This window comes from Eurosta solidaginis, chromosome 3 (genome assembly GCF_040869045.1).
Source record: "Eurosta solidaginis isolate ZX-2024a chromosome 3, ASM4086904v1, whole genome shotgun sequence".
In the NCBI taxonomy this organism is placed as follows: Eukaryota; Metazoa; Arthropoda; class Insecta; order Diptera; family Tephritidae; genus Eurosta; species Eurosta solidaginis.
Window position 1 is genome coordinate 115,584,042 of NC_090321.1, and position 141,445 is coordinate 115,725,486.

General features: G+C 37.0%; 1 long non-coding RNA gene and 2 pseudogenes across 1 annotated transcript; all 3 read left to right on the forward strand.

The window, feature by feature from the left end:
* Positions 1 to 8,156: 8,156 nt before the first annotated feature.
* Positions 8,157 to 101,473, forward strand: LOC137246609 (uncharacterized). The gene is made up of 4 exons (XR_010951597.1): positions 8,157 to 8,252; positions 100,715 to 100,797; positions 100,873 to 100,944; positions 101,022 to 101,473. It is a non-coding gene; the product is annotated as an uncharacterized lncRNA (long non-coding RNA).
* Positions 101,474 to 101,680: 207 nt separating this feature from the next.
* Positions 101,681 to 102,857, forward strand: LOC137245978 (N-acetylglucosamine-6-phosphate deacetylase-like; annotated as a pseudogene).
* Positions 102,858 to 124,964: 22,107 nt separating this feature from the next.
* LOC137247344 (U6 spliceosomal RNA) lies at positions 124,965 to 125,058 on the forward strand (annotated as a pseudogene).
* The last annotated feature ends 16,387 nt before the right edge of the window (positions 125,059 to 141,445 follow it).

The window sequence follows — 141,445 nt, forward strand, 5'->3', positions numbered from 1 at the left end:
TCCAGATTGCCGATTTAGTCTCATCCGGATTCACCAGACCTAGCGGATCAAACAACGCGGAGAACACACAATGCCCAGCGTTTTAATGACTTCCACATCCGTGACCCGTATCGGTTTCTCCCTTTCATTTTCTTCGAGCTGGTTCAGAAAATCCGTGTTGTTCGAATGTCAATTTCGCAATATGGAATGCAACGAACTTGTTAAAGACGAAACTTTGCGGCAAACTTGCAATAAGTCTGCCGTGGAATCAGCCCCGCTGATGAAATCATCCATATAAAAATCGAAAAGTATTTTCGGCGACCCCACTGGATATTGTTGCTTACCATCTTCACCCAACTGCTTTAAGCACCGTGTTGCTAGAAAAGGCGCTGCAGTTGTACCATACGTTATTGTCAGCAGTCTGCATGCTGCAATTTTTTGATCTCTAGAGCTTCTCCATAAAATCGCTTGATAATTGCAGTCTTCTTTGGTGACCCAAGCCTGCCTATACATTTTTGTCACGTCGGCTGTGAGAGCAAATCTGAAGCAGCGGAAACGTAGAACAATAGATAGCAAATCGTCTTGCACAACTGGCGCTTTCATCATTACGTCATTAATAGACAACCCACTAGTTTTACAACTGCAATCAAAAATTACACCAAGTTTTGTTCTAGTAGACTCCGGACGTAGTACGTGTTGATAAGGTGAAAAATATTTCATTTGGTTCATCTCTTCTGTTTCTACTTTAGCCATATGTCCAAGTTGGATGTACTCTTCCATAAACGCAATATATGCGGTTTTAGTTTACGTCTTTACTAAGTCGTTTTTCTAATGACAGAATCGCAGCTGTATAGAACGAGTCTCCAAGCTGATCAACGTTGGTTTTAAATGGTATTTTCACAATAAATTTTCCTCTATCGTCTCTTCGCATGTTCTCGCGAAATATGCGCTCGCACTCTTCTTCCTCGTCAGTTAGGAACGTAGACTTCGCCGATATCTGCTCCATCTTCCAGAATCTTTCAACTAAGTTGATAAGCCTCTTCTCTTGTTGCTGTGTTTCTTTTACATCGCTGACCAAATTTTTGTGCCTTCTCACGACCCCCATCTAACATCTTAATTTGGCCTATGCAGAGCAAATATAGGAATATTCCTGCACCTAATAAAATATCCACACGACCTGGGATATTGAAACCGGGGTCTGCAAGTTCAAGATTATTTGGAATATTCCATGCAGAGACGTCGATATACTGATCAGGCTTTCTTGATCTTATTTTTGGCAAGATATAAAATTGTAATGCCACGTCGTAGTTATTGACACGTGACTTTATCATAGTATGGGCTTTTTTGTTGATACTCGTTGCTACTCCATCAACTCCATTAAGATCCAACGTGAAAGAGGTCGTTGGCAGCATCAGAGTTTGTGCCAAATAACCACACATAAGGTTAGTTTGCGATGCTGAATCTAAAATTGCTCGCACTGGTTGATAACGACCACAAACACCTTTCGCGACGATTTCCAAGAATACTTCTTTCACGGCTTTTCTACTCCCACTAGCATACAAGGCTACTTTTTGTTTACTGAACTGCTCTCTTTATTTTCAACTGCACTGCTTTCATTCGATACCGGCTTGGTGTCATCTGGCTTGTGCATTAATACGTGGTGAGAAAGATTGCATTTTGCGCATTTCACTCCACTACATTGTTTGGTCCAATGCCCCTTTTTCAGACACACTAGACATAGCTTGGCAGCCCGCACAGCGGAGTATCGCTCTTGAAAGTTCATTCGAGTAAATCTTGGGCAGTCCGATACGTCATGATAGGCTTTGAGACAAATGTTGCAAGACGACTTTTCAATGACCAATGCCGTTGGCGTATTACGCTTACCATAGAATGTCTTCGACTTCAACTCCTTATTTGCTTCCTTGGTAGGCGCCTGCTTTCAATCAGAAGACAAAGTCTTCGCTTCCCTTGCTTCCAAAGTTTGCCACCGCCTTGATAATACTTCGCAACACTTTTCAAATGAGGACAACTGTGTATAATCAACCACTTCTTCCCACTTAGCTTGTGATTCACCATCTAGCTTGTCCATCACTAGAAATATAATGATAGCGTTAGCAACGTTTTCGTAGCTTCCCCGTGACAGCATTGCACTCAATCGTGCATTAGTGGTGTCAATTATTTTACGTAAATGCTCAGCTGACTGTTTCGTAGCCTTTTGCAAATCGAACAATGCAGCAGTGTGCTCTTGAAACACAAGTGCCTTCTTATCAAACATTAACTTTAAGCATTCCAATGCCTTTGGATAATTTGCTTCTGTTTCATCAAATTCGGCGATTGCGGATAACGGCCGTGGACCCAAACAGTCCTTGAGGATCAAAGACCTCTCGCAATCATTCAAAGTGTGGTCTTGATCTACCATTTTTGTGAATAAAGCGAGAAATTTAGGAAATTCTGCGTATTTTCCATCAAACTTCGGAATTTTAATTTCGCGACGTAATTTTGAAGCAGGTGCAATAAACGAGGCAGTCTGTGAAAGGCTAACATCCCCTTGATTAGAACGCTTCTTCGCGATTTCGGAAATAATGTTGGATTTAGCGCTCACATATAGTTCTTCCACATCACCAGCAAAGGCTGCATTTGACACTCTTTCCGCTTCTGGGCAAATCTTATCAATGCTCGCTTGTACGCTAAGTATTTACTTAAAATAAGCCTCCAAAATACCAAGCCTACAATCCAATTCTTCAACAAGTAAATTAGAACCTTTTTTCGCTATTAAATTTTTAATGCGGGTTATGTTGACCTTCGTTGACGCACGTAAAGATTTTAGCTCAGCTAGTTTTGGATTTTCTTTTTTGGCACCACCAGTTTCCTCCTTTTCAGTATTAGACCCCATATTTAATTAAGTACCACAATACACGATACTTTCGATCAATTATTTGTTTTTGATATTAATTTAAATTTCAACTTTCTATTATTCGCGACCGCGGATACCTTAGCCTTCTTTTACGAGCGATTCACCTGTTTTATATTTCCGGAAACTTCCAATGAAGTCAATTTTTCACAAAATTTTATTTTAGGATTGTAACAAGGACCAATGTCCCGGGTTTCGGCACCAAAATGTCAGGAAGTGATAGTTTTCACAACCCACAAATTATAAAATAATCTCACCTCGTTTTGCAATTAAAAAAAAGCCAATTTTTGCTTTATACAAATGCGTTTAATATTAATTGAAGGCTAAGTCACAACTCACTCGCTGCACTCAATTGCAGTCTCATATAAAGATTTTTCTTCAATTCAGCATAACAGTTAGAGCTTTTAGTTCAGTTAATTCTTATGATATCACAAATGTACATATGTACTACTAACGAATATGTTCAAAGAGGGAAGGCAAAACGTTACATTGGGGTATACATTATTATTTTCAAAGAACTATAAATGAATAATAATTAATATATGTAAAGAGGTTTTCAGTACTCAACAGTGAGTGTATTTTGAATTTTGTTCACATATTATGTGAGAGATTAATTTTTAAAAATCTTTTATTCTAATAACTTAGTGTTACATTTTGCGATTATTTTGTCCATTAATATTTTTTCCTTTATATGAATACAGAGTAGCTATGTCCTGTACATTTCTTATCTACTATTGGGTATTTATTCATCAGAATTATGTTATTTTCATATTGAAAATATATCGGAATATTCTAAAATATTTATTGTAGTTACATCTGTTTTTTCGTGCTGTATAATATTTCTTACATCGTTTAGGTTTAGTGAATTAGATAAAAAATTATTATTTCTTGCTAAATTAATTGAGGTAATTATATTATTTAGTTCATTATAAACTTCTGTTATTACTGTTATTTCAGATAGTTCTTTTATATTAAGTTTCTCTAATGTTTTCTCAAATTGATTATTTATTATTCTTTGTTTTCTAATAGTTGATTAATTCGAGTTTGTACTTCTATCATATCGTCGTGGTCTGGGGTTCCTATGGTCCATTTTAATCCTGTGCCTAAAAAATCGAATGCTCTCTTATTAATTCTTGTTATAATTTGCCTTTTAAGGGTTTCAATTTTATTCATTAATATCTTAATTTCGAGATTCTGTTCTAAATTATATCCGTTCTTTATTATATTCTCATATGTTTCTAGTATTCGAGTTATATTTGATATGTGGTATAAATAATCGTATTTAGTAAATACATACGTTGGATGCAATGATTCAATTAATACATAGTCATTGTTTCCTAAATTAGTTATGTTATATGTAATTGATGCATGAATTTTTATTATTAATAATACGATTGTAAAGGTTTTCATTTTTAAGTTATTCGTATATTATTTTTGTGTACTATTTTATTCTTAAACGTCGTAATAGTTCTTCCGTTGTCAGATTTCACAATATTTTTACGAAATTTATTCTTTGATTTATCTCTACAGTGGCTCTTAATGTATATGACGTCCCCTTCTTGATAAGTGATGTCTTGTTGCGAATTTAGAATTCTGTCCTGTTTAATTATACTCAGTTAAGCATAGCTCACAAAGTATATTAACTTTGATTGGATAACGGTTGGTTGTACATATATAAAGGAATCGAGATAGATATAGACTTCCATATATCAAAATCATCAGTATCGAAAAAAAATTTGATTGGGCCATGTCCGTCCGTCCGTCTGTCCGTTAACACGATAACTTGAGTAAATGTTGAGGTATCTTGGTAAAATTTGGTATGTAGGTTCCTGGACACTCATCTCAGATCGCTATTTAAAATGAACGATATCGGACTATAACCACGCCCACTTTTTCGATATCGAAAATTTCGAAAAACCGAAAAAGTGCGATAATTCATTACCAAAGACGGATGAAGCGATGAAACTTAGTAGGTGAGTTGGTCTTATGACGCAGAATAGAAAATTAGTAAAATTTTGGACAATGGGCGTGGCACCGCCCACTTTTAAAAGAAGGTAATTTAAAAGTTTTGCAAGCTGTAATTTGGCAGACGTTGAAGATATCATGATGAAATTTGGCAAGAACGTTACTCCTTGCTTAATAAAAATTAGCAACATCGGAAAAAAAAATTTAATTCAAATTTTAACAAAAAATTTAATATCTTTACAGTATATGAGTAAATTATGTCAACATTCAACTCCAGTAATGATATGGTGCAACAAAGTACAAAAAAAAAATTGGTATAAAAAATAGTCGAAATCCGACTATGACCACGCCCACTTTTTCGATATCGAAAATTACGAAAAATTAAAAAAATACCATAATACTATACCAAATACGAAAAAAGGGATGAAGCATGGTAATTTGATTGGGTTATTGACGCAAAATATACCTTTAGAAAAAAACTTTGTAAAATGGGTGTCACACCTACCATATTAAGTAGAAGAAAATGAAAAAGTATGCAGGGCGAAATCAAAAGCCCTTGGAATCTTGGCAGGAATACTGTTCGTGGTATTACATATATAAACAAATTGGCGGTATCCGACAGATGATGTTCTGGGTCACCCTGGTCCACGTTTTGGTCGATATCTCCAAAACGCCTTCACATATGCAGCTAAGAGCCACTCCCTTTTTAAACCCTCATTCTACATTCTAGAGTAACCCCTGGTCCACCTTTATAACGATATCTCGAAAAGGCGTCCACCTATAGAACTAAGGCCCACTCCCTTTTAAGAAACTCATTAACACATTTTATTTGATACCCATATCGTACAAACAAATTATAGAGTCACCCCTGATCCACCTTTATGGCGATATCTCGAAAAGGCATCCACCTATAGAAATAAGGTCATTCCCTTTTAAAATACTCATTAACACCTTTCATTTGATACCCATATCGTACAAAAAAATTCTAGAGTCACCCCTGGTCCACCTTTATGGCGATATCTCGAAAAGGCGTCCACCTATAGAACTAAGGCCCACATCCTTTTAAAATACTCATAACCACCTTTAATTTAATATCCATATCGTAAAAACAAATTCCAGAGTCACCCCTGGTCCACCTTTATGGCGATATCTCGAAAAGGCGTCCACCTATAGAACTAAGGCCCACCCCTTTTAAAATACTCATTAAAACCTTTCGTTTGATACCCATATTGTACAAACGCATTCTAGAGTGAACCCCGGTCCATCTTTATAACGATATCTCGAAAAGGCGTCCACCTATAGAACTAAGGCCAACTCCATTTTAAAATACTCATTAACACCTTTCATTTGATACCCATATCATACAAACAAATTCTAGAGGCACCCCTGGTCCACCTTTATGGCGATATCTCGAAAAGGCGTCCACCCATAGAACTAAGGCCCACTCCATTTTAAAATACTCATTAACACCTTTATTTTGATACCCATATTGTTCAAAGGCATTCTAGAGTCACCCCTGGTCCACCTTTATGGCGATATCTCGAAATGGCGTCCACTATAGAGCTAAGGCCCACTCCCTTTTAAAATACTCATTAACACCTTTCATTTGATACCCATATCGCACAAACAAATTCTAGAGTCACCCCTGGTCCACCTCTATAGCGATATCTCGAAAAGGCGTCCACCCATAGAACTAAGGCCCACTCCATTTTAAAATACTCATTAACACCTTTCTTTTGATACCCATATTGTACAAACGCATTCTAGAGTCACCCCTGGTCCACCTTTATGGCGATATCTCGAAATGGCGTCCACCTATAGAGCTAAGGCCCACTCCTTTTTAAAATACTCATTAACACCTTTCATTTGATACCCATATCGTACAAACAAATTCTAGAGTCAGTCCTGGTCCACCTTTATGGCGATATCCCTAAATGGCGTCCACCTATAGAACTAAGGCCCACGCTCTTTTAAAATACTTATTAACACCTTTCATTTGATACCCATATCGTACAAACCCATTCCAGGGTTACCTTAGGTTCATTTTCCTACATGCCGATTTTCCCTTATTTTGTCTCCATAGGTCTCAGCTGAGTATGTAATGTTCGGTTATACCCGACCTTAGCCTTCCTTACTTGTTTTTAATTTTTCTTCTATATCAGGATACTCCTGTTGATTAAAAAACACGTCCTCGGTTTTGTATTGTGGTTGAATGTACAGTTTTATTATACTGTTTTACAGATTCAAATATTATATCCTCTTGTTTTGATTTGTGTTGTTTTTCTAATGAATTTGTTATTTCTGCGATGGTGCTATGCAACCGTTCTACTTGACCATTAGTTGTCGAATGATATGGTGGTGTAGTGATATGTGTTATTTGTAGCCTTTCTAATAGCATTTTCGTTTGAATACTAGTATAGCTAGCTTCGTTATCGCCATAGCGGAACGATACAATGTGGCAGCGTGGTGACATACTTTGTTTTTGTAAATTCGATGGACAAATGTCAAAATCGTACTGCGCCGTAATTTGATGTATCAAATCAAATAAAAAAAAGCTTAAAATCAGCTGTCCCATGCTGCCACCTTGTATCGTTGCGCCATGGTTATCGCTGAACAATGTTTTAGCGTTTGGGAAAATTTGTGAGAGTATTTCGTCTAGTTGTATATATATATTTTTTTTGTTTGTATTTGTCTCAGATAACAATATTTTGAGTATTTATCAATTGTACATATATACACTAATCTATTCATGTAAAATATATCTATGTGTATATGAGTTCCTACTTTATTTGGTATTGGTGTTTTTCCAAAAGGTCTTTTATTTGGGCGTCTGTCGTATTTACAGGTTTTACATATTTCGCATATTTTTGCTTGATCTTTAGTCATTTCTGCTATATTATGCCAATAATATTTATCATTTATTTCTCTTGTATTATTTTTAAAGTTTCTTTGCGCTCGGTTATGTATTTCTTCTACAATACTACTATGTCCGTCAGTGTCTGTTATATCTTCGACTGAGTTCGTTATAATGAATTTTACGGCGGGAAATTCTTCTAAGACCGGTTTTTCTACTAAGAATAATATTTCTGCTGTCGTGAAGATTGCATTTACTTTGTTTGGTTGTATGACCTCTTTTAGATTATGTTTTAGCCTTTCAATTGTCGTGAAGTAAATGGTGTGTCGTAAGTTATCAAATATTTGTTCAGTATGTATCTGTATTAGATTATTTCCTCCTGGTTCGATTAATATTTGATTACTAAAATGGTTTACTGATTTATTTATTCTTTTTATTTGTTCATAGGGAGAACTGTCTTGTGAATGTATCGAATCATTATCAGTGGATACTTGATTCATTTGTTGACGACTAGAGCGTCAGCTACCACATTTTGGGTCCCAGGTTTGTAAATTATTTTAGCTCTATATTATTCTATTAAATTTTTCCATCTTTTGAGTTTATTATTTGGGTTTTTCTCTGATATAGAAAATATTAGTGATTGGTGATCAGCATATATTGTTAAATCAGCTATTCCATATAATTTCTTAGTTTGTGTAATGCCAATACTATGGCTAACAATTCTTTTTCATTCGTAGAGTATTTTCGCTCTGCTTCGCTTAATGTTCGTGATATAAAATATATTGGCTTTTTACTTCGGGACAGGACTGCTCCTATTGCAAAATTGCTTGCATCCGTAGTTAAGTCGAATGGTTTACTAAACTCTGGTTGAAATAGTTCTACCTGTTCTTGTAGAATTTCTTTTACTACTTCAATCACTTAAGAGCGTTTTCTTCTAATTTGATGGGTGTTTTTTTCACTTTTATTTTTATTAACAGTCCCGTTTTATCCTTTAATAAAAATCGTTATGGGCTTTGTGACTTGAGCGTAATTTCTAATAAATTTCCTATAACAACCGGCTATTCCTAGTAAAGATCGGAGTTCTTTCAAATTTGTAGGATTAGGGTAATTTTTCATAGTTTCAATTCTTTAAGGGTCGACTGTCATTCTTTCATGTTTTATTATATGCTCTATATGTTCCACGGGTGTGGGAGAAAATATGAGTACATCATCAATATAAACATATGCGAATTTTCCTATATAGGGTAAATGGAAGTACTGGATTAGTTTCTTCGTTAATTTTCTTTATTTCTTCAATTTCTTTTTTATATTTCAAATTGTCAATTGTATAATTAATTTGGTTCATTTATTTCTTTGATTTATCAACATATGTTAATTTATATACAGAGAAATCTATTCTAGCTTTCATTGTTCTTAAGGACTTCTCTCCTAAAATCATATCAAACTCCTTTAATCCTTTTATTTCATAGAATAATAATTCTTATCCTAGCAATACAATTTTTTTACACTTTTTATTTGATTCGAAACATTCAGAGTTCTACTTTCAAACGGTTTAACAAAAAATCGTTTTCTTTCTTTAATTTCTATATTTATATAATTTTGTGTTGCACCCGTGTCTATTAAAACATTGTATTTAATTTTATTCAAAATAACTTGGAGACACGTCAAGTTATATATTCTTCTAAAAAAGATCCCTGTAATTCATATTCTTTATCATCTATGTTTACCTCTAATGAGTCCTGGTCATTATTGTCCGTCACCTGATTTATCCTTTGAATTTTATTGCAATTGAAATTCCTCGATGAGTGTTGATGATCCCTCTTGGTTGGTTCTCCTCTCTGGAAGTTCATTGGTTGTAGTCTTGCTCTTTGTCGATCAAAATTATTTCTATAATTTTGTTGTTGATTATAGGTATTTCTTTGGGGATTGTTATAGTGTCTGTGATTAGTATTTTCATATCTGTAATTCCGATGAGATCTATCCACATCCATGGCTTCTATGGACCGCCTCCTATATTTCTTCTGGTGTATTGGACTGCTGGTTTATATGTATTGTATTCTCTTCTTTCTACACGTTGGTTATACATTGGTGTTTCTTCTTCATTACTTTGTTTTTGATATTCGATGTCTGCGACAATAGCATATGCTGGATCTATACTGGTAGAGGGTATGTTGGCTGAATTTGTCTCGTAATCCGTTTTTAAGCATATTCTTGTAATTTCATTAGTATTTTCCTGAAGTTCTTCATAGCTATTTGGATAATCAATCTCACACTTAGTGTTAAGCTAGCATGAGATTTTGTAAAGATCTCAAATATAAGGTAGTCGTCAATTGCCATATACTGTTCGGCCGGGGTGCGTCTACTCCTGAGTCGGTGAGCGCACCGTGGTCGATCTCAATGGGAATAAGCGGGTTGGAATAAAATAAGAGAATACGAGATTTCTCGTTATAATATATATGATTTATTGGGTAAATGTAAAAATATCAAAGGTTACAATATTACCTGAATAACGCAAAATTACGGCAGAGATCGCTGGCCGCAGATGTGAACAGGATGGCTGTTGAAATCCAAGAGGCCGGTTGTATAGCAAGCTACAACCGTTGACCCGCAAAATCCTCCGTTTTGGAGGGGAAGGGCACCCACACATCAACCCCGACATGCATATGCATGAGTGCTGACAAAAAGCACACATACACGTGCATGTACATGCATGAGGGTGATGGTGTGGGTGGTTATAAATTAAGTCGAGTATCGAGTATCGATTTGCAGAGTTGCATTGGGGGGATCGCAATCAGATGCGGAAAAGTTAGGCATCCTGCCTAAACATGCCGGCCCCCTTGCGATAGGCAACATCGTTTTCCGCCAATGACCTCCGCTGGAACGAGAAAAATTAATATAAGACTTACACACTAAACTTAATCTAAATGAGGAGTTCGTCTGCGACGCAAAATGGCCGGGAATCCTTTCCGACTCGCTTAGCATGCCACCTGAGCTAAGATGAAAAAATTAGCGGTTATGAACAGTTAGAAGTGAATATATATCTTGCCAGTGGTTATACATAATTCTTAAATATAGAAATTCAGAGCGTAACATATGTATAGTCGATGGCCAGTAAGACTGGACGAAGAGGCCAAGGTCTCCGTTCCAGAATGGCACCATTTTTTTTGTTATTCTTTGGCTTTTTTTTTCTTATTCCGGATGGAGAGGCCGAGGTCTCCGTTCCAGATTTGCAATTTTTTGGTTGGACGAAGAGGCTGAGGTCTCTGTTCCAGCGTCTAACGTGTCGTATCGCTCTCAAGGCAACTGTGGCATTTTGTGGATGTACTGGGGCGAGCGGCCGTGAGGTTGGTTGGGTGAAGCGGAGGTGCTTTATTACAAAACGTATGTTAGGATAGATAATTAGGTGCATATGCGAAGCATATTATTAAATACAATTTGTACCAAGCAGAGATGCGTTATTTACGTTGACATGACATAAATTTGCAGATTGGCGGTGCGTTCTCCGCGACGCGTTCTATCTGCACGTACCATTATGCTAAATGTAGCATGCAACCCTGTCGTGTATTTATTGGTCAGCTGATAGCTGGTATGGTGAGTTTGTGGCGTGCGAATATATATATACATATATGTATTTGCTTGCCCTTGAAAAAAAAAACTAGGTCACTGGGGCAGTCGCACACTAAGCCAGTAGAAACAGTTGACTTTTTTTTCAATGTCGGGACTTATTCTTTTCATTTCGGGACTCTTTCACTTCGGGACTCGGATTTCTTGTACCGAAGCATGACTGTTTGTAATGTTTGTTGTTGGAAACAACAAGTCCTGCCCCCCCACCCAAAAAAAAAACAAGCAGTACCGACAGCAATCCAAGAAACAAAAAAAAAATTTTTTGTTTGTTTTTTTTTTGGAAATGAGAACATAATTATTTTAAAATGTGGTGTTGGCCTTTATTTTTGTGCGTTAGTATCTTTTGGGACTGCTCGAGGCGTCAGTATGGGTCAAACAGCCGATCCCGATTTTGTTTCTTTTGCGGGTATTCGGTACCAGCGTGCGTTATTTGACGCAGCACTAAAAAAAATAGGCAAATATATGTGCATACGTTGGTATAATTATACCAACGTCCAGTGCACACACTTTACCGCGTTGGTAGATTTAGAACTTTTTGACCCATTTTCCTTTTCTGCTACTTTATCACCAACTCCCAATAATCTACCAACATCTCAATCTATTCGCATTGAAACTAAATACTGTGATCATTTGGTAAACATGTTTAATGGCCGAGTGCACCCAACTAACATTAAGAGGTGACATTGACCCAACCCGTCAATTTAGAAAAATTTGTGAACAAATTTAAAACAAGAAATAAATTTGTTTGTGAAATAAAGTAGTAACTGAGCACGCGAATATTTTTCTGCACTATTTTCATCAGTTTTTTTTTCTTTTTTTTTTTCATTGTGAATAATTTTGAACGAAAATAAATACTTCGTTTTGGCAAAGAATAGTTAAAATGGAAAGCAGCCGTTTCCTTCTTAACTGCAGATACAATCAAGATAAAATGCATGCGCAACCACCCCCATATGTTGCACCTACCCAAATATGGGCCTATTTTCGAAAAAGCCATATTATCTTTCGCAGCAAATGCAGCGAAAATAAAACATTGAACCTCTTTGTGTTTTTTCTAGTTTTCATAAACTATTGAAAATAATTTACTTTTGCTTGTCATTTGTTACTTTGACAATAAAATTCGAATCACCAAGCCGACTGGATTTTTCACTAGATTAGGCATTCAATACAGGATAATTAGGAATTTGTACCTTGTATGGAAGATTGAGTTTAATATAATCTAGAAAACTTTATTCAGCAGCCGCAATGAATTGGCAAAAAACAAAAAATAAAGAAAATGGCTTATTGGTTAGAACTTTATATTCCTACCTTGACTTTGACAGAGGTGTTAAGCTTTTGTGCGGTCCTACTACACAGGAAGTATTCACCTTTTTCTTCTGACATTTCGGAAAGCTCTTTTCCGTTAAGTATTCATGGAAGCGTTCCGGATAAACCGTTAATTTAGAATATTCGGATTGACATAATTCAGGTTTCTCAAAATATAAAAAATTTAACACTGCTAATATCTGGGGCAGATGGGTTTTTTCTCATCTGCGTTAGGTGTGCGACGGGCCTCGTTGCGCGCCAACGAGTGGAAAGGTTTTCTGTGGCAAATGGGTTCGCCCTTCTGCGGTAGGCTTTCTGGTATCCTCGTTATGGGATAACGAGTGAGTGGTATGGTTTCTGGTGTCCTCGCTCGGGGTGAGCGAGTGAATTTAGGTTTGCTTCTGTAAAAGATTAAAATTAAGTGTTTTGTGGCAGATGGGGGATCTGCAATAGGGTTGTTGGCTGGCCTCGTTTCGGGTGAACGAAAGCTGGGTTTGATTTTTTTTGAAGGTAGTGATGTGGAGGAACGGAGGCATTGTTAGGTGGAGCTCTTAGCCTTCTCGCAATCCGTCTCTTCCGTTGGAAGAAGGATCAGTTTGACCAAAGGTCGTCTAACTTAACCCTTCTCGGTCGACTTCTCGTACTCGGTCATCTTCGCCGGGGTGTACGTTGAAAACTCGACCTAACCTCCATTCGTTGGGAGATAAGTTGTCCTCTTTGAGGACAGCGAGTTCTCCCACTTTTATATTCTGTCTGGGATGCTTCCACTTCACTCGTTTTTGAAGTGCGGATAGATATTCGGTTTTCCATCGCTTGCAGAAAGTGTGATGGAGGGCTTTGAGTTTCTGCCACCGATTGATCATCGAGGCATGGCTCGCACTAGCATCCGGCTCTGGCGGAGCCAGTAGATGGCTGCCAGTGAGTAAATGGCCTGGGGTAAGTGGCTCTACGTCCGTTGGGTCATTGGATGCCGGGCTGAGTGGCCGCGAGTTCAGGCGTGCCTCGATGCGGCACAAGAGTGTATGGAATTCCTCGAAGGTGAATTTGTGTGGTGAGGCTATCTTTTTGAAGTGACTTTTGAAGCTTTTCACTCCAGCCCCCCACAGCCCTCCCATATGGGGAGCGCCCGCAGGGAGGAAATGCCACGTGAGTGACTGGTGGCTGTATTTTGAGAAAGCGTTCTCTCGCGCTTGTGAGATGAAGGTCTTGAATTCTGATCGTAAGGATCGTGACGCTCCGACAAAGTTCGTACCGTTGTCGGAGTACATATTTTTTGGGTATCCGCGCTTAGATACAAAATGGGCAAAAGCCGCGAGAAATGATGTTGTGCTGAGGTCAGTAGTGGCCTCCAGATGAATTGCTCGTGTGGAAAAACACACGAAAAGGCAAACATAGCCTTTGGATAGGCGACACCCCCCGCCGCGGTAACTTTTGATGTCAAAGGGTCCGGCGAAGTCGACTCCAGTATTCGTGAATGCACGGCTGAATGTCGTGCGTTCGCGAGGGAGAATACCCATAAGTTGGGTCTGAGCACGTTTGCGGTGTATAGTGCAAACTTTGCAATTATGAATGGTTGCCCTAATCATGGTTTTGATGTTAGGTATCCAGTATTGGGTGCGTATCAGACGTAACATGAGTTGGTTTTCCCCATGCAGACTTTGTTGATGAAACATTAGGACTGTCAGACGGGATAACCGGCAGTTGTATGGGAGGACGATTGGGTGGCGTTCATTAAAAGCTAAGTCCTTTGACGCCCCGAGTCGCCCTCCTACCCGAATGATGCCATGTTGGTCTAGGTAGGGATTAAGTGAGAGTATTGCACTTTCCCTGCAATTGGTTTTCCGGCCTTTAGATCATTATATTCGGAACTATAATGTTGTTTCTGATAGATTTTAATGACAAGTTGAGTTACTGATGTGATCTCATCAGAGGAGATTAAAGGTGACTTGACCTGAATTAATTATTTTTTTTTTTTTGGGTGAGTTCTTCGGTAGAACCTCATAACGTATGAGAGCACCCGTAAAGCCCTAGGTAGGTCTGAAAAGCGTTGGAGAACATCGGTAGTATTTACTGATGTTGTTGCGCAGGTCTTCGCCCTCTTTTCCTCTACGGAGGTTATGTAGTCACTTTCTTGTGCTGGCCATTGGGAAGTGTCTTCTTGTAGCCAAGAAAGTCCCTGCCACCACAGCGAATTGTTGACCAATTCAGACGCAGGTAATCCTCTGCTACCTAAATCTGCTGGGTTTGATTCTGAATTTACGTGCAACCAGTCCTTATTTCCGACCATGTCGATGATCTTGGTGATCCGATGTGCGACGAAAGTGGACCAGGAACAAGACGGTTTCCTTATCCATGCGAGGACGATCGTTGAATCCGTCCACAGGTGAACTCTCACTGGTCCCAATTTAAGGTTTCTGAAAATTCATTCGGCGATTTCCGCTAACAGCACGGCTCCGCAAAGTTCCAATCGTGGAAAAGACAGGGTTTTCAAGGGCTACTCGGGTTTTTGCTAGCAGCGGGTTTGTCCAGATGCCGTTATCCGTTTTCACGCGCATGTAAACGGCGGAATTGGCATGGCAGGATTTGACATTCTGGTTCGTAGAGGAAGGTGGTTGTCCCGACTCCTGTCTTTTCCGTGTCTGTGCCGAAGTTGATGGGGTATTATCCGCCTCTTTGAAAGGGTTGCGCACCGCCGGTTGCTGAAGTGTGTCCGCATGCAGGAGCGTGTGGTGACGAGAGTGGCATTTGGAACAGTTGTACGAACTGGTGCACCTCGTCACTGTGTGTCCTGGGGATAAACAGTTCAAGCAGCCATTTGTGGATTTAACGAATTTAATCCTTTCTACCGGGGTTAGATCGCAAAAGCGTGAACAGTTGCGTAATCTGTGCTCCGTATATTTGCACATTTTACAAATTAATTTTGTTGTTTGCTTGGTTACTTTTGTTTGAAAAGCACCAAGTCCTTTTGTAGGGGTTTCTGTCGACTGGCGCGACGTGTTTGACTTTTGCACTTTAGAAGTGACATTCCCTGTAAAACCAGACACGATTGAAAGTGTCTGAAAACGATTTGACAAGAATTTGTCCATATCCTCCCACTTGGATATGTCCGTTTTGTGGTCAATGCTCTGCTCCCATAGAGCCAACGTATTTTCGGGTAATTTTGTCGAGCATAAATATGTGATTATCGCATCCCAATTTGAAACATCAATCTGATGGGTTTTTAAGGATGCTAAACAATTATTTAATTCGCGCTGTAAGCTTTTGATTGAGCTGTCGCACTCGCTATCTATCTTTTTTAGATTAAATAAAATTTTTAGTTGTGAGCTCACGAGAATCCACTTATTCTCGTATCTCTCACATAGTTTTTTCAAGGCTGTTTCGAAGCCTTAATTTGTCAAGGGACATTTCTTGACGATGTCTTTTGTCTCACCTTGAGTTTTTTGATTGAGGTGGAACAACTTTTCTACCGGGCTTAGGCGACTGTTGTTTTTGTAGATGGCCGTGAACAGGTCACGAAACGTTGGCCAAGATAGGTAGTCGCACTTGAATACCTCAGTATCGCAAGCTGGCAGGCGGATACTATGTTCGCGCGCGCGTTCTCCCTCAGGTCAAAGCTCACCATCTTTTTCCTGCTTCAATTTCGATTGAAGTTCAGCCATGTTAGACATGCATCGCAGGAATACGGCATATGCCGCTTTATGCTTGATCTTGACCGCTGCAATTTTCTTTGCGTCAAGCGTGTCAGAGTCAAGTATCTCATCGAGGGCGGCCTCTGCTTATTTCCAGTTAGCTTGCAACTCTTTCTGCTGTATTGCAAGAGTGTGTACAGTGTGCAGAGCCGTATTGATATTAAAATCGGCCTCGAATTCGATTATTCGATCGGTCAATCTAATGTAAGAGTCCATGTTCATGGTTGAAATGTGGAGAGCGGATTAACCAAGGGATACAAAACTTGAAAACCTGAGCGAATCACCCAACCAAAAACTATTAAAATAACGCAAAATTGATTTTTAGTTTTTTCTGTCACTGCAGCTATTTCTTACCGAAAAAGCAGGGAGAAGGGGAAAACAACAACAGTGTCTTTGACGGAAATAAAGGGGGCCACTCGCCCTTCAAACGTTCAACTTCATTATAACTAAGTGCGCGCGCTGATATAACAACTCGACGAAAATTGTAAAAACTCAGTGAAAACTGTTGTAAAAAACTGTGTTGATTGAATTAGTGAAAATTAAAGTGCTTGAAAAAAATTAAAATTGCCACAGCCGTATGGCGTGAGATTTTAATATGAATATGAGGTTATGTGCACCTCTTCCTTGTGCTGTGTCCGGAGAGCCTTACTGCTGGTGGGGGGGCAGACCAGATAGTCACAAGGAATCTTAAACGACGTTAATGCAACGCGTTTGCCATTATTTTCCTTTTTGGCACTACACATTTTTTTCACACTTTTCGCGGTTAATTACAATCACGTATGGCACTTTAAATCGATTTTTCGCAGTTTTATTTATTATTTTAACCAAAAAAAATGTGGCAAGAAATATTGCACTTACTTTAAACTTTTTGGTGATTTGTATGGTGCTGATGAGATGATGTGACAGTTTGTGGTGCTGCAGTGGGTTCCGCTGGCTTTAGCCTGCTTAGTGTCTTGACGCTGATGTGAAAAAATTAATATAACCATCCAAATTTTGTGGTATAGTTGTTGATAGGCAAATAACTTCCCGACTTTTGTGGTTGTTATGTGATTTGTGGACTGTAATAGGTGCTTTAATTCCTTTCTCGGGGAGATAGGACCAAATGTTCGGCCGGGGTGCGTCTGCTCCTGAGTCGGTGAGCGCACCGTGGTCGATCCCGATGGGAATAAGCGGGTTGGAATAAAATAAGAGAATACGAGATTTCAAAGGTTACAATATTACCTGAATAACGCAAAATTACGGCAGAGATCGCTGGCGGCAGATGTGAACAGGATGGCTGTTGAAATCCAAGAGGCCGGTTGTATAGCAAGCTACAACCGTTGACCCGCAAAATCCTCCGTTTTGGAGGGGAAAGGCACCCACACATCAACCCCGACATGCATATGCATTAGTGCTGACAAAAAGCACACACACACGTGCATGTACATGCATGAGGGTGATGGTGTGGGTGGTTATAAATTAAATCGAGTATCGAGTATCGATTTGCAGAGTTGCATTGGGGGATCGCAATCAGATGCGGAAAGTTAGGCATCCTGCCTAAACATATACCAAAAGTAATTTTTTGGCCCTTACCGCTGGTGGGTGGAGCAAAAGAATACTTTAAAGAAGCAAAACAATGTTTTTAATGAGAACCCTTCAAAAAACGCGAGTACTCCATAAATAGTGTAAGGAATACTCCTTTAGGAGTATAGGAGTGTTCCAAAACTAATCTGTATTCATACAAAAAATGTGCTCCAATTAACATTGCGATGTCCTAGGAGAGGAGTAGGTGATCCCACTCTCGTTTTGTTTGTGAGTATTCTTACTTTCCAAAGTACTTTCGCTGTTGTAATCCATGGAGCACCCACAGAGGATCATATGCGAAAGTACTAAAGAGGAATTGTGTCGGAAAGAATTATCGGAGTGAATTTAATTTAAAATGAAAGTAAATGAAGAGGGGCATTACAACTTTTATATTTTATACTACGAATATTCTTATGTTATTTAGCATTTGCGTGAATAAAGAAACTAATATTTCTCTATACTATAGTATGTATACATAAAATCAGAGTTGCCATAGTAAAATTTTTTATCAGTTATTTGTATGCAGTATTTTACTTTCGGCAACTCTGTTCGATCGTCATCGTGTCGTGATGACGGTCGTTAAAAAACGAGCAATGATCGGCTGATGGTGGTCCGCAAACGCATTGCAAAGGAGTATTGTTAGAGTACTCCAACATGAAGAAAATGGAACACGTAATCCAACAATTTTTGAAGGGAAGCTAATGCGTTCTCAAATCTTAAACAAAGGCCCCATACCTCTGGTGGGGGGAAGCAGTTTGTATTAAAATAAGAAGTGCTTGGTTTGAGAGTTCAAAGAATTCTGATTTATTTACAAAAATATCTTACTTTTTATACACTTTTCTAATCCTAATTTTCTTATAATTTGTTGTTGTATACATTAATATTTACAGAGGTTCATTTTGCTACATGTGTGTGTGTGAATGCCTTATCCTTAACCATATTTATTTACATATATTTGTTTTGTTGATATGAGCGACCTCGTATGCATTATCTTATCTTTGTTTGTGTAGGTCGCTCATATTAACAGAGGTTCATTTGCTACATATCTATATATAAGTATGTGTGGGTGTATATCTTATCTTTGTTTGAATAGGTCGCTCAATCGCTAAAATATAGTTTCTAATAGTGGATTGTATTTAAAAATCTGTTAAATACTATTATCTTGTAAATAAGAAAATTTGTTCAAGGTTGCTTGAACACTTAGTTAAAGCTTGATTCATTAGTTGACTAATTCTGCTGTGAAATTCGGATAAGGATGTTTTTCCTTGTCTACATTTTTTCATTTCTTCCATTATGCTAATTTAACTCTTGGTATCCGCGTAGTTGTAGTCGAGTCGATTTAATATTGCTTTAAGATTTAATGGAGTGTTATGGTTTTTTAATAAACATAATGCAGCTCCTTTTATTTTTGTATATTGTATTAAACAAAGCATATCTAATATTCTTTGGAATTTACAAAAGGTTCCAAAGGTTTCATTAAATCGGTTATAACACTTCTCCATTGCCCATTCTCATCTGGATTTCCATCAAATGGCGATATTTCTTTAAATATCTGGATGTTTATTTGCGAAGTTTGTGTTATTCCAGGTTGTACTGGTTCATATTGTTCAATGCTTACTCCCCTAGGATTCCTTGACTGCCGGATTTCAGCGGCAAGTTGCCCCAGTTTTTGAGTAAGTGTATCAATTTGTTGCTGCATATTTGGTTTCAAAAGCCTTTGGAGATCGAAAACGGAATTTCTCTTGTTCCTCGTCTTGTCCAGATTGGAATTTGTTCTCTATGTTTTACTTTTTCAAAACCCGTGGAATTAATTTTTATAGAGTTTTTTATTCCTTTAAATTGTATCCTTTTTATCTAGGATTTTTTCACTATCCTTTGTATCAGGATCTAAACACTTCACATTTATTTTTATTCAGGATGCTTAATTTTTTGAAAGGCATCCCGGTTGAGCCCCCAGTTAAACATGTACTTCTAATGTATTAATAAAAAAATATATTTTATTCGTATCAAAAGTGTACATTGACTTATATTCTACACAGCGGTTGTATCCCGACTGTCAATTTCTTAAAGAATAAATCTATTTATACATTATTGTTATCGCTTTAGGCGTGGTTTCTTTGTGATGACTTCATAACAATGAATGTGATACGTTATCAAGGATTAACTTATCGCCTCATTGTTATTTCTGTTGACTACTTAGTTTCTATGGAATGTGATACGTTATCATGGATACACTGAGTGTTGAGTTGTGTCGTTTGTGGGGAATGCAATATCAGCATATTTTCCTAAATGCAAATTTGGCTTAGTCGCGCGGTGTACACACATCTGTATTAAATCGTGTGAATTGCGCTATCAGCAACAATTATTAAATGCCCCGTTTTGTGTTGATTAAAATTTAGATTCTTTTTTTTACAGGGTAGCACATTAACTGGTTTACTCATTTGGCATTGAAATTGTTGGCTGTTTACACTACAATATCTGATTATGACGTCAGATTAATAAAAAACAATCGTCACTTGCTTTATTTTTGTTAAGAGTGCGTGGACATGTCGGATAAGCTCGATAAAGCTTTACACGCGATTCTTGTGGGCCAAAAGCACGGGTTTGAAATAGTGTCAAGCGTTTTTGACAAGCTCAATAATCTGTCCAAACAGCTCGACGAACTGAAAAACCAATTAATGGCTTCTATGCAGTCATCCAACAACAAAGTAGTTACTGCTGCATCTTGTTGTTGTGCAGGTGTCAGAAATAGCGCATTATTTATTTCTCCTATTTCTATGCCATCCAACAACAATACTAATAACCCTTTGTCAAACAATCTTATTGAATTTCCCGCTACTCCTCAAGGCACGGAATTCTCTCATTCTGCTTTTGAATGTTTGCCGACTAACCCGCATGCCGTCGGCATTCAAACAAATTCATCGTCTCTCTCTGCCAACACTGGCATTGCTTCAACTTTATCTTCTTCGTCTTCTACTTCTACTGCTAATGCGCTTCTAAGATCTATATCTACAACATTAGCAAATGCAGCAAATAAACAAATGCAATCGTCAACTACGCTATCTAATAATTCTACAACAAAAAAGTGTTCTCAACCGCCTCTAGATCTAAATCATCTACGCATACAACATCACCTGTTATATCTTCACATAAATCTAACACAACGTCTATTTCTACATGTTGTTGTTGTTGCAAAGTTTCGCCCCACTTAATAGCTGCGACTGATCACAAATTGTCATCAATATCCTCTAACGGGAGTCCAAGGAAACTTGCTGTTTAAACAGGAGTGGACCATAATGAAAGGGGTGTTAGAGGCGTTGGTTCCACATTACAATTAAAGAGATGGTTGGTGTCATGTGGATTCTGGATATGTAAGAGTTTAACCTGTTACAGTATCCAAAACGAAGTTGAGCCAGTATGCGTTCCACTTCTGCAAGTTTTGGGTACTGTTCCCTGAGCACTGGATTCACCGGGCAATTCCTGGCAGAAAGGTCCGACGCCTGTTTGTGGAGTTCACCAAGGACCTGCTTGTGTTTTTTAGCTTCAAACGGCTGAGTTCTCAGGTGCCGTATTTCCCCAAAATGCTTACGAATATGACTCCTTCAGTCCCTAGGCGGTGTTGGCTCATCAATCAGATGTCTGTTGGGATACCCAGGTTTCTGGGTATTCAACAGGAACTGTTTGGTTAGCATCTCATTTCTCTCCCTGATGGGGAGTATTCTCGCCTCATTATGTAGATGGTGTTCTGGGGACATAAGAAGACAGCCCGTGTCGGTTCTGAGCGCAGTATTTTGGCAGGCCTGTAGCTTATTCCAGTGGGTTATTTTTAGGCTTGGCGACCTTTTTGGGGGAGGTGTAGCATGCAATCGGCTGGCCAATTGCTTTGTAAGTGATAATGAGCGTTTCCTTGTCTTTTCCCCAAGTACTGCCAGCAAGGGATTTGAAGATTTTATTACGGCTCTGGATTTTCGGAACAATTGCGGCTGCGTGCTCACCAAAATGTAGATCCTGATCAAACGTCACACCTAAGATTTTGGGGTGTAGGACTGTCGGTAGCGTAGTGCCATCGACGTGCATGTTCAAAATGGTCGACATATGGGACGCCCATGTTGTAAATACGGTCGCGGAGGATTTAGTCGGTGATAATGCCAGGTTTCGCGAAGCGAAAAAACCGGAGAGATCAGGGAGGTAGCCGTTTATTCTGTTGCAAAGCTCAGCGATCCCTGGGCCTGGGCCTGTGGCCATTATTGTGCAGTCATCGGCGTAGGAAACGATAGTAACTCCTTCTGGTGGCGAAGGTAGCTTAGATATGTAGAAATTAAACAAAAGTGGGGATAGGACACCACCCTGTGGCAACCCCTGTTTAATTCTTCTTGGTTTTGATGTTTCATTTCTAAATTGCACCGATGCCTGCCGACCACCCAGATAATTTGCAGTCCACCTTTTAAGACATGGGGGAAGGGTAGACCTTTCCAGGTCTTGCAGTATCGTGCCACGGTTGACCGTATCAAAAGCTTTTGATAGGTCTAGCGCTACGAGTATTGTTCTATGATGGGGGTTTTAATTTAAACCGCAATTTATCTGGGTGCTGATGGCATTTAGCGCGGTGGTGGTGCTATGTAGTTTTCTGAAGCCATGCTGATGGCAGGTTAGCTGCAAATTTGCTTTGAAGCAGGGGAGCAAAATGGCTTCAAGCGTCTTGGCTACTGGCGATAGGAGAGATATCGGGCGATATGACTCTCCTATGTTAGCTGGTTTCCCAGGCTTTAGTAGCGGGACCACCTTGGCCATTTTTCATTTTTCGGGTATGACAAAGGTGGAAAGAGACAGGTTGAAGACATGTGCTAAATATTTGAAACCCTCTTTCCCTAGGCTTTTAAGCATCGGCATGGCTATGCCGTCTGGGCCCACTGCTTTGGATGGTATAGCAGGACCGATGGCATCCTCAACCTCTTTGGCGGTGATCGTAATTGGAGACGCGCTGAATTTATGCTAATATGCGCGTCTGTTGGCCTTCTGTCTATCTTTGTCTTCCATTGAACGCATTATATATTGTCGGCAGAAAGCGCTGGCTCATTTTTTCGCATACGACAGCACTTTATCGCCAAAGGCGATGGAAATTTTGTCATTGTGCTTAGCCGGATTCGATAGGGACTTTGCGATGAACCAAAGCTTAACTAAACCGGCCGAGAGTTTAAAACCGCTTTTCCATTTCGCACGCTTGTGTTTATTCACACGCAATCTGATGCGTTGGTTTATATCCATTTTTGGGGGTCGCCGGGATCGAGCTGTCTTATAAGGTCATGTTCTCTCGCTGGCCTCCGCCGGAAAGTGAGGCCGGATTTCGGGAAATAATGCCGGCGAGAATGAAGCGAGCCGAGGCGGATTCAATGACCTTCCGAAAGGCACGCTCCCCTTGGCGAGCAACAGTCGGGATAGGGAGGGCAGAAGAGCGGTTGTCTCTAAAGGATTTGTATTCATCCCACTTTCCTTTTTTTAAGTTTATGAAAGTGGGTTTTTCTGTGACGATGAATTCGGCGATACGCTCGAGCGAAATAAGTATAGGCAGGTGGTTGGATGCCAGTGTTACCATCGGCTGCCAGTTGACGCAGTTTACGAGTGCTGCGCTCACGATTGATATATCCGGCGAACTGTGACAGCTTCCTACCATACGTGTGGTGGCGTCTCCGTTTATTGTGCAGAACGTCGTTTCTTCTAATTGATCCGCCAACATCTCACCCCTACTGTCTGCCTGCAAGTTTGAATGCCATAGATCGTGATGGGCATTGAAATCGCCTACGATAATGCGATTATTGCCAGTGAGTAAGGCGCTGATATTAGGGTGGTATCCACTGGGGCAACAGGTGGCAGGAGGGATGTAGATGTTGATGATTTCTAGGTTTGCATCGCCTGACCGGACAGATAGGCCTTGACGTTCTAAGACACTGTCCCTGCGGTCGATTTCGGGATCAAATATATGATATTGCACAGAGTGGTGTATGATAAACGCGAGGCCGCCTCCATTTCCACTCTCGCGATCTTTTCTGTGGAATTATACCCAGAACAAGTCTGAAATTCAGATCTTGCTGTGAGTTTAGTCTCATGAATCGCAGCAATGCGGATGTTGTGCCGCTAAATGAAGCCGACTATCTCCGTGATCTTCCCAGTTAATCCATTACAGTTTAACTGCGGAATTCTGAAGTGCATAGGGGGAGACGTCGTCACTCTGGGAGTAAGAGACGGGTGACTACGCCTGGGTTGTGGAAGGCCAGGACGCGACTGCTGTTGTGGCCCTGGGACTAGATGTCCTTGGGTAAGCATTGGGGTACCCGGTGTATTTGGGTATGCGGCCTGGCAACATGGCGCAATGAAACGCGTCGGGGCGCTAGGCGCCTAGGGCGTGAACAGCAAGGAGCCATAAAAGATTTATAGAAGTTACGTGGACGTCTGGTTTTGGGGTCTAGCCCAGAACAACCTGAGCGATGCAACCATCCCTTACACGAGACACACTGACAAGAGTATGACCGTCCTAAAAATATTCTTTTCCGGCAGATGCAGCAAAACCATTTCTCAGGACCGGGGTCAGGAGACGGACCCGGATTGGGTTCAATAACTTCCCGGAGCAAGAGAATTGGAGCAGTTCCGCTGCAAGGAGCTGCTGCGAGGATGACAATTTGTGGGAGGGACGCAACAAATTAAATGGGGTTACACTGAAATGGCAGTCCTTGGTCGGGAAAAATCCCGAGTCACTCCGGTACATAGAACCGACGACCTTGGGAAGCGTCTACTTCTACATCTTCACCATCAGCTAAAAACAATAATAATATAAAAAGCGCCTACTTCTATATCGACACCACCTGCAAAAAACAATAATATTGCAAAATCAGCATCTAAGTCCGAATCAATTGGTGCTGCGCACTTTACAGTCAAAGTTAGTCGTGGTAATGTTGCCAACTCTAAATCCACAGTAGTTGTTAACATTACGACAACTAATACTGCGAAATCGTGTTCTGCTACTTCCCTTTCTTTTGCTCATGTCGCTGCTAGCGCTGCTAACAACGCAACTGAGCCGTCGAATAATACTCCAGTACACAGCCAACTAACGAATGCAGGAAATGAGCCAAATCGAAATTCGCGTATATTTCGCTTCCCCGGTTCAACAATGACGCAATTGTAAAATATTAAGTTTTGATGAAGCAAGTTTCGATATTTGCATCAACTAGAAAAAGGTGCGAATGCAATAACGACGCAAGTGGTCTAGCGCGGAAACTATTTGTAATACAGTTATCGAATGTATACACAGCAAAGATTAGTACTTTTAAAGCTTTTGTTTGCGTTAACTCGAAACTTTAAAATTGACATTTGCATCATTATTGAACCGGGGAAGCGATTTGTTAGTGGCATTAATGACAATGCTGATTTGCTTATGTTTGTGAAGTACTACTCGATCCATGTCTCATATTTTAGGCCGTCAGTTACTGATGAGAGTACTGCTAAATACATTTCTTTGCACTTTTGCATTGCTTCCTCCAAATTAGCTTGCTTCAAGTTGACTAAGAGAGATGTAGATGTAAACTCTCTGGTGAGAATTTTATTTAAAATTCGTGTGTTTGAATCTGACTATAGCAAACTTTTTAGTACTGGGCTGTGGCCTACCAACGTAATTATTAAACCCTTCCGTTTTTTCCGGAGCACGGAGAAAATCCCATAGTGTCGGATTTAACTGATTCCCTAAACAATTGTATTAACGAGCGACAAAAGTCGATAAGGAACTACAACAAAAATACAGGTCGCTGAACCGGAAATTGGATAAGCTGGCAGGACGATGAGAGTATAACCAAAACCATAAATTCATCAGTTTCATGACAAGCTCGTTAACCTCACAACAGTGGTCATTACCAAGGTAGAAGCACAACTTCTCGAAAAGGGCCTGAAGCATAATATCGTGAACCAAAATAAAATAAAAAAACGGAGCAGGCTATTGTAGATGCGGAGCTCGAAATATCATTGATACCACAGGAGGAACAAGAGCACGCAAGACACATGTGCAGGGAAATAATAAAAAATGAGCTGAAACCACAGGAAGGAGAAAAAGGTAGTGCAGAAGAGAAAACAATAAAGAATCTACAGCATAAAATTGGGAAATATAATATTGTCACAACGAAAGCGGACAAAGGAAACACCACCCTCGGTTCTGAATGAACACACAGCACATAACCATAAATATACACAAACATCCATTTTGACAATACCCGCTCATGCACCTACGAACTATAAATACAAGACAAACGATAACAGAAGTCGTACGAAATGGACGTGTTATTCTTCGCTCCGTGGTTGTGTGTCTTTTTCTTGCTATTCTTACAAGTTTAATAGTTTGTGACTATTACTATATTAAAAGAGTGACTCTTCTTGGATTTTATAACCAAAGTTTTTAAATGTCCAAATGAATACAATATAATAATAACTTTGCCAAATTATTAATACAATTTATTCGTAATGCCGTGTGAGTGTGGGCGTAGGGTTGAGAGAGGCCAACCGAATGTGTTGTGTGCTAAGTGCAATGACCTCTATCATCTGAAGTGTGTCAACTTGCCAGTGGACGATTTTGATTTTCTCACCGCATCAAATAAATCGTTCTTTTGTAAAGTATGTTCGGTTGTGCGTCGCACGTCTATTCGAACTTCGCCACCAATGGCTCTCCCCGCTACCGTTGCCGATAATATGTAGTACAATGATAATCTAAGCGACATCATTAAAGGCATTACCGATCTACGCAGTGAAAACAGCCGTATACTCTCAGCAGTTGATGCTCTCAAATACGAGAACTCTCAAATTTCACAAAAGTGTAATTCTTTATCATCCGAAATTCGTTCACTACACTCAACTATTGATGATAAGAACGATGCAATTTCTATGCTGAGTGCTGAACTGAAAGATCTGCACAGTGTTGTTGCTGCTTTTACTAATGAAATCAAATCAACTCTCGCAAATGCTGTGGACAGTAATAAACAAAAAAAGTCTGCTAAAACAAAGCATCTAGTAAGTAAAAACAATGACAATGTCAATGGCAAGTTTTTGGCTGCCTGAGCAATCTAGCGGAACTCTTAAAGCTAACTCGCAAATTGATCCGACTGCAATAATAAAACAGGGAGGGATAAACAGGGTGGGAGGGAAGAAATGTTATCAAGCAAATCTAGTTCCATAGATGACACGGCTCCAATAACTATAACGCCAACAGATGATATTGGGAATAAAAGCCCGACTGTATCATCTATTCAGTGTGCTACTGTGGATTTGTCTACATTTAGTTCATGTAATGATGCATCGAAATCACTTTTTCAACAAAAACGAATTCCATTAACGTTCCAAACGCGGACTCGAGCCTGCTGCCGACGTCTGGGAATGCTGCTGCTGAATCAACTAGTATAGCTAGCAATATTTCTGCTACACCTGTTACTAACATACCTATGTATTCCGATATTGCACGTTCTGGCCATACGGTATCAGTCGCTACAAAATCTAGTGAAAATAATAAAAATATTCGTAGTAAATCGCCTACTATTATAGTAGGAAGTAACTCAAATGTGTCTGGCCATCAGATGTCAGTCGCTACAAAATCTAGTGATAATAATAAAAATATTCTTAGAAAATCGCCCACTATTGTTGTAGGTAGTAACTCTAATGCTAAGCTTAATTTAGCTGTTCGTCTGAAATGGTTGCATTTGTTGTCGTTTAAACCAACCGTAAACGCAAGTGATATTGTTGACTACGTCTTAAAAAATGCAAACATTTCACCCTCATTAATTCACTGTTTCAAATTGGTTAAGAAAGACGCTGATCTCAAATTGTAATCTAGATGTAATTTCAAACTTGGAGTTTCGGCTTCTATATATAATAAGCTGCTGGACTCCTCGTTATGGCCATCAGATCTCAAAATTAAACCTTTTCGTTTTTTTCAAAAAGCAAAGGGCTCAACTGCCAAGCCTTAGCAAAGTGTGACAATCGCATAGATAATAAAAGTATAACCATTTATTATCAAAATATATCGGGATTGAGAACGAAGTCTAAAGAAGTATTTTTAGCCACTTCACGGTGTGATTATGATGTCTACGTTATTGTCGAGGCTTGGCTCAATGATGACTTTTCAGACTCAGAATTTTTTGATCAAAGGTTGTTCCACACCTATCGTAAGGATAGAGATCCCATCAAAACGGGACGTCTTAGAAGTGGTGGAGTATTAATTGCTGTAAGGCGTCCCCTTCTCTCTTCCCTTGTTCCGCTCTCTAATAGTGACTTTCTTTTGGATCAGCTCTGTGTTTGTATTACGGGGTCGTCTGGCAAGTTATTTATTTGTGTCTCATACATTACGCCTTGCAGCGCAGATTCGCTGTACTGTGATCATGTCAATAACATATTTGACTTTTACGAAAACAATGTTGATAGTAATTTCTGCGTTTTGGGTGATTTCAATCTAAGTAAGGTTGTATGGTCCAAAATTATTAATGATAACGTCCTAGCGCCTTCTAATATCAATTATCCTCATGAGATCAATTTCTTGGACACCCTTTTTGGGGCTAACTTAATTCAGATTAACCACTTCGTTAACCAGTTAAATAATATCCTGGACCTTATTTTTGTTGATGAAAATCTAATTACTCACTTGACCGAGTGTACGTTTCCTATTTATAAGTCTGATATGCATCATGTACCATTATCGTTATCTATAGAATTCTTCGACCTGGTGCCGAATAACAACATTAATAATACTGTACGCTCCTATAATTTCAAGGATGCAAATTATGATACTCTTAACTCACTAATATCTGAAACTGATTGGAACTCAATTTTCCTTGCTAAAAACCCTGCTGAATGCTTCGATGCCTTCTTGCTTGTGTTGTCAGACATCTTCAGTAAAAAAACTGAAAAATCAAAGAAATAAGTACCATAAATTATATAAAGCGACTCTCGACATTTCTTTTAAAGATCAGTATACCTATTATATGACTCAGTTCAATGTTCTGGATAAGTTCTTATACAGTAAATACATTTCCCGATTTGAGGATGAGTTAAAAGCAAATCCTAAAACTTTTTGGAACTATGTTCGGTCTAAGAAAGGTTGTACCAATATCCCAACCTGTGTGAAATTTAACGATACAAGTTCAGAGAGCCTGGCTGTTACAATAAACCTTTTTGCTGATTTTTTCAAATCTACATTTGTTGTTGATGCGGATGATGCTAACAACAGGTATTCCTTTGATACACCAAAGCCTTTAAACTTTGGGTCCCTGTCTGTATCTGAAATGGACATTATTAAGAGTATCTCCTCCTTACAGTCCTCACTGAAAAATGATATAGATGGTTTGTCCTGTTCTTTATTTAAAAAGTGTAGTAGTTCCCTTTGTGTTCCATTGCGCCGTATTTTCAATACTTCTCTTTCGGCCGGAGTTTTTATTGATCGTTGGAAGCTGGCGTCCATCACCCCAATCTTGAAGTGAGGCAATAAAAATGATGTAAAGAATTATAGGCCAATATCTAAATTGTCGAACTGTTCCAAACTTTTTGAAAAGGTAGTTAAGGACAAGTTATAATTCGCTATCAATAAAATAATCGATCCATGTCAGCATCGTTTTATTGCAGGGCGTTCGACTGTCACAAATCTAGCGGTTTTTTCCCAGTTTTGCGCCTCAGCGTTCAAGGATGGATGTCAAGTTGACACCATATATACATATTTTTCCAAGGCCTTTGACACAGTTTCGCATAAACTACTTTTGTGGAAACTTGAAAACATGAGCTTTCATTCAAGTTTTATGTTGTGGCTGAAGTCTTACCTAGAAAATAGGATATATTTTGTTGAAATCGAGAAAACTAAGTCCTACAAATTCTTAGCAACTTCCGGTGTACCACAATGTAGCATCCTTGGTCCTATTTTATTCATAATTTTTATTAATGATGTTGGCTCTTGCCTAAAATATTCTAATTATTTACTTTATGCAGACGATTTAAAACTCTTCCGTAAGATCACCAGTATTTCTGATGCTTAGCGTCTGCAGGAAGATCTGAATGCTATCAACGATTGGGCTTCACAAAATAACCTGCGCCTCAACATTAGTAAATGCTGTCACATAACGTTTACTAAGTCAATGAATATCCTTTCGTCCGTGTATTCGATCTCAAACGTAACGCTTGCCTCAGTTGATGAGTTTCGTGATCTTGGCGTAATTTTTGATTCGTCTTTTACCTTTGCTAATCATGTTAACTTTCTTATACCAAAAGCTTATGCCAACTTAGCTTTCTTACGACGATATGCGAAGGATTTCAAAGACCCGTATACCAGAAAGATTTTGTATAATTCCTTAGTACGTTCAAAGTTAGAATATGCCTCAGTCATTTGGAATCCAATATACTCTTCACACTCTTTAAGAATTGAACGAGCTCAGCGGAAATTCATGCGGTTTGCTCTTCAACCTCTACACTTTGATAATCCCATGCCACCCTACAATGCCAGATGCATGCTTATAAATGTCTTGCCACTTGAAGTCAGGCGTTCTGTTCAAGGTTTAATGTTTATTTTTGATATAATATCTGGTGCTATTGATTGTTCCGAACTTCTGGGTCAGGTAAGTTTCAATGTCCCTAACAGAGCCCTCCGCTTTCACAATACATTCCGTATTGAAGTGTTGCGTTCTAATTACTTCAGCTTTGCTCCTCTTCTAAGAGGACTTGTAGAATTCAATCACCCATCTAGGAGTCTAGATCTTGACTTTGCCATGTCTAGGTCTCTCTTCAAGGCATGCATTGAGTGTTACTATCTATCACATTAAGACATACTTAAATTAATAATTTAGTTCTAAGTACACCTGTAATCTAGTCAGTAAGATATGTTACCATTGACTCAATAAAGAAATGAGATGAAATGAAATGAAATGAAACATCAGATCAGAAAGAAAATCGACACTGGTGATAGCACAACGCCGAAACCGGTTTCTTTCGAACCCAAACTTGACAAGGGATGAGGAAATTCGTTCCAATATACATCATGTTAATAAATGAATTTTTTATGATATTTGGAAGTTTTCCATGCGTGGCAACCCTACTTTTTTATTTATTCATCGATCAGGTGATAAGTACCGTTACCTTTTATAGGTGGGAAAAATTAAGTGGATTTTTATTCTAACTTAAAAGTTTACAAGAGAATAAAAAAAATCCTAACTTCACCGCAATTTTTAGATACATTATCACAAGTAATGTTGACTCAAAATTAAGACTAGTGAGAATGTACGACAAGTTTCGAGTTTACAAATTCTGTCACACATATTACAAATTTCATAAATTTTAAAGCAGACCAGAAATTGAATTTTCCAATTTATGCCATAACACCAGATATAAAAGAATATGTAAAGTGGAACTTTTTTTCTTGAGCCGAAATCCTATCGAAAAATCGATGGCGCGATATCGGTTAATAAATCGACCCAGTCTAATATGTATATTCATACGTATTTAATAGTAATACTTTATAATGCTTTCTAAATATCTCTAATAATACATCATTATATTTTCGGAGTTCAATATGAAATTTTTTAATTTTGTTTTAGCTTGGCACAAAGCACAAACGGCAAAATTTAATTTATGTAAATGTATTAGCAGTATTGTGACATTTCTTGTCATTTGCTTCGAAAAAATTGTTATCTACTAATTAATGTTTTAGCATGATACAAAAAATTAAGGTAGTTCCGTTCACGGTTGCCACACCATATTTTCATTTGGGACCAAAGAAATTGACCAAATTTTTGTATTTTTAATTGGCTTCCAAACAATTCGGCAATTCACGAATGTGTTGAATCTATATATGGGGTATTCCATCCCATTTCGACCAATTTTGAACCCGACCCCTTTAGAATTGGCTGAAAGTTTTTCTTGTTTTTCTAGCTTACGAAAGACGTTTTTCAGAATTTTTTCAAATTTTTTCATCCAACTCAAAAAAAGTTATGAATTTAAAAAAAAAAACACCGTTTTTGTTTTCAAAATGCTATAACTTTTTCAAAAATTGACCGTTTGGGATCTTTTTTTTTTAATTTGTTTTTAAATGTACTTTTCGGAAAAAATACAAAAAAAATTTTAAAGTTTTTTTTGTAATTTTTCAGTTTTTCTAGATTTTTCGAATTTCGCCATTTTTTTCTCATAAAAAACTTCACTCAATTCTGCAATCATTCCCACTAATCCCGGAGTGGGCCGATTTTTTTCTTTAATTGAAAAAAAAAAACTTTAAAAATTGTTTTGTATTTTTTTCCGAAAAGTAAATTTAAAAACAAATTTAAAAAAAAACAAAGATCCCAAACGGCCAATTTTTGAAAAAGTTATAGCATTTTGAAAACAAAAACGGTGTTTTTTTTAAATTCATAACTTTTTTTGAGTTGGATGAAAAAATTTGAAAAAATTCTGAAAAACGTCTTTCGTAAGCTAGAAAAACAAGAAAAACTTTCAGCCAATTCTAAAGGGGTCGGGTTCAAAATTGATCGAAATGGGATGGAATACCCCATATATAAAAAAAGGTGTACATTTTGATTGTCACTCCATAACGCGAGAACGTATAGAAAGATTGCAATGAAATTTTTATGATAACTTAATAGGAACCCGGAGAGTGTTTGTGAAAAGTTTTTTTTTCGGGAAGTGGACCAGGGACCGATTTATTCTAAACTGTCGTATATATGGCTCGATTTTCCTGAAATATGGTATGTAGGTAGCGTTATATCTAGAATAAAATTTCGGATAATTTTTCTTCCCGGAAGTGGACCAGGATACATATTGGTGACTAGGGTCTCGAGAAATAGGACAAAAGTGGACCCGGGCGCCCCTAGAATATGTTTATACAATATGGATATCAAATGAAAGCTGCTGATGAGTGCTTTAGTACAGGGTAGTTTTCATACCTATTGGTGACTAGGGTCCTGAGATATAGGCCAAAACGTGGACCCGGGCACCCCTAGAATGTGTTTATACAATATGGATATCAAATGAAAGCTGTTGATGAGTGCTTTAGTACGGGGTAGTTTTCATACCTATCGGTGACTACGGTCTCGAGATATAGGCCAGAACGTGGACCCAGACACCCCTAGAAAGTGTGTGTATTTTGGATATCGAATGAAAGCTGTTGCTGAGAGCTTTTAAGTAATTTTCATTGTGATATTCGATATTCTATGGGACTGGAACAAAATACATACCACCCTCTGGGACTGGCAATAAGGTATGAAGAAGAATGAGAAAAACTGGAGAGAAGAGAAAAGAGAGAAGGAGAAGGAGACTGAGAAAGAGATAGAATGAGACGAAGATGGAGATAGATGAAGCGAAAAATACGGAGGGAGGAGTGAATACAAAGATTAGGAAAAAGTGTAGAGGGGCGAGGGAGAGTTAGACGGAAAAAGCTTATTAAAATGTATGCAGATATACAAATTTAGGGCAGAAAAACGTCTGCCGGGTCTGCTAGTTCTTTGTAAAATCTTTGATTTCAGGTTGTGGTAAAGTACAAAGTCACACAGACTTTCATTCTAACAAAAAGCCTTATATAAATAATTGTTTTAACGAAAAACTTTAGAGCAAACCCGTGCCGCAAGCCAAACTAGTTCTGTTTTATTTACATAAAAATTGATTTTTAAACTAAATTTCTCCAGGGCTCGGTTGTATCAATTTTATTATAAAATCAGACAAAAAGTTAAAAAAATTGTTTCCAATAGCTGGGTGCTCCACTCTTTTTAAATTCAATTCTTTACTCTTCCGTTTACCAGTGCACCCTCACGCTTCAATTTTCCCATCTATGGCCGAGATTCAGTAAGTGCGGTTTTAAAATGTACATTATTTCCATGTAATTTGGATTAGAGAAAAATGTACATTTCAAAACTGACATTAATTGAATCTAGCCACAGTCCTAAGATTTGAAAAGTCTTAAAAGTTTGAACTGTGTAGTAATGGTCGAATTTCCATTTAACGAGGTACGAGAAATTAGTTATTATTAACAATGTTATTCACCCCTATTCTGCATTTCGATCAAGTTCCCGAAGTTGGGTATTCTGCATTACGACGGAATAGTAACGAAAAGACGAAGAGCGAATGATTTTTCGAAATCAGCTGTTTGTACGGAATGTGTGAACATTGGAACAAAATAAATTAAAGAAAATTTGTAAAAAACACTGAAAAACGTTTATATTTTATTATCAACGCCATTTTGTACAAAAAAAAGCAATCGAATATATTGCCGCAGTGTTATATTTTTTTGAATGAAGTGCTTTCATAATTGTATGTGTTTTTGTCGTTCTTTTGACCAATTCCCTTCCGTGGCCACCAAGTTTTGTTAGAACGGATTCCTGCACGAATATAGTTGACATTTTCTGAATTTTATGGATGCTAATTTCATTGCACTGACCTAAAATACTTTATAAAGATTTATTTATTCTTTCCGCAAGGATTGTTTACGTTTTCGCTTCACCTTCCTCTACTCCGGCAGATTGCTTTGGCATATAACTAGACCCAACGAACAGGCACAAATTATAGCTGTCTATTATAATGGAATCAATAGCCGCGGCATTATTTGTGAAGTTTGAAAGCAACGCATACGAAAATGGCCAGGCGGGAATAGAAAGGCAAATATGGCGAGATTTGTGTAATCCATTTTAGATGAGTGACGAATTGTAAGAAATTGAACTTAAAAGTGGTAAAGTTTAATGACTTATTTTTTTATTTTCAAAAAAACTTTCGACTTAATAAGGATGCTTTCAAGTATGTGTTAGATACTTTTTCGGGGCAAATTCATCCAAGGACTTCGGCATCGACATCTGCCCTTAATATTGTAGTAGCTGCTTTGAGATTTTTGCAGAAGGCAGTTACCAGCATGGAATAATTATTAATTATTTATTTGAAGGTTAATTTTTTGAATTATTGATCATTTTCGTAATTATTTATTAATTGGTTATTGATTGATTATAAGTTAATTAATTATTTATTGTTTATAAATTATTTATTAGTTTATATTATTTTATTTGTTTTATTAAATATAAATAATTAATTAGGGGTTAATTATTTATTTGAAGTTAAAATTTTAGAATTATTGATCATTTTCGTAAAATTTATATTTTTACTATTAAATAAATTTATGGGAAAAATTTTTACGGGAAGCTAATTACTATATTAAATTATTTATTTGAAAATTATTAATTTATAATATTAAAAATTTTAGAATTATTGATCATTTTCATAATTTTTATTTTTATAATTTAAATTGATCATTTTTGTTATTTGGATTTAATATTTATTAATTATTTTTGTGGTTTTTATAAATATTATTTTTAAATATAAAGTTTTATTTTTGCTTATTTTTTGTTATAAATTTATTTTATATGTAAATTTTTGTGTGTATTATTATTTATTTTAATAATTGATATTTTAAGTTTTCTTCTCAGTAACTAGTTTTATTAACAATTAAAATTGGAATTAGTAATTTTATTCAGTATTGGTTAAATTTGTACCAGCATCCGCGGTTATACAAATAATACAAGTAAAAATTTTTCGATGAAAGGTATAAATTAAAAATATATATAAATTTATTAAGTGAAATTTTAAATTTATAATAGTTTTTAAATTTAATTTTATTTAATCTTAGAAATTTTATTATTAAACTAGGGTTAGATACCCTATTATAAAAAATTTAGTTATTTTTCATTAAGGTAGTATTAGTTATGTTCTTGAAACTTAAAAAATTTGGCGGTATTTTAGTTTATTCAGAGGAATCTGTTCTATAATCGATAGTCCACGATGTACCTCACTTAAATTAGTTTTCAGTTTATATACCGTCGTTATTAGAATATTTTATTAGAATAATAATTTTCAATAATTTGTATTTAAGTTTATATCAGATCAAGATATTTAAGTAGAAATGGGTTACAATAAAATTATTTAAATGAATTTAAATTTTAAATGTTTAATGAAATTGGATTTGGTAGTAAAATTCTAAAGATAAAAAATTTGACTTTAGCTCTAAAATATGTACAAATCGCCCGCCGCTCTTATTATAAACTAAGATAAGTCGTAACATAGTATATGTATCGGAAGGTGTAACTAGAATGACAATTAAAAGCTTATTAAGTAAAGTATTTCATTTACATTGATAAGATTTTTGTGCAAATCAATATAAATTGAATTTAATATTTATTTATTTATGATTTGTTTATTAATATTAATATTGTTTAATTTATATTAAAAGTAATTATAAAAATTAGTGTTTTAGTAATTTTTAATGAAAATATAAATTTAATTATTATTTATTTGTATTGTGAAAGATTATTGAAATAATTTGAAACATTTTTATTTTATAAGAAAAATTTATTTTTTGTACCTTGTATATCAGGGTTTATTAAATAATTAATAGTAATAATATTAATCTCGATATTATGGCGGATTATAATGTAGGAATGGGAGAGTCAACAGTGTCAAAGTCACTGTCTACGTTTCTGTATGTAATGTAACCAAAATTATGCCCTCAGTGGATAACATTTGAACAAAGTGAAGAGGAGAAAATACAAGCGAAGCAAGAATTTTATGCGAATGCTGGCTTCCCAGGAGTCATCATATCCCTCATTGTTACCATTAAATTACCCTACAAGAATACTGACTATCATATGACTATCATCCGATTGTCAGCAATGTCAACCTAACGATCAGCGCCTCATACAAACTTTCTATCACCAACTTAAGGGGACTTGCGCAAATGTGATGTAAACAACTGTGTACGTGTGAGGTTTTGTCTCCTTCTTATACACCAGCATCGCCTACTGATTAAGTATATAGCCGTACTGCTCACTCTCATTCCTTTTCCTGGATCAGTGCTGACACTCTAACTATCAAAAAGTGTCATAAATGATAGTTTACTGTAGATATCAGGTTTGACTGTTATACTATCATAAATGACCTTTGTTATATTCCGCCAAAAATGAAACAATGCTTTTTGCTTTTTATTTACTTTATTTCATTATGTTTTTAATTTTGTACATGATAAAAGCATACGTGTTTCTTATTTGTGTAAAATAAATAGTTTTATACGAATTCGAGTTCAGAATGTTCAATTTAAATTCAGAAAATAACAAAACAACAGAAGAGCGCTTTCCTCATGTGGAAACACATTTAAAAATGAATCACCACTAACCACTATTATTTTTCGCGTATCAATTTTTTGAGTGCGCCTCATACATTCCGACAGCTTTTGGTATTTTTTAATATTATTTTCGATTTTTGTTTTCTTTTAGCATGAAGCTTTGAAATGCTCTCTTTTTTCATTTTTTAAACTTATTTTTTATATGGTTTTCGTCGGTTGATAATGGGGGAATTTAAAAAATAACAAAACAACCGTGATAATCATTTGACTGTCATATGACAGTCAGTAGTGACAACATGATTAAATCGGATAAACTGTTCTCGCATACATAAAATTCCGTTGAGAATTATGTATCTGTCATACATGCATAATGGTATCTGCTGTATGTTCTTTTGTTCTGTACCAGGTGTCCGAAGCTTTCCCAGTTTGAGTCCTTTCTCAGGATTATAGGGAACATGCGGACATGCGTGAGCGATCAAAGGAACATACATAAATTTGAGTATCAATGTTTACGTCATCGCAGGATCAGCATTGTCAATTACAAGTGTGACTGTATTAGTAAAACTATCAGCGTTTCTTGTAGGGTAGCCAACGTCTCATACTGCACTTGTGTTGGAAACATATAAAAAACAATCACCATCAAGCCTTTTACGTTTCTCAACAAGTTTTACTTACATTTTTGTTAAAATTCTGTTATAAATTAATAAACAAATAAAAAGAAAATATTTTTCTGCCAACAAATTTCCAACTTAGAAAAACGGAACTACGATCGAAATGCAGAATACACATAATCGAACGATTCTAAGTTGGATCGAAAGAGATTGGAACACAGAATCCCAAAGTTGCCAAATCGAAAAAATTCCAATCCAAGTCGAAATGCAGAATAGGGGTGATTATTAAATTTTCTGGGGTTCTGCTCTCCAATGGGAATAATTTGGCACAAAGCGTTTATATCATTTCTACGTAAAGCATTTGTTAAGTTATCGCTTTCCAAAAATATTCCTGCGTTACTTCCAGTAAATATATTTCTTGGTTTAAGATACTTTGTATTCTAAATCATGTACACTGACATTTTTTTAATATCCAATAATTTGATATAATCATTGCACCTAAAATTACTCATATTGATGGAATAATATCAGCAGACTAAAATTTCAATTCTGTAATTGATATTGAATTTGACGGTTGTATTGCAGAAATGCTATTAACTTACAGACACAAAAATAGAAAATATAGCCGCATCGCAGTGTGAAGAACATAATAGCTTTGGAATTCCTAAAACTCATCTATTTGTTTTGTGCTGTGTGAGAAAAATTTAAAAACTTTCATTACCTATCGAAGCATATCGCATAACTTGAATATAAAACAGTGGTAAGTGCACTTAATATAAAACAAATTAGTCTCATTAATTTATTTAGTTTTCAATACAAGAATGTCTTCATCAGTGGACAACTCCGTCAAATTACTTTGAGATGTACGTGGATTTGCAACAACGTTTTTTAAGCAAATGACAAAAGTCATTGATTGACCGCTTGTTTCACCAACAATTAACAAAATCGGTTTGCTTTAAGATCCTAAACTTTTCTAAACTATCTGCTAGCCGAAGTGCCATTGTTCTGCTACATTTTGTTGGCATCAATTTTTTTGTAATAAATCCGTTGAGGTTAATTATAAATTAATAAGGGTCAATGAAGGTGTGGAAAATTTTTTGGGCAGTGTTGAACATTTTTTCCTCAGTGAAAACAAACAATTTTGATTACAGCCTAAAAAGGACCAAAATTGGAAAAAAGGGACCAGCGGACCAAATGGGATTGGAAAGGGCCATTTTTGGTCCAAATGGACCAAAAGTGGCAACCGTGGTTCCATTTAGTGTGACGTTATCCACTTGACTTTTGCGGGGACAATGACAATTTCACCAAAAACAAGCTACCAGATTGAAAAATGTTTCGAATTTTTCTAATTTTGATGAATTTCATATTAACGAATACAACTATATTACTTTCGTAGTTATTTTAAATAAAAAAGAAAAATAATGAGCCCCATGTCTTGCAGATATTTTAATACGAAGGTTTTTAATAAGTTTTTCGAGCTCCCGAAAATTGTTTGGGTGTAAAAAACATGGATCAAAGTTTGCAAAGCAAGAGAATATAGCCTTCTTAAGTGTCCGTACGTTTGCTCACAATATTTTGACAAAACATACATGTTTGTCAATTGCTTGCTCAAAGGAGGGTCTTATAAACCGACACCGCAATTTCTTGACAAATTGGCTACAAGTCCAAATTTTTTTTATTTATTGTATTATTCAAGCGTTGCGCTTTAGGAGGGAATTGTCAAACCATTTTAAGGAAGAACATTACCCTGTAGCTCTGCAAGTTAGCCACTAGTTATGAGTGTGTTTTTGTCCGTTTTACCATGGGTCGCCTTGGGGCAGCCCCGCCTATACACATTCTGTGCCCTTTTATAAATTCTATAGGTTTGAAGAGACTGAAAATATAAAAACTACACAAAGGAAAATAGTTCGAAAACAGCCGATTAACGGTGAAAAATAGCTCGTAAACATTTTTTTTGAATAGAAAATAGTTCGCAAACAATTTTTTTGGAGAGGAAGTGGCTTAATTGTCCGGGAAAAAGAAAAATTTTATAAAATCTAGGGATAAGTTATAAATCCCGTTAGTGTACGGCGTGAAACAAAAAAAAGGAAGATGTTTAATTAAACGAAAAAGAACAAAAAAAAATTTATAAAATTTAAACAAAAAAAAACAAAAAGAAAAAACTTAGTGAAGGTAGTGAAACTTTGAAAAGTTACAAAACAACAAAAAAAAATAAAAGAAAAAAATTTTAGATGAAATGTGTTTATGTGTGTGTATCCAATGTGAACAAAAACGAATGTTAAAATGTTTAAAGTTAATAAAATTAAAAACTTATAAGTGACAAAAAAGAAAAAAAGTAACATTACAAAATCTAAGGGAAAAGTTATATCGGTACGGGAAGCGAACCGAAAAAAATTATACAAAGAAAAAAGGTATATTGGTTAAAGCAGGAAAATAAAAACTAACTATTTGGATTTGTGGGTACAAAAAGTAAGAATTAACAAAAAAAAAAAAATATCTAATTTCAAAAAAAAAAAGTTAATTAGTTGAAAAAAAAGAAAGCTTGGAAGCTTGAACGTTGGAATACAATAATAAGAACGAAACCACAAATATACAAAGATTTAAGATTTAGCTTAGAATCAACGACAGAAAAGTTATATAATATTCGATTAATTTTGTCAGAGAGAAAAAAAAATAAACCAATCATTTGGGAACTTTGAAACAAAAAGAGGAACAAATTATATATATATGTAAGACCAAATGAAAAAACATTGAATTTCGAAAAGCATTTACACAAAGGAATTAAAATATAAATAAATAAATAAAATAAAACAAAACACGAGTGAGCCGAAAAGTTATAAACAGAAAAATTTGAAAACGAAAAAAATAAAAACGGAACGCAAGTGAACCAAAAACTTAATTGGTGAACTTGAAATATATGTAAATAATTTGCGTACTTATTACAAAAAAAAAAAAAATCAAAACCAGAGGAAGAAATGTTTTCAAGGCAATAAGCCAGAATGTCCAGTGGGAGTCCCTAACATCGCCAGGAGTTTCGAGATGCAGGAGGCGCAGCGGCTAAATATTTTTTTTTGTAGTTTGTAGGAATCACTAAACAAAAAAAAAACAGTAAAAGAAAAATTAAAATTTGGACAGGCACTTAGGCTCTCTAACATATACAAAAAAAAAACAATATTTTATTGTAAAAAGTTGAACGTGGGTGAGTGAGCGAATCAAAAAGCACCAGAAAATATACCACTGGAGAAAATTGAGTATGGTTAGGAAAAGGTGCTAATAAAAAGTGATTGTGTTTCTTCCTAGGAATATTGTAGCTTCAACCGACAACACTCCATCAACTGGCCAGCGGAAGGAGGATGATTCGGTAAGTGCCCCATCTTTTATACTCATTTATACATATTATATATACAGACCTGATATTGGTATTGATTCACATGCTTTGAATTAGATTATTTATTAATTGAGTAAGAGCGATGAAATTAGGTAATCCAATAATCTGTTTTCATTGCTGAGTCGTTCTATAATTGTTTAATTTTTGCATTTATTTACTTTGGAGGGGGGCTATCTCGTCACAAAATTCCACAAGAAATTTGACGATAAAAATAGTGCAAAGAAAAAATGTATTAATATCAAAGATTGTATTTTTGAACATTAATAACCTTTGCAGTAGGTTTTGAATTTCTTTTATTAGTTTCTTTTTGTGCTGCTCTGTTAATTGGGCCATGTAACATCGTTAAAAATCAGATTATGTTGCAAGAAGGCTATGTTACAGCGTTCACATAATTTCGATTTTCTGCAAAAGATTTTTTTTTGCTTTCCTTCTCTTAACTTGAAAGAGAATTTCACTTTTATAAATATGTTTTCTAACCTCTCATACTCATCTGCTCATTAATTTCAATTTTCTTTCGTTCGTACTCCATGCACCAACTCAATTAATTCTAAGTGTTGTGAGCATAGGAGAGCGCAACATCAAGAGTTAACATACGGCGTATTAAGTGCAAGCGGTGCTCCTCGCTCACTCGCAAACTGACAGCGATATATAAATATGTTTGATACTATGGTAAAGATGAATTTACAGAGATCTCTATATGAATTATGTTGAGCGCGAGAGAAATAGTATTGAGAAATAACATTGTGTATTATTTGAATTAGTAGTAGAGTAATAAGAGAATTTATATACTGAGCGACTTTTGTTTAAATTGTATGTAGTGAGGAAATCTCAACTTAACATATTTGACTAGTGATAAGAGATGAGAAAAATTTTTGGAGAATGTAAAGAAGTTATGGAAACCAGAGAAATGTTTTCTTCTGCTCAAGAGAACTAATTTGACTATATGCTCTTTTCAATTTGTGAACTTATTTTTTTTGGATTGAGAGACTTCGAAATAAAAATGCAGTATTGAGAATTCGATTTCGATCAACATGTTGACATGTAAGCTAACATATATGATGTAAGGAACAGTTTAGGTAGGTTAACATATATGTACATAAATACATATAGCACAAAGTAATAACTAAATACGAAAATAAAAATTCAAGTCTATCGTAGTAGTAGATATAGAAACGACGAAATGTATGATTGAAGAAAGTTTGATTAAAATTTAAGGATTTGTAAAAGGAGAAAAATGAAGGTTTTACTTTTATTGCACATTTGTGGTAGGGGCAACGGTGAGTATGTGTGGGCTAAGAGAACAACTTTTACCATTCTTTTAGCAGGTTGGGTGGGTGAAGACGGGAGGGCAACGACAGCTTAGCCTTCCACCTCTGCCGGGAGAACCCCAAACGATGCAACGCGTGGCAGGTAGTTGTGTAATAGATAACGCTTTTCTTCTTTATTTCCGTAGCAAATTTGATACGTTCTTTTGAGTATTGTTTGATTTGGATGAGCCTAACCCTTCGACGGCCTCAAAATTCGAATTTTTTTTTTTGTAAATCTCTGTTTGATTTTGTTTTTATGAGAAACCGGCTGTAGCAAACAGAGTAACCGCTCCTTAAACCCTATACCCACTCGGAGAGCTATTGCATAGAAGACCTGAGATTCCATAATTCAGTGCCAAGCAAGCTGGACAATTGTCTAAGTGAAGAAGTCTGTGGCTGGAATGACAAACGTTAATGAGGCCAGCTTCTTTGCACAGATGGTGCACTATGAGGGAGCCAACGGAGGCATGATGCGATTAGTTCATTACATAAAATGGCGCCCAACGTGGGGCCAGAGAAGGTTAAGAGTTCATCAAATTTTTTGTAGTTTATTCAAATTTTGATCACTTAAAAGATTTTGCCTTGGATTGTCATTATCTGGATTACTTCGGATATGAACCAGTGAACTTTATAAGATTTTTTTTTATTTTAGTATGTTTTGCAGCTCATAAAATTTTTTTTGATTGCTTTAACGCAGTTTGACCTATTTTTTTTTTGTTTTCCTAAAGATATTGCCTTGGATTTTCATTATCTGGATGATTTCGGATATGAACCGGTGAACATTATATCAGCGTAAGTTTTTGCATGCTTTCCTCGGCGAAATAGATGACATTGGCTAATGTCGAATCAAAGCTTTGATAAAACCTTATATTTGTTTCCGTAAATTTATATCGGACATCGTTAGAGATTTTTTCTACTGGGTTATCTTGGTAGATTACTCACGAATTGTACCGCTTGATAATTTTTTTTTGCATTAAGTGGCTAGAGGTTGCTTTAGTTGATGACTAGACTCTCGTCACTTTCCGAACTTGAAATCGTAGCCATTAAATAATTAATTTTTTGCACTGTCATTTCGTTGCAAGGTTGGGTTCAACCGGTAGTACATACATACATGTACGGAAACCCATGTAAGACCCCGATGCCACAAATATGTCATCACGATAATAATATTTTTTTTGCAAAAAGAAAAGAAAAATACCTAGTATATAAAGAGATAAAATCGAAATAAGTAAACGTGTAATAAAACTAATATACGTAAACCTAAAACGATCAACACTAAACAGATAACTCTACGTTCGCCAATAATAAAATACGGTGTGCATATCGACTATTTTGCACAACGCAAAAAAATAAGTACACCGACGCGCTTTCAAGCAAGGTGATAAACGGCTTGTTTTTTTTTTTTTTTGGAAATATCATTCTTATAACGGAAATTTTGTAGTGCACGGATTTATCTAGAAAATCAAATAACTACAAATACGAATAACTAAAAAACATATATAAATATTAACACCAATCAATACAAATACCAAACGTTTTTTTCTATAATGGCGGTGAGACATAGCAATGAGGAATTGAATTTGGCTAACACAGCCGAAGAAATGATCTGCACCATTTGTAGCGAAGGTGTGACGCAGGATCGTGTTGAGACTCCTTGCAAGCACATATTTCACCGATCATGTTTAGGTAGGTGGATATATACGAATGCCTCTTCCTTCTTGCAGGGAACCAGTCACTACGTCCGATCTACAAAGCCCTAATGGCGTAGCGGGGGTGACAGCCTCACCAGCAACTACTTCATTCCGAGCCAGAGGAGGAGCTATATCCCGAAATAGAGTATCGACTAGATCAATAACACAGGCACTTCGAACCACTGGCACTGATTTTAATAGACCGAACGCATATCGTTCACCTAGACACGACCACAGATTGACAGCTACTGCTCCTATGTCATCCAGTAATGTAGATTATTCTAGAGTTCGAAACATGATTCAGGAATCTTTGACTGGCTTCCGTGAGCAAATAACCGCCCAAATCGGTAGTGATTTGAGCACCCTCTTGGGACAATTAAATGTAGGAGAGAATCGCTATCGCCAATCCTCTCAAGAAACCCCAAGGCGGCCACAGGAAATGCCACATAATCAGGAGGAGGAGCCCAACCGACCGTACCGTGATAGTGAACCTCTGCCTCTGAGGAGCAATTTTCAGGCTAACAAGATCTCAAACATGATTTCCAATTGGCGAATACGTTTCACTGGTAAGCCAAATGATATGTCGGTGGAGGATTTTATATATCGAGTTAACGCATTAACACGTCAATCTTTGAACGGAGATTTTAATGTATTGTGTCGATATGTCCACATGATTTTTGCAGATAATGCGGAAGCTTGGTTTTGGAGGCATCACCGGCAAACCGATCGACTAAATTGGGAGGAGATTTGTGAAGGATTAAGACAAAAATATAAAGCCCAGTTGAGCGACTACGACCGAAAAGAAAATATACGTAGACGCAAACAGAGATCCAGGGAACCATTTGACCAATTTTTAGACGAGTTGCTAACCATGAATGATAGGCTTCGAATTCCCATGACAGACCGGAAGCTTATAGAAACAATGATTAGGAATTTAAAACCCGACCTTAGATACGAGCTTTTACATTTGGACATAACCGACTTATCGATGCTTCGAAGAGAATGTCACAGGCATGAGCACTTCATGGCTAATTTCAGTAATAGTGCCCCTATCCGAAACTTCCCCGCTCGAAGAAACATATCTGAAATTGTTGAGGAAATTCAGGAGCGCGTTGATCCGCATACAACCAACTCATCGGAGGTTGCCGAAATATCAGTGGAAAATTTGAAGTGTTGGAATTGCGAAGTGTTAGGCCATAGGTATCAAGATTGCACCAACCCAGTGCGAAAAACATTTTGTTATGGATGTGGGAAACCAGACACGTACAAACCTACATGTCCAAAATGTAATCGGGGTGCGGAGAACGCGGTTCAGGATGTCCGCAGAAGGGGATATCCGAACCACCAGCCTCGGATGTAAATAACAGCAAAAGTCTTGTGAACTCCAAGGACATGATTCCCAAGCCATCTTGCCAGCCAAAATTAACCCCTATAAGACCTTTTCATGTCCGGTTAGCCGAGTACAACCAGCGTCGCGCTGAAATTTTCTCACCGCCACCAAAAATTGTTTCTCGTTCGGCACAACGAATGAAGAATTTCTGGGCTAAAAAGAAGCGTTTAGGAAAATTTACCATCTCAGCCATTGTTCACAAAATCTCTGATATTAGGCTCTTTATACGAATTAACATTAAAGGTGAAAATGTGTTAGCATTATTAGATAGCGGTGCGAATAAAAGCGTGATAGGTGGTCAGTTGGCCAAAACCATTTTAGAGCAGAATTCCACTTCCCCAGTCTTTAGTGGCTATGTGAAAACAGCTGATGGCCAGCGACAACAAATAAATGGTATAATAACTGTAGCCGTTAACTATAATGGTCAAATTAAGAACATAGAATTTTTGATAGTCCCATCAATAACTCAATCAGCCATTTGCGGTATGGATTTTGGAATGAATTCGATATAAAAGTAAAGATTGAGACCCAAGGCGGTCACATAAATACATTAGAAACTAATTCCGAGGGAGTGGCGTCTCTGAATACCCAGCAACAAAGGCAACTAGATATTATAATAGAATCATTTCCTAACTTCGAGAGAGAGGGACTGGGATTAACCCAGTTAGTGGAGCATGTCATAGATACCGGAGATGCAAAACCCATAAAGCAGAGATTTTATCCGATATCTCCAGCCGTAGAGGAAATGCTATGCCAGGAAATAGATAGAAATCCAACATTCTAGGAGTGATAGAAGAAGCTCCAAGTTCGGCGTGGTCTTCACCAGGAGTGTTAATTGTCAAACCTGGAAAGGTTCGGTTCTGCTTAGATTCGCGCAAATTAAACGAGGTGACTTTAAAGGATGCATATCCCATTCCCATTATTGAGGGATTGCTAAGTAGGCTTCCTCCCGTGCATTATATTTCCAAGATCGACTTGAAAGATGCTTTCTGTCAAATTGTTCTTGAAAAGCGATCACGGGAAAAGACTGCCTTTACCGTTCCTAACAGGCCACTGTACCAATTCAAAAGGATGCCTTTTGGATTGTGCAACGCGCCACAAACTATGTGTAGACTTATGGATAAAGTGATACCATATAACTTGAAAAATTACGTTTTCGGATATTTGGATGATTTATTAGTAGTGTCGTCTTCATTTAATGAACATTTGGTTCACTTGTCCGAAGTCTCCGCATTATTGCGAAAGGCTGGCTTGACTATTAATATTCGAAAGAGTAAATTTTGTCTAAGCCAAGTCAACTATTTAGGTTTTGTAGTGGGGAACGGATCTCTCCAGGTAGACAAAGAAAAGATTTCTGCAATCCAGAATTACCCTATTCCGAAGACTTTACGTCAACTTCGGAGATTCCTTGGCATGACCGGATGGTATAGAAGATTTATTGATGATTATGCTCCGACGACTTTTCATTTAACCGAGTTACTCTCCAAGAAAAAACAGTTTGTGTGGAACTCAGAGGCCCAGCAAGCTTTCGAGGACCTCAAAGAAAAATTGACTTGAGCACCCATATTAATACACCCAAACTATAACAAACCTTTTATTTTACAATGTGATGCTAGTCAAGTAGGAGTAGGAGCATGTTTGATGCAGGAAGATGAGAACGGTCAAGAACGACCGATAGCATACATGTCACAGAAGCTGAACAAAGCGCAGCGGAATTATTCAGTGACAGAGCTTGAGTGTCTAGCCGTTGTTCTTGCAATAAAAAAGTTTAGGATGTATATTGAAGGGATGGAATTCAAGGTTGTGACCGATCATGCTAGTTTGCGTTGGCTCATGCAACAAAACGATCTGAGTGGGAGACTAGCGAGGTGGGCCATAAAACTGCAAGGCCTCAACTTTTCAATTGAGCACAAAAAAGGTAGTGAGAACGTAATCGCGGATGCCCTGTCTCAATGTATGAGGACGTGCCAGAATCCGAAATTAATGTTATAGAACTTCCAGTCCTACCGGAAATTGATTTAGGCTCCGATGCCTTTAACTCGCCTGAATATGAGGAATTAAAACTTCGGTTTCAGTCCTCAAATTTGCCGGACTTCCAAGTCATTGATGGGTACATTTATCATCGTACCGAATACGCAACTGGTAACAGCGATACTGATGACAATGTATGGAAATTATATGTGCCTACAGAATTACGTCACAATTTGATTTCTGCTGCCCACGAGCAACCATCAGCAGCGCATGGCGGGATAGCAAAAACGGTAGAACGTATTAGACGTCGGTTCTATTGGCCCGGCATGGTTATACAGATACGCGAATATGTACTGAACTGCGAGAGCTGTCAAACATCGAAAACACCATCAAAGCCACTACGACCACCAATGGGACAGCAAATCGTTTCAGATAGGCCTTTTCAAATTTTATATATGGACTTGATAGGACCATTTCCGCGTTCCAAAAAGGGTAACATTGCCTTGGTAATTGTACATCGAATTTAATAATAGAATATCTGAAAGAGAATATTTTTGATTGCTTTGGTATTCCCGAAAGTGTCGTAACCGACAATGGTAGCAAGTTTAAAAGCAAAGAGTTTGAGCATTTTTTGCAAAAATATGGTGTCTCCCACATCACAACAGCTGTTTATTCCCCTCAGTCTAATGCCTCTGAGCGAGTTAACAGATCCATCAACGAAGCCCTAAAAAGCTACATACGAAAAGATCAGCGAGATTGGGATGCATTTACCAGCAGCATTAATTGTGCGCTCCGAAACAGCTTGCACCAGTCTTTAGGTTATACGCCGTATTTCGCAGTGTTTGGACAGCACATGATTACACACGCCGCTGATTATAAGCTTCTGCGGAATCTGAATCTACTTAGTGACAATACGGTAAAACTGGAGCGTAGCGACAATTTTCAGTTAATACGGGAAGTAATAAAGAAAAATCTGGAGAAAGCTCATCTCCGAAACGCTAACTCGTATAATCTACGCAGTCGGATTAGAAGTTTTCAAGTGGGTCAAATAGTAACGCGTCGAAACTTTGCACCGAGCAATCTAGCCAAAAACTTTAATGCTAAGCTTACACCTACTGGAGTAAAAGCGAGGGTCAAAGCCGTGAAGGGAAATTGCTATTACCTTTTGGAAGACCTAGATGGCAAAGTCGTAGGAACATATCATGCAAAAGATTTGTGGTAAATTAATCACAGTTATGATATCATTTTTTTTTTTACTCTCCCTGGTATGGTAATTTTATACTCAAAGATTATGATTTTTGTGTCTTCAGACCGTTTCCTCTCTCTGGATCCATATCAGCAGGAGCAAACGATCTGTGTTGTGAGGTTCGACGGATATCCGCCAGACATAAACATTCTATTTCCGATAGCCATAGGAAATGCTTCTCGTATATTAGTAAGAGGCATAGCAAACCTGTATGATGTTAACAGGGCAAGCCCAAATAGATGGTTTAACAGCATATGAGCAGTTTCGAAGTTCAAGTTAATGTTACATTAATGAGTTCAAACATAAGTTCTAATAACAGAAGTGAGAACAGATGGTAACAGGTATAATAACAGCAGGACTTACACTGTGGGAGTATTGTAGAAAAATGTTGCGGAAAAAAAATAACCGCGGGAAGTATGGGAGAAAAATATAAATTCTATACGTTTGAAGAGACTGAAAATATAAAAACTACACAAAGGAAAATAGTTCGAAAACAGCCGATTAACGGGGAAAAATAGCTCGTAAACATTTTTTTGAATAGAAAATAGTTCGCAAACAATTTTTTTGGAGAGCAAGTGGCTTAATTGCGGCGGTTACCGAGCTTGGAAACGGATAGCAAAAAGTTGGACAAGTCAGTTGCTAAAGGAGTTGAAACATGACCGGTGGTTGTTCGGGAAAAAGAAAAATTTTATAAAATCGATCCGATCGAATCCCGTTCGTGTATGTAACAAAAAAAATGAAGATGTTTAATTAAAAGAAAAAGAACAAAAAAAAAATTTATAAAATTTAAACAAAAAAAAAAAAAACTTAGTGAAGGTAGTGAAACTTATAAAACAACCAAAAAAAATAAAAGAAAAAAATTTTAGATGAAATGTGTTTAAAATTTATCAAAATCGATAAAGAAAGTGTATCCAATGTGAACAAGTGAACAAAAACGAATGTTAAAATTAATTAGTAGGAAAAAAAAGAAAGAATTGATTGGAAGCTTGAACGTTGGAATACAATAAGAACGAAACCACAAATATACAAAGATTTAAGATTTACTTTGAATCAACGACAGAAAAGTTATACAATATTCGATTAATTTTGTCAGAGAAAAAAAAATAAAAAATAAATAAACCAATCATTTGGGAACTTTGAAACAAAAAGAGAAAAAAATTATATATAGTTATATATATATGTAAAACCAAATGAAAAAACATTGAATTTCGAAAAGCATTTACACAAAGGAATTAAAATATAAATAAATAAATAAAATAAAACAGGAGTGAGCCGAAAAGTTATAAACAGAAAAATTTTAAAACGAAAAAAATAAAAACGGAACGCAAGTGAACCAAAAACTTAATTGGTGAACTTGAAATATATGTAAATAATTTGCGTACTTATTACAAAAAAAAAACAAAACCAGAGGAAGAAATGTTTTCAAGGCAATAAGCCAGAATGTCCAGTGGGAGTCCCTAACATCGCCAGGAGTTTCGAGATGCAGGAGGCGCAGCGGCTAAATATTTTTTTTTGTAGTTTGTAGGAATCACTAAACAAAAAAAAAAGTAAAAGAAAAATTAAAATTTATGTAGGCACTTAGGCTCTCTAACATATACAAAAAACAAAAAAAAATATTTTATTGTAAAAAGTTGAACGTGGGTGAGTGAGCCAATCAAAAAGCCCCAGAAAATATACCACTGGAGAAAAATGAGTATGGTTAGGAAAAGGTGCTAATAAAAAGTGATTGTGTTTCTTCCTAGGAATATTGTAGCTTCAACCGACAACACTCCATCAACTGGCCAGCGGAAGGAGGATGATTCGGTAAGTGCCCCATCTTTTAAACTCATTTATACATATTATATATACAGACCTGTTATTGGTATTGATTCACATGCTTTAAATTAGATTATTTATTAATTGAGTAAGAGCGATGAAATTAGGTAATCCAATTATCTGTTTTCATTGCTGAGTCGTTCTATAATTGTTTAATTTTTGCATTTTTTTTTTGTGTGCGATGAATGTTGGACTCATAGTTTTCTTTTCATTAAAAATGATTACCTCAATGAAAAGAAAAAGTAAGTCATCATAGAAAAGAAAAATATATATTAACCGGTCTGTATATCTGTTTTAAATATCTATACAGCAATTCATGTTTTTATTTGCACCACTTTGGAGGGGGGTTACCTCGTCACAAAATTCCACAAGAAATTTGACGATAAAATAGTGCAAAGAAAAAATGTATTAATATCAAAGATTGTATTTTTGAACATGAATAGCCTTTGCAGTAGGTTTTGAATTTCTTTTATTAGTTTCTTTTTGTGCTTCTCTGTTAATTGGGCCATGTAACATCGTTAAAAATCAGATTATGTTGCAAGAAGGCTATGTTACAGCGTTCACATAATTTCGATTTTCTGCAAAAGATTTTTTTTTTTTGGTTTCCTTCTCTTAACTTGAAAGAGAATTTCACTTTTATAAATATATTTTCTAACCGCTCATACTCATTAATTTCAATTTTCTTTCGTTCGTACTCCATGCAACAATTCAATTAATTCTAAGTGTTGTGAGCATAGGAGAGCGCAACATCAAGAGTTAACATACGGCGTATTAAGTGCAAGCGGTGCTTCTCGCTCACTCGCAAACTGACAGCGATATATAAATATGTTTGAAACTATGGTAAAGATGAATTTACAGAGATCTCTATATGAATTATGTTGAGCGCGAAAGAAATAGTATTGAGAAATAACATTGTGTATTATTTGAATTAGTAGTAGAGTAATAAGAGAATTTATATACTGAGCGACTTTTGTTTAAATTGTATGTAGTGAGGAAATATCAACTTAACATATTTGACTAGTAATAAGAGATGAGAAGAATTTTTGGACAATGCAAACAAGTCATGGAAACCAGAGAAATGTTTTCTTCTGCTCAAGAGAACTAATTTGACTATATGCTTTTGTCAATTTGTGAACTTATTTTTTTGGATTGAGAGACTTCGAAATAAAAATGCAGTATTAGGTAGGTTAACATATATGTACATAAATACATATAGCACAAAGTAATAACTAAATACGAAAATAAAAATTCAAGTCTATCGTAGTAGTAGATATAGAAACGACGAAATGTAAGATTGAAGAAAGTTTGATTAAAATTTAAGGATTTGTAAAAGGAGAAAAATAAGGTTTAACATTTTTGGTAGGGGCAACGGTGAGTATGCGTGGGCTAAGAGAACAACTTTTACCATTCTTTTAGCAGGTTGGGTGGGTGAAGACGGGAGGGCAACGACAGCTTAGCCTTCCACATCTGCCGGGAGAACCCCAAACGATGCAACGCGTGGCAGGTAGTTGTGTAATAACGCTTTTCTTCTTTATTTCCGTAGCAAATTTGATACGTTCTTTTGGGTATTGTTTGATTTGGATGAGCCTAACCCTTCGACGGCCTCAAAATTCGATTTTTTTTTTTTTGTAAATCTCTGTTTGATTTTGTTTTTATGAGAAACCGAGATAAAAGACAGTGTAGGAGCAAGACCCCCCCATATACGCCGTAGACTAGCCGGCTGTAGCAAACAGAGTAACCGCTCCTTAAACCCTATACCCACTCGGAGAGCTATTGCATAGCAGACCTGAGGTTCCATAATTCAGTGCCAAGCAAGCTGGACAATTATCTAAGTGAAGAAGTCTGTGGCTGGAATGACAAACGTTAATGAGGCCAGCTTCTTTTGCATAGATGGTGCACTATGAGGGAGCCAACGGAGGCATGATGCGATTGGTTCATTACACTTTGGCATTGACATAGATGTGTAGACTTTGGAGGTACACTTTTTCTCAACATGCCTTGAGAAATATCCACTGTAGCGGCATGATAATAGGGCCATGCTAGAACAACAGGATTGTTCGTGTATTTTTTTTCTGTCTAGTGGTCAAGCTGCCATAAAGATATTAGTCATTAAGCATTTTTCAATAAAATTGCATGTTTTACTGTATTCTCAATCGATATACATACATATATGCACATAAATCGTGCTAAAGCATATTATTATTGTCTCAGATGACCATTACGTTTTCATCCTAAAGAAAATTTCCATCTCGAAAAAACACAATTTCTCCTTAAACAGTAACGGCATGGCAACGCTTCTGGCAAAACAACAAGCATTATGAAGCTTAAAAAATCCCCAAATACGTCAAAAAAAATTTGAGTGGAACTACCTTCTTTTTTGTACTTTTTGTTTTTTACTTTTCAGGTTAGAACAAACGTATGCACTTTTAGCTTTACCGCCCACTAGTGTAGGGGCATGGCAGTCCTCCAATGTTGATTTTATTTAAAATTTTGTTTATCTACAGTAGGTGTTGGATCCATGATGAACTACAGCGAAGTTGCAGGACGACAAGTACTTTTGGCCGCGCTTATATGGGATCGCGACACTGTCTGATGTTCTCAACACAACAAACGTAAATGATATTGTAACGAATTTAGAGAAAGTCCGCTTATTCCAAATCTTCTACTAACGTTCGGATCACTAAACTATTGAATAAATAACTCCACTATTCAATAATGCAAAATTGCCTTTATTAAATAATATTTCTACTGCTCGACAGATAGCGTGCATAAATCAAACTCATTACTGATTGCTCAGCTGGCGCTCTTTTATACTCTATGCTGTGCCGCTCGCATACTTCTAGGCGTTTCTATTTCTAGAATCTACAACTTATTTATCAGCTATACATTTTTTAGGTATAACTACAGATGCACGCCTATAGCCTCTCATATGCGCGTGTATATGTGAGTGGTACTTGCACAAATTATTGCCTACTTTTGGGAGTATCTCAGATATATGCATGTGTTTGTGCGATACTCTCAGCTGCTTGTATGGACATATGGGTAGACATAATGATTGATTTGTTGATGTACATACAAGTCACTGCTTAGTATCGGCTTAGAGATGTGAGTATCACTTAGTGTTACTAATATTCGTCACACTGTCTTCCATCTAAGTCTGATCGTCCCGATCAGACATATCTCTTGATCTAAACGTCGCTAGCATCTCCAGTTGAACCACCATTCTATTTCGTGGTTTCCCAATGGTTTGTATGCGGTAGATGGTATCACTGATCTTCTTCACAACTTTGTACGGGCCTTCCCAAATGCACCAAAATTTTGATGGAACACCTTTCTGCGGGTGAGGGTTGTATAACAGTACCAAATCTCCCTCGAAGAAACCTCCCGAATTATTGCTCTTGTCGTACCTGTGTTTCATCTTAGTACTCATTACCCTGGACCGTTCCCTCGCACTCTGTTCTTTCGCCAATGAACTACTTCGCAGATCTTGGGCTTGACGGATTGGCTTCGCATAATCAGTATCGTTCCCACGTTTCACAACAGTAGAGCGCCCTGGCTTGAAACTACACTCGCATTCATTCTGGGAAATTCTTTCCTTCGTTTTTGTGCATCCCTTTGGTTTTGTCAATGCCAGTGTTTCTCTCGCAGGTACAGTTGATTTCGCTTTATTTGGCCCATTCGATCCATCAACCTTTACTTTTGACTTTCGTGGCCTTTGTCGAGTCTTCTCCACCAGTACTCGATTACTGCTGAACTCTTTCTCCAAACTGAAGTTAAGTGACACATCCTGGTTCTTATAACGCATAACCCTTCTCTGCATATCGATCTTGATGTCATGGTCATATAAGAAGTCCATTCCCAATATAACTTCATCAACAATCTCTGCCACAACGAATTTGTGTAGAACCATGACCTTCCCCATTAAGACTTCACAGATCACTTCTCCCCGGACTTGGTTATACTCGCCAGTGATCATACGCAACCTTGCTCCAGGTAATGGCTTTACTCTCTTGTTGGCCAAATCAGATCGGATTAAGGAATGAGATGCGCCCGTATCTACAGTCAGTACACGCTCCTTGCCATCCATATTTCCTATGACGGTAAGACTGCTCGAGTTTCTTCCAATTTTCGGGATAGATATCACAGGACATTCAATACCTGGGGCAAGTTTTCGATCTTTACATCTAACTCGCTCTTGCTTATCTCCTCCAGCTTTACGTTTACGACCAGCCAAGTTGGAACTACCAGGACCGGTGCTGCAATGACGTGCAATGTGCCCTGGCTTTCCACACTTAAAACATTTGATTGCACCATTATTATTCTGTTGCGTTCCTTTTAAAGCTTCCGTAATTGCGTCTACCCACTCTGGTCTTTCTACTTCCACACGGCATGCTTTGAAAACTGGCTTACACAGAAGCGATGCTGTTTCCTGAATCAGAGCATGTGATACCGTTTCTGGGATTGTAGGTTTTGGGTTTGCGTATGTCGCTCGCTTCGTTTTGACATCCCGTATTCCATTAATAAAGCTCTGAATTTTTACCCTTTCGGTATATTACACGGGCGCGTCCGCATGCGCTAAATTTGCCAGCCTTTCAACATCGTACGCAAACTCTTGCGGTGTTTCCCCAGCCCTCTGGAAGCGGTTCAGTAACTTCATTTGGTATATCTGTCTCCTATGCTCGGTTCCGTGTCGTCTCTCTAGAGCGCCGATCAATGCTTCATAACAGTCCAGTTCGCCCTCTCGAATGGTTTGTAAGATCTCAGCTGCTGGCCCTTTCAATGCCATGAACAGTGCAGCAACTTTATCATCAGCATTCCAGTTGTTCACTGCTGCGGTCTTCTCAAACTGTAGCTTAAAGACCTGGAAAGGAACAGAACCGTGGCTTCTAACTGCGAAGACATTTGTGGCACATGCAATGATAAGCTCTCCTCCTGTGCTTCCAATTTGGTGGTTATACGTGTCTCCTGCGATTACAGTTGGGATGTCATATATGTCTTCTGCTCTTCCAGTTGTGATGCCATATATGTCTTCTGTTCTTCCAGTTGGGATGACATATACGACGACATTTCTGAAATGCGTGCCTCCTGTGCTTCCATCTTGAATGTTATACGTGTTTCCTGTGATTCCATCTTGGATGTTATACGTGTTTCCTGCGATACCAGTTGGGATGCCATATATGTTTTCTGATCTTCCAGTTGAGATGACATATATGTCTTCTGTTCTTCCAGTTGAGTTTCCATCTTGGATCTTACTGTCGGCGTTTGTGCAGATATTGCAGCCAATATCATGTTGAACTCTGTGCTCGTAACTGTCTGCGTAACTGTCTTTTCTCTCTTCCATTTTTGTTGTTGTCTCGTCGCTATCAAGATGCAAGACCTACTGTTCAACATTAATTCCTTCCGACTCCATAGCATCTCGTAGCCGTGCTTGAAGTTCGATCTTATTGCCGGTTGTACTCAACCCACGGTTCTCCAACTCCTTTTTCAATTGCTGGATCCTTAATTCACTTAACTTTGCCATGTCCTAGTTGTCCTCTGGAATTTATTCAATAATTCCTCTTCTGGCACCAATTGTAACGAATTTAGAGAAATTCCGCTTATTCCAAATCTTCTACTAACGTTCGAATCACTAAACTGTTGAATAAATAACTCCACTATTCAATAATGCAAAATGGCCTTTATTAAATAACACTTCTACTGCTTGATAGATAGCGTGCTTAAATCAAACTCATTACTGATTGCTCAGCTGGCGCTATTTTATACTCTATGGTGTGTCGCTCGGATAGTTCTAGGCGTTTCTATTTCTAGAATCTACTACCTATTTATCAGCTATAAACTTATCAGCTATACCTACAGATGCACGCCTATAGCCTCTCATATGCGCGTGTATATGTGAGTGATACTTGCACAAATTATTGCCTAATTTTGGGAGTATCTCAGATATATGTATGTATTTGTGCGTTGCTCTCAGCTGCTTGTATGGACATATGGGTAGACATAATGATTGATTTGTTGATGTGCATACAAGTCACTGCTTAGTATAGGCTTAGAGATGTGAGTATCACTTAGTGTTACTAATATTCGTCACAATATGTATGAAAATATACAATCTACGTTTAAGTATATCAATGAAAACTCTTTCATTATGTGCAAAAACAAAAAGCGTAGAAAAGATAACGATTGAAAAGAGACTTCGACAACAATAATCAGAGGGCGGAAAAGAAAAATTTTATCTCTGTCCGTAGATATTTGAAGTTGAAGTTGGCGATTTTCATGTGGTTGTTGTAATGTTGTTGTACCCACAAAAGAAATTGTGAACATTATTGGTTTGCGCGGATATAGTTTTGGTCTCCAAACCGGCGTTGGACCCACCCAGGGTAATTTTTTATAAGCGCGGCCAAAGGCCGCCAATGCAGACAGGTGTTTTGCACAAAAATACTATGGATCCCACCTCGGAGAGACCCGCAGGTCATTTTTCGGTTTTTTGTTAATATCTTTTGAACGAGTTAAGATTTTTATTTTCCGCCTTCGGATTATTAATACTGATGTCAAAACGCGTCATTTGACACGTCTCTCGATATTTGGACGCATATTAGCATTGTCATGCTGTCGTATAGAATTACCAATTCTAATACAGAAAAATCGAAATAGGATATAAAAAATTTAGGAATTACGTCCACAAAATCGCTCGTATTACCGCGATAACTTCGTAGCCTGCAGGAATGATATTAGGAAAACGTGGAAGTTCATAAATGAAACCGTTCGTCGCAAGATTATTAGTCCGGATGAACTTATTGTTAGAAACAATGCCAAGATATGAAAGCGTTTGCGATATACAGAGTTGTGATACAAATACCACAATCACGACTGAGAGCAAAATATCGAACTCCGTTAATATTGAAGAAATAGGCGAAGAAGAAATACTCTCAATCATACATAAGCTCGATGACAAAAAGGGGCCTGGATTTGACAGAATAAGAGCAAAAGACCTTATAAGTAATGCCATAGTAGTAACTCCAGTTATAACCATGCTTATGAACCTTAACCTGAATCAATGCGCTGTCCCTAAGCTTTTAAAAATATCGGTAATAAGGCCCATCATAGAAGTAATAGGCCTATTGCAATTTTGCCGGTAACTGAAAAAATCATGAAAGAGGTTATAGTTTGTAGATTAACAAATTTCATGGAAAAATTCAAAATAATTGATAAAAACCAAAACGGCTTCTAAAAGATAAACATATTGATCAGCTACAAGGACGTTTTTCCAATCACATAAATAAACAAAAATTTAGGAAAAAACTACCATTCCCTTGTACTATTCGTAGATTTTAGTAAAGCATTTGATACTCTTTCGCATGCCAAATTATTAGATGCCCTGAACAATGCCGATATTCGAGGAGATAGCGTTAAATGGTTCGAAAGTTATCTTGAGATGAGGAAATATAGAGTTGAAATACAAAACACTTATAGTGAAGAAGCCAGTTTTTCGTATAGGCTCCAGCAAGGCTCAACGCTAGGTCCTCTTTTATATATTAATTATTCCAACAATTTGCTAAAAAAAAATTTAAGGTCTACGCATATGCAGATGACACTGCAATTGTAGTTTCTCATAATATAAAAACCAAAGTGTCTCTTGACAATGATCTTTTAATAAACTCGACAAAAACTAAAATAATGCACATTCGGCCCCCGCATAGCAATCCCCCAAACACACGACTCATATTCCACAATTTCAACTGGTTGTATAACGAGTTACCGCTATGCCTCTGCACAGAGATACTGGGAACAGTAAATACGTATAAATATCTTGGTGCTATCTTAGACGACCACTTGAGGTCGCATATTTTTTCTTAAAGCACTTAAGCTATTGCAGCAACTTTGAAATTCTGAAACATGGCCTTATCAGAATCATCCCTAAGGCATGGTATTACAGCATGGGGCACTTCCACATCTTGCAATAATCTGCAAAACAGTCAAAACCTCATCCTCAAAATTCTTAGCAAAAAGAAATATATTTGTGACCCACACCATGCACTCAATAATGAGTTAGGTCTGCTCGACATTAAATCCATACATGGGCTGACAATATTGAACAATTTTATGACGAGAATAAAACACGTGTGTATTCTTCGGCGATTTGTTTTATTAAGGGGAGAGTACAAAATTTATTTCAATGACATTACAAGATAGAGATGAGCATGTGACAGTGTTGTGCAAACCTATCTCTAGCAGATATAGACGAGTGACAGTGTTGCGTAAACTAAACTAACTTCAACACCCTCACTTGGTGAATTGACAAATGTATTAAATTAATATACTAATTCAATTTATGAAAGAATATTCATCAAAGTATTAAATCCAAAAATTCACAATATGTATGTAATAAATATTTCAATTTACAATAGAATATCTTTAATGAATATATTTCATATGAGATTTGTAAGTTCAGCATAATCCGCAAAGTTTGACGCATAAAGAGTGTTTGTCCTTTGGTACTGCTTTGGTTAAGTTATCAGCTGCCATTTCTTCGGACGGAATGTAGTTTATTTTAATTACACCTTCATGAATCATGTCTCTGATATGATGATGCCTAACGTCAATGTGCTTCGTCCGATTCCTAAAACTGTAGGATTCAGCTAATTCAATTGAGCTTTGGTTGTCGCAATTTAAGGGAATAGCCTTCTGAGGCATGGGATCGATTTCATTAACAAATTGTTTCAACCACATAGCTTCCCTCACTGCAGCTGACACTGCCAAATACTCTGCCTCAGTTGTTGATAACGCCACTATTGGTTGACGCTTGCTGTTCCAGGTAATTGCCGCGTTGGACCACTTGAACACGTAACCACTGCATGATCGTCGGTTATCAACATCTTATGCATAGTCTGCATCACAAAACTGAGATGCCATCGTGATTTGTTTGATATATCGTAGTTTTAAATGTATGCTCCCTTATAGGTATCGAAATATACGTTTCACCGCCGACCAGTGAGATGAATTGTAGTTCGCGTAGAATCGGCTCACGTCGTTGACTGCAAAGGCGATATCGGGGTGAGTGCCTTGTGCTAAATAAAGCAAACAACCCACTGCTTCTTGGTACCGGATGCGATTAAGATCTTTGAGTGAGTCTGTGTTTGATCCAAGATTTTTAGATAGCTTAACATTCGGATCACTTGGCGTAGATATCGGCTTACAGTTATCCATATGAAAACGCTCGAGTATTTCATTGATATAATTCGATTGATCTAATTCTATAAAATCTTTTGTTTGATTTATTGGAATACCTAAACAATGCGTAGCTGATCCCATGTATTTCATCCTAAAACATGTACTAAGTGTTGATTTCAATTTGACCAGCACCGTCCGATCACTCCAAAATATTAATATATCGTCCATATATATTGCTAACATGAGATTTAGTTCTGTATTAAAAAATACACATGGTTCAAGTTTCGACTGAATCAATCCGATGGACTTTAAAGCTGTAATTAGCTTATGATTCCACTGCCTACCAGCCTGTTTCAAACCATACATAGCTCTATTCAACTTGCCCACTTTACTAGTACCATCGCTAAAACCTTCTGGTTGCTCGATATATATTTCTTCTGCTAAATCTCCTTGAAGAAATGCGGATACAGCCTCCATTTGATCGATTTTCATTCCTCTTTTTGCAGCTAACGCAATTAAAAAACGAATTGTCGTGTAACGAACGACGGGGGAAATGTTTCTTGGTAATCTATATTAAACTTTTGAGCGCAACCTTTCGCAACAAATCGAGCTTTGTAACGCAATATATCTCCGTTGTCATCGCGCTTAGTTTTGAATACCCATTTGCCTTTTATAGCTTTTCGACCTTTAGGTAGCTCAGCTAAAGTCCACGTATTGTTCTCGTTGTGCGAATTAATTTCTTCCTCCATGGCTTTCTGCCATCTTTTATTATCTTTGCTATTCAAGGCTTCAGTTAGCGTAGCCGGGTCTGACAATTTTTCGCTACGTGATATATATGAAACATACCCCTCTAAAACTTTGGGTTTTGACTTACTCGAAGACCTTCCGGTTGTTGCATCGACAAATCTTTATAACTTGGGTCACTTTGTAAATAATCGCTATCATATTGGTTAGTTTCATTATCTATACCGAGTTCTGATGAACTGCTTACTGCATTATAAATTGGATGTGCGTCAACAAAAGTTTGCATGCTTTCAATTTATTGGTTCGGATAATCTTCAACCGAGAAGTCCACGTCCCTCACTTTATCCGAATCAACAATCGTTGTACTAATATCCACTTTCATATTCGTTTTTGGAGGGCTCTCATGAAAAATTACACCACGACTTACTGTGAGTTTTTTTAGTGTCGGGTTCAATGCACCGATAACCTTTCTTATCACCATCAAAACCGACAAATATCATCTTTATTGACTTCGCAATCCATTTTGTTCTAAGTTATTTGGAATATGAACCACCACTGTGGATCGAAAGATTCTCAAATGAGAAATTTCTACTTTTGTTCCAGACCATACTTCTTCTGGTGTTTTGTTAACTAATGCTGAAGAGAGTGACCTGTTCACAATGTACGCTGCCATCGCACATACTTCAGCCCAATATGAATTGTCTAAATTTGCAGCAAAAATCATGCACCTAGCTCGTTCTACTAAAGTGCGATTCATACGCTCTGCAATTCCGTTTTGTTGAGGGCTATACGAATTTACCATTTGATGTTGGATACCTGACGATTTAAAAATTTGCAAAAATTGTTTACTATAATACTCAGACCCTCCATCAGTACGGAAAATTTTGATTTTACGTTGTGTCTGGTTCTCAACATACGCTTTAAAATCTATGAACGCTTCTATAGCCTCGGATTTTTGCTTTAAGAAGTATAACAATACTTTGTAAATATAGTCATCTATAAACGTGATGAAATATCTAGCTCCACCAATGGAATGCGTTTCCATTGGCCCTACCAGGTCAGAATGTATGATCTCTAAAAGTTCTTTTGATTTCGACTTACTATGCTGAAAGGGGTTTCTTGAATGTTTGCCCTGTGCACATAGTGTGCAATTAGTGTCGATTGTTTTGTCATCAAATATTAATCCATCAACAATATGCTTCTTTGCGAGTGTTCGAGAGAAAAGTTCTTCGAAAGATTTATAGACCTCTACGCATTGGCGATGGCGAGTACCGAAGAAGATTTAATGATGAGCTGTACGAGCTATACGCAGACATCAACATAGTCCAGCGAATTAAAATGCAGCGGCTGCGCTGGCTAGGCCATGTTATGCGAATGAATGATGATGCTCCGGCCAAGAAAGTGTTTCTATCGGAACCCGCCTATGGAAGCAGAGGTAGAGGGCGGCCCCCACTCCGTTGGAAGGACCAGGTGGAAAACGATTTAAACTCCCTTGGTGTGACCAATTGGCGCCGGTTGGCGGAGCGAAGGAGCGACTGGCGCGCCTTGTTGGACGGCCATAACCGTTTAGACGGTTAAGCGCCAAATAAGTAAGTAAGTAATATGCTTCATTTGTTTCAAACTTTGAAAATTTATATGATTTAATCTGCGATGCCAAGTTATTGCATTAGTTTCAAAACTTCTGCACATTAACGACGAACCAGATGTAAATTTGTATACACCATCTTTTGCTTTGCATACGCTTCCATACGCTAGGAAATTCCTTTATTATCGTATACAGTGCACCCACGCTTATCAAATAAAACTTTGTTACCTGCTTCTATCATTTTGTGGACTGACAGTAATTTGGCTGACAACTGGTATATACAAAACATTATTTACGTCAATTTCTTTTGTATTTATTGTAAGGGTTGTCTTCCCAGCACATTTTACACCCATTTTTGCGTCATTTGCCGCGACGATGTCTTTAATCGACGACGGTTTAACTTTACTCAAAAGATTTGCATTGGGTGTCATGTGACTTGATGCCCCACTGTCAACGAACCATTCATGACTTGACCCTGTGGCTCTTCGGTAAGAGAAGGCTCTTTTTGCTGAAAACGTAGATTTTTCCCTTGTATTTGTATTGCAATCACTCGCCTTGTGATTTACATTCTTCGTGTTTTATTCAATATCTCCCAACAGTGACCCTCAAATCTTATTAATCTGCCTAATACCCCCCACAGGAAGTTTGTTTTGAGAAAACACATAAAAAGTTTATTGTAATCGGTTGGTTAATTCTAAACAGTTTTATACTTAATGTGATTTTATCATTGTAATATTTAGCCTAGCTTTACACTAAAATTAAATTTACGTATAACTTGTAATCACACCTGTTAAATTTGAATTAGCATTAGTAATCAATTAATTACGTGCCTATTTTAATGGTCAATGATTATTTCAATTGTTTTCCGAAAAAAGCAATTACTAATTGATTACCATTATAAAAAAATAAAAGAAATCATGATTTTTTCCGATTATTGAAAATCATTTTGACTACTTTTGATTATTTTCGATTATTTTTGATTTTTTGTGATTATTTTTTATTTTTTTATGTTTTTTTTTTTTTGATTATTTTTCCGCTCAGTTGAAAGAAAAATTCACGTTTATTGCATGCACGGGATAATTTCTACATACAAGTACATTTTAGGATGCAATAGTAAATCATACGCGCTTACCGAGGCGAATACCCTGCAAAAATCGCGAGTACTCCATGCATGCATGTATGGAGTACTCGCTATGGACCACCCGAGTGCTCCAAAGTTAACCACAATTCATACAAAAAATATGGTCCAATTAACATTGCGATGTCCTAGGACTGGACCATATACTCCAGCTCCGCATTACATCAGAGCAATCCATGGAGTACCCACAGTTCAATAAACATCGTGTAGTGATCACAATCGTTAAAAAGGAGCAATGATCGGCTTACAATACGTTCGTGTAAAAAACATGAGTTGGTCCATTGCTGCATTACAGTGGAGTATAATGGTAAGTACTCCAGTGGACCAGATGATCCAACGATTTTTGCAGGGTATATACATGCAACATATAGGGCGAATGGTATATGAGCGTTGATCTAAAAATATTCTTCGGTAAGTATACACACATGTGCATATTTTACTACACTCATTATATAAAATAATGTGGGATCGAAAACGGCTGTTTTTCTAATTGCCCGACAGTATGTAAAAAAAAGTTGGATTCATAGGTTGGCGTCCAAAATCTTTCATTTAGTAACGATCCTTTATGGTTTCATCCTTATTAAGTCTAGCCAATTTTGTTATATCCAAAATAAATATATCCACTATTTTGGATTACGTTATGGCCATGCACTGATTATTTTGTACATACAAGTACATTGGTGGATGTAACGGTATATTGTGAGCGCTTATCTAGGCATATGGGTACATATGTACATTAGGTGGGTATGTATATGTAATTATAGTGTCTATAGATGTATCCCACGAATACCTTGTGGGGGAGTGCGTATTCTTTTACGACAAAACAATATGCTCAAACAATATGTATGAGTAATGCGGCAGTTACCCACGAACGTACGTAGAAAAAACGTGTCAGCTGACACGACCTATCTTATGAGTGTGCAATGTAAACGAAAACTCACCGACGTGCAACGCCCGTACGTACGTAGCCCGGAACGTAGAAATCAAAACAATTTTGATTTTTTCCGTAAGAACGTGTCAGCTGATCGCTCTCTCACTAGACAGAGTTGCCTAGTAAACCTTTGTGCGCTAATTTTTGACCGTTTGCAATTTTATGCAAAAAAGCCTAATTAAAGTTTGAAAAATTGTGGAAATAATTCGAAATAATTATGTAAAAGTGCTGATTATAAATATTTAATCTATTAATACTTATTTAATATGTATTCCGGCCTTTTACAATATCAAAAATTTAATTGGAAAAAGTTGATGTTTCCATAAGCATACATGCAAAATGGTTAATGGCAACAGTGCTTATCTGTAAACAATACACACACAAATATGTTATGTACATGTACACAGACGCACACATTGATTCCTACGGGCTTGAGAGTTCGGTCAAACGTGCTTCGTACGACAAACGTCCTTACGTACGGCACACGTCGGTGGGTAACTGCCGCATAATACTACTTAGGTTGATAGCTTCACTTCCAACTGGAGCGATCCTCTAAGCTGGCTTTCATCATCATGATCAGTTGTCTAACCAAAGATTGTTATATCCCAGACAAAATTAGCATTTGTCCATGTACGTTAGATTGAAACTTCTTTTTATTTCCTTATGATTACGTCTAGCATATTTCCTATAAAATTTTAAGTTTTGCATAGTGATCCATATTTTTATACTTAGCGTGCTTTGCACACAGAGTATATTAACTCTGATTGGACAACGGTTGGTTGTACAGGTATAAAGGAATCGAGATAGATATAGACTTCCATATATCAAAATCATCAGTATGGAAAAAAAATTTGATTGAGCCATGCCCGTCCGTCTGTCCGTTAACACGATAACTTGAATAATTATTGAGATATCTTCACCAAATGCGGTACACGAGCTTATCTGGACCCAGAATAGATTAGTATTGAAAATGAGCGAACTCGGATGATAACCACGCCCACTTTTTATATATATAACATTTTGGAAAACACAAAAAACCTGATTATTTAGTAAACAATACACCAGTACACACAGTAAACAATACACCCAGAATGCTGAAATTTGACATGTGGTCTGATATTGAGACCCTTGATAAAAATTAAAAAAAAAATTTTTTAAATGGGCGTGGCACCGCCCACTTGTGATAAAATCAATTTTAAAAATATTATTAATCATAAATCAAAAATCGTTAAACCTATAGTAACAAAATTCGGCAGAGAGGTTGCCTTTACTATAAGGAGTGCGTAATAAGTGGTACAACTGTTGGAAGCAAGATAATACAGAGACGGTTTGGGAGTTGTATCGCCAAGCCAGAAATCACGCCACGTTATTAGTCAGAAATTCCAAGATACGATTTTTCCAGGCTAAGCTTGATACTGGTTTGCCAGTAAAAAGTCTGTGGAAAAATCTAAACACTATGGGCATTGGGGGAAAAATTAAATCAGAATGTGACTTGGGCCCTGATAATATGAATGATTACTTCTTGCAGTCGTGCAAGTTCCAGAATAATGTGGACTTTAAAATAAATGAAACATTGGTTTATAAACAAGTAAATTTATTTCAGTTTATTGCAGTTACAGAAGACGATGTATTAAGATGTATGAGTTCTATTAAATCTAATGCAGTTGGAAATGATGGTACCAGTCTAAAAATTTTGAAATTAGTAATCCAGAGCATAGCCCCAACGCTGACTCATATTATCAACTTTTCTATAACAACATCAACCTTTCCCAGCTCGTGGAAGATAGCGAGTCATTCCAGTTGCTAAGAAATCGTCGGCTACATTGTTGACAGATTTTCGCCCGATCAGCATATTGCCAGTATTGTCTAAAATCTGGGAGAAATTAGCGGCTGTACAAATCACAGAGTACCTTAATGCCAATGGACTCCTAAGTGAAAATCATTCTGGTTACAGAGCATTCCATAGTTGCAATACCGCCTTGCTTAAAATTATTGAAGACATTCGTCCAGCGTATGACCGAAGTGATTTAACTGTTCTGGCGCTTTTAGACTTTTCCAAAGCTTTCGATACAGTGGATCATTCCATTCTTTTAATAAAACTAAGTAAATACTTCGGTTTCTCATGTAGTGCTGTGAGGTTGCTAGAAAATTATCTACGTAACCGGTGGCAGAAAGTAGTGGTCGGAAACAGTTGCTCGGACATGAAGCGTCTTGATTCGGGGGTGCCACAGGGATCAATACTTGGTCCGATTTTGTTTACGATGTTTATTAATGATATGACTTATTGCTGCAGGAATGTATCGATACACTTATATGCTGATGATGCTCAGGTATATTTATCTCGCCCGATTGGTTTATCAGAGGACTTAGTTTTCAGGATGAATGAAGACTTTAAAAGCATCTCTTCCTGGGCAAATGATAACAAACTAAATCTTAACGCGTCCAAGACAAAGGCCACATTTTTTACGTATTCCTGGCAATTGGTTGAAACATTGCCATCACTTTCCTTTCAAGGCACGTCAATCAGTTATGAACATGTTGTTACTAGTCTTGGGTTTAAATTAAATTCTTATCTTGGGTGCAAGGACCATATAAACTATATTTTGAGCAAAATATAATTTGTATTAAGAAAGTTGGGGTACACTGCGAACTTTGTACCAATCGATGTTAAATTAAAGCTGGTGAAAACTCTTATAGTTCCACTGATATCATTTAGGGCGACCGTATTCAGCAATATTAATTGTGAGTCACAGAGAAAGTTGCAACTTGCTTTAAATAACTGTGCTAGATATATTTTTTCCAAACGCAAATTTGACCATATATCGGAGTTCTCCATCAAAATCCTTAATTGCAGCCTTGTAAATTTTTTAAATTACCGCAATTTAGTCTTCTTAAATGAACTTATTCATAGAAAAAAAATTGTATAGTTCAGTAATTTATTATTACTATTATTATTTTGTAATCGTATTTTAACATATATGCGTACTAGTTTTATTTCCAAATGTTGATGTACTTTAAGAGACAATAGTCTTACTTGTACAAATTATTAAATAAATTGAAATTGAAATTGAATGCTTTGAAGAAAAATTAACGAAATCGGTTAGGGACCACCCCCACTTTTATATAAGATATTTTTAAAAGGGTCGTGGACGAATAAAATAAGCTATATCTTTGCAAAAAAGAGCTTTATAGCAATGGTATTTCATTCCCCAAATTTAAAGGAATGGACGTGGTACCGCCCCTTTTATGAGTAAGCATGTTTCGGGAGCCATAACTCGAAGAAAAATTTACGAATCTTAATAAAGTTGGGTACACAAATTTTCCCTATAGCAAGAAATATTTCTAGAAACAATGGGCTAGATCGGTTAAAGACCACGTCCATTTTTATATAAAAGATTTTTAAAAGGGTCGTAGACGAAAATAATAAGCTATATCTTAGCGTAAAAGAGCTTTGTATCAATAGAATTTTACTTTCTTAATTGAATTATAACATTAAATTGGAACACACTTAAATTTGAAAAAATGGGTGGCACCGCCCCTTTTTTGTCTAAGCAATTTTCAATGTTTCGGAAGCCATAACTCGAAGAAAAACCTACATATCGTAACAAAATTGGGTACACATATTTTCCTTAAAGCAGAAAATATTTCTAGTAAAAATGGACGGGATCGGCTAAAGACCACGGCAACTTAGATATAAAACCAGTTTAAAAGGTTTAAAAGGGTCGTAGACTAGAATAATAACCTATAACTTAGCAACAAATAGTTTTGAATCAATGATATTTCACTTATCAAGTTTTATTGTAAGAGAAAATGGGGAGACATTCTTTTTTAAACGGGCGGAGCCACGTGTTATGTAGAAGAGTAATTTATCTGAAATGAAATGTGCAATTGAAGCTCACGATGAGTATATAATGTTCGGTTACACCTGAACTTAGACACCTTTACTTGTTATTACTGACAATGGAAATTCCAAACACATTTGTTTGCCTATCATACATTATTTTTTCGACATGGTTGAATATTTTCCAAGAATATATATATATACATTGTAAAGGTCTATATTAGCGGTCGACTGCTAATACGTGTCAAAAAAGACTTGGGTTGGTCTCAGCATTAATAATCCGAAGACGGAAAACAAAAATTTTTACTCGTTCAAAAGATATTGTAACGAATTTACAGAAACTCCGCTTATTTTACACCTTCTACTAACGTTCGTATCGCTAAATTGTTGAATAAATAACTCCAATATTCAATAGTGCAAAATGGTCTTTATTAAAATACTTCACAATAACACTTATACTTCGCAACCAATAGCGTGCTTAAATCACGCTTGCCCATGCCTCAGCGGGTGCAGCTTTTATACTCTTCGGTTTGCTCGTGGGCATACTTCTAGGCGTTTCTTCTTCTAGAATTTACTACTTGTTTACCAGCTATAAACTCACCAGCTATAAACTGCAGATGCACGTTTATAGCTTCTCATATGCGCGTGTATATGTGATTGATACTTCGACCGATGATTGCATACTTTTGTGAGCATCTCAGATATAGTGACAATATAATGATAGTATTCCCTAGTGTTGCTAATATTCGTCACAATATTAACGAAACAATTTTTGATAAAGGTCTCTAAATGGGACGAAGAATACTCACACAGTGGCGAAGATATGAAGCCAATATTACTAAAATTAAAAAAAAAATCAGAAAAAATCAAAAATAATCAATTACTTTTGATAATTTTTAATTTTTTGTGATTTTTGATTACTTTTGATTTTTTTGATTTTTTTCAATAATCGTAAAAAATTATGATTTTTTGATTATATTTTTAATCAATTGAAAAGTAATGATTAAAAATAGAAAATAATGGCAAGTAATCATTAAATGGCGTTTAAAGAAAATAATCAATGGAACGGCTAATCATTACCATTAGTAATCATTATTTAATAGGTCTGCTTGTAATATAGTACTGAAATTACATTTCAAAAAAACGTCTATTGTACATTCACTTTCCTGCATACATGCACTTCAGCTGCAGCCCACAGGACTGCAGGACTGTTGAACGGTAGTAGGGTAACGGACGGATTGGTACGGCGGTATGGAAGCAGCGGCGGGATCAGCACGGCGGCTGAACGGCGGCAGGATAGCGGACGACCAAAGGGCGTCGTAGCAGCGACGGGATCAGCACGGCGGTAGGATAGCGGACGGCCAACGGTAGGCGTAGCAGCGACGGGATCAGCACGTTGGTAGGATGGCGGACGGCCAACGGTCGGCGTAGCAGCGACGGGATCAGCACGGCGGCTGAGCGGCGGTAGGATATCGAACGGCCAACGGTCGGCGTAGCAGCGACGGGATGTAAGCAGCGGCGGCACCAAATGGGCGACGATGCGACAGCAGCGGCAGTGGGCTACGGAGCGCGTACCAGGGCGAAGGCGAGAAGGAAAGTAGGTTGGTAATGGATTTTAACTGGACGGCGTCTGTTTGTTCCGGTAGGGATAGTCGGCGGGATCGGACGGATCGGTAGTCGTCGGCGGTATCGGCGACCTACGGAAGAGACTGCGAGAACTCGGTTAGTGCTGGCTCCACCGCTGGGCACCCCCTCCTCCCTACTTGCACGCTAGATAGAAGGTGCGCAAGGGGGGCGGGCCTGCACCAGCCGAGACACCGTGGATCGATCCGTGGGCGGAGGGGAAGTGCACCTTAATGGCACAGCGTTAGCCCCTTGTGCGCAGGCATGGATGGCGGCTGGGTCATTAGCCCCCCCCCCCCTCCCCAACACCTAGGTGGGCGCCGGAGGGAGATAGTCCGAAGACACCACTCTCGTCGTCCAGCCCAGGTGAAGGGTGACCCGCGCCATTACAGCGCCCCTTCCACTCAGCTGGAGTGGTAATTGTGTCTTTAAAAAGACAACAACTCCCGCTGGCTCACCTGCAAGGACTGAATTGCTGATTGCAAATTCACTCCTTTTATACGGCTTGCGCCACAAAGCACTTGAGAATACACCACTACTTTGGCACTTCTGCATATTTCCAGTTACCATATTGTGGCTACCTTGTTGCTGTAACTGCCTGCCATCAGCTGTTGATTGTTGACTACACTATATAGGCATAGTTTCAGGCGCAAGTAAGAAAAGAGGTATAGTGGGGGTTATATTATTGGAACGCTACGTTACAAAATTAAAATTGATTTAATATTGATACCCTTTATACTTCGTTTATAAGTAAACTTACTAAAAGTTATTTTCAAAAACATTTACAGAAATGCCTGTTGGGATACTATGCACAAACACACACCAAATTGGCAATTTATACCATTTGGGCAATTTATTACGCAATTTATCATATAATAAATTGTAATAATAAATTGCCAATTAAAAAAAAAAATTGCGTAATAAATTGGTCCAAACTGTAAATGCAACCTTGTAAAGTGTGTTTATTGAGTAGATTTAAACGTCAGTTCCGCACGGCTCAACTATATGTTTGGCTCCTCTCATCAGCTGATTTTATTTTTTTCATTTCACTGTAGTAGGGATTGTCACAAGAAGAAGGCAAACTCAAAATGAAACCAAAAAATTTAACACATTTCCTTACAACACACAAAAATTTCAAAATTTTTTTATGTTTTCATTCCATTCGCCTAATACCAACACACACATTTTGACAGTCTGAACAGAGGTATGTTGTCACTATTGTGTAAGCTAAATTGTGTTGTAGGAACCACTCAATTTAAATCGAAATTGCCTTAGTTTATTTTTCAGTTTGAACATAGTATAAAGAAAATGTAGACACCGTAGAAAATGTTTCACAAATGTATTTTGTTGGTGCGTGTAGAAAGCTGTTGACTGTAAAATGGAAAACCTTTTACGGTTTATATGGTTCTAATCAGAGAAAATACCCTTTTGTATGTTTCCTTAATAATCAGATCATCAAGTTTTGTAATGTCTAAAGAAGGCTGTACTTTACCCGAAAATAACTATTTTATTTTATTTTAACTAGAAGTTGCCAAAATAAAAAGCGAATCCTTGATGATTTAGCGACCTTTATATTCTTAATCTATGTTTTTTGCCGGCTCAAGGTCCAAATTAAAACACAAACGTTTCGTCTTGTTTGTCAATATATTTCGGTTACACTTCGGTAACCATCCTCAGGACACTATTAACAACATAAAAAACATCACAATATAAAACAATGTACAACATAAAAAGTTTGTAAACAAAAAATCATAAATAAAAAAAAAAAAAAAAAAACACATACATGATAAATATCCGATCCGTCTAATGTATCTACTGTTGTCGCTTGCTCTCTAACAAATGCCTGTACAAATGTGCGCTGTGGTCTATGTCCGTTTTATAGTTCATTCGTATTGTAACGAATATTTAGCAGCACTAAGGGATTCTATCATCTCTAAGCCGATGCTAAGCAGTGATTCAAGTCACATCAATAATTCAATCATTATGACTACACATATGTACGTATACGCAGGGAGAAACAACGCACAAACACATGCAGATATGTTATCTGAGATATGCAATATAATTGTAGAAGTGTCGCTCACAAACACACGCGCATATGATAGCTATACACGGCATCTGTAATTATAATTATAACAGATAACCAACTAGTAAATTCTAGAAATGGAAGCGCCTAGAAGATGCAACGAGGAAATCGAAGAGTATAAAAGGCAACCACGGTAGAGGCGCTGCAAGCAGTTTTGATTAAGCACGCAATCTGTCGGGCAATAGTAGAGTTATTTATTGTGAAGTACTTTAATAAAGGCCATTTTGCATTATTAAATATTGGAGTTATTTATTCAACAATTTAGTGATTCGAACTTAGCAGAAGGTTGCAAATAAGAGGATTTGCAAGCAAATTCGTTACGATTGGTGTCAGAAGAGGAAATGTTGAATAAATTCCGAAGATTTTGAATACAACTTGGACATGGCAAAGTTCAGTGCCGTGGATTGAATACAAGCGGCATTAAACTCGAACTTCAGGCACGGCTACGAGAGGCAATGGAAGCAGAAGGAATTAACGTGGAAGAGTATGTCTTTCCTCTTAATGGCGAGGAGGCAACAAAAATTTAAGAGAAAAATTAAACATCGCAGACAGTTACGCGCACAGACTTGAACATGATATTGGCTGCAATATCTGCACAAACATCGACAGTACCATCAATGTCGTCGCAAATGTCATCTCAACTGGAAGAACAGAAGACATATATGGCATCCAAGATGGAATCACAGGAGACACGTATTGCAGAAATGTCATCTGAAATAACATCGAAGATTGAAGCACAAGAAGCGCGTATTTCAGAAATGTCGACACAGATTACATCAAAGAAGGAAGCACAACTGAAAGAACAAGAGGCACGCATAACAGTACATCTCGAAGCGCAAGAGGCGCGTATATCATCAAAACTCGAAGCGCGCATGGACGAGAAAATAACGCAGTTTGAGGAAAAAATCGAGGCTGACGTGGATGCTTTGAGAGGTCGTATACAGGAGTTGCAACTAAATTGCCCAGCCGTTTCAGCAAGCAATACGAAGGTAAAAACTCCATCTTTTGACGGATCTGTTCCTTTCCAGGTGTTTAAGATTCAGTTTGAGAAGACCGCAGCAGTGAACAACTGGAGTGCTGAAGATAAAGTTGCTGCACTATTCGTGGCATTGAAAGGATCTGCTGCTGAAATCCTACAGACTATTCCCGAGGGAGAGCGGAACAACTACGAAACATTGATGAGCGCTCTAGAGAGGCGATACGGAAGCGAACACAGGAAGCAGATACACCAAATAGAGTTGGCAAACCGCTACCAAAAAGCTAATGAGACTTTGCAGGAGTTTGCGTCAAATGTCGAAAGGCTTGCACATTTGGCGAATGCCGAAGCACCCGTGGAATACACCGAAAGGGTAAAAATTCAGAGCTTTATAAATGGCATACGGGCGGCGAAACGAAGCGAGCCACATACGCAAACCCAAAGTCAACATTTGCAGAAACGGTATCACATGCATTGACTCAGGAAACTGCCTCACTATTGAGTAAACCAGCATACAATGCTCATCGTGTGGTAGTGGAAAGACCAGCTTGGGTAGACACAATTTTGGAAGCACTGAAGGGATCACAACAGAAAAGTGCCAGAGTTATTAAATGTTTCAAGTGCAGCAACCCAGGTCATATTGCACGACATTGCAGCACCGTTCCCAATAGCTTGAACAATGTGGGTGGCCGTAAGCGCAGAGGTGAAGGAGATGAGCAAATCTCCAAGTCCACTCAATCGTTAAACTAAAGCGAGTCAGCCGCAAGGGGCGACAGAGAGAGAGGCTACAACAGTAAACGAGTGCTGGTGGAAGAGAGTCAGGAAATACCACCAAAATCAGAAGCAGTCATCTGGGCAAAGGTTGATGGAGATTGTGGGACAAACAAATTGTGGGTTGTCGAAGCAACAAACAAATCAACTCCGAACATACTTGTAGGAAAAACCCTGGCTATGACAAAACAAGATGGACGTATTCCGGTAAGAGTACTCAATGAGTTCAAGTCACCACTCAAACTGACAAAAGGAGCTATATTGGGAAGATGCGAAGAGGCTGAAGTAGTTATTAACTGTGAACAGCTCCAGGAACACGTTTCAACTAGCAAGACTGATCTTTCAAATGACATCACGGCATGGACGGAGGGACTAGATCAAGATTATCAGAGAAAGGAGAAGCAACCGCTACTAAAGTACGCAAACATATTTGACCAGGATGGTTCCAAACCAGGCCGCACCAATGTTGTGAAACATCAAATTGACACTGGAGACGCGAGGCCGATGCGTCAAGCTCCACGTAGTGTTCCACTGGCGAAGCAGGAAGTTGTGATTCAAATCATATAAGAAATGAGGCGGCGTCATCGAACCATCAGCTAGTCCATGGAGCTCACCTGTGGTACTTGTGAAGAAGAAGGATGGGAAAATGAGATTTTGCGTGGACTACCGCAAGTTGAACGACGTCACGAAAAGGATAGCTAGCCATTACCAAGAATTGACGACACTCTGGACTCGCTATCTGTTACGAAAAGGTTTTCCACACTGGACTTGAAAAGTGGTTACTGGCAAGGTGAAGGAGGAAGACAAAGAAAAAACAGCCTTTAGCGTCGGAGATGGTCTTTGGCAATTTACAGTAATGCCTTTTGGACTTTGTAATGGACCAGCTACTTTTGAGAGACTCATGGATCAGGTATTGAAAGGAATGCATTGGAAAACATGCTTTGTATACCTGGACGACATCATCGTATTGGGCAAGAACTTCGATGAACATCTTAAAAACTTGGAGGAAGTTTTCCAGAGAATAGCTGGTGCTGGTCTGAAACTAAGTCCCAAAAAGTGTGCGCTGTTTAAAAAAGAAGTAAATTATTTGGGTCACAAGGTAACGACAGAAGGTATCCGTACAGCGAATGAAAAGATAGAGGCAGTAAAGGATTGGCCAAGACCACAGAATCTGCATGAATTGAGAATTTTCCTTGGGCTGTGCACATATTAACCGCGATTTGTAACAAATTTTGCCAGCGTAGCCCATAGTCTCCACGAGCTAACAAGAAAAAATAAAGCTTTTGAATGGAAGAAGGAGCAAGAAGTAGCTTTCCAAACATTGGAAGAGCGTTTGTGCACTGCCACAATGTTGGCATATCCGATTCCAGGAGCAACGTTTATTCTAGATACAGATGCGAGCGGATATACTATAGGAGGCATTTTATCACAACTGGTCAATGGACAGGAGAAGGTAGTTGCATATTACAGCCGTTCAATTGGAAAGCCAGAGAGGAACTATTGCGTTACACGGAGAGAGCTGTTGGCATTGGTAAAGTGCATTAAACATTTCCACAAATACCTCTACGGCCAGCGATTCCGCGTCAGGATAGATCACGCAGCATTGAAATGGCTTCTGCAGTTCCGTAATCCGGAAGGACAATTGGCACGGTGGATCGAGCGACTACAGAGCTATGACTTTTTCATTGAGCATCGAAAGGTAGTACCCATGGAAATGCTGATGCAATGTCACGAAGACCATGTAGTTTGGAATGCAAGCACTGTTCAAAGGCCGAGGCTAAAGAAGACATTATAGATGTCCGGCTAATAACTATAACATGTACAGATGAATGGGACAAGGAACAGCTAAGGAAGTGTCAGCAGAAGATACAGATCTGTCACGTGTTATGCAAGGGCTCGAACGAAACGAAAGACCAAACAGAGAAGAGATATCAACAGAGAGTCCCATTGCGAAGTCATAACAGTTTAGAAACTATATCCGGTTGCCTTCATCGAGTATGGGAGAGTGAGGATGGTAAATGCAAGAAGAAACTGATAGTTGTTCCCAGAACGAGAATTCCTGACGTGCTCAGCGAGCTGCATAATGGTCCAAGTGGAGGTCATCTTGGAATCACGAAGACGCTCGAGAAAATTAAGCAGATATTCTTTTGGGTTGGTTGCCGTCAGTCGTTCACCGAGTGGATTGCCAACTGCGAGGTTTGCAACAGAGCGAAAGGGCCCAAAACACGAAGTCATGGCCAGATGAAGCAGTATATTTTATGTGCACCATTTGAAAGGATCGCCATGGATGTCGCAGGCCCATTTCCTACTAACAACCGCGGAAAAAAATACATACTGGTGGTTATGGATTATTTCAGTAAATGGCCAATGGCAGGGGTATACCCAATTCCAAGCCAAGAAGCAGAAACAGTAGCAGAAGTGGTTAAAAACGATTGGGTTGCAATGTATGGGGTACCAATGGAGTTACATTCTGACCAAGGCAGGAATTTTGAATCAGCTGTGTTCCAAGAAATGTGCAAGAAGTTGGGCATTCGGACAACTGCATTGCATCCTCACTCCGATGGTATGGTGGAAGGTTTCAATAGAACATTGGAGGAGCATTTAAGGAAAGTAGTAGGCAAGTACCATAAGGACTGGGATATACACATATCATTATTCTTGATGGCCTACCGATCGGCAGTACATGACACAGGAAGCAGATACACCAAATAGAGTTGGCAAACCGCTACCAAAAAGCTAATGAGACTTTGCAGGAGTTTGCGTGAAATGTCGAAAGGCTTGCACATTTGGCGAATGCCGAAGCACCCGTGGAATACACCGAAAGGGTAAAAATTCAGAGCTTTATAAATGGCATACGGGCGGCGAAACGAAGCGAGCCACATACGCAAACCCAAAGTCAACATTTGCAGAAACGGTATCACATGCATTGACTCAGGAAACTGCCTCACTATTGAGTAAACCAGCATACAATGCTCATCGTGTGGTAGTGGAAAGACCAGCTTGGGTAGACACAATTTTGGAAGCACTGAAGGGATCACAACAGAAAAGTGCCAGAGTTATTAAATGTTTCAAGTGCAGCAACCCAGGTCATATTGCACGACATTGCAGCACCGTTCCCAATAGCTTGAACAATGTGGGTGGCCGTAAGCGCAGAGGTGAAGGAGATGAGCAAATCTCCAAGTCCACTCAATCGTTAAACTAAAGCGAGTCAGCCGCAAGGGGCGACAGAGAGAGAGGCTACAACAGTAAACGAGTGCTGGTGGAAGAGAGTCAGGAAATACCACCAAAATCAGAAGCAGTCATCTGGGCAAAGGTTGATGGAGATTGTGGGACAAACAAATTGTGGGTTGTCGAAGCAACAAACAAATCAACTCCGAACATACTTGTAGGAAAAACCCTGGCTATGACAAAACAAGATGGACGTATTCCGGTAAGAGTACTCAATGAGTTCAAGTCACCACTCAAACTGACAAAAGGAGCTATATTGGGAAGATGCCAAGAGGCTGAAGTAGTTATTAACTGTGAACAGCTCCAGGAACACGTTTCAACTAGCAAGACTGATCTTTCAAATGACATCACGGCATGGACGGAGGGACTAGATCAAGATTATCAGAGAAAGGAGAAGCAACCGCTACTAAAGTACGCAAACATATTTGACCAGGATGGTTCCAAACCAGGCCGCACCAATGTTGTGAAATATCAAATTGACACTGGAGACGCGAGGCCGATGCGTCAAGCTCCACGTAGTGTTCCACTGGCGAAGCAGGAAGTTGTGATTCAAATCATATAAGAAATGAGCGACAGCGGCGTCATCGAACCATCAGCTAGTCCATGGAGCTCACCTGTGGTACTTGTGAAGAAGAAGGATGGGAAAATGAGATTTTGCGTGGACTACCGCAAGTTGAACGACGTCACGAAAAGGATAGCTAGCCATTACCAAGAATTGACGACACTCTGGACTCGCTATCTGTTACGAAAAGGTTTTCCACACTGGACTTGAAAAGTGGTTACTGGCAAGGTGAAGGAGGAAGACAAAAAAAAACAGCCTTTAGCGTCGGAGATGGTCTTTGGCAATTTACAGTAATGCCTTTTGGACTTTGTAATGGACCAGCTACTTTTGAGAGACTCATGGATCAGGTATTGAAAGGAATGCATTGGAAAACATGCTTGGTATACCTGGACGACATCATCGTATTGGGCAAGAACTTCGATGAACATCTTAAAAACTTGGAGGAAGTTTTCCAGAGAATAGCTGGTGCTGGTCTGAAACTAAGTCCCAAAAAGTGTGCGCTGTTTAAAAAAGAAGTAAATTATTTGGGTCACAAGGTAACGACAGAAGGTATCCGTACAGCGAATGAAAAGATAGAGGCAGTAAAGGATTGGCCAAGACCACAGAATCTGCATGAATTGAGAATTTTCCTTGGGCTGTGCACATATTAACCGCGATTTGTAACAAATTTTGCCAGCGTAGCCCATAGTCTCCACGAGCTAACAAGAAAAAATAAAGCTTTTGAATGGAAGAAGGAGCAAGAAGTAGCTTTCCAAACATTGGAAGAGCGTTTGTGCACTGCCACAATGTTGGCATATCCGATTCCAGGAGCAACGTTTATTCTAGATACAGATGCGAGCGGATATACTATAGGAGGCATTTTATCACAACTGGTCAATGGACAGGAGAAGGTAGTTGCATATTACAGCCGTTCAATTGGAAAGCCAGAGAGGAACTATTGCGTTACACGGAGAGAGCTGTTGGCATTGGTAAAGTGCATTAAACATTTCCACAAATACCTCTACGGCCAGCGATTCCGCGTCAGGATAGATCACGCAGCATTGAAATGGCTTCTGCAGTTCCGTAATCCGGAAGGACAATTGGCACGGTGGATCGAGCGACTACAGAGCTATGACTTTTTCATTGAGCATCGAAAGGTAGTACCCATGGAAATGCTGATGCAATGTCACGAAGACCATGTAGTTTGGAATGCAAGCACTGTTCAAAGGCCGAGGCTAAAGAAGACATTATAGATGCCCGCTAATAACTATAACATGTACAGATGAATGGGACAAGGAACAGCTAAGGAAGTGTCAGCAGAAGATACAGATCTGTCACGTGTTATGCAAGGGCTCGAACGAAACGAAAGACCAAACAGAGAAGAGATATCAACAGAGAGTCCCATTGCGAAGTCATAACAGTTTAGAAACTATATCCGGTTGCCTTCATCGAGTATGGGAGAGTGAGGATGGTAAATGCAAGAAGAAACTGATAGTTGTTCCCAGAACGAGAATTCCTGACGTGCTCAGCGAGCTGCATAATGGTCCAAGTGGAGGTCATCTTGGAATCACGAAGACGCTCGAGAAAATTAAGCAGATATTCTTTTGGGTTGGTTGCCGTCAGTCGTTCACCGAGTGGATTGCCAACTGCGAGGTTTGCAACAGAGCGAAAGGGCCCAAAACACGAAGTCATGGCCAGATGAAGCAGTATATTTTATGTGCACCATTTGAAAGGATCGCCATGGATGTCGCAGGCCCATTTCCTACTAACAACCGCGGAAAAAAATACATACTGGTGGTTATGGATTATTTCAGTAAATGGCCAATGGCAGGGGTATACCCAATTCCAAGCCAAGAAGCAGAAACAGTAGCAGAAGTGGTTAAAAACGATTGGGTTGCAATGTATGGGGTACCAATGGAGTTACATTCTGACCAAAGCAGGAATTTTGAATCAGCTGTGTTCCAAGAAATGTGCAAGAAGTTGGGCATTCGGACAACTGCATTGCATCCTCACTCCGATGGTATGGTGGAAGGTTTCAATAGAACATTGGAGGAGCATTTAAGGAAAGTAGTAGGCAAGTACCATAAGGACTGGGATATACACATATCATTATTCTTGATGGCCTACCGATCGGCAGTACATGAGACAACGGGTCAAACTCCCGCAAAAGTAATTTTTGGCAATGACCTTCGACTGCCAGCTGATTTGAAGTATGGGATAGATGCCGATGCGGAGATAAATGTCAAGAAATCCACTGGTGTCTTGGAAGAAGAGCTGAGGGAGATACACGATCTGGTAAAGCAACGAGCAAAGATTATGAGTGACAAGATGAAAGCGAGGTAAGATAAAGCAATTAATTCGGAAGGGTTTCAGGAAGGAGATTTGGTGCTGTTATACAACCCACACGAAAAAAAGGTTAGTCCCCGAAATTGCAGTGTAATTGGGAAGGCCCATACAAAGTTGTAAAACGGATCAACGATGCAGTGTACCGCATACAAACCATTGGCAAACCACGAACCAAAATGAAAGTGGTTCATTTGGAAAGGCTGGCAGCGTTTAGATCGAGAGATTTGTCTGATCGGGACGATCAGACTTAGGTGGAGGGCAGTGTAACGAATATTAGCAGCACTAAGGGATTCTATCATCTCTAAGCCGATGCTAAGCAGTGATTCAAGTCACATCAATAATTCAATCATTATGACTACACATATGTACGTATACGCAGGGAGAAACAACGCACAAACCCATCTGGAATATTCAATATAATTGTGGAAGTGTCGCTCACAAACACACGCGCATATGATAGCTATAAACGACATCTGTAGTTATAATTATAACAGATAACCAACAAGTAAATTCTAGAAATGGAAGCGCCTAGAAGATGCAACGAGGAAATCAAAGAGTATAAAAGGCAACCACGGTAGAGGCGCTGCAAGCAGTTTTGATTAAGCACGCAATCTGTCGGGCAATAGAGTAGAGTTATTTATTGTGAAGTACTTTAATAAAGGCCATTTTGCATTATTAAAAATTGGAGTTATTTTTTCAACAATTTAGTGATTCGAACTTAGCAGAATGTTGCAAATTTTAGGATTTGCAAGTAAATTCGTTACAGTATGTTTGTAGGTACGTTGATTATGTGAAGCATTTCCAATGTAAAACGTTTCCCGTAGCATTGTTCTTGTTCAAGTATAGTTGCTCTGTCAAAGTTAGGAGAATGCCCGGTACTTTTACAGAGGGACATAAGGGCTGTTTTATGAAAGTTTGTGCTGTGGGACTGTTTGTAGTCAGACTTGTGTTGTGACAGTCTGGTTTTTAACTTTCCTTTTGTTGTACCCACATATATGCTATTATATGGCTCATCCGTTTTACCGTTACATGGAATTTTGTAAACTACGTTACTTTTATCGCGTGTTAGAATTCTCTGTTTAGTTCTATTAAATATATTCTTTAAAGTATTTAATGGTTTATGAGCTATTCTCACTTTTTCTTTATTATAACAATCAGATCTTGCTAAACGTTCTGATAATTCAGGTACATATGTTAATGATTTGAATATTTTCGCTTTTTCTGAGCTATTTTGATAAGTTTTTATTGAAGATCGTCTTAATAGAAAATTTATAACCGATTTCGGAAAATCGTTGTCTTTTAGTAATGATCTTATTTCTGTTTTTATCTCTTTGTGGTATATTTCGTCAGATATTTGTAGCATTCGTTGTATACAGGCCTTTGCTGTATTCATTATCATCGCTTTGGGGTGCTTTGAATTGAAGCTGATGATTCGTCCAGATGAGGTTGGCTTTTGATTCCACTTTAATTTTAATTGATTTTGTCTTCTGATGATTATTGAATCAGGATAATCATTTGATCGTCATTGAATCGTCAACATATTTTGCCAGTAGTCTTGGTGGACGTCGTAATCCTGCTATCGTTTTTTCTAAGAGTTCTTCCATTATAATTATAGTGTTAACTTCTTTGTATTCTTTACTTTAATTTTTAAAATAATTTTTAATTGAGTTTTCGTGTTAACTTAAAATTTTTGAATAACTTCAAAAAAAGGAAATTCTAATTAGTATTAAAATATCTAAACTCAAAAATAAACAAAAATAAATTTTTAAAAATAAAATAAATATTTGGTTTATTACCAAATATATTGGCGATCTTACCATTACGAACTTTAAAACCTAGCTAACGAAAGGACATACAAAACGTCACAGTTTTATTTGATGCAGCGACGTGAATTCTGAATCCATGGCAAAACACAAAAGCCTTCGCCACTAATAAGAAACTTTAAGTGAAAGTGAATGGTTCTGTTAGACAACCAGAATAGTTTGAAACGCTAACACAGGTGTCTAGGTGAACTACAGCCGAAACTATAAACATATGAGATGCATTTAGTTTAATAGTTTAATATAAACATTAGTTGTTAGTACCAACGTTAAACGCTTTTTAAAGTAAAAAAGTGAAGTGAAATAAGCAAACTATAAACACACAGAATGTTTGTAAAGAACAAATAAATATTTTCGAAACTGTTGGAATTTCTTGCAAATCCTAAGTGAATTCTCCTTGCGATACCTAAATATACCAACGACAAACTGACTTAAATAATAATATTAATAAAATAAATAGTGAATAACTTGTGCTTCATTTAACGAAACTATAGCTGTGCAATTTAATGTGCCAAAAAATCTTATAATAACTATAACCACGTTTACAACATAATACGCTTTAAAACAACGGTTAGATTATCCACGCCACAACAACAAGAGCTACTATAACAATTTTGCGCGCAATACACAAAAACGGATTTTAAATGAAGACACCACCATGAAAATGAAGATATATATAGAGAAAACAACAAAACCATTGCATAACAAAGCCATTGCATAAACAACAACAACGATGTATTTACGCAATTGATTCGCTTAAAATCTTTACAATCATCAATCAACTATTTATTAATTTTAATATTTTTTTATTAAATTTAATTTTATGTAAGTACAATTTTTATTTTAATATTAAATTAAAAATTTTGCAACTATAATATAAATTAAAATTTTATAATTTTAACCTTTTAAATTTTCAAATTTATTTTAAGATTATTTTTATATTTTAACAATTTTATATAAATTATTTAAATTATTTAAATTTATTAAATTTTTTTTGTATATAAAAATATATATTTTATTTAAATTGTTAACTCCCTTTCCAAAAAAATCCTTAAATATTTTCTAATTTTCAAATTATTCATTTAATTTTTTTTTTATATGGTTCTACGTTCACCAATACGAACCCGTAATTTTACAAATTCGGAAAATCAAAATATTAACCATACAAATAACATCATGACTCACAAAACAACTCCAAATTCTAACATTAATACAACACAAAACAACATCTCTAATATAAGACAAGATACTTCAACACAATATAACTTTACAAATTTTCCTTCTACTAAATCTATTAAATTACCACAATTTTGGCAAGATTGTGGTTTTTACTTGTTGAAGGACAATTTGAAATTAACAATATCACTGATGATAATTTAAAACTTCAAAATGTTCTAATTACCCTTCAACGAGATACTATTTCTAAAATTTTTGATATTATTAACGCTCCTCCTCTTTTCAATAAATATAATACAATTAAAAAGATTTTATGCGAAAGATTTTCACTTAATGAAGAAAAACGATTAGAACAATTATTTTCAAAAACTGAACTTGGTGATCGTTCACCATCTGAATTATTCAGATTTATGAAATCACTTATGGGTACTGACTCCATTGTAAGTCAAGAATTACTTTTAAAATTATGGATTCGTAAATTGCCACAGGAAATACAAATCCATTTAACTTCTAGTAACAATCAAAATAAAGATGGAGTAATTATTTTAGCAGACAAACTTTTTGATTTAATCAACAAACCTCATTCTTCCAAATCTCCTATAGTTTCGAGTATAAATAATAATATTTTAGAACAATGCGTTAAAAATTTAACTGAATTATCTACGGTTATTTATCAAAATTTAAATAAAATTTCTAATGATATTAATCAATTACAAATCCGTTCAAGATCTAAAGATAGAAATAGATCTAAATCTCGAAATTTTTCAAGATCAAACAATTTTTCAATCAATCGTAATTTTAATTCACAAACAACTATTTGTTGGTATCACAAAAAATTTAAGAATAACGCTCTTAAATGTATACCCCCATGCAACTTTAATAAAAATCACAATTCAAATTCCGAACAAAATTTAAACTGAAACAATCCATTATGACGGTGACGGATAATGGAACTATTATTAAACCTACTCGTCGCCTATTCATATTTGATAAATTCAATAAACTTAATTTTCTTATCGATACCGGCGCAGTTGTATCAGTTATTCCTTTTTCTAAATTTAAAATTTATAAAAGAAATTCGGATCTTACTTTGACTGCAGCAAACGGTTCTTCAATTGAAACTTTCGGTACAAAACTACTTAAAATTGATTTAGGTTTAAGAAGAGATTTTGAGTTTCCATTCATTATTGCGAGCATTGATACACCAATTTTAGCAGTCAACTTTTTAGAAAAATTCGGAATTATTGTCAATATTAAAAATAAAGAAATAATGGATTCTACTACAAAAATTAAAGTTGCTGGATCTTCTGGATTTTCTGATATTTTCTCTCCCAAAATTGCTATTGTCGAAAATAAGTTTTCAAAATTACTTAATGAATTTCCATCTATTACCTGTGAACCAGATTATACTAAAAAAGTTAAACACCATACGGTTCACAGGATAGAAACAAAAGGTATTTTTTCCATTTTCGAAACCCAGACGTCTTGATCCAATCAAACTTAAAACTGCTAAAGCTGAATTTGAATGTTTAGTTAAAACGGGTATATGCAGACCCTCAAATTCTCCTATTGCATCTCCACTTCATCTCGTTCCTAAAAAAGAACCAAATGATTGGAGACCTTGCGGAGACTATCGAAGACTTAATTTTATTACTACACCAGATCGGTATCCTTTACCACATATTCACGATTTAACAATTGATTTAAAAAACAAACAATTTTTTTCCAAAATTGATCTTGTGCGTGCTTACCACCAAATTCCAATGGCAGAAGAAGACATTCATAAAACTGCAATAACCACCCCTTTTGGAATGTTTGAATTCGTAAGAATGCCTTTCGGTTTATGAAACAGTGCTCAAACTTTCCAACGCTTTATTAATGAAGTATTTTCTGATTTCGATTTTGTATTTACATACATTGATGACATTCTTATTGCCAGTGATAATGAAGATCAACATATAAATCATTTAAAATCAGTTTTCAAAAGACTTGAAGAATATAATTTAAATATCAAACCTTCAAAATGTACTCTCGGTGTAAATAAATTAAATTTTTTAAGTTACGAACTTTCAGGCGAAGGTATTAAACCATCTTTAGATAAATTTGAAATCATAACAAATTTTGAAAAACCAATTTCTATAAATAAATAACAAAAATTTTTAGGTATGATAAATTACTATCACAGATATATTAAAATGTTAGCAACAGAACTTAGTCCTCTGCATGAAATGTTAACACATGCAATTAAAAACAAACTTAAACAATTAAGTTGGACAAATGAAACCACAACAGCTTTCGAAAATGTTAAAAAACTGTTTGCTAAAAATACTTTACTTACACATTTCGACAAAAATGGTACTTTATCATTAGCAGTAGATGCATCAAATGTTGCTATTGGAGCAGTTCTTCAACAAACTAGCAATAATATACTAGAACCCTTAGCTTATTTTTCAAGAAAATTAACTACAACAGAAACTAAATATTCAACATTTGATCGTGAACTTTTGGCAATTTATAATTCAATTAAACATTTTAAACATTTTCTTGAAGGTAGAACTTCTACAATTTATACTGATCATAAACCTTTAATTCATGTTCTAAATTCTAAAGTAGATAGATCTCCTCGTCAACTACGTAATCTTGAATATATTGCTCAATTTACAAATGATATTCAATATATACGTGGAAAAGACAATATAGTTGCCGACACACTTTCCCGTATTCCAGAAATAAATGCAATTTCAACTCAAGATATAAATTTAGAAACTTTATATAAAGAACAACAAACTGATACATTTTTACAAAAAACCATTTCTGATCATAATTCTAAAAATAATTTAAACGAAATTCATATTCCAGTTATTAATTTAAACATATGGTGTGATGTTTCTCTACAACCTTTTAGACCTTATGTTCCACATTCTATGAGAAGAATTATATTTGACAAAATTCACTCATTATCTCATCCAAGTATAAGAACAACTAGAAAATGCGTAAAGAAATTAACGATTGGACTTCATCTTGCATCAATTGTCAAAAATTCAAAATTTGAAGACATACTAAATCTCCTATTCAAAAAATTCAAATACCATCAGGCCGTTTTGAGCATATTCGTATGGATATTGTTGGACCTCTTCCAGTTTCAAATGAAAATTGTTACATTTTAACAATTATTGATAGATTTTCACGTTGGCCTGAAGCTTATCTACTTAAAGACATTTCAACAAATACTATAGTAAAAACTTTTATTCAAAATTATATACCACGATTTGGTATACCATTAAATATTACAGTAGATCAAGGTTCACAATTCACCTCAAAATTTTTTACGGAATTAACTTAACTTTTAGGTTCTCATAAAATTCATACATCTCCTTACCATCCCCAAGCAAATGGCATGATAGAGAGATTTCATCGAACTTTAAAAGCAGCAATTATAGCATCAAACGACTCGGTGCATTGGTCTGATATTTTACCATTCACTTGGTTTACGAACTTCTATTAAAGAAGATTTAAAATGTTCATCTGCTGAACTTGTTTATGGCCAAACACTTAGAATACCTGGTGAATTAGTTATTTCAAATAGTAATAAAGAACATGATTTTTCTAATGACGCTCTTCAAAAAATAAGAGAATATTTTTCACTTGTTCGTTCTAAAGTTTTTCATCATAACAAAGAAAACTTTTTCGTTCCCAAAAAATTAGAAAATTGTGAGTATGTTTTTGTTAAAGTTCTTCGTAAATCTAATTTAGAATCACCTTATGAAGGACCTTTTAAAGTTATCTCTAAGAAACATAAAACATTTACAATTCAATACAAAAATACTATTAAAAATATTTCAATTGATTTACTTAAACCATCAAACATACTTATTAACACTAATTTAAATACAAATACAAATACATTAAACAACAAAAAACAAAAAAAGGTTACATTTAATATTAATTAATAATTTGTTTGTTTTAAATTTTCTTGGAGGGGAGTAAATATAGTGTTAACTACTTTGTATTCTTTACTTTAATTTTTAAAATAATTTTTAATTGAGTTTTCGTGTTAACTTAAAATTTTTGAATAACTTCAAAAAAAGAAAATTCTAATTAGTATTAAAATATCTAAACTCAAAAATAAACAAAAATAAATTTTTAAAAATAAAATAAATATTTGGTTTATTACCAAAATAATATCCGCAATTACTGGGGATGTTGGTGATCCCATTGGTAGTGCTTTTAGCTGCGTGTATACCACGTCGTTAAATTTAAAATACATATTTTCCTTAATGCAAAATGTTACAATTTCCATAAATATTTATATATATAGATAGCAAAGCAGTTTATGTAAGTTATACATGTATCTGCATATGCATTGTATGTACATATGTATGTAACTTTGCATGTACAAATGTATGCAGAGCAGTAGTGTTGTTGCCAACTATTCGAATAATTTTTGATTAGTATTCGAATATACGGATAAATGTTCGAATTTTTTTATAACCGTCGAATAAAAAAATTTTTTTTTAATAGTCCCACCCTTTTGTTTACATAATAAATTTGTCTCATGTCTTTGGCAGATCAAAGCGCTAAAAACGCTACTGAAGGGGAAATTGACAAAAAAATAGATAACGTATTCAGCACCGAAGTCATCATCGCCATTAACATAAGGTTTTTTTTAAACGAGCTTGAAAAAAACGCTTCAACTAGCTAAACAGTTTCATTATGCCAAAACCATACAGATGGTGAAGGTTTATCAGTTAATTGCTACTTTTTTTCGCACTTTTGTGTTTGACACTCAACCAGAGAATTACAAAAACAAAATACATGAAATGCGTGTGTTTGTTTGTATGTATGTCACCCTGCCGCCACGCTGTTATTTTGTTATTTTTGTTTATCCGCACATTCGTATGTTCATTTCATTCGCTCGTTCACAATAGTGCCCTATTTTTGAATATGCAACACTATACAACACTATCAATCAGGTCGACAGTTACTAAGCGGTTTCAACTGAAAGCGCTTAGCCAACTCAACTCGATTACTTTTTATTGTTGCTTTCCATGCAATTCGGTAAGCTAGCTAGTGTTTTAATTGTACTAGTTAGCAACGAAATACAGCTATAGATGGAATCCACGGAAAGCAACGACTAAAGGAATATCGGCAGTTCTTCGATACTTTATTAGGTAACGTAATTTGTATTTACATATTACCCTTATTAATTAACAATAATGTTTTTTGCATACAGCTGAACTGTTCACTCAATATAGAAAAAGTTTAAGCAAAAAAAAAGATAACGTTTTTTGAGAACTTAATTTTTGAAAAAAGTCATAAATTTTTACTAAATACTAAACAATTTTTTTTTAACACGTTGACTGCCAAGGCCATTTTCAGAAAACTGGCCAAAAATGATATTTTGATTTTTTCACATTATATTACTAAAAACTCTATTTCTAGATCATTGGTATCACCAAAAATCAAAAATGATGTTTTTTAAAGGAGAAAAATGACCTACGAGTTATATCGTAGTTGGCGTCTGGGAAAGAACTCGCTACGAATTATCTCGTAGTAGGTAGGTCCTTTTTTTCCTAAAAAACATCATTTTTGCTTTCTATAGTATTTTGTTTTATAGTTATTATTATTTATTATAATTATCATAATTTTATTATTATTTTCTTTCTTTTTAGATTTATAAACATTCTCTAAAATTACTGTTATAATTATCAAGAACCCAATATGAATAGGAAAAGGTCACTGAATCAAAGTGAAATTGAGTACAACGCAAATCTAAGTGATTCAGAAGATGATTTCAGCGATGGTAGTAACGACATTTATGAGCCTTCTGAGAATACAAGTGATAGTGAAGATGAAGTCATCTCCGAACCTGAAGACGTCTCCGAATCTGATAATAATGACGATGATTTTTAAGCAACAACGTCAAATGAGAATGATGATTTGTGAACAGAAGTTCAACACAATCCTGAATTATTTCTTTTCGAAGAAAATGTTGGTGTGAAATTAGATACATCAAATTTTACAGTACAAACGCTGGTGGTTTTATTTTTTTGGATGAGTTTCTTGCATTACTGGTAGAACAAACTAATTTATATACTGCGCAAGAAATTGCAACATTGGAAAATGGGAATCAAAATACTATAAAAAAATTTAAAAGGATATCAAATTGACAAGACGTAAGTGCTACAGAGATGAAAGTTTTTATTGCACTTTTATTGCAAATGGGACCTTGTACTTTTCCAACAATAGAACATTACTGGAACACAAACAAGCTATATAATGTAAACTTTTGGCGCACACATATGAGCCGCAATCGATTCCAGTTGATACTTCGTTATTTTCATTTGGTTGATAACTCACAACCATCTACCGACAGATTATACAAGGTGAGACCAATCCTAAATCATTTCAACGATGTTATGCGTGAAAACTATGTACCAAGTAAAAATATTTGTATTGACGAATCCATGATGCTATGGCGGGGAAGATTGCTTCTCTGCCAATACATAAAAAATAAAAAACACAAATATGGTGTCAAACTATATGAACTATGTGAGTCCGACCGTCTTCTAATAAAAATAAAAATTTACAGCGGAAAATCTGAGGAAACTACCCATAATGTAGGTCACACTGCTGACGTTGTTTTACATTTACTTGAGGACTATCTCAATAAAGGCTACGCGCTTTACATGGATAATTTTTATAATTCAGTTAGTCTTACAAAACTGTTATATACACGAAAAACTTATGTGTGTGGAACCCTACGAAGTAACAGAAAAGGAAACCCCAAAGATGTGGTAAATCGTAAACTAAAAAGAGGGGAGTGTTTTTGGCAGCCAAATGGTCCTGTTACTGTATGCAAATGGAAAGACAAACGAGAAGTCCTTTCCATTTCAAACATGCACGCTATTGAAATGGTAGAGGTGCCCAATCGCAATGGAAGAATTTCTATGAAACCGAATATAATTCGAGATTACAATAATGGAATGTCTGGCATTGACCGATCAGATCAAATGATTTCGTACTAATCATCTCTAAGAAAGACTATTAGATGGCACAAAAAGGTTTCACTTCATATTATAGAGATATATATACAAAATGCTCACAGAATTTACCAAAAAGTAACTTCATCTAAAATAAAACTGATAAAGTTCAGAGAAGAATTCGTCTTGGCGTTGATTGGAGATTTTCAACCAGTTTAAAAAAAAATAGATCTAAAGAGCTCCATTATTTAGAGTGTTTACCACCAACGGAAAAAAACAGCGTCCGACAAAGCCATGTCGTGTATGTTCCCAAGAAAAAAAAACGCCGAGAAACGCGTTACTTCTGTCCAGCCTGTCCAGGGATCCAGCCCTTTGTGTGGAAAATTGTTTTAAAAACTTCCACAAACAATAATATATTACTTTATTTCTTGTATTTGAGTTAATTTTTCCATTATATTGAATGAATTTTTGCATTATATTGAATGAATTTTTCCATAAAATTTTTTTTTTTTTAATAAAAAAAAGCTCACGGAAGCCAAACCCAATTTTTTTTTCTTTTCCCAGAAGCCATTTATCGATACTAACACTATTATAATACGGTTTTACTCGTAGCTACACAAAAAGTGGTAGTTTTAAGTAGTACGAGATAACTCGTAGTTGGCTTCCTGGAAGGGAAATCATACTACGAGTTATCTCGTAGTTGGAAGTCAACGTGTTAAACTATATGCTATTGTTTATAAAGTTATATAAAAGTAAATATTATAACGAACATTTCAAAGAAAAAATCATGGGAATCGGTTAATTTTTGACAAAGTTATTGACAGTTGAAAAAATAGGTGAATAAAATACCGATTTCATTTTATGGAATTCAATTGCCGATAAATCCGAAAAAAAAAACACGTGTTTCATTATTTTGACCAAAGAACAACATATTAAAATTTCATCGAAATCAAAAATCATGTCCTGCGCGGTCCGGGTGTTTTGAAATGGAATGAGCCCTATCTATTTTCAATTATTACTATTGTTTGTCCAAATATAAATACATAAAAAATTAGTTATTTAATGTTAGTAAGTAAATAGATTGGGTTTTTATTTTTACGTTACAAATGTATATATCTATTTTCAATTATTACTACGGCTAAACAAAACCTTAATACATTAAACAAATTTATTTATTTATTTTTGTAAGTAAATATATTGAATTTTTATGTTTACGTTAATATATATACATATTATTACGAATATTAGCAACACTAAGGGGTACTGTCATCTCTAAGCCGATGCTAAGAGTGACTTTTATGCACATCCATAAATCAATCATTATGTATCTACATAAACGAATCAATCATTATGTCTACACATATGTACGTACACGCAGCGGAGAAGCAACATTTGTGCATGCAGATATCTTATCTGAGATGCTCTCAAAAGTATGCAATTGTAATTGTGGAATTGTCGCTCACAAACACACGGGCATATGAGAGCTACACACGTGCATCTGTAGTTATAGTTATATACCAGTAACTAAGTAAATTCTGGAAGCGCCTAGAAGATGCAATGAGGAAATCACACAGTATAAAAGCAGCAACAGTAGAGGCGCGATAACCAGTTTCGATTAAGCACGCTATCTGTCGAGCAATAGAAGTTTTATTTTGAAAGTACTTGAATAAAGGCCATTTTGCATTGTTAAATATTGGAGTTATTTATTAAACAGTTTAGTGATTCGAACTTAGTAGAAGGTTGCAAATAAGAGGATTTGTAGTAAATTCGTTACAATATTTAGTTTTTATAAATATCTATGAAAATGAATTTAATAAATAAAATGTAAATTTTTATAAAAAAAATTACTTTTTTAAAAACGGGTTTACATCTGGTTTTTAGCAGCTATAAACTAACTAATAAACTACCATCTTTCTAAATAGCTTATATGTAGTATCTAACACACTAGGTACTAGCTGGTTTAAAGGTGTGGGTTTAAATCTGATGTTTAGTAGATACTAAGAAGCTACCATCTTTCTGATAAGCTTATATATATGTAGTTTCAAACAAACTACCAGCTGGTTTAAATGTAGTCGAAAGGTAGCCATTGGCTATTTTTGGGTTGAAAAGTAGTTAGTTAGTAGGTGGTTGACATTTCATGCAGAGGTAACTATAACTGTCCGGATTCCGGCCATCGTCGAACAAAAATAGTTAGTCCGCGTATATGAGAATTTACAGTAAATATACAGCTCTAGTTGTTTGGTAAGCAACTTAAAGTTACTTTTACGTTAGATACTTCTCCTGCAGGGGTGCTAAGTTAACCAGCGAGAAATGGAAGCAAAAATCACTCGTAGAAAATTATGCAAGCCCATTGTTGTTGGTAATTGTAACACCAGTGAATTAAAAGTAGTTCCTGTATTCAAGTTTCTGCATATTTCGTAGTTTTCGCCTACTGTTAAGGAATCTGATATCTTATCGTATGTTTCAAGTCATGCTAACATTGAATCCAAATTATTGATATGTCATACATTGGTAAAAAAAGACATTCCCATTGAACGCCTAACTAAAGTCAATTTCAAATTGGGTGTTTCGGAATGTTCTTTTGATAAAGTGCTTAATCCAGCTATATGGCTTGTTCCTTTTTTCGCCAAGAAGGTGCATCAACACAACAACGATAACTAGTTCCATTATTAATAATTCTTCTAAGAAATTAAAAATATATTTTCAAACGTTTCCGGGTTGAGAACCAAATCTAAGCTGCTTTATACCTTGAGCTCGCACCTGGATTACGATATTTTTGTTCTCGTTGAGACGTGGCTAAACGAGAGTTTCGATAATGAATATTTCGATGCGAATTTATATAATGTTTTCCGAAAGGACCGTGATTATATTAAAACTGATCACAGTGAAGGGGGAGGGGTTCTCATAGCAGTTAACGGGAAATTTCGCTCATCTTTTGTGACATTGAATAATGATGATACATTATTGGATCAAGTCTGCGTGTCAGTAAAAGGGCTTTCAAATATTTTAATCTGCGCATCTTTTATTCCTCCGACAAGCAACGATATGCTATACCGAGCACATGTGGACAATATTATAGCAATAGCATCTAGTCTTAATAATGATAGTGTCTGCAAGGAGGATAAATATAATAAAAGACGTCACTCGTTACTTTGCGTAATGTTATTCGTTAGGGTACTCGCAGGTTTTTTTGGACGAGATGTGCATAAATGTCTTTATACCTTTTCGTGGGGCACTTGTCTTTATTTTTCCGACTTTATTTCATTAATTAATTAATTTTCTTTCCAAAATTCATATTTGCATAAGGTGCCTACACGACATGGATAAATGCGAGACGATTGAAAATGTCCCTCATGGAAAACATTAGGCACAATTTGTTTACTTTCCAGCGAGTTACTCGCCACTCGTAGCAGACTGGTGACTCTTATTATATTTATCTTCTTTGGTATCTGTGTTATGGGTTACTTCAACTTGGGCAATATTGATTGGTCTTATATTAATGATAGTAATGAGCTATATGCAAATAATCTAAATAGTATATCTGAATGCTATTTGATTGATAACTTATCCAGTTGCGGCCTTTCTAAGATAAATGGTTTTCCAAATCGACTTTCTCGCATTTTAGACTTAATTTTTGTCAATGATAATGTAAATTTTTCTTTGTTTGAATGCTTTAACCCCATATCTACTGCTGGTATTCATCATATACCATGCGTTTTAAGGTCGAAATCTATGAGTTTACTTCGGTTCATTATGATGAAGAAGCAATTAGTTTCTGCTTCCGTAGAATGGATGTCGATATGGTTAATATTACAGTTGATGCAATTGATTGGAGTTCAATATTTTCCAACGTTGATGTTGCCAATTGCTTTGAAATCTTTAAATATAAGTTAGGTGAGATCTGCGTAAAGCATATCCCAATCCTCAAGAAACCCAGATATAAAATACCTTGGCATATCAAACGATTGTAAAACTTAAAAGTTTAAGAAACAAATATTTCAAAACGTTTAAATTATCCAAATCAGTTTATATAAAGAGAAATTTCTGTTTTATTCAAGTAAATTTAAATCCTTGAACAGAGACTTGAAGCGTAATTATATTCTTAAGTTCGAATCGGACATAAAGCAAAACGCAAACTCATTTTGGAGATATTTCAATTCCATAAAATCGTGTTCGAGTATACCTTCTGTTGTCTATCTCAATGAGACCCAAGCCCACTCTACTATTGACGCTGCTAATCTCTTTGCTCATTTCTTCAAGTCCAACTACGAAGCTGACACTGAGCTTGATCAGGTATGTTGCACGAATATAAATTCCCCAATAAATTTTGGATCGCTAACCCTAACGCTCGCTGATATATAAAAAGGAATCCGACAACTGAAGACGTCTACTAAAACCGATGTAATGGGTTGTCTTCATACCTATTAAACAAATCGTCTGCCCTTGCTTCTTGTCGGTTCTATTCAATAAATCACTGAACGAGGAGTGTTTATTGATGCCTGGAAAGTCAGATCTACCACTCCAGTGTTTAAGTGGTAATAAGAACAATATTACCAATTATCGACCAATTTCAAAGATATCCTTAGTCGCAAAATTATTTGAGGCTATAGTTAAAATTAAAATTTATTTTGCAATAAATCGCTTGATCTCCGTTAGTCAACACGGTTTTGTTAAAGGTTGCTCAACAGTTTCAAAAAATTTCGGAATACTGTATTTCTGCGTTTCAAAATCGCCTTCAAGTTGATTCAGTGTACACGGATTTTTCAAAAGCTTTTGACAAGGTGAATCACAGAATTTTATTATTGAAACTGAGAGCTCTAGGGTTTCATTCCACTCTTTTAAAATGGTTTGAATCCTCTCTATCATCTCGTTAATGTGTGGTTACTGTTGATGGGGCGTCATCTGATCCTTTCATTGCGACTTCTGGGGTTCCACAGGGTAACGTATTGGATCCGCTTCTCTTCGTAATTTTTATTAACGATATAACCAGTTGCTTCAATTACGCAAATTTTCTGTTGTATGCTGATGATCTAAAGATTTTTTCGACAATTACGAGCAATGAAGACATGGTAAGCATACAATCTGATATAGACAATGTTGCCGACTGGTGTGAACGGAATAAGTTAAATCTTAATATAAAAAGGTGCTCACATGTTTGCTACTGAAAGTCTCGCTGTTCGCTACCCAAATCGTATAAAATCGATGGTCTTCGATTATCCACTTTAAGTGAAATTAATGATCTTGGTGTTGCATTCGATTGTAAATTTTTGTTTCAAACCCATTTGAATTACATAATTGCGAAGGCATATTCAACACTTGCCTTCTTTAAACGTTTAAGCTCTGATTTTACTGATCTTTACACTTTAAAAATGCTATACACCTTCTCTTGTGTGGTCTAAACTAGAATACGCTGGAGACCATACTATAAGTATCATATTACTAGGCTTGAACGTGTACCAAAAGTTTTTGTTCGTTTTACCCTGCGATCGTTGCATTCCATAACCCGATTCCTTCTTATAGTTGTCGCTGTCTGCTTATAAGGCTAAGGTCGTTAGATAGCAGACGTTCTATTCTGTTTCTCACCTTTGTTTTCGACTTAATAAGTGGAGCGATTGACTGCCCATTTCTGTTAGCCAGAATTTGTTCCAACATCCCAAAGAGGAGTCTACGGAATCACTATACTTTCTGGCTGGACACGGTTAGAACAAATTATGCGTCTAATGCTTCAATTTTTAGAGCTTTAAAATAGTTTAATATGCTTTCAAATCCTGTGGATCTGGACTTTTGCTCCACAAAATACATATTTAAATGGTTACTAAATGATTTATATACGTAAACTTTTAGTTCTTACGCTTAAATACGAGTACGTCTATTTTTTTTTCTTATAATCTGTGTGAGCATTTTTACATTTTCTAGATTAATACGAGATAAATAAATATGCTCTGTGCTCATTAAGAGGGTGGGTTTTACTGATCGATTTGTGTCGCTGACTGAGGCAAGTAGAAGTCTGTAATTCTAGTCGTTTGACCTTCTTTGTGGGTTTATTGCTTTGGTGCGTTTATTGTTTTGTGTTTATTTGTTGTTGTGTGTTTGTCTGTCGTACCTGTGTGATTGCTTTGTTTCTTGTAAACAAGTTTTAAAAGCTCAAATATTGTTTCAGAAATTGTGTTTATGTTTATTATTCTAAAGTCGAATGTTTTCTGACTATCTTTCATTCTGCCGTTAGATAGGACTTTTATGAAAAACAATCTGAAATACGGCATTTTCGTATTAACAGCCGAATTGTTTCATATTCACCTCAGCAGTCGATGTTTAGCATGATTTCGCTCTACGAAATGCATTTGCAGATATTTGTTTCATCTAGAAATTAGAATTAAATTATGTCTACACAATTGAAAATTGAGAAGCTTTGAAATTTTTATTTGGGTCATAAACTTCTGATATACAAGTTTTTTTTTTTAGATGACCGAAGTCATATATCTTTAATCCAAAACTAAAATACGAATGAACTTTTAAATTTTATGCAAGTATTGTTAGAGTGAAATTAATATAATTTTCATGTTTTCGAGTACGTTCGGGCGTCGACCTTTTGCTTTTCTATGAAGGACCCAGACTGTTTCATCTAGAAATTATAATTAAATTATGTCTACACAATTGAAAATTGAGAAGCATTGAAATTTTTATTTGGGTCATAAACCCAGGACCCAGACTGTTGATGTTTGCTGTCATTTTCGACCATGTAATTTACGAAGTTGGACTCTAGTGTAATATTTGGTTTCCGTTTTTTTTTTTTTTTTGTAATCTCTAATGTGCTCTCTGAACATCGTTCTTATTTGCCATCCTGTTTGTCCTATTAACTGTGTTGGAATCCGCAGGTAAGCTTGTATACACCGTGGCTGATAAACGGTTCCTCTGAGTTAGTGTTACTTCTTAGTTTTCGCCCTAGATTGTTCCATGTTTTAATGTTGTATTTTTAAAAAAAGTTTGCGAATTTATGTGTCGATTTTCCAGTATATGTCATAGTCGTCCAGGTGTTATTATTTTCCTTTTCATTATTTCTTTTTAGTTCTCCATGCGTCCTTCTGAGCTTACCTGTGTTTTTTTATATACGTCGTTTTCAGCATTGTTAAATATTACCTCAAGCTCTATCTTATATGTTTCTCGTGTAAGAGGTGTTCTTTCAAGTCTATCTCCCAAATGCCTTAGTACTGAATTTTTATGCTATTGGGGGTGATTTGAGGTCTTATATACTATTTTTTCGATGGCCGTTGGCTTTCTACATAGGTTAAGTTAGCTTAGAGTGGCCACTGGTGCGAGCACCAGTGCACTTAGGCCCAAAAAGGTCCTACTGTGATACCACGTGGATCCCTCCCCTACTTAAACCAACAGGTCGATACAGCAAACGTGAGGAATTTCGTAGGTTCCAACTTAGCCAGATCACAAAGATCGTCAGAGAAGGGAGATCCCAGAGATTTCTTTCTCTTGTGCCAAAGCGCAGGACAATCGCACAGAAAAAAGCTTGACTGTTTCTATCTCCTCTTCGTCTTTACAGCTCCTGCTGTTATCATTATAGGGAGCACCCAGCCGTTGTCCGTGCCTTCCGATTTCTAAGTGGAACGGATGTGTCCTCTCTTGCAAGTTCGTCAGCCATCTCATTGCCCGGAATATCCCAGTGTCCAGACATCCATACCAGACTGAGGGAGGTTTGCTCAGCGTTCTCTTTAAGAGATTTGCGGCACTTCTCTACTGTCCTGGACTTACATATGACCGATCCAAGCGCTTTTAGTGCAGCCTGGCCGTCAGAGTAAATACAAATTTGGTTATAGCCGTGAACAGCTTTTCTCAGGTCATCAACGGCCTCATTTATAGCAGCCACCTCCGCCTGAAAGACGCTACAATGATCGGGTAGGCTAAAGGATAGATTCCACCCTAGTTGAGGTTCAAATACACCGCCACCCACCTTATTATCCAGTTTGGAGCCGCCAGTATATATCTGCAGCCTATCGATCAGGTCCGGCGGCTCCTTCAACCAATAGCCCCTATTCGGGATAACAACCTCGAACATCATATCGAAAAATACAGTCGGAGCGTAATAGTCCGACGAAGCCGAATCAAGGTTCTTAAGGATGGCTGCATGACCATCCACATTGTTTCTCCAGCCGGATAACTCTCGCAGCTGCAGACTAGAGCATTTCTTTGTACCTTCTCGTATACCCGTAGGTTTGATTTAGTATCTAAGCTCGTCCACCAGACCAATGCCCCGTATAAAAGGATTGGTTTAACCACAGCAGTCTAGGGCCACATGGTAATACAGGTGATAGTCCCCATCTTCGCGCAACAGCTCCCCTACTGCTGGTCAGTGCCACCGTTGCTTTTTTCATACGCTCATGAGCGTTTTCCCTCTAGGATAGCTCCCTATCCAAAATTACTCCTAGATATTTGACAGAGTCCCTCAGCATCAGGGTTGTTGCTGTTGTATTAACAGTGCTTCGCCCCACTCAATGGGCACGACCACTCACAAATTGTCATCAAGATCCTCTAACGGTTGTCCAAGGAAACTAGCTGTTTCAATAGGGGCGGACCATAGGGAGATGGGTGCTGAGGCGTAGGTTCCACATTACAATTGAAAAGATGGTTGGTGCCATGTGGGGACACATCACATGCAAGACATACATTACGTATGTCGAGGTTGATTCTGGACAAGTAAGAGTTTAACCTGTTACAGTAAACGAAGTTGGGCCATGGTGACTCGTGTTTCCCTTGGTAGTGTGCTTTCTTCTTCTGCAAGAGTGGGATATTTCATATTAATAACGGGGTTCACCGGGCGCGTCCTGACAAAGACGTTTACCAATTCTGTGCGGATTTGGCTAAAGGCCTGCTTATGCTTGCTTGGGTCAAACGGCAGTGTTGGCAGGTGCCGGATCTCGACATAGTGCTTTAGGAGATGTTCCCTTAATCCCCGTGGAGGCGGTGCTAGATGAAGCAGTTGTTTGCTAGGATGTCCTGGTTTGTGACAATTAAGCAAGAACTGTTTGTTCAGCATTTTATTGTGCTCCTTGATATTGAGCTCTTTGGCCTCACTATGTAGATGGTGTTTGGGAGTCATAAGGAGACTTCCGGTGGCAGTTCTGATTGCAGCATTTTGGCAGGCCTGTAGCCTTTTCCTGTGTGTGTTTTTAAGACCAGGCGACCAGACAGGTGAGCGGCCGGCCAATTGCTTTGTACGTGGTTAGCAACGTTTCTTTTTCTTTTCCCCGCCGCAAGCGATTTGAGGATTCTGTTGCGATTTTGTACTTTAGAAACAATCTCGGTGGCATGAGCCTTGAAGGCTAGAGTATTATCGAACGTTACCCCTAAGATCTTTGGGTGAATGACAGTCGGTAGTGTGACACCATCGACGCGTACGTCCAATATTTGCGGCATCTGTTCCTTCCACGTCGTAAACAGAGTGGCCGTGGATTTTGTCGGTGATGATGCCAAGTTGCGCGAAGTGAAGAAACCGGAAATATAGGGGAGATAGCTGTTTATTTTAGAAACTAATTCATCAACTGAAGGCCCTGTAGCCATAATCGTGCAGTCGTCAGCATAGGAAATGATTGTGACTCCTTCTGGTGGGGAGGGGTGTTTTGATACGTAAAAACTAAATAGAAGCGGGAATAGGACACCACCCTGTGGAACCCCCTGTTTAATTTATCTAGGTTTAGAAATTTCGTTCTTAAATTCAACTGACGTCTGCCGACCACTCAGGTAATTAGCGATCCATCTTTTTAGACAATCAGGAAGGTGTGAGCTTTCTATGTCTTGGAGTAGCGTGCCGTGGTTGACTGTGTCAAAAGCTTTTGACAGGTCAAGTGCCACGAGCACCTTCCTATGATGGGGTTCATACATTCATACTTTATACTAGTGTAAAGGCCTTTGTCCACTCAGCCATATGAATGCCCCGCTGCTCGCTTTGCAATTGGTCTATAAGTGTTGCCTTTTTGTTACTATTCCTTTATGCACTATTTAGGTACATACTAATTATATATGTTTTTTTATTATTATCATCTATATTTAATTTGCGAGACATGCCCAAATTGCTTTATACAATTGGTGTTTTTATTGATATTAGAGAAAAATTACAAAGTTTACAATTTGAGCATGTCTCGTTAATTAAATACAGGTAAAGAATTACCATTGTGTCATACGTTGCACGGAGAATATTTAAAACTTCTAATTCTGAAAGTGATCATGTTATACCTCTCAGCAATAACGTTGAATATGTACCTAGCAAGCATTTGAGCTTGAGTATATTTACAGCTCATGCTGATAACTAGCATACTTCTAAAATCGCAAACGTTGTTTCTTAACGGTGGCTCAACTTGAGAATCTTAGCTTTCTCAAAAAAAGGGCATTTTTTATATAGCAAAACACTTCAAATTGTATTTAAGTGTGATTCTATAATTGTACTCAAATGTAATATTCCCATGGTGTAATATTTTATGAAAATAAAATTAAACATGTATAAATTAATTTTAATTTATAACGCTTCATTAATGCCCGCAGCCACTTGTTTATTTTTCACAATAAGCAGTCGTGGGCTTTGGTTGCTTGGAGACGATTTTTTTCAACTCCACCTCAACTCATTGGATATCAACTGCAGAAATGTGCTCGATATTCATTTGAGAACTTTAAATTTCTCAAAATCTCTCCAAGATTGGAGAATAATTTTAGAATGACGTTGGAGATCGACTCGAGAACTATAAATTTTTTTTTAAATTGTTCAAAGGTTGGAGGGTGGTTGGAGAGTGATGTTCGAAATCAACTTGAGAACTATCAGGTTTGAGAACAATTAGACAATAATATTTGATATCAACTTCAGTGCTAGATACTATACTACTATGTATATGGGTCATTATTTTACAAATCGAACAACTTTTGAGATTTCATAATTTTGATTCAGCTCAAACTTTTTTTAAGTTGCTCGCACGAAATAAGCAAATACCCGTATCAGGATTTCCTCGAAAAATTATTTTTTTTCAGAGATCTGAATGTGCTCAGATTCGATGGGTAAGCAAGCTTGCCCACATTCAAAATGCTATATCTTTGGTTTCACTCGTCGTATCTTATTAATTTTTGTTTTATTTTGAAGGTAACAATATTTACTTTATAACTGCATTAAAAAAAATATTTAATTTTATAAAATCAAAATAATGAATAAAAAATGAATTTTTTTAAATAATTATTACATACTGTTTTCCCCACGAATATTTTCGAAAAAATATATATAATATGCAATACACTTTCATCTAAAAACTCTTTTTTTATTTTAAGTTGGAGTTTTGTGGTTCAAAAGATATTAACTCATTTCTGACCTGACCTAGAGCAACTTGCTTACATTTACTTGCAGCAGGTAGGTACGTGCTACAATTGTATAAGTTAATTTAGCACGAACTAAATTATTTAAAAATAATATTTTTTTTCTACGGCAGGAAGCTGTGTGTGGTGAGTACATGCCTTCTACTCCATTGTCACTATTTAAGCAAAACTCAAAGTGGAACGACGTAAGTATGAGACCATTATAACGCATTTTAGTATTTGTCCTAATGGTTCTTCTCTTTTTTTTTCTTTTTCGTTTCAGATGGAACCGATGCAATTGCTCATAGTGAGTTTGGAGGCTGGGGAGGAGGAGCCCATCCACGTGGTGGCGGATGTCCTATATCCTGAGCGGCGAAGGGGCTCCTATATCTGTCACGCGCCGGACGAGCTGGTGCAGCAGGCGGTGGCGGAAGGGTTGAGGCGCGTGAACCCCAATGTCCTCAGAGCTCTGCGGATGCCTCTTGCGGTTCACATGCGCGGGAACACCAACGCCTGGTACAGGAAGTTCTACGCTAGTCTCGAGGGCGTACTGTGGTGGCGGCGGCCACCCCACGGTGCGTTCTAATACCGTGTGTGCGACCGCACCATCTCTACCTTTTTTTGTTTGATAGCCCACCTAAATGGGCATATGAGATTGCTTCCGTTTTGGTGCTGGGATTGCCCGAAGCGGTATGCTTCGTCCGCTTCACTGTCCCGGCGCCGAGCACGGATGCATTAGATCATTAGGTTAAGCGGTGAGTTGTCTTTGTTTAGTTTTCATTTTTATTTGGTTTTGCCGTCACGAATTGGATTTAGTTGTTGTTTAGAATAAAGTTTGAAATACCGTTTAATTGTTAAAAAATAATGTTGACCAACTTATTTGGAAAAACCATTTTGGGGTCGAGTTAGCGAGAATGGCAACTCCTTTCGTTTCTCGTTCCAATGTCAGTATGTATATGCAATGATGGTCGTGGTGAATTTGTCACACCGGTACGTGACGTGTGAAAAAATCCGACATTTCTATTAAAAAAAACGAACACGCGTAAGTATGTCGTGATTTCAATTTTATTTTAATTTCATTGATATGAACTCTTATTTCTTTTATTTTATTGAAAAAATGTGTCCTTTTATTTTCCTTCTAGGTGACTGGCCGTGGAGATGCAGGCGGTTGGCGTGTTCACCGGGATTATTGGTTTTCTTTTTTTTCTTTTTCTTTGCAGATTCTATCATGGCTTCTACAAAAAAGAAAATGCGCACAAGTTTTAGGCTTGCATTTGGAGGGACCTTTTATAAGTCCACTTACGAAGGGAGCGCATCCAGAATACTGCATTAAAGAAATTGATAAGGGTGTCGACTCACTAATGGAAACGTACAGCGATTTGAGTAATAAAAAAATGATTACAATGGCGCCAGAAAAGGATCCAACTGGTGCTGTGACGAAAGCGCTCACCGCAAAGGGTATAAAAGTAGCTGTTGGACACTCGATTGCTAATTTGGCGCAAGGCGAAGTGGCTGTGCAATGCGGTGTGCGTTTGATTCCACATCTTTTTAATGCAATGTTGCCGGTGAGTTTCATCATCGCGATGCAGGTCTTGTTGGTTTGCTTACATCCAAAAATATACCAGCGGGGCAGAAAATCGATTTTGGTATTATCTCTGATGGTATTCACACACATCCGGCTGCCTTACGTATTGCACATCGTACACATCCCAATAGGTTAATATTGGTCAGTGATGCCATTGCGGCATGAGGTATGGGGGATGATAAACACCATTTTTGACAATTAGAATTAGAGATGCGCGATAGCAAAGCGTTCATTGCCGGCACAAATACTTTATGTGGCAGTATAGCACCGCTGGACACTTGCGTGCGCATTTTTAAGAAAGCGGCGGATTGTTCAACCGTTTACGCTATAGAATGTGCGACCCTGCATCCTGCAAGCTGTTTGAAATTGCCGATACAAAGGGTACCTTGCATTTTGGCGCTGAAGCTGATTTTATTATATTGACTGTTTGTTAAGTCCACATGGATTTATGGTAAATGGGTTTATCGTTGCACACCAGAAGAATTGTCTCTATTGGCATCTAGATACATTGAGCAATTCTGTGAGTGCATTTAAATCGTTATAGTGTAACAATATTTTTTTTATATATTTGTAAATAAATCGGTTTTAGTACAGCATGTGCAGCATACACCGTCACTATGGCAAACACCATTGCTGCTGGATACAGCCACTTCAGTGGTAACCCCACCGACATCACCCGCAAAATACAATTAATTGAAGGCTGTGGCGGCATTGGTGTTGCTGGTACACATGTATCAACAGCAGCTGCAGCTATGAAAGGTGTTGGTAACAATTCAACAACGCTATTATCAACGTCAGCTAGCGAACGTGAAACGCGTATTACGCAACGAAAACGATTTGGCGTCGACGTGCATTACAATTGCTAGCGACACATTCTTTGAAAAAATTGGCGATGCAGGCGGCGAGACGCCGTTTGATGTGTGTGGATCGTTTGCTACGAAAGTGCGAGCGTTATAGCGATAATGAAATAGTCGCGCACAAGAAATGTAGTTATTCTGGCTGCGCCAAGACTGTCCTCGAAATGGCGACACAATGTGACGATCACATACTTGGCAATAGATCGCAACATATTTTCTTGCCGTGTACAGCAAAATTCGCTGACAACATCCAGTGTAGTATACCCGTCTTTGATATAATTCACGATTTGCCACTTTGTGTTGAGCATGCACGTAAACGTGATGCCTATAATCGGCCCATGGTTCAACTATATACAGGTTGGCTCATCTGTAAAGCAACAAAATATGTCTGTTCAAATTGTCAAAATCTGTGTATTGGTGTTGGTGCGAATGGTATAGAATGGAAACATAAAACTTAGCAGTTTTTGTATGTGTAAGTAAAATGTTGCCAATGTGTTGGTTTCATTTTGAGTTTGCCATCTCCTTTTGACAATCCCTTCGACCATGCAATGACATAAATAAAATCAGCTGATGAGATGAGCCAACCTGTACATAATTAAACCATGAATCGGCCGTTCATAAACAACAGCGCATACAACCCAAATCACAAAATAGTATCAACCATTGTGGCTAACACATTAAATAAACCTCCAGCGGATTATGGTAATGCCTCCGGCGATTTACTTACGCAATGGCAAGAAAAAAGAACAACACCAAGAGAAAAACAAAACAACCCAACAAACTTGGATAACAACAAAGTGGATTGTATGTTATACTTCACAAATTTGCTAGATTCGATGTGAAGAAGTTTTTTGAAGAGGTTTTTTTTTCAAAGGCGCAGCTTAGCATTTCGAGATAATCGCGCATCACGCCGTATACAAACATATATTCTATTTTGCTTCCCTGAACACAGCAGTATGGATTAGGAAAACCAACAATTAGGGTATATAAAAGGGGCTGTTACTGAGGTTTCACCATACTTATAATTTTCTTTTCTAGACCAAGCGTAATGTACTTTCTCCTTTTTCGCAGGTATCCTAAATGTGCAAAAGGAGTAAATCTGCGCCGTTAGTGAGTCGCGTAGGTTTTGCTTAGTTTTACTATTTTTCGAAAACTAACGTTCAATTCCTCCACTTGTTGGTATTGCCCAAAAGTTTATTTTTGTACGAATTATTGAAGATTACTGAGCATATTGGCTTCTTTGATACACGATTATGAACCTAATGAATACAAACTAGCCAGTTATTCGCAGTTCGATGCATACAAGATTCAAATATATAATTTGCTATATTTTTTGTCATTGAAGTCTAAAATACCTTGAATTTATTCGAATATGAAGAAAGAATTACAAAGTCAATTTTAATTTAACTGTAATACAAAATAGTAAACATAGCATGTTGAATAAAGCGACAAGCAGGGCCAAAAGTTATTCATTACAAATATTGAGGGAGATTTTGAAGGAAATATCTCTGCCAGGGTTTTGGTTGGAAACAGAGATGTAGTGATAGTCGAATAAGGAAGCTGAGTGCAGCAATCTTTCAATCGTTCAGCTAAGTAAGACGCAGTTTTTTAGTGAAGGTTTACTAAGCTCTAAGTGTAACTCACTTGTATCATACGACTTCGATAGCTGTGAACAATGTGGTGTTGAACGCTCAAAATGGCAAAGTTAATTGAGTTTCGTTAAAGGTGTATGGTGTTTATTTTTCGAAGTAACTTTGAATTTCTGTATTCTTTCGGTTTGGGGCAGATGGGTTTTCCTATCTGCGTTAGGCTTGCGATGGGCCTCGTTGCGCGCCAACGAATGGACAGGTTTTCTGTTTCAGAACGGTTCGCCCATCTGCGGTAAGCTTTTCTGGTGTCCTCATTATGGGATAACGAGTGAGTGGCTTGTGGGATTTTCTGGTGTCCTCGCTCTGGGTGAGCGAGTGAGTTGTGGGATGATTCTGTTCAGGGGTTAGTATTATTAAAAAACCAAATTTTTGCCTCTTGGTTTTGCGAGCTTTTGGTAAGCTCTCCCGTGTCCTCGTGCATCTCGCTCCCTTTCCCCATTGCCCACCAGTAGTGAGGTTTAGGATTCCCCTCGGTAGACTCGACACGATACCGGGGGCAGAAAACACGATATATATGGCTCGGGAGAAAACAGGTTCAGGGATAGCGGGGCATCACGGCGCCTAGTTGGATGCGTCTTCATGTCCCGCGCTCCCTCTCCTCGTTGCCCTCGCGTAGCAAGATGTAGGCTTTTCCTCGGTAGACTCGTCACGAGACCGGGGGTTGATTATAATATGGGCCTCGGGAGCGACACAAGCTTAGGAATAACGGGGCATTACGGCGCGTGGTTTAACGCGTCTTCCTGTCCCGCGCTCCCTTTCCCCATAGCCATCGCGTACTACGCCTTAGGATTCCCCTCCGGTACGCTCGCACAATCACGAGACCGGGGGGTTGATTATAATATATCGCTCGGGAGAAACACAGGCTTAGGGATAGAGAGACACGAAGACGCGGGTTCCTGAATATGCTTTGAGTGATATCACTAACCATGGGCCTCTGATTTTAAGTAGTCTGGGGAAATAGAACTTTGGTTTTTGTAAGGCGGAATTTGGCCCCTTACATTTCATTCTCCTTGTCGTGGGACGGAAGGAGTACCAATTTCGCAATTGGTCTAGCTATTTGTCCCTTGGTTGTATAGACGTCAACAACACGCACACGGTTATCAGATCCTGGGTGTATGTTGACGATTCTCCCCATTCTCCACTCGTTGGGTTGGAGGTTGTCCTCCTTGATAACGACTAGGTCTCCGGGTTTTAAATTGGATTGTGGATGTTTCCACTTGTATCGTTTCTGGATCTCGGTGAGATATTCCGATTTCCATCTTTTGCAGAAAGTATGGTGATGGAGGACCTTCATTTTCTGCCATCTGTTAGTTATTGAGGCAGGATTCTCGTCACAGTCGAGTTCGGGTGGAGCTAACAGATGCCCACCCACGAGAAAGAGGCCGGGAGTAAGCGGCTCCAGGTCTGGTCAGGGGTCAGGGTTTTAAAACTTTTTACCCCTGCTTCGCACAAGCCTCCCATGTAAGGAGCACCTGAGGGTATGAAATGCCATGCGAGAGTTTGATGGCTATATTTATTCATTGTGTCGTCCCTTGCTTCCCGCAGAAATGCCTTGAACTCCGATAGTGAGGATCGCGAAGCTTCGACAAAGTTAGTACCATTGTTGGAGTAGAAGTTTTTTTGGCATCCTCGTTTGGATACAAATCTGGCGAAGGCAGCCAAGAAGGACCCGATACTAAGGTCGTTTGTCGCTTCAAGATGAATAGCTTTCGTCGAAAAGCAGACGAACATAGAGACATATCCCTTTGAGGTCCTACCTTACCTCTCCCTCGGTAAGACTTAATGTCAAAGGGTCCGGCGAAATCTACCCCTGTATTTGTGAAGGCCCTAGCAAAGGTGGTGCGCTCCTTTGGAAGGATGTTGTGGATGACAGACCTAGTCATGTTTTTAACACGCGGTATACAATACTGTGTGCGAATAAAGCGCAGCATCAGCTGGTTTTCTCCATGGAGGGAGATCTTATGTATGAATTCAACTACGAGTCTGGTTAACCTACAAGTGTACGGCAGGATAATGGGTTGACGTTCATTGTAGGGCATATCTTTGGATGCGTCAATCCGACCACCGGTTCTGATTATACCTTCAGTATCGATGAATGGGTTTAAGGGTAAGATCTCGCTTTTCCGATGAATTGTTTTCCCTGACTTCAAATTGGCATACTCTGCTTGATAGTATTTCCGTTGGCATATACCTATCAATCTTTGTGTCGTAGTTTCGATTTCATCAGGTGCTATTGAGTGAGACTGCCTATTAAAGGAAACTTTAGTTTTTGGATGTGTTTTGCGGGCAAAACGAAAAATGTATGATATAACCCGCCCTTGAAAGGTCGGAGAACCTATCACGGATGTTAGGGTTGTTATTTACTGACGTTGCATGAACTTTTGCCCGCTTTTCCTCGATAGACGTGTTGTATTCGGTATCTTGTGCTGGCCTGTGGGAATTGTCTTCTTGCAGCCAAGAAGGTCCCTGGCACCACAACGAATTGTTGACCAAGTCAGACACAGGTAATCCTCTGCTACCTAAATCTGCTGGGTTTGATTCTGAATTTACGTGCAACCAGTCCTTATTTCCGACCATGTCGATGATCTTGGTGATCCGATGTGCGACGAAAGTGGAACAGGAACAAGGCGGCTTTCGTATCCATGCGAGTACGATAGTTGAATCCGTCCAAAGGTGGATTTTCACTGGTCCCAATTTGAGGTCCCGGAAGATTGATTCTGTGATTTCCGCTAACAGCAAAGTTCCAATCGTGGAAGAGAAAGAGTTTTCACTGGGGCAACTCGCGTTTTAGCTAGAAGTAGGTTTGTGCAGACATCATCATCCGTCTTGACGCGCATGTAAACGGCTGCTGCATAAGCCTTTTCGGATGCGACGCAAAATCCATGGATCTCGATGTCGGTTCCTGGAGAAAAGCTGACCCATCTTTATTTTAACAATCTCATGGTATTGGTCGGTGAAGGTTTTCCATCGTTCTGGCGTACTGGTAAATACTGGTTCGACCCAAGCGGTGCCTTCTAACCATATACTCTGCATGAGTATTTTTGCCACAATGACCATTGGTGCCAGCCATCCTAAGGGATCGAAAAGTTTGGCGATTGCTGATAGTATCGATCTCTTCGTAGCGTTTTCCGGGTTGTCCAACGTCCCTGCTTTAAAATAAAATAAATCGGAGTGGGCATTCCATCGAATGCCTAATGCTTTCACTGAGCTGGTATCTTCGAATGCCAGGAAGTTTTCACTGAGCAGGTCTGCTTCGGGGATGTCCCTTAGAATGTCCTCTGAATTGGATGCCCATTTGCGAAGTGGGAAGGCCGCTGAGTGTATGACTTGACGAATTTCATCTCTGGCTTTAATGGTCGATGTGATCGTATGTCCACCCGCTAACACATCATCTACATACATGTATTCTCGCAGTATGCTGGCCGCTGTAGTGTGTGAATTTCATACGTCGTCTGCCAGTTGTAGGAGCGTTCTTATCGCGAGATATGGAGCGCAATTCACTCCGAAGGTAACCGTCTTTAATTCGTAGAGACTAATAGGGTCAATCGGGGAAGGGCGATACACAATGCGTTGAAATTTGGTGTGATTTTCGTTCACCCAAATTTGTCGATACATCTTTTCTATGTCGCTATTGAAGACGAAACGGTATAGCCTCCATCGTAAGATTAATGTGGGTAAATCGGCTTGTAGAACTGGGCCTGGGAGTAGAATATCATTTAAGCTAGTGCCATTCGCCGTAGGGCTCGAGCTTTACAACGGCGTGGTGGGGCAGGAAATAGTTATCCGTATCGTCAGATAGAATATTGTTTTTGATTTTTCTCATATGTCCGAGAGTTTTATATTCTGATAAAACTCGAACATACTCTCTACCTAACTCTGGGTTTTTTATTAGTCGTCCCTCATCCCGGAAGAATTGAGAGCATGCTCGCTTCAGGGACGGTCCTAAATTAATATTGTTAGGGTAATCCTGCCGGAATGGTAGTGACACGGTGTACCTTCCATTCTCACTTTGTTTCGTTGTTTCTTTAAATAGTTGTTCGCAGTACCTTTCATCTTAATTTAATATTTTGTTTTTGGCACATTTTCTACCTCCCAGAAAGCTTTCAAATGGTTATCTAACGCAACCTCGTTACAGAATGCAATGATGTTCTTCGTTGGACTCGGTGCTTCGATTCGACCGGTTAGTATCCAACCGACCACTGTCTCTTGAGCCAAGAGTGTATTTAGTACATTCTTTTTTATACCGCTCATAATTATTTGGGGATATGTGTATGTCTCCGCCAAGTATGAGGTCTACGTCTGCATTGACGTAGAACGTCATGTCTGCCAAAACCAAGTCTGGGAATGCCTGCATAGTCATTGCGTTGATATGGCAGAATGGAAGACTCCCAGTGAGTTTAGCTAGAACGAGAACGGGTGTAGTCAGGCTGAAGCAGGGATCCACTGGTGAACATAATTCGATGTTGGATGCTTCTTTCACCTGAGCTGACACCGCATTTGTGATGGCAGAAACCTGGGCATGCATTTTTCTCGATTGAAAATTGATTCTACGTTTTATTCGTTCAGTTATAAAGGAACATATAGACCCAGAATCAATTAATGCCCGCGCGGAGAAGTCGGTACCATTGTGGTGTGTTTGTACGCGAGCAGTTCCTAAAAGCACACCCGTGCTGGAATTGGCATGGCAGGATTTAACATTCTGGTTCGTAGAGGAAGGTGGTTGTCCGGTTTCCTGTCTTTTCCGTGCCTGTGCCGAAGTTGATAGGTACCGCAGTTTTCTGAAGTGCATCCGCATGCATGGTGACGAGAGTGGCATTTGGAACAGTTGTACGAACTGGTGCACCTCGTCACTGTGTGTCCTGGGGATAAACAATTCAGGCAGCCATTTGGGGATTTAACGTATTTAATCCTTTCTACCGGGGTTAAATCGCAAAAGCGTGAACAGTTGCGTAATCTGTGCTCCGTAGATTTGCACATTTTATACATTGATTTTGTTGTTTACTTGGATACTTTTGTTTGAAAAGCACCAAGTCTTTTCGTAGGGGTTTCTGTCGATTGTCGCGAACCGCGAACCGCGCGAGACCCCAATGTCTTCTGTGGAAATAACGGGGGGCACTCGCCACTTCAAAGTTAAATTCTATTGTATAATAAGTGCGCGCGCTGATATGAAACTCGACGAAAAGTGTAAAAAAAACCAGTGAAACTGTTGCAAAAAAACTGTCGATTGAACTAGTGAAAATTGAAGTGATGCAAAAAAAATGAAAATTGCCACAGTCGTATGGCGTGAGATTTTAATGTGAATGTGAGGTTATATGCACCTCTTCCTTGTGCTGTGTCCGGAGAGCCTTACCGCTGGTGGTGGGACAGACCAGATAGTCACAAGGAATATAAAAAACAACGCTAATTTTTGCGTTTGCAGAACTTTTTTTTCGACACTAAATTTTTTACACTTTTCGCGTTTAATCACAAATCACTACGCGTGTGGCACTAAGAATATAGATTGTTTGTTTCGACACGGTCTTATTTGTTTTTATTATAACCACAAGAATTCAGGCAAGAAATATTGCCCTTACTTTGGACTTGTATTTTGTGGCGATTTTTGTTCCGGTGTGGCAAGTATCTTATGGTGTTGCAGTGGCCTCAGCTGGCTGTCGCTTGCTCAGTGGTTTTTTCTCGTTTTGGTATTATGCGGCGATATGGCGCTGATGTGAATATAATAAGCGTTTTCACTTTTGCTTCCCCTTTTTGTTTTTTGGTGGTATCGCTGTTGATTGTGGCAAATAACTTTCGTCGGATAACCATTGTGGTGCGGTCAGCTTTGATATCTAGTGTTGTGGACTGTAGTTTTAGGTGCTTTTAGTTCCAAATTCCTGGTGAGATACGACCAAATGTTCGGCCGGGGTGCGTCTACTCCTGAGTCGGTGGGCGCACCGGGGTCGATATCAATGGGAATATGTGTGTGGGTAAAAGAAATAAGATAAAGACGAGATTTCTCGTTATAAATGGTGGACTTTTTGGGCGAATCTATAAAATAACCTGGTTACAATATTACCTGACGAAATCGTGGAAGAACGGCAGAGATCGCTGGCGGCAGATGTGAACTGGTTGGCTGCTAAAGTCCAAGGGGCCGGTTGTATCGAAAGCGACAACCGTTGACCCGCAAAATCCTCCGTTTTGGAGGTCGAGTATCGAATTGCAGAGTTGCATTAGGGGGATCGCAATCAGATGCGGAAAAGTTAGGCATCCTGCTTAAACATGGGCTGTGTGATCTGCATCAGTTTTGCTGAATATTATATCGTCTATGTAAACGTAGCAGCAATGCCCTATGTAGTTTCGTAAAATGTCGTCCAGCGTTCTCTGGAAAATTGAAGGTGCGTTCTTTAAGCCAAATGGTAGTCTGGTGAATTCATACCTTCCGGTATTTATGGAGAAAGCGGTCTTTTCTATATGTGGATTCTTTAAAGGAATTTGGTGAAACCCACTCTTCAAATCAATAACCGAGAAAATTTTGTTGCTCCCTGGTTGGGAAATGTCCTCGTTAATTTCGGGAATAGGGTAAAGGTCTGCTATTGTCACAGAGTTCAACTTTCGATAATCTATCACCAGTTTGTATTGTTTGTTGCCCAGGGAATCTGGTTTTTTATCCACTATCCAAACGGGTGAATTATAGGGTGATCGCGATGGACTTATGATGCCGTCTTCCAGGAGTTTATTAATTTGTCTTTCGACCTCTGATTTTAGGGACATTGGGTATGGGTAACATCGCGTGTAGACAGTGTTGTCGGTTGTCGTCCTATTTTCCGCTTCCACTACAGTCGTATATGTCAGTTTTTCATCGGGTTCTGCGAAAAGCTTTGAGTGCTGGTTACAGAGATTATGAAGCCCTTCCTTTTGTTCCTCTGTTAGGTGCTCTGTTTTTATTTCTAAATTATTCACCGCTCTTGATAGCAGTTACTTAATTCTGATTTTTTTTACCATTTTTAATAATCATGTAATCCCTAGAGGTATGAATTACTGCATTTAATTGTTTGAGGCTGTCATTCCCAATGATGCCGTGGAATGACACCAATGAAGGCAAAATGAAAAACTTAAGGCGTTTCTCGTTTAAACCGAAAAGATTTAAAAATATATGATGTGATACTTTTACTTTACCTCCGACGAAGTTCGCGTAAAAAATGTTTTCTTTTGGTAAGGGGTTTTTTGCTAATGAAGGCTGTATGTAGTTTTTGTTGGAGCCAGTGTCAATAAGGAATTTTAATACCTCTCCATTGCCGGTTTTGCACTGGATGTAGGGCAATGTCGAGTGCGTTAGCCTAAAAAATGAACGTCGCAAAACTCTTCGCCTTCTTTTTCATTGTCATGTGGGTACCGCAAATAATCCTGATAGTAGTATTCCCAGGATTGTGTTTCTTCTGTGTTCAGTTCGTCAGTTTCGTGTCCGTATGTAGTTGCTTCGACGCTGCGTTGCTGTATCCTGGCCTGTTCATGTAATTGATTTTTCTTGTTCGCACCGATTGGTCCACGTCCATAGGTGTGGGTGGTTTTGGTTGTAATGGCCTTGGCGGTGGATGTTTGGTGTATTCGATTACTGTAGATGTGGACGTTGATATTGCTGATACTGAAGTTGTTGGTATTGAGGTTGCTGATATTGATGTTGAGGTTGATGGGGAAGTCGGGTAAATGGAGACATTGGTTGAGGGAAATGCGCAAGGTGCGTGTAAAATTGTTGATTGTACTGTTTCCTTGGTGGTAGTGCAGGCTTTTTTTGGTATGATGCCAAATGATAAATAATAAAGCTCTAAGTGAGATAAAAACAAAAAAAGTCACCCTCTGGGTACAAGAAATAAGTGATTTCCCCCATGAAAACGAAATACGGCAAAAAACAATAGTTCTTAAAAATAAAAGTGAGACTCTATATCGAAAACATACACAAAGTGAAACCAAAAAAAAATATAAATAAATATATACGTATACATAATTAGCGCCAATTTTGGTATGTAGATATTGCCTAAGGGTAGGCAATATATTCCAACCGTCACCAGCTCTGATGACTAATATTGTCCTTCATAAATAAGAGTTGTCAGGATACTCAAAATAAAAAAATAAAAAAAATATCCACATAACTTAATAAACGTTAATAAAATAAAATATAATACAAAATAATAAATAAATAAATAATAATAATAATAATAGTATAATAATAATAGTAGCATAATAATAATAATAATAGTAACAATATTAATAATAATAAAAATAAAAGTAATAATAATATAAGAATAAGCCAATATAAAATACGTGAATAGCGAGTGGCGAGAATGCCAATTAACCGCACTCCTCCTAAGGGAGGAGGACCCTTGCTATCTCAGCAAACCCCAACCCATTAAATCAGAAAACATCAACACAAGCTACCGCTGACCCAACCGACCCAATCTCAACCGCTCACCTCACGAACACAACAGCAACAAAACTCGGAGCTACAAAAAACTCCCACAATCCCTACTGGGAGCGCCGGAAGTGACGAACAGCAGATAGAGTTCCTCCAGCAGCAATTGCAACTACTCTATAGTCATCAACAAGTCCCACCCACCCAAAATGTCACTAGCCCGACTCCAACAGCCAACGAATGGAAGAACGTACCACCCTCTAAACGCCAAACGCGAAAGCCCAGGTAAGAGTACAGAGTCAAAAAAACAGGCCAAGCTCGAACAATATTGGCTTGATAAGCGCCAAGTAAATGCCCCAGATAAGGAAAATAGATTTTCCGTCCTTGAAGACGAAGAACCAAGCCAACTCAAAGAGAAAGAACTGAAACCCCCCGATTTTCGTTGACAAAGTCAGTAATATATCTTCACTGATGAGTTTATTACAAGAAATAGCCCCAAACTCGTTTCACCTAAAGCTAATAGGTAACGACCAAGTCAAAGTACAGGCATCATCTCTCGATGTCTACAAAACTATCGTGACCCAATTAGAACTAAAGAATACAGAGTTCTTTATGCACTTCTCGAAGACGCACTTAAACATTTTGGCCACTCTGTTACTAACATATGAAATAGGAGGCACAGAATCACCAAAAAGCCGCTACCCATGTGCATAATTGAGCTCAAGCCCGACACCAACAATAAAGAGATTTACGAAATTAAAAGTCTCAAACATTCAAAAATTGTCTTCGAGCCCCCACACCCAAAGCGTGAAATACCCCAATGTGCTAACTGCCAGCAATATGAGCATACGAAATCGTACTGCCGTCGAAAACCGGTATGTATAAAATGTGCTGGTAGCCACATGTCTGCAGAATGTAGTCGAAAATCCAAGTCTGATGATATCACATGCGCTTTATGTGCGGTCTATAAAAACTTACAAGACATAAAATACCTACCATTGAGGAAAAAAACTCACCCAAGTACTGTTGTCTTACATGGAAAAGAGAAATTCAATCAACAAGGTGCATCCTCAAGCCAAGTCAACCCAACCAGCAACACTATATCGTACGCTCAAGCCTTAGAAGGGCCCCAACCCAGCTCAAACTTACAAAGCATAAAATACCCATCATTGAGGAAAAAAACTCACCCAAGTACTGTTAGTTCACATGGAAAAGGTAAATCTAAACAACAAGGTGCATCTTTAAGTCAAGTCAACCCAGCCAGCAACACTATATCGTATGCTAAAGCCTTAGAAGGGCCCCAACCCAGCTCAAACTCCAGCAATGCTAACCCAAATAACATAGACGCATCTACCCCAACCCAAAATGGTAGTGAAATGCGAGAAATGATCGCGCTATTGAAACAAGTTATGCAGCAAATCAAAACAATGATGACACGTCTTGTCACCCTCACTACTAAAAACTGTTCACCCCCGGCCCCTTAAAGATCATTATCTGGAATGACAATGGCCTTTCCAAGCATTTACTTGAAGTAAAGGCATTACTGCAGACCCACAATATAGACATACTTCTGATAAAAGCTACTTTGAAGTCCCTAGATATCAGTTTTATCACACAAAACACCCAGATAACAAAGCACATGCTGGATCAGGTATCCTAATAAGGAGCAGTATTAAGCATTGTAATACAAACTCGTACCGCACGAATGCTATCCAAGCCACTAATGTTGCTGTCGAAGTCTCGAATGGCCCAATTACGCTCTCAGCTCTCTATTGCCCACCCAGACACGCTATCACTGCGGAAGAGTATAAACATTTCTTTAAAACTTTTGGAAATCGATTCTTAGTTGGCGGTGATTACAACGCAAAACACACCTTCTGTGGCTCTCGCCTTATCACCCCTAAAGGAAGGCAACTATATCAGGCTATTAGCCGCCTCAAACTAACTCCATTCTCTACTGGAACACCCACATATTGGCCCTCAAATAAAAATAAACTACCCGACTTGATAGATTTCTGTGTGGTAAAAGGCATATCTTCTTCAGAAATAACTTGCAAATCGTGCTTTGAATTGTCTTCTGACCACTCCCCAATATTGGTAACAATTGATAAAAATCTCACACCCACAGCTAATCATTGTAGCGTCTATAATCGGGAGACTAATTGGGAGTACTTACGATCTATGATCTCGTCTAATATTGACTTAAAACTATCGCTGAAATCCGACGAAGATATGGCTGAAGCAGTCAAACACTTTAACAGGTGTATCCAACAAGCTGCATGGAACTCAACTCCCGCCCTCAGCAGGCAAAAAACCATGAGCGTTACCCACGAAGTAAAAGCCAAGCTTAAAGAAAAGCTCATCGCACGGAAACGGTGGCAGCAAACGCGGCATCCCGATGACAAGAAACGGTTGAAGGCATTAACTAATGAACTTAAATCCAACCTTAATATGGAGCGCAACAGAGAAATTCAACAATAAAAAAATAAAATAAAATAAATATAAGGTGCGATAACCTCCGAATAAATTTAAGGCCGAGCTTCTCTTCCAACTTGCGTCGTACTCCTCTTGATTTTCCCTACAAATTGGCCGGACGGGACCTACATGTTTTATGCCGACTCCGAACGGCATCAGCAAAGCAGATGAGTTTTCACTGATAGCTTTTCATGGCAGAAATACAACCGGAGCGCTTGCCAAACACTGCCGAGGGGCGACCTCGCTTAGAAAAATTTTCTTCTAATTGAAAAACCTTATTTCTAAAATTTTTATGTTGCTTTGCCCGGGGTGTGAACCCACGGCATACGGTGTGGTAGGCGGAGCACGCTACCATCACACCACGGTGGAAATTCAACTATACCTCAATATTATTGATGCAACAACCGCAACTGATTACTCCCTTTGGAAAGCGACTAGGAAGCTTAAGAGGCCAATTATCTCAACTGCACCTATACGAATGGGCAAAAAGTGATGTTGAAAAAGGAAATAGTTTCGCACGCCACCTAAAACTAGTATTCACCCCGCATTATATTGAACCCCCACTAAGAATAACTAAGGAAGTGGAAACTACCTTATGTCGTCCATATCAAATTGACACACCCATAAAAAATTCTCAATATCGGAGGTAAAAACCGTAATTGCAAAACTCAAGCCAAAAAAAGCTCCGGGCTACGACCTTATCAATGGCACTATTCTAAAAAATTTACCCCACGAAGGCATACAATTCTTGACACAATTGTTTAATGCAGTGCATAAAAACTCAATTCATACCACCACAGTGGAAAGAGTCGAAGATGAAAATGATTATGAAACCCGGTAAGCCAGCTGATACAGTTGCATCTTACAGACCTATTAGTCTGCTGCCTATCGTCTCAATTCATGGAAGTTCTCTTCCTTAAAATACTCTTGCCCATATTAGAAGAGCGTAAAATCATACCCAATCACCAGTTTGGCTTCAGAAGAGGGCACGGAACAATTGAGGAGGTCCACAGACTCACCGAGCAAATATACGACGCATTTGAGAAGAAAAAATACTGCACAGCTGCTTTTCTAGATATTTCACAAGCTTTTGATCGCTTATGGCATGACGGACTTCTCTATAAAGCAAAATACACCCTCCCTATAAACTACTTATTATTTATAAAATCATATCTAAAAGATCGTTATTTCTTCGTTAAACAAGGTGTGGAGCAGACTGCCCTTTATGAGTGCTTAGCAGGCGTCCCGCAAGGCAGTGTAATGGGCCCAATACTTTATCTGCTTTACACGTATGACCTCCCAATAACAGAAGGCGTCACTATAGGGACGTTTGCCGATGACACTGCGGTGCCGGCCGCTGATCCTAACCCTAGCGTGGCTTCACTCAAGCTCCAAGGAAGTTAATGAAAGAATGGAGGATCAAATCCAATGAATCAAAATCCGTTCAAGTGACGTTTACTACCAGACGTAACACTTGCCCATCCGTTAAACTCAACGATATTAATCTACCACAAAGCGACGAAACAAAGTACCTTGGTATGCACCTGGACAAAAAATTAACTTGGAGGACCCACATATTCAACAAAAGAAAAGCCCTTAGTATCAAACTAAGTAATCTGTAGTGGCTTATGAACCGAAATTCACAATTATCAGTTGATAACAAAGTCCTGCTTTACTCAGCTATCATAAAACCCATTTGGACATATGGAATACAACTGTGGGGAACTGCAGCAAACTCGAACATAGAAATTCTCCAAAGATTCCAATCGAAAACCATTTGAATGATTGTAAACGCACCCTACTATGTGACTAACAACCAGCTACACCGAGATCTAAAGGTCCCAACAATAGCTGAAGAAATCAAAAAGTATGCTATTTCATACAACACGGGGCTTCTAACTCACCCCAACCCATTCATTCTATCCCTGTCAGCAAGACCAATTAATTTCACGCGCCTGAAAAGAAGGTCAATCACAGATCTTCAACACTGATTAATTCTTAAAAAAAATGGTTGCAGTACAAGAGCAATCCATCCATGCCCACCAAGTTATTAAGCGGTATTAATAAATTCTTAAAAAAATGTATGTACTACTGAAAGCAATCCATCCATGCCCATCAAGTTTATTAAGTTTAATTAATTAGGAATTACTTTAAAAAAACCAAAAATTTGTTAGATGTATTCTATGTATACAGTTGACAAAACAAATTGGATGCTAAAAAAAAACGAAAAAACAAACAAAAAAAATATGCTGCATGTAGCATTTTTCTTCTGGGTAAAGTGCACTGGCTGTTCGCGTGAGCAGCTCTGATGTTCTGGCTCTCCAGTTCAATGCATAAATGTAAGGCTTCGGGTAAATCTGACGGTTCTTTCATTCCGAGGGGTCTGGACAGTTCACCTGATAGTCCTGTTGTTGTTGTTGTTGTAGCAGTGCTTCGCCCCACCTAATAGCTGCGACCGATCACATAGTGTCATCAATATCCTCTAACGGGAGTCCAAGGAAACTTGCTTGAACTTGCTTCACCTGATAGTCCTCGAACAAAGGTATATAGTGTCTTGTCACGGAATGTACGCGTGAAGACACGCATGGCCTCCCCGCTAATATCCATGCAGCATACCTTGTTGAGTATTAGCGAAAGGCGGGAATACACCTCCGCGTAGAATTCCTGTGCCGATTTCCTGTTTTGGACTAAACAAGTCATCTGGTACTCTAGGGTGCTTAAGTCCCGTTTGTCAGCATAGTGTGCTGTGAGGCACTGGGAAATTGCTTTCCAATTTAAAGGGGTGTTATAGGATTCGAGTGCAGCGTCCGCACTGCCTACAATTTTGTTGCGAATTACGCTAAGATGCCAAAGAACTTAGGTGAACCTATGCTTGGTTCATAAATCTTCAGGATTCGCTCAACACTTTTTTCCAGCTACTGAAATCTGCTGGGTTGCCACTGAATTCGCGCAGGGAACTCACAACGCCAAGCACTTTTTCCATGTCCGTTAAGGGTTGTTGTGTAGGAAGAAGTACGCTCCTAACTATATTATTTTCGTCTGTTACGAGAATTTCAGTCATGAGATCCTTTATAAGGTTCCTAAACTCAGGGGAGGAATTCACCAATTGGGGAATGCCAGCTGGTTGCAGCTGAGGTGGTGGTTGTGCTGGTGCCCCTGCTGCAGGTGCACCTATATTACCCAACAAAGGTGGTCGTAGCACGTTTTTTTGGGCCATTTTGATTTGATTTTATTCTATGTAGTGATTGGTGGAATTTTATTTATTTTATCAATCTCTGGAGGGTCCCTTTTGTGGTGAATCGCAGAGTTGTTTTTAATATTATTATCGGAGCTTGGTTTTTATTATGAGCTGTACGAGCTCTTATTTTGTTCAAAAATTCTAATGAAAATTTTAAAATCTAAAATATTAATCTTATCTTAAATCTTATTTCCTTTCCTTCTAGAATTGTAGTCTCACTTTTTTCCTCGAATTTGAAATATTTATTCACTAAAATATTAACTTGTTCTTAAAACTTCTTTTCTTTTCTTTTAGAATTGCATTCTCACTTTCTTCCTCAAATTTGAAATATTTATTCACTAAGATATTAACTTGTTCTTAAAACTTATTTTTTCTTTTAAAAATAATTGTACTTAAATAATTTTAAACTAAATCTTACAGCAACACAGCAAGCATGGATTTTCCATTTCTTCCTTTTTTCCTTCCGGGTACTAGGGATCTGCTATTCCACTCTGTCATGCTCGCTTGCTGCCCCTTCCAATAGCGTGGGTAAGGGGGTGAGTTCTTGGTCCTTGGTCCGATGGTAACGGCGAGCCTCTTTGGAGAGACTTATGCACTTTTTACTTCACGACTAGACCCTTTGACGTTGGGCGTCAGTTAATTTAGAACGAACTAAATTATTTAAAAAAAAATATTTTTTTCTACGGCAGGGAGCCGTATGATTTTTATTTAATGTCACAAATAGAACTGATTTACAATTTGGAAATATACTTAATTATATACCCTGATCTTCGCTGTCGCGTCACTGCTTGGCGAATATTCGTTGTTGCGCCGCAGCTCGGAAAAGATGGCCTTGATTCAAGATATCTGGTATCCAGACATGCAGTCAGCACTTTTGGCGATTGCGCGTGTATAATTGGACTGGATACTTTGTATCAGCGTGAGAGAATGAATTTCTGGTTCTAAACTGTTTGTTATGTTAACTTATACAGCCAACGCCTGCCTGTGTATGCAACTTAACTACAACATACATACATATGTATATGTACTTGCAAACAAACCTACTAATCACTTAGCAGGTAGCTAGTATTTGTGTTTTACCAAATCAATATTGTAGTACAATAGGCCATAGAATACAAATAAAAAAACAGTTTCTATTTTTTTTAGTTATTTTTAAAATGTATTTACATATATTTTTGAGAATAAATCGGGAATGCACACTTCAAACCCGTCGTAAGAAAATATGTACATATGTATGTGTGTTTAGATAGTACATGTAACAATATAAAAAACTTCGTATTCGAAAATAGAATTTAATATTATCTAATAATATAGGATTAATAATTTATAATAAATTATAAATTATTATAAATTATAACACTAATTTTTGTAAATAAGATTTTACAAGTTATTTTTGTATTATTATAAGTAGAAAATGAGCAACGTTTATTGAACGTATTCGGTCTAATATATAAACAAACTTATACAATATCAATTTTACAAAAATAAAAAACTCAGTCTTGAAGACGGCAACTGATGTACTAATTAATTACTACAAACTGTTAACACCAACTTAACAATAATTTTTCATTTCATTTAAATTTATACATATTTCATAATAATTATCTCATAACTTAATAGGGGGACTCATGAAAGCATATAAACTTATAAGGTGTAAAATTATATCCATTTACACACGCTGTTATATGAACGCGCCTAGTAATATTATTGATAAACTTAATTGTTTATCAGTTGTATTATTGGCAAAAAAAACTTTTTTTTGATTGTTATACAAATTAAAAAATGACAAGATTAAGTGAAAAACAAAACTAAAACTTCTTTACTAAGATATACTTGTAAATGACTTGCTGATGTTGGATATTTCTGATGAAAATGCCTGCTGTAATGCCTGCAAGGTTGCATTCCTTTGAGTTTACCGCGTTTACACAATGAAATGTGCGCGTAAATTTATACAAATTGTGTAAATGATTTGTCATACAAAATTTGACAGCTCGTTTACGCAATAGATAAATTTATACGTTTACACACTTTATAAGGCATTTTTACGGTTACATGAGTCCCCCTAATATATTTTTTCAAAATTTGTATATTCAATTAATATATGTGCAAGTATATACAAACATTATTATCTTTGTTGATTTTAAATTGCTTAAGTCGGCATTTGTTGCAAATTCGTTGTTCCATCGCTTTTTTTGTTACAGGAATATCCAGCGTCAATAAGTGGTTTTTTTTTTAGGTTTCTCAGAGTTGTAGCATTATACGTCATACCCACTGTATGGTAGCATTATACGTCACACCCACTGTAACACACTTGCGGCATTAAGCATCATGAACTCCAAATATATTTTAGTAATAATCATATTACAATATTTTCCAACATAAATTATTGAACTAACCCAGACGGTTAGCTAACATCAATGGAATGCCGAATATGAGACTCCTTATCCGTTCACAGCTAATAAATTTTGCTTATACATACAAACATACAACCCATTATGGGAAATAACCAAAATACTCAAATTGATCTGCTGACGTTGCTAAACAACATGTACAAACCTACATGTATGGAGTTATGCATACAAAACTACATGTATACAAAGACTGTATACAAACGTACATGTATGCATACCCCATTTCCTATGTACTTATTTTTAGTTATTAGTATTAAGATATTTATGAATGTATAGGTTAAGTAAATTACTATAAAAGACAAGAATTTATTTAATAAAGGAAGATTTAATGTTGGAACATTGAACGCGTAACATCTTTTCCTTTTTAGCATTTCAGAGTCCCGTAGTTTTTGTGTTTGGGTGCGAAGACAAATCAAATGGATTAAAACATTTAACTTTCGGCATTTTCCTAATAATATTTACTTAAAACTCGCAATAATAAAACAAGAACTATCTGAATAAGGAAATGAACGATGTTTCTACGTTGAAATTAAATTTAATTCTGTTTTCTATTTACAATCTTACATCTACTTATACTAATTCTGACATAAATAATAATTTCGTAAAACTAGCTACCTGCTAAGTGATTAGAAGGTTTGTTTACAAGCACATATTCATATATATGTGTGTATGTTGTTGTTAAGTTGACCATGCATGCAAACACAGGCAGGCGTTGGCTGTATACAATTGTAGCACGAACCTGCTGCAAGTAAATGTAAGCAGGTTGCTCGAGGTCAGGTCAGAAATGAGTTAATATCTTTTGAACCACAATATTGTCCAACTTAAAATAAAAAGGGTCTTTAGATGAAAGTGTATCGCATATTATATATATTTTTCGAAAATATTCGTGGGGGAAAACAGTATGTAATAAATATTTAAAAAATTCATTTTTAATTCATTATTTTGATTTTTTATAATTAAATATTTTATTAACGCAGTTATAAAGTAAATATTATTGCCTTCAAAATAAAACAAAAATGAAGAAAATACGACGAGTGGAACCAAATATTTAGCATTTTGAATGTGGGAAAGTTTGCATACCCATCGAATCTGAGCCCATGCAGATCTCTGAAAAAAATTTTTTTCGAGGAAATCCTGATATATGTGTTGACTTAAATTGCGAAAAGATTCCAACAAATAAATTTGGTGTCTTTTAAAAAGTGAAAGTTTTTTTCTACAAATCCGTACGATTTGTAAAATAATGACCCATATACGACTCCCGTGACCCGGTTTATCAGCTTATCTGCAAAATTTGTTACAAAACTTATTCAGGAGCAGTATCCAGATCTTTGAATGTAGATAACGCCATTTATAATAGCAATGTGCTCATAAAAATGCTAAGAATAGTAGCAAGTAAAGCAGTATCTGAGACACGATGTTTTTAACTAGGAAACATTTTGTAATTTCACTTGAGTATAGATACTGCTGTAATTTTGTAGGATTTTTGGAAAATTTGTATAGATACGGCAAAAGTTTTAATTGAAAACCAATATACCTTTATATCTATTTGTAAACTCACAATTATTTTTGCAGAAATAAGTTCGCATTTGAAAGACAAGTTCGCCTTTATAAATAACTCACTTTCGAAAACATTTAGGCACCCGCATTCTTTATTAGGAAAGCCGTAAGGCAGTTTTCCAGTCACAGTTTAACGGCGTCTTTGAGTAGGCTTTGGCAACACTGGCTTTTCATTGTGTTAACATTTATTGTTATTAAAAATATTTAAACCTATTATCACCGCAATGTTAGGAGCTACCAAAGTCAGTAGTCTCACAAGAGTCACGACGTATCATCGCCATTGCTTTTTAATTTTAATTATAAAGTAAGAAATAACGCATAGATTTTATTATATATTTATACACTAGAGATGTCATAGAATTTATGTCGGAAACGAATTTCAAACCAATAAATACTGCCTCAATTCTTCACCTCCGGGATTTTATACCATAAAAAACAAAAACCAATAAAAATGGAAAAAAATGGTTAATAAAATAAATATTTTTAAGAATGTAATCAGTTGAAGAAGCTATCATTACGATTAATTACTTATAAAAGAATTCAAAGGGTGATAAGAGCAATACAAAGCTTTATAGCTTCAAAGCTTCCACAACCCAATTGTCAACCTCACCTACGCGAGGGGAATCCTGTTACTAATATGAATGTATCAAACACATATTTAGCTGGCGAAGGTTTTGGCGACCCCAAGTGCGTCATGGAACTAGTGTGTGGGGAGGGGGGCGTTATGATCTAGAAGGTTTAATGTGGTCATATTAATCGATCCCGAGATGGTCGAGCTAGCACCAAAGAGGATAAATATAATAAGAGACTTCACTCGTTACTTGTAGCCATTTGGTCGATGTTTTCTATGAGATAGTTGCTGGTTTTTTTTGCGCGAGATGTGCATAAAATATCTTCTATACATTTTCGTGGGTATTTTTTCGACTGTATTTAATTAAGTCTCTTTCGAAAAATCACATTTGCATAAGGTGCCTACACCGCATGGATAAATGGAAGACAATTCAAAAATGTCTCTCATAGAAAACATTCGGCATACATTTTTTGATTTCCAGCGAGTTACTCACCACTCGTAACGGACTGGTGTTGTATTACCAGAATACGCTTTAGTCACAATGCATTCTTATGCATATACCAGAATACGCTTTTACACATAATGCAGTCTTATGCATATACAAATGCAAGTTAACAGTACACTGTAGTGTAAGCAGCCAACAATTCAATTTAATCCAAAATATTTAAATCAGTCTAATATTCTAACCTGCTACAAAAATTGTCTAAATATTCATCAACACATAAAAATGCATTTGAGAATTAATGCTGACACAGCCATTAATAAACAGACGTGTACAACACACAACCAAACGAATTTGAATCCCAGCAATTTGCATTCCTGCAACTTGCAAGGTTAGCATTTCGCATAAATTTGCAGCTCATATATGTAGGTACATATTTTGTACCGAGTAGTATGTAGGTATGCAAGTATGTATGTTTAAGGTAGTTATGTATGTAAGTATGTAAGCTTAAATGTAAATAGATATGTAAGAATATGTTTAGAATAATCTAATATAAATAGGCTGAATTATTTGAATAAAGACAATTCGACATTCATAATTCAAGCAGTGAAGTCTTCTTTGTTTTAATTGCGTTAGGGACCTTTCTACATGGCAATCCTGCCTATGATGCTACTGGCTGATTTTTCAGCCTAATGTCATAGCCGGCAGGATTTTTCTGGCTGATTACAGCCTAAGCCTTGTAAAAAGAAAAAAGAAAGAGAAGGTGTTAAAGTCGGGCACCAATAATAAAAATTGAGGCAATTACTTCAACGGAAAATACACGAAGATTAGCATATTGTGGCAATTACGTCAACGGAAAATACACGAAGATTAGCATGTTGTGGCAATTACGTCAACGGAAAATACACGAAGATTGGCATATTGTGGCAATTACGTCAACGGAAAATACACAAAGATTAGCATATTGTGGCAATTACTTCAACGGAAAATACACGAAGATTAGCATATTGTGGCAATTACTTCAACGGAAAATACACGTAGATTAGCATATTGTGGCAATTACTTCAACGGAAAATACATTAAAATTGGAACGATATTAGCATAGCCCCAGAGCAAGAATGACACTGATCTCGTGAAGCGTACCACATTTTCAATGGTGATAAACAAGAGGAGCATGATAATTATAAGTATAATAAATACACTAGCTTAAGTATGAGGTCATTTCTTTAACCATTAGTTTAAAAAAAAAATATTCGGGCAACCTAGCGGCTGCCTATTGACAAGCAAAAATTATATTTTTGCTGTAAAAAAAAAAATTTTTTACTGCTTATTGAATTATGTTCCCAGAAGAGGACATACAAAATCAAAGTCAGTTTGACCAAATTTTTTATAAACTAGCTAGACAAAATTTAAATTTCCTAGAAGGTGAAAAGAAAACACCCGAGAAAATAAACCAAGGCCCTAAGCCAATAACAATTGAAGAGTATAGAAAGAGGAACAAAATTCAAAAAATTGAGGAACCTAAAGTTCCAAAGCCGGTCAAATTAAAAAGAAAAAGAGGAGGAGAGCAATTTGGCATACGAAAATCAACTTAAGCACTAATCAGGCAGAGAAAATTCAACTAAAAAAAGAAATTAAGGAATTAAGAAACAATAGTTACAAACATAAAAAACCGAATCCAACAATGTAAATATTAGGGTGTTGAAAAAAAAAAAGTATAATTTTGTAAAACTATTAATTTTAAATTATGGAAAGACCAAGAAAGAGTAAAACTTATGTAAAAGGCCCACTTGAGGACCTTAAAAATGAAATCAAAGTTGTAGATGAAGAAAAACAGCTAGTATTTTTGAAATGGTGGTGGAAACTTATCGATATGCCTAGAGAACCAACTATTTGGAACGTACGAAACGCACAAGCAAGGTCAAATTTATGGGAAGAGAGGACTAAATAAAAAATAAATGTAAGGCGCGATAACCTCCGAAGAGATCTAAGGCCAAGCTTCTCTTCCAATTTGCGTCGTGCTCCTCTTAATTTTTCCCTACAAATTGGCCGGACGGGACCTACATGTTTTATGCCGACTCCGAACGGCATCTGCAAGGCAGATGAGTTTTCACTGAGAGCTTTTCATGGCAGAAATACAATCGGAGCGCTTGCCAGACACTGCCGAGGGGTGACCCCGCTTAGAAAAATTTTCTTCTAATTGAAAAATCTTATTTCTAAAATTTTGATGTTGCTTTGCCCGGGAGTTGAACCCAGGGCATACGGTGTGATAGGCGGAGCACGCTACCATCACACCACGGTGGCCGGACTAGTATATTAAAAAAAATATATTAAAAAAAAACAAAAACAAAAATTTTTTTAAACCAAAAATTTTTTGTCTTCATATTATTTTTTTACGATGGGAGGCCAAGAATCGAAAATAGAAAAACCAACGGCAAACGTTGTAAACTCAGTCCAAGTAGTAGACCAAACTGAAGCACTAGATACTATCAAAATCATGCTTCTAATAATTTGCGTAGTCAGTTGCATAAGTTTGTTTCTGAAACTCTACTCAATCCATAATAAATTCCTAAAAAAAGCGATATGCTAGCCGCGCAGACGGTTTAGATAAGGCTTAACAAAATTTAAACTGCCATCCCCAATGGGCAAATGGGAAGATATCGTTAAACTACTCATAGAAGAAAAAACGATAGGAGAAAAATCTTACAAATGTATTAATAAAAATACAAAAATTAAGGCAGAAACAGTAGTAAAGCATCTTAAAATAATAGTTGAATCGTTTAACAAAATAGGAAAAATAATTCAACAGTTAAATGGTAAACTCGACAGCAATCGAAAAGACCAAGCATATCAAATTTTTTCCAGCATTAGAGACAAATTGGTGTCCTCACTGGCAAGATATGATATTGACTTCATAGTACCAACGAGTTTTAAGAAAGAAATAGAAATAGACTATAACACATTCCTTCTGGAGTCAGCATCTGATTTAGAAGAAGAATCAAAAGTAGAACAAAAAGAAGAAGAAAAACAGGAACAAAAAGAAAGTTTATCAGAGACGCCAAACTACCAAACAAGAAAAGACAAAATGGCTCAAACCACAGTAGAAACGGCTTCGTCAATCCTGCCTGAGTTTGATGGTAAACATGAGAACTTACATAGCTTCTTAGATGCACTGGATATCCTAGAATAAATTAAGGATACTCACGAGACCATAGCAGTCTCCATGATAAAAACAAAGCTCAAGGGAACAGCTAGAAACCTTTTGAGCACCGAAAACTCAATACTAGAAATAAGGCAAAAGTTGAGTTCAGCAATTAAAGGTGAATCTGTAGAGGTTTTGACAGCAAAACTCCTAAACATTTAACAGCGCAGTAAAACAGCTAACCAGTACACTGCAGAAATAGAAAAATTAACAAAATCGTTAGAAGGTGCTTACATATCAGACGGACTTGCACCTGATGTGGCAACCAAATATGCCACACAATCAGCTGTAAAAGCCATGTGTAAAAACTCGGCTAACGAAAGAGTAAAACTAATAATGCAGGCAGGAACGTTCAAATCTATGAACGAGGCTATTTCAAGATTCACGAATAGCTGTACTGAAGTCACGGGTAACCCAAATACAGTGTTACGCTTGACGCGCTCGCAAGGTAATTACCGAGGTAACTTCCGAAGAAGCTACCAAAATAATAATTACAGAAGTAACCAAAACCGAAGATATTACGGTAACACTAACAGATATAGCAACAACAATAATAATAGACAAAATAATAATATCCAAAGACGTAATTTTGGAGGTCAGTCAAGATCATCCAATCAGGGTAACACAAGGAACCTCCGTAATATAAACCAACAGGAAAACCAGCCAACTCCACCCCAACAGTAAATTCTAACGGTAATAAAGTATGCACATTCAACTTGCATCTAAACAGCTACATATCTTCCAATACTACCCTAAATAAGTCAACTTCGACGTTCCTGATAGATACAGGAGCGGATATCTCAATAATAAAGAAGGGTCAAATTGACAGTAATGTCACAATAAACAATTCACAAATCACAGATTTAAAAGGTATAGGCCGAGGCATAACAAGCACACTTGGAACAGTAAAAGCAGATCTAACAGATGATAGTCTTTTAATACGACATAAGTTTCACATAGTAGAAGACAATTTCCCAATCCCATGTGATGGAATTTTGGGACTCGACTTCATTAAAAAATATAATTGCATATTACATTATAATAAGATTGGGGACAGCCTAATATTAAGACCATATGACTACCCAGAAGATATAGTTATACAAATGACAAATAAACCAACAATTAATAGCATTACAATACCCGCTAGAGCTGAAGTAGTTAGACAGGTTCATATCAATAGTCACAATAAGGAACTATTAGTGCCTCATCAAGACTTGACTAAGGGCATTTTTGTAGCCAACACTATAGTAAACTCAAATCAAGCTTTAATCAGAATCATAAATACAACAGATAAACATGCAATCATTCAAGATTATGACATCAAAACAGAAAGTTTAGAGGATTATGTAATAATTGAAAATACACCTCAATGTAAAGATAATAGTAAAGAAAAGTTAGAAAGATTAAATAAAAATTTCCCACCATTCGCTAGTAAATCACTCAACACATTATGCTCAGAATTCATTGATATATTCTCATTAGAAACAGAACCAATTACGACCAACAACTTCTACAAACAAAAGTTGCATCTGAAGGATAACACTCCTGTGTACATTAAAAATTATAGACTACCCCAAGCACATAAGAATGAAATAAATAAACAAGTAAATAAACTAATTCAAGATGATATTATTGAACCATCAACCTCAGAGTACAACAGCCCTATTCTATTAGTACCTAAAAAATCTCTTCCGGGCAAAGAAGAAAAAGGTGGAGATTGGTGGTCGATTTCAGACAAATAAATAAAAAATTAACGGCTGATAAATTCCCTTTGCCTAGAATAGATATTCTGGATCAATTGGGAAGAGCAAAATATTTCTCATGCCTAGATTTAATGTCAGGATTTCACCAAATAGAACTCAACCCAGAATCAAGAGATATAACATCCTTTACAGCAGACAACGGTACTTATCGGTTCAAGAGATTACCTTATGGCCTCAAAGTAGCGCCAAACTCATTCCAGAGGATGATGACATTGGCATTCGCAGGTCTAAAACCATCACAAGCATTCTTGTACATGGACGATTTAGTGGTGTTGGGATGCTCTGAAAAACATATGATTAACAAGTAAGGAAGGTTAAGTTCGGGTGTAACCGAACATTACATACTCAGTTGAGAGCTATGGTGACAACATAAGGGAAAATAACCATGTAGGAAAATGAACCGAGGGAAAACCTGGAATATGTTTGTATGACATGTGTATCAAATGAAAGGCATTAAAGAGTATTTTATGAGGAAGTGGGCCATAGTTCTATAGGTGGACGCCATTTAGGGATATAGTCATAAAGGTGGATCAGGGTTGACTCTAGAATGCGTTTGTACGATATGGGTATCAAATGAAAGGTGTTAATGAGTATTTTAAAAGGGAGTAATCCTTAGTTCCATAGGTGGACGCCGTTTCGAGATATCGCCACAAAGGTGGACCAGGGGTGACTCTAGAATGTGTTTGTACGATATGGGTATCAAATTATAGGTATTAATGAGGGTTTTAAAAGGGAGTGGTGGTTGTTGTATAGGTGGTCGCCTTTTCGAGATATCGCCATAAAGGTGGACCAGGGGTGACTCTAGAATGTGTTTGTACGATATGGGTATCAAATGAAAGGTGTTAATGAGTATTTTAAAAGGGAGTAATCCTTAGTTCCATAGGTGGACGCCGTTTCGAGATATCGCCATAAAGGTGGACCAGGGGTGACCCTAGAATTTGTTTGTTAAATATGGGCATCAAACGAATGGTGTTAATGAGTATTTTAAAAGGGAGTGGGCCTTAGTTCTATAGGTGGATGCCGTTTCGAGATATCGCCATAAAGGTGGACCAGGGGTGACTCTAGAATGCGTTTGTACGATATGGGTATCAAATGAAAGGTGTTAATGAGTATTTTAAAAGGGAGTAATCCTTAGTTCCATAGGTGGACGCCGTTTCGAGATATCGCCATAAAGGTGGACCAGGGGTGACTCTAGAATGCGTTTGTACGATATGGGTATCAAATGAAAGGTGTTAATGAGTATTTTAAAAGGGAGTAATCCTTAGTTCCATAGGTGGACGCCGTTTCGAGATATCGCCATAAAGGTGGACCAGGGGTGACCCTAGAATTTGTTTGTACAATATGGGTATCAAAAGAAAGGTGTTAATGAGTATTTTAAAAGGGAGTGTGCCTTAGTTCTATAGGTGTACGCCTTTTCGAGGTATCGCAATAAAGGTGGACCAGGGGTCACTCTAGACTTTGTTTGTACGATATGGGTATCAAATGAAAGGTTTTAATGAGTATTTTAAAAGGGCGTGGGACTTAGTTCTATAGGTGGACGCCTTTTTGAGATATCGCCATAAAGGTGGACCAGGGGTGACTCTAGAATAAGTTTGTACGATATGGGTATCAAATTAAAGGTATTAATGAGAGTTTTAAAAGTGAGTGGTGGTAGTTGTATATGTGAAGGCATTTTCCAGATATCGACCAAAATGTGGACCAGGGTGACCGAGAACATAATCTGTTGGATACCGCTAATTTATTTATATATGTAGTACCTGCCAAGATTTTAAGGGTTTTTTATTTCGCCCTGCAGAACTTTTTTAATTTTCTTCTACTTAATATGGTAGGGTTTTCTAAAGTTATATTTCGCGTCAATAAAACAATCCAATTACCTTACCATGTTTCATCCCTTTTTTCGTATTTGGTATAGAATTATGGCATTTTTTTCATTTTTCGTAATTTTCGATATCGAAAAAGTGGGCGTGGTCATAGTCGGATTTCGTTCATTTTTCATACCAAGATAAAGTGAGTTCAAGTAAGCACGTGGACTAAGTTCATTAAAGATATGCCGATTTTTGCTCAAGTTATCGTGTTAACGGCCATGCGGAAGGACAGACGGACGACTGTGTATAAAAACTGGGAGTGGCATCAACCGATTTCGCCCATTTTCACAGAAAACAGTAAACGTTATAAAATCTATGCCCCTACCAAATTTCAAAAGGATTGGTTAGTTTTTGTTCGAATTATGGCGTTAAAAGTATCCTAGACAAATTAAATGAAAAAGGGCGGAGCCACGCCCATTTTGAAATTTTCTTTTATTTTTGTATTTTGTTGCACCATATCATTACTGGAGTTGAATGTTGACATAATTTACTTATATACTGTAAAGATATTAAATTTTTTGTTAAAATTTTACTTTAAAAAAAAATTTTTTTTAAAGTAGGCGTGGTCCTTCTCCGATTTTGCTAATTTTTATTGAGCGTACATATAGTAATAGCAGTAACGTTCCTGCCAAAGTTCATCATGATATCTTCAACGGCTGCCAAATTACAGCTTGCAAAACTTCTAAATTACCTTCTTTTAAAAGTGGGCGGTGCCACGCCCATTGTCCAAAATTTTACTAATTTTCTATTCTGCGTCATAAGTTCAACTCATCTACCAAGTCTCGTCGCTTTATCTGTCTTTTGTAATGAATTATCGCACTTTTTCGGTTTTTCGAAATTTTCGATATCGAAAAAGTGGGCGTGGTTATAGTCCGATATCGTTCATTTTAAATAGCGATCTGAGATGAGTGCTCAGGAATCTACATACCAAATTTCATCAAGATACCTCAAAATTTACTCAAGTTATCGTGTTAACGGACGGACGGACATGGCTCAATCAAATTTTTTTTCGATCCTGATTATTTTGATATATGGAAGTCTATATCTATCTCGATTCCTTTATATATGTACAACCAACCGTTATCCAATCAAACTTAATATACTCTGTGAGCTCTGCTCAACTGAGTATAAAAATTTACGGGATGTATTCTCCACATATAGGAAATATAATTTAAAATTACATCCGGACAAATGCCTATTTTTCAGCCAAGAAGTCACTAATCTTGGACATAAATGCACAAGTACTGGAATTTTACCAGACCCAAGCAAATTTAAAATTGTTCAAAACTACCCAACTCCCAAAAATGCCGATGAAGCAAAAAGATTTGTCGCATTTTGTAATTATTAAAGAAGATTCATACCAAATTTCGCGGAATACGCCAGGATACTAACAGGACTTAGTAAGAAAAATGTAATTTTCAATTGGACAGACGACTGCGAGAAATCTTTTAATTACCTAAAAAATGCACTAGTTAGTCCAAATATCCTACAATACCCCAATTTTGATGAAGAGTTCTTTATTACAACCGACGAAAGTAGTTATGCTTGCGGTGCTGTGCTAAGCCAAGAATATGAGGGAAAACAATTGCCCATTGCCTATGCCTCAAGATCATTTACAAAAGGCGAAATAAACAAAGCCACGATCGAAAAAGAATTAGCGGCCATACATTGGGCAATTGTATATTTCAGACCATATGGCTATGGCAGAAATTTCACAGTGAAAACGGATCATCGACCTTTAACGTATTTATTCTCAATGAAGAACCCTTCATCTAAATTAACTAGAATCAGGCTAGATTTGGAAGAGTATGACTTTGGGGTGGAGTACATAGCAGGAAAAGAAAATTACGTGGCAGACGCTCTGTCACGAATAGATATCAATGAGTTGAAAGAAATTTCAGTACAGGCATGTAAAATAATGAAAGTAACGACAAGATCGCAAACTAAAAAGAATTCCAGTAATAACAGTCATAAAAATGAAGAGAAGAAAAGTCACAAAGAGAACCCTATAATATACGAAGCGCTTAATAAATGTGAAGTAAAAAGACTAGTCCAGCTCGTTTTCGATCCTCCGAAATTATATTTCAAAAAAGGAAAGAAAATTTGTAGTGAAATAAATCAAATTGTTGAGGCGAAGATTAACTTAGGCCAATTCTTTACCAGGCTTATGGAAAAAGCCGGCAATTTGGGAATTAAGAAAATACAGTTGTCCTTAGGAGACAAATTGTTTAAAGATAATTATGCCCGGGTAGACACATTTAAAGAAATAGGTACCAAAGTTCTCAAAAATTGAACTATTGCATTAACTCCGGAGGTTGTGCATGTGACGGAAAACGATAAAATTTAAGATTCTTCAAAAATATCACGATGATCCTGTTAATGGTGGCCACCCAGGAATCAATCGTACAACTAATAAAATAAGACAAAAATATTACTGGAAAAATATGAAAAATGATATCAGAAGATACATAAAGAAATGCGTTAATTGCAATAAAAATAAAATTTATAAAAATTTAAAAGAGCCAATGATTTTAACTGAAACACCACCAAAGGCGTTCGAAACAGTTAAAATAGATACAATTGGACCTTTACCGAGATCATTAAATGGAAACGAATACGCTGTCACTCTAATATGTGATTTAACTAAATACTTAGTAGCAGTTCCTATACAAAGCAAACATGCAAAAACAGTAGCCAGAGCCATATTCGAGAATTTCATATTAATTTATGGAAGTATGAAAACAATAATAACGGATATGGGATCTGAATATAAAAATAGCCTGTTTGAAGAACTATGTAAACTTCTCAATATTGAGCACAAAACATCTACGCCGTATCACCACCAAACTTTAGGCACGGTTGAACGTAGTCATAGAACTTTCAATGAATATGTGCGCTCATACATATCCATTAACAAAGATGACTGTTGCATACTGTTACAATACTACCCCATCTACAGTCCATAATTATTGTCCATTCGAATTGATCTTTGGCAAAAAACTCCAGACTTACGAATTTCTACAAGAAAATACGGTAAGCCCATTGTACAATTATGAGGCTTACGATAAAGAAATTAAATATAGGTTACAAATAGCACAGGATAGAGCCTTTAAATTAGTCACAGAGGCTAAAGAAAAACAAAAGATTAGTTATGATAAGAATATTCACTATAAGGAAATAAAAATAGGAGATGTAGTGTTAGTAAAAAATGAATCAGGACATAAGTTAGATAATAGATATAAAGGGCCCTTTAGAGTAGTAAACATCGATGAAAACAATAATTTTCTTAGCTCATGTTCAACGTTGTTGTTTGTGGTATATTATACTATTATTTAATAAATGCAGTCTGCCCCTGAAGAAGCTAAGAAGATTAGCGAAACGTAGGGCTTGAATAGTGGAGTCCTTTGACTTGCACTAAAGCAAATTTTGGTCATTGCAGCCTATTTCTATTACATACATATTCAAAAAGTGTTGACCAGCTTAATCAAATCCAATAATTTTACATTAATCCCCTATAAGGTAGAAGAAATCGATGAAGGAGAAAACACTAATAACAAAAATTATGACACCTTAACCCCATCTAGAATAGGAAATGAGGATAAGCAAAAATTTAGTAGTAACATAGAGAATAGGCAAATAAAAATACACAAAAATAGACTTTAATTAGTAGAATAAGATGTTCAACCTACAAACATTAAAATACAAAAGTAGAATTAATTTACAAAAATAGAATACTCATGCATTCCCCAAATGCATAAGCATTCTAAAAAAAAGGGAGATGTAGTGTAAGCAGCCAACAATTCAATTTAATCCAAAATATTTAAATCAGTCTAATATTCTAACCTGCTACAAAAATAGTCTAAATGTTCATCAACACATAAAAATGCATTTGGGAATTAATGCTGACACAGCCATTAATAAACAGACGTGTACAACACACAACCAAACGAATTTGAATCCCAGCAATTTGCATTCCTGCAACTTGCAAGGTTAGCATTTCCCATAAATTTGCAGCTCATATATGTAGGTACATATTTTGTACCGAGTAGTATGTAGGTATGTAAGTATGTATGTTTAAGGTAGTTATGTATGTAAGTATGTAAGCTTAAATGTAAATAGATATGCAAGAATATGTTTAGAATAATCTAATATAAATAGGCTGAATTATTTGAATAAAGACAATTCGATATTCATAATTCAAGCAGTGAAGTCTTCTTTGTTTTAATTGCGTTAGGGACCTTTCTGCAACACTTCCCACAGTGCCCTTATGGCAATCATAAACAAATATTCCATTTCTCAAGCCACTGGCATTTCAGTAAGCAGACTAAACAAAGATTATATTTCTCAAGCCACTGGCATTTCAGTAAGCAGACTAAACAAATATTATATTTCTCAAGCCACTGGCATTTCATTGAATAAACATTCCATTTCTCACGCATCGGTTTTCAAGGGCAAATCCGATGCAACGCTTATATTGTAAATATTAAATTAAGTTATAAATAAGAGCAATTGTGGAAAATAAAGTTAGTTTGGATTTTGAGTTTGGTGTCAATGTTACATTCTGTAACTAACCATACAAAATTCTTATTATTTTTTAAAAACCCCTCCTAAAGTAGGAGGACGATAATTGGCGCCCAACGTGGGGCCTGCGTTGTAAAAAATAAGTATCGTCAAAGGACGAGAAAGAATAAAAAAACACAAAAGTTAAACAACAAAATTTTTAAATAAGTATCGTCAAAGGACGAGAAAGAACAAAAAAAAATACAAAAGTTAAACAACAAAATTTTTTAAATAAGTATCGTCACTGAACGAGAAATAACCAAAAACACAAAAGTAAAACAACAAAAAATTGTTTTCAAAACTTTAACTAACTACCATTGTGAATTCATAAAAGTGGTTTGAAAAAAACATTAACAATAGTAAACAGCTTCAATCATCTGTTGAATCGCTGTTCGAATACTTAAATCATTTAATGTGAAGTTCGTGGGTTGAAATTTGAAAATTGACAAGAAAAATACAAGTGAGCAGTTAACAGCAAAATAAGTCCATGGAGAAATAAATTTAATAGTGTGCAAAAAGAAAAACAAATTTAAAAATCTAATTCTTGAATTGCTCGTATTACAACAACAACAAAACAAACATACAACCATAACGTTAAATAAGAGGAAGAAGTAAATGGGAGGAGAAGAGCAGTTCAAAAAGGAGCAGAGGAAAAAAAGGAAGATGTATATAAATTTGATTTTACAGGACCAGTGAGAGCAGCAGTACGGCAGTGAAGTAAGATTAATTTTTATGCTATTTAGTGACTAAAGATTCATTCTTGTACTTACGCTATTAAAAAAAAAAAACAATTACTAAAAATATTTAAGTGTGGATTTGTTGATACAAGTATTTATAAAGTGAAAATGAAGCCCTAGTGGCTAGGTTAATAGCCGCGACTAACGCTTCATTAAGATTAGAGGTAGCGGAATTGCGCAGGCAAATCGAGGGGATGACTCAGGCAGCTACCATTGCGGAGTACAGGCCTGCGATCATCAACCAGCAAATAAAGTGCGAGGAGTCTTTAGAGATAATAAAGTCTTTGCCCGAATTCACGGGAAAGCAAAATAAATATGTTAGTTGGAGGGAATCAGCTAATAACACAATGAGTTTATACGTTAGAGGCAGCCGTAGGTATTTCGCTGCACTAACTATATTAAGAAATAAGATTACCCGGGAAACCAATGATTTGCTATCAAATCATGGGACAGTGCTAAATTTTGATGACATTTTGGCACGATTAGATTTCGCATACGCCGACAAGAGGCCAGCCCACATTATTGAACAAGAGATGATAAATAAAACGATCATGACCTACGGTACTGACAGTTCAGCCACTAGGGAACTTAATGCCAAGAATAGGCGAGATGCTTTACGCATATTTATAACCGGAATGAATGGGAATTTATCAAATATCCTGTTTTCATCGTCGCCAAGTGATCTGCCGAACGCTTTGGCAAAGGCCCAAGAATTGGAGTCTAACAATATGCGAGCAAATTTTGCTTTAAAGTTCGGTAGGCCGACCCATTTTTCGCCTTCAGCAAATAATGGACAAAATAATTATAACCATAGTAGAAACTTCAATACTAATCTGAGGTTTGCACAAGAACAGCCTCAAAGAAATTTCGACCAAAGAATTGAAAGGGTGCAACCACGACCGACCCCAATGGATGTTGATTCCAGCATCAGGGTACAAAATCGGCCGCAGCTAAAACCTGCTTATAATTACCAAAGTAATAACAATCAAAGTGGTAATATAGAAAAAAGACCACATGGAAGCACGCAGCAGACCGTGCAACCGCCCAATAAGGCATTACGGTTCAATAATATATATGAGGATCATTTTTTAGACCAAAATTAGCAATGCCATACATTTTCTTGTATGACAGGGCAATAGGTAAAAATTTTAAAATATTAGTTGACACAGGAGCAACTAGCTGTTATATAAAGTCAGGTATTTATAAGAATATAAATGAATTGGCTATACAAAAAAGAGTTAAAACCATTAACGGCTATTCAATAATACGTTACTATCATTTTATAACTTTGTTCGGTAAAAAGCAAATTTTTTATGAAATTGAAAATTTAGAAGCAGATTTGCTGATCGGATATAAGTTCTTGAGAGATATAAAAGCGGTAATTAATCTTGAAAAGAGGAGGTTGATAATAAATAACGATAAAGCAGAAATATTAAGCTTGGGAAGTGAATCCGAGCGACAGGAAAATTTAGAAAATGAAAATACTTTGGGAGCAAGGACTTCTAAATTGCCAGCCGATGGTAATACCGGCAAAAGAAAGGAAGATAAAGAGGAAAACACTCGGGACAAAGAAATCCTGAGACGCCAGCCGAAGAGAATTCCGGCAAGTTTTAAAATAAAACACGTTAATAAAAATAATTTGAATATAAAAAATTCGGAAGATCCTGAAAAGCCAGTGTTTGAATTATCCGACAAGATAAATAGTGAAAAGGGAGCGTTGAATACAATTACTTTGGAGGAAGAATCCTTTGAAGCACCAGCCGATTTATGTTCCGGCAATGCAGAAGATAATTACAAACCCTGTAGTAGGAAAGGGTCAAATAAATTTATTCTTATGGAAAAGGAAATAATAGCGGAAATTAAGAAAATTCATTCTGGAATAGATATGAATTTACCGTTTAGGACAGATGTTAGAGCGGAGATTCGTACTACGACTAATACTCCGGTTTGGAGTAAGCAGTATCAATATCCGCTAGGTGGAAATAGCTTTGTTAATGAGGAGATCAGGGTTTTGTTACAAGTAAAAGCCCATACAATTCACCCATCTGGGTTGTACCAAAAAAAGGCATAAATGAAGATGGTACACAAAAGTTGAGGATGGTTGTGGACTTCAAAAAATTAAATGAAGTAACAGTTTCGGATAAATATCCAATTCCAGACAGCAATGTCATACTGTCTGATTTGGGGATTCTAAATACTTTTCTACAATTGACCTTGAGTCGCGATTTCATCAAATTTTGATGAAGGATAGTGATGTGGAAAAGACAGCATTTTCGGTTAATAACGGCAAGTATGAATTTCTAAGAATGCCTTTTGGACTGAAAAACGCACCTAGTATTTTTCAAAGAGCTATGGATAACGTTCTTAGGGATTACATTGGCAAATTTTGTCACGTATATATAGATGGTATCATTGTGTTTCCCAAAGCATTTACGGAGCACACGGAGCATTTAAAGATGGTTGTTGATACGTTGAAGAAAGCAAATATGAAAATTTCATTGGAAAAATCGTAATTTTACAGAAAGGAAGTAGAATTTTTGGGGTATATTGTAGCTAACAATATTATTAAAACCGATCCGGAAAAGATTGAAACGATTTCGAGGTATCCATTACCTAAAACAGTGAGACAACTTCGTAGTTTTCTGGGGATGACAGGTTATTATAGAAAATTTATTAAAGCTTATGCAGCGATAGCGAAACCATTGATGAAGCATTTATCAGGCAAAAATGGGCATGTGTCACAGCATATGTCTAAAAAAATTGAGGTTAGATTAGAACAAGACGCAATTATGGCTTTTGAAAGATTAAAGAAATTACTTGCAAACCAAGTCGAACTAACTCAGCCGGATTTTACAAAAAAATTTATATTGGCAACAGATGCCTCAAATGACGCATTGGGAGGAGTATTAAGTCAGGAAGGAAAGCCCATTACTTTTATATCGAAAACATTAAATTCAACAGAAAGAAATTATGCGACAAACGAAAAGGAGCTCTATGACATAGTTTGGGCATTAAAAACTTTAAGAAATTACCTTTATGCGGTATCAGATCTGGAGATTCTTACAGATCATCAGCCATTAACTTTTTCGGTTTCTCCAAGAAACCCTAACGTTAAAATGACAAGATGGCACACTATAATCGAGGAATATGCTCCAAAAGTAATTTATAAGCCAGGTAAAGTGAATATAGTAGCGGATGCGTTGTCTAGGCAATATTTAAATCAGGTATCTGATGACTCATCGGATCGTGCTACGCAGCATTCTGCGGAAAGCTCAGATAATGTAGAAATTCCGGAGACAAAAAAACCGTTGAATCAGTTTAAACAGCAGATATTGCTGAGTAAAGGACGTTTTACCATACATGAGTCAGTGATAAACTTTGGCAGGACAAGACAACTTATTGAATACGATACGGTGGAAAATTTGATAACAATTTTAAAGGAATTTATACTACCCGGTCTTGTGACTGCAATTCACTGTACACCAGAAGATCTCTATGAGATTAAAACTAAGTTAAAGGAAACGTTTACAAATAAATGTTTGTATGCCAGAAATTTTTCTATAGATGTAACAAACAGGGAGGACCAAGGTGCGATAATAGAACAAACACATAACAGAGCATACAGAAGTTTTGAAGAAAATATAAAGCAAATTTGTAAGATGTACTATTGGCCTGAAATGCATAAGCAATTCAGAGAGTATATTAGAAGCTGCGATATTTGTAATGGAAATAAATATGATAGGCACCCGAAGAAAATACCGATTGGAGAGGCTCCTGTACCTGATGAGGAAGGAATACAGATTTATATGGATATATTTTATGCTCAATCTTTGAAATTTATTACATGTATTGACGCATATTCAAAGTTTTTGATTATTAAACGAATTGAGGATAAGACTGAGTTGGAAGATAAAGTATTGGAGATATTACAGGGTTTCCCTAATGTAAAGATGATAACACTAGATAATGAACCAGGATTTACTACTGTGCAATTTAAAACCTTGACGGAGAGACTTCATATTGAGATTTATTTTTGTAATCCAAATCACAGTACTACAAATGGACAGGTAGAGAGGGTTCATTCAACGATAATTGAGATTGCGAGATATATGAAGCAGGAATATGATTTGATCAGTTTTTCTGAATCAGTATATAGAGCGGTTCAACAATATAACAAAACTATACACTCCGTGATTGAGAATAAACCTTTTGAGGTATTGTATAATAAGATTAAAGATGATACTGTGCCACAAAAATTAGTACTGGCGCAAGAAAAGCTGTTAGACAGACAAAATAAAAACAGGAAAATAAAAACGTATTCATGTTGTGATACTATATACGAAAAAATCATAGGAGAGAGGAATAAATTAAGACCTAGGTATAGGAAACAGATAGTAAAGGAGGATTTAGGCAATAGGGTTAGGATTAAACAAAGAAATAGAGTAGTGCATAAAGATAATATAAAATCTTAATTATACATTTTTAGATGATATCAGTAATAATTGTATCACTAATTGCTCTAGCGACCTCAGACAGAGTAGACTATACACGGGAGGATTATGTAGTGATAGAAGATGGTGATGTTGCTTTATACCGCAGCTTTGGAACAATTTTCCACATAACCAATTTGACTTATTTTGAAAATCCCATAATGGCAGATAAAAAGTTGTACAACAAAAAATTCAGATACAATAATTTAGAGGAAACGTCTGAATCACCAGATATTGAGAAGTCAGACATAGAATTTGAAACCGGTTTAATAGAAACCTTATTGGAGCAACTACAAAGAAAGAGTGGAAGAAATAAAAGAGGTATTAATGAATTAGGGACAATATGGAAATGGATAGCGGGATGACCAGACCATGATGATTTGGTGTTAGTAAATAACAAATTGAACGAATTAACGGATAATAATAATAAACAGTACACTACAAACTCTGAAATTTTTAAAGAAATTTATAGATTAACTGAAACAATAAAAAGCTTAAATGGAGACGAATATGTTAAATTACTTGTAAAACGAAGAAATGAATTTTTAATGTCGGAATTACAAAATCTCGTTAATACTATAGCAATGGCAAAAGTAGGAATTTTAAATCCAGTAATTTTACATTTTGATGAAATAGAGAAGATAACCGAAAATTAGCACGGACGACTGTCTATATCAGATATAATAGACGTATCTACTTTTAAAATATTGCAAAATGAAAATGTAATAGTTATTTACATAAAATATCCAAAAATTATATTTGATTGTAAATTGTTTGAAGTAAGGCCAATTGCCCAAATAGATGGTAAGCTATTAATTGCAAAAGAAATTGCAAATGTAACGACAAATATGTTAATGTTGAAAATTGTAAAAAAGAATTGATAAATACCTATTGTAAAATTAATAATACAAATAGTTGCTTG